Genomic DNA, 143,331 nt, shown 5'->3' on the forward strand with positions numbered 1-143,331 from the left:
GTCTAAAGCCGCCCCTGGGGAGAAGTAAGCAATGTCGTGTGCAGGAGGAAGGCCTGGGAGGGTGACAATGAGGAGGAGAAAGCAATAACTTGTGCAGGAGGAGGGTGAGGAAGGTGTTTTGCTGCTGCTTCCGTAAGGGTGGTTTCTGGTACTGGGCACACCAGGCTCGCCTCCTTTCGTTGAGTTAGGTAGGCCCCCCCCTTAGCTGAGTGAGCCCTTGTTTGCAAGGGAGGATGGATTTTACCACAGGGACTCATCATACTGCAGCGGAGGAGAGGCTGGTGCAGGGATGCTGAGCTTACCAGGCCCATGTTCTCTCTGGGGTGCCCCCCGAGTGAGCAGCCAGCCACCTAGGGGCAAGGGGACACAACGCAGAGTGGTTGGTCCCGGGAGTGAGTGGCTGGCCAGGAACAAAAGGACCGAGGCTGGCTAGGGTGCCGATACTTCCGATTTTGGCCAGGGCAGTCCCCTTTTTCAGTCCTGTCCTAGCTGTCCCTACTTCTTTACCAAAACTGGGCATTTGTCCTGGCTGCAAGGCAGAGCAGAGAGAGGCGGCTGCAGCCCGGGGGTGAGCTGAAAGCAGCACTGCCCGCCAGCAGGAAAGTGGAGAAAATTGCTGCTGGTGGGCAGTGCTGGCTTCACAGCTGACCCTGGGGCTGCACAGAGCTGGGGGGCAGGGATCAGCCGCAGCCAGGGGAGGCACAGAGGTCAGGGGGAGAGATCAACCTCAGCCAAGGGAGGCGCGGAGCTCGGGGAGGATCAGTCTCAGCCGGGGTAGCTTGGGGGTGGGGACAATCCCGGCCCTAGGCAGCATGGGGTCAGCCCCAGCCTCAGGTGGCACAGGGCTTGGAGGGGGAGATACCACGGTGGGCAGTGTGGAGCTGGGGGGGGGCAGCCCCAGCTGCGGGCACCACTTGGTGGGGGTCAGCCCTCGGAGCCATGGGGAGGGCAGCTTGGGGAGCCCTGCGGGGCGGGGGGAGCAGGGGCTAGTTCCAGCTACCCCCTGGCCTGGCCGTCCTGTTTTCACTATAAAAACGCCGGGATGAGAACCAGTTTATTTTCTCTATCCTCGTCTCTTCCCGCCCTCTGGTGGCGGCTTCCATTACTGCACCTCTCCAGAGCCGCTGTTGTGGGCTTCCTTGGAGCCCAGGCAGAGACTCACCCCGTCCCACTTTTCCATACTTGTTGTCTGGTCACCCTATTTGGGAAGGTGCTTCCAAGGGGAGGGGGACAGCAAAGAGTCTTCAAGGGCTTGTCCTGAGAAGAGGCGGAGTGGTGTTGTCATCTGACCAGAACCCAGAGTCGCTGACGTCTGGTTAAAACAACTCCGGTCTTCAGAGGGGTTGTGCAGCTTGCAATGATGTCAGATTAGAATTACTCTTGTTACCTTGGCTGGTCAGATTTAGTGGAGCAGCAGAGTGCTGTCCTCAGCATCATGATCTTCAAGTGCACCCACGCCAGCATTTACAACTCTGAAATCCAGACGTCCGGGGTGGGGTAAATGGTGGCAGCGTAAATACAAGTTAGATACGTTTCATTTACTGCTGTAAAGTATTTGTTAATTGATTTATCGAACTGTGTCTATTGGGTGTCTATTGTTTATAATTGGTGTTTTTGAGTTAGACCCAATGCACAGATTAGCTCAGGTTTATTCCTGGAGGCTCCCAAGACACGTCATTGTGTGTGCAGAGCCCAGCCAGCAGGAGGCACTGCCAGTTTTAGTTTCCTTCATAAGTAAAAAGACTGCAGTGAAGGGGTAGGTAGAGGATGCCCTCCTATCCAACATCACCATTGGGATACTTCTTTACTGTCAACAGCATCAGGTGCCCGGGCATACAGGCAAGTGTTGCCAGCTGCTGACTAACCCATGGAGGAAAGCGGGGGTGGAGGGGGGACGAGAGAAGGAGGTTTACGCAAGTAACGCAGTTTACATCTGCTCTAATTTTGCCTTTACTTCTGCCAATGGGAGTGCATTGGGGTGGAGTTGGTTGGGCCCGGTGGCCAATGGCAGGACAGGGAGTAGATCTGAAGTGCTGCAGGGTTGGGTGGAGGCACAGGCACAGAGCTTAGGCAGTGTTTGTGAAGGCAGGTATAGGGCAGGGGACGAATAGAGCTGGGGTAGGATGCTCTCTGAAATTAACGAACAATGTTGGTCAGCATGCTGGGTTCTCTAATCTAATGTTTCTGTTATCAGGAATAGAAACTGAAAGGGAGAAACGCACACCAGTAAAACAGGACACAGCTTGGGAGGCTGTAGTGAAAGCCATGGCCACTGGCTGGAACAGAGGTAAAGATGCAGAGTGTGTGTGTGTGTGTGTGTTTACATATATGCTTGTGTGTGTGTATATCCATACAGTATAAAAGTGTGCATTTATATGTGTTAAAGCCTATATGACTTTGTGGACATACAGATGTATGTGCATCTGTATGGCTATTGTGAATCTATGTCTTGTCTCTGTGAGTTTATTTATACTCAAACTGTATTTTTAGTTACTAATTTTTTAATAAAGATAAAGTAACTGATAATAAAATGATTTTCTTGCTTAAATCACAAAAGAGTGCTTCTTACAAAAACAAAAGGTGAGAGACTATAGCAGAGCTGAGGCAATCTAGGTTACAAATTACAAGAGGTACATGCACAAAGCTATAAAAAAGATTTTATATATATAATATATATATATATATAAAAATTAGTACATCCTGTTGGACCCATCTTCCCTCAAACTGCTCAGATTTTTATGTGTGTCTATATCTGTGTGTCTGTCTGGGCTTATCTATATTAGAAAATTTGCACCATTGTAACTAAATCATTACACTGGTGCAAGTTTCTTTATAGGTAAGAGCATATGTTCTCTCTGGGCCTGCTCCAAAGTCCATTGAAGTCAAGCGGACTCTTTTCACTGATTTCAATGGGCTTTGGATCAGTCCCTAGCTGAGTATGTGTCTGCATGTCTGGACATGTTTTGGCTATTCCTGCATGCCCCTGTGGGCTCTCAGATTAAGTTGAAAATGGCAGAGAAGAAAGTGCTGATGAAGGAATTTTAAAAATACAGATTCTTTGTTACCACTAACTCCTGGTGCTGAGGCGGAAATGAGAAGTGTCCCTTGCAGTTTGCTCTCAGTGTTCCCATGCCATGTCAATCCTGTTTTGTCTTCTGAGATTCTCAGTACAAATAACAAGGAATGGTTATTCTGTTCCAAAACGGAACCAACCTGAGCATGTCACCTGAGAAATCTCCATCTTTAAAACGCTATTGTTAATTTTATTTTCCAAACACGTTACTGGCAGTATCTACATTTTAAAATAAAATAAAAGTTTAAAAAAAGAAGAAAGGAAAGAACTGATATTTGGGCATCAGTGGGATCTTATAGTTATAAATGACAATTTGAGGGCCTGAGTCCTGTTGATTTCAATGAACTTTGGACCATGTCCTAGATATTATTATTAATGTTATTTTATTATTAATGATGATTTTTCACTGTTCCATAGTAAGTAATGGGCAATCTCCCTCCGTCACTCATGATTAAATTAGTGGTCATATTGGGGGCCAGGATGATCCCTTATCCATTAGCAGGGAGTTGCTTTCCTGATTAGAAACTGCCCATTGAGAACAAACAGTTGTAGGCCACATGGTCCCAGGGAGGATGCCTTGGAAGGCCTCCCTTTCTGTCTTCCCTTATGTTTCTATCTGTGCACCAGGTGACTCTGTTCTTTTTCCCACAGATCATGAATCCAGAGGCATCACACAGGGGTGAGAATGAAAGCTCCATACCCACATCCTCCAAAAGATTTACAGAGAACGTGGGAGCTAGGAAACGTTCAGATCTCACTCCCTTCTCATCAGTGTGATATTAGATTTAACCCTCCATCTTCCTCATTGTGATGAACTAGGAATGTTCTTAATGTTTTCTCTGAATACTGTGTTGGTGCCTCAGTGTCTCGTAGGCAGTTCTTAAGTATCTGGCAGAGCAAAGGGCCAGTGCACCTAAATGCCTGACCCTCTGTCTCCTAGCAACTGATGGCCTGGGCCCCCCCTCTGCAAAGGTGCCAACTGAAGGTGTTGGAGACAAAGAGATCAGGTGACCTCCTGGCCCGGGAAAGGAATGGAGCAGAGAGGAGGGGCTGGAGGGGGGTGGTTAGTTTGGAGCTGGCTAGGGACGAGGAGTGAAGTGCAGATGTGGGGGTCTGGCTCACTGCCCCCCAGAAAGGACCCGGCCGAGGGGTCTGGTTCGCTGTATCTACAAGCTCTGTTTTAGACCCTGTTCCTGTCATCGAGTAAACCTCTGTTTTACTGGCTGGCTGAGAGTCACGTCTGTCTGCAAAGTGGGGGTGCAGGACCCTGTGGCTTCTCCAGGACCCTGCTGGGGCGGGCTCGCTGTGGGAAGCGCATGGAGGGGCAGAGGATGCTGAATGCTCCAAGGAGAGACCCAGGAAGTGAAGACGTGTGAGCTTCTTGCCCTGAACAAGTCTGCTGCAAGGGAGAGGAGGCTCCCCAAAGTCCTGACTGGCTTGGTGGGGAGCAGTTCCAGAGCATCGCCTGGTGACTCCATGACACTCATCTCTTTCTTTTCTCCCATCACTATCTCTGAATCTCCATCTATTCTTCTGTGAGTTCCCTTTCCTTTTATCTGTGCCTCCTTCTCATCCCTCTCATTTTTAACTTTTTGTGACTGGCAAGCTCTTAGCAATAAAGCTGCAGTCAGTTACTCTTTAGAACAGAGGTCCCCAGCGTGGTGCCCATGGGTGCCGTGGTGCCCATGGGTGCCATGGCGCCTGCCAGGCCATCCTTATGCATCTGCCTTCTGGCTGCCGGACAAACAGCCGCCAAAATGCCGTTGAGAAGTGGCAACAACAAGAAGCGCTAGCCTCTTGATGACGCTGCTTCACAGTGGCAGTTCGGTGGTGATGCCTCTTGACGTTGCCGCTTCATGGCAGCATTTTGGCGGCTGCTTGTCCAGTGGCCACGGTCCTCAGCGGCTAGTCATCCAGCGCCTGCCCCATGGAAAAGGTTGGGGGCCACTACTACTTTAGAATCTCTCTCATGTTTCAGGGGGAAGATATCCCAGGAGACATTTATAGACACTTATGACCCAAGTGTCCTTCGAAGGGAGCAATACATGCTCTATGAAATCAAGTGGAGCAACAACAAAAGGCCCCGGCAGAGCTGTTGCCATAGCACTCAAACGAAGCATGCTGAAATCTACTTCCTGGAAGATGTCTTTCAGAAGCAAAGATCTGATCCTTCTGCCCACTGCTTCATCACCTGGTTCACGTCCTGGAGTCCCTGTGGGGACTGCTGCAAGCAAATCAGGGATTTCCTGAAGGAACAGCCTAATGTGAAACTATTTATTTATGTAGCACGGATCTACTGGCACAAAAGGGAAATCAATCGTCAGGGTCTACGGAACCTGATGAACATCGGAGTGTCCATCCGAGTCATGTACCTCCCAGGTAATGACTCATGAAGTTAGGAGGAATACATGGGATAGAAATGGGACATGGAGCATTTTTCTTCTAGGCTTCTGGTTCCAATTCAGCCCTGGTCAGTCGCCATGGATGGCTCCATGGAAGTTGTAGAATGGATTATGGAATCTTTTCACTTCTACATCAGTGGTTCCAGTCTGGCCCCAAGTCTTGGGGGATAGCGCAATGGGATTCAGAGCTTTTCGCCTTTAGGTCTCTGGTTTCAAACCTTCCCCTGAGTGCCAGTGACCAAAAGCCAATAGCTGACAGCCATTTTTTGACATATTTGAAATTTGCTGGGGTTTGCAGTCCAGCTCCTAGCAGTACAGATAAAAATCACTAAAATCCCGCTCCCAGTTGGCAGTTGCTGATCCCCTTGTCTCAGCAGAGAGGCTAAGGCATGAATGAGCCATTAAGAGTCAAGGCCCTTTTTACTGCTAGAGGCAGGAACTGAGAGCTGAGGCACAATGCTGAGGCATGTGCATGGGTGAAGCTGGTGTGGCACTGTTGCTGTCTCTAGTGGTTCGTTCAGGGAATACACTGAGAACAGCAGTCTCCTTCCCGGCACAGTCCATCTGCCATCTTTCAGTTTCATTTGAGAACATAGTATTGTATTGGGATGTGTAGCACGGCAACGACTTACTGGCACGGTGCCTCCTGCTGATCGTCCTGGGAATTAGCTCTCTAGCTCCAGAGCGCCTTCTGCTGACCGATGTTCCGCTTGCCTCAGGGCTGTTTTAATCCCTTTGGGGCTGGAACAGGGTAACTACCCTGCTACACACAGCCCCCCTCAAGATCCCCACTCCTCGGGGTGGGGATGGGGGTCTCCTGGCCTGGACCAGTCACCCATGCGCCTCCAGAGCCACTCATTTCCTTTCTGACTCCTCCAGATGCTTCCGCAGGTGGGTCTCCTCGTCTAGGATGGCTGCATACTCTTTAGTAAGGTCCGGGGCTCTTGCTTTGGCCTCACGGTGGGCCTGTTCTGCAGCCTCCAGCTGCACACGCAGGCCAGACTCCCCCAGGCCCTCTTCCTTCAGGGTCTGGGTGCCTACTGCGACCTGCTCCACAGCAGCCTCGGTCCCAGCCTCTTGCTAGGCCCACTCTGTCCCAGTCTCTTTGTCTGCCATCCCCCATGGGTGGCTCTCAGGCAGGTCTACTGCCATCTCTGCAGCCTCTACCCCACTGCTCCTTTACCCCTTTGGGTCCACAGGCCCATCCACCTGAGGCCGCCCTCCTCCGAGGGGGCAGTTCTTCTTTATGTGGCCCCATTCATGGCAGCCAAAGCAAGCTCGCCGCCCCTTTGCTGCCCTGGGCCCCGGTTTCCTCGGTCCTTTTCAGGGCCAGGCCTCCCTGGGCTGTGCCTAGACCTCTCAGTCCCTTTGTATCTGGGGTGGGCTGCACATGCCTGCATTCTCCACCACGTTGTAGTGGGGCGACGACTCACTGGCGCGGCGCCTCCGGCTGGTCTCCTGGGAATTAGATCTCCAGCTCCAGACCACCCTCTGCAGCCCGGTGTCTCGCCTGCCGCTGGCCCCCGTGTCCCTCCCAGACCCCCCTTACCTTGGGGTTCTGCTCTCTGCAGTACCCCCACAGTCTGAGTCTCTCCTCTCAGGGGACCCGCCTTCTATCCCCACCTTGTCTCAGTGGCTACTGCCAGTCACTATCTAGCCCCCACACATGGGTGGACTGCAGTCTGTGAACCACTCATCATCGGCAAGGGGGGTTGGACCTGCTACTTTTGCCTACCCCTGGGCTGCCCCTTTGCAACTCCAGTACCTGCTTTGGGCCTTCACCAAGGCCTGCAGCCTGGGGAATTGCCAGGCTGGAGCTCCCCTGCTCCTTTGCCTTTCCCCAGCCCTGCTCAGCCTCAGGTACCCTGCTCAGCTCCCAGGCAGCCAAGTCCTTCTGTCTCCACGCCTAGAGAGACTTTCTCAGCCTCTGGCTCACAGCCTTGTGTAGGCCAGCTGTGGTCTGATTGGGGCATAGCCCCAGCTGTGGCTGCTTCCTCAATTAACCTTATTGGCTCCCTGGAGCAGCTCTTTCCCAGAGCTGTTTTAATCTCTTCCGGGCCGGAACGGGGTAACCGCCCCGCTACAGGATGTCTTTGCAGCTTTTTTTAATCTACCCCCAGAGTAAAATCAGCTCTCCCAATGCTAGTGTGCTTCTGCTGCTAATCATGGACAAATAGTTGATATTTTACTCTTCTCTCAATACATAAATGACCTGTCCCAGGTGAATAAGAGTGAAATTTTGCAAGGCTGGTTTAATGAGACCTTCCCTGGACAGAAAGATGGAAAAGGCCAGCAGAGCATGAGGCCTAAGTGCTATAGTGTGCTCAAGTGGTCCTGCCTAGCAGAAGCATTCTGCATGGCTCCAATTAGTCTTGCTCCCTTGAGATTGACTGACCTTTGTGTATGCTGAGTACACTGATACCTCCTTCAGCACATGACTGATTTGCTCCATTTCCCCAGTTTATAGATACTGTTGGAGAACATTTGTCGACAAAGAGGACAAGTATGAAGATTATTGGCCCAGGCACTTTGCTCCATGGATAATGCTGTATTCTCTCGAACTTCAGTCCATCCTTCAGGTCAGTAGAACTTTAGGGAGGGGGAAATTGCATCCAGAAATGATCCACAGTCACATGCAGAACCCAGTGTCTGAACTGGACGTTTCCTTGATCTCCTTTGAAATCTCCCTGGTTCTGTGAGAGTTTTTCCTGCAGCTGAGCTATAACACATGGTGATTCCCAGATGAGCTCATGGGGATGCTAAAAGGACAGGAAAAGGTTCTTCACATCTTTTGTGGCATTTAAACACCTCTGGGGTTTGCTTTATTTCAAACCAGGATCAATGTAAAAAGTGTCCTGTCCTTTTAAGGGACAAACCCAACAGGGTTTTCCTCAGCCAAAGTATAAAGCAAAGGTCTAGAGCAGGGGTGGCCAACCTGAGCCACAGTAATATGTCAGCAGCCCCCCATCCACTCCCCTATGCTTCCCGCCTGCCCCCACCAATCAGCATCTACTCCCCCCCCCCACCGCAATCAGCTGTTTCACCTGTGCAGGAGGCTATGGTGGGAGGGGAGAGGAGTGAGGGCCTGGCAGGCTCAGGGAAAGGAGCTTTGGGGGAAGGGGTGCAGTGGGGGCAGGGCTTGGGGCAGAGCAGGGGGTTGAGCAGTGAGCATCCTCCAGCACACTGGAAAGTTGGCACCTGTAGCTCCAGCCCCAGAATGAGCACCCAGGTAAGGAGCTGCATATTAACCTCTGAAGAGCCGCATGCGGCTCAGAGCCACAGGTTGGCCACCCCTGGTCTAGAGCATGGGTAGGCAAGTTCCAGAGAGAGAAACCCCTACCAGGTTCTTCTCTAAGATCCCATCCTTGACCTAGAGACCTTTTTTCTGACCCTCCCTTGCAGACTCGACTTCCAACTCTTCCTTCTCTCAGGGCCCATCTACACTAGCAAAACTGTTGTCAGGCCTCCCATCCCTCAACCAGAGCTGGTTAACCCCTTTCCTTGCCAATGTCTGGATGGGATTTATATATTTCCTCCCAGGAACGGGACGATAGAATGTTTCATTGAACTCCTAAAATCTCCTTTATTTCCAAATCACAAGTGTCAGCATCTGATCTGTAATCCACAATCAGTGCATGATGAGTAGAGCTGGTCAAATAATGGAATTTCTGTTCTGTGGAAAATTCCAAGATTTCCTTTCATTCTGCATTGGAACAAACCCGAGATCTTTTGAATTTTTTTTATAACGATTCCCAGGAGGTGAAAGTAAACAAGTTCATCGATTGCAAAAAGATAACAGCCTGCTGACTAGAGCACACATGTGGAAGACCTAGGTTCAAGTCCCCACTCTGAATTAGACAGAGTAGGGACTTGGACCTCAGTCTGCTATATCCCAGGTGAATGCCCAAACCACCAAGCTATTGGCTATTCTTGGAAGATCATCCTCCCTCTGTCTTTCTCTCTTTAAATGCCATTCCGGCCTTGAGAAACCTTCCTGGCAAAAGCGTTATCATAATAGATATATTTCTACAAGACATTTTGGTTTTGATGAATCTGCATGTTCTAATGAAAAATTGTTTACTTGGAAAACTCCAAACCAGTACTCATGATGAGTCTCTGTGATCATTAAGCATGGCATAGAACTCCTGTGAGCCATGGAAGACCCTGGTTCTGAATGAGATTTGAAGCATGCTGATTGCATTTACGGTGAGTTCCTGCCATGCCCATTAATCCCAAAGTGAGTCTAAAGTGCAAATGTTAAGTTGTCAACCTCCCAAAAAGAAACTAACTTCAGCTCCAATTTTTCTCACCAGAACATTCCCTCTTGCTTAAAGATTTCATCATTTAAGAACCAGAGTCCAGTTTTCAGCCTATGTGTAGATGAGAAACAGAAAAGAGCACTCGCATTAGCCAATCCCTATTAGCTGCCAGTATCCTGGCCTGGGCAGCCAACCAGTCTCTGAAAGCCGTGAGTGTCTTGAACCAGGCCATCAACTGCTAAGCAACGGAAACCAAATGACAGGAAACATCACCCACATTAAAACTCCAGAACTGGGGGAGGGGAAGAGGATGCAGCCAGATGCCATTGTTTCAGCTTGTAGCTTTTTGAAAAGTGAATCGTGTTTAAATGTTTAATGCTTTACAGTGACTGGGTCATGTTAGCACCTTTCTATGGGTTTATTCCATCACAGTTAACACAAGAGTATCTTGCTTATTCCAGGGCCGCCCAGAGGATTCAGGGGGCCTGAGGCAAAGCAACTTTGGGGGGCCCCTTCCATTAAAAAAAAGTTGCAATATTATAGAATACTATATTCTCGTGGGGGGCCCTGTGGGGCCCGGGGCCTGGTGCAAATTGCCCCACTTGCCCCCTCCCCCCTGGGTGGCCTTGGCTTATTCTGCAGCCAGTGCTGTTTCACCAAATGAACATAAAACTATATGCTTTGCTTTGTGTAAGCAGTTTATAAAGGAACTAACTCATTATGTATTTACATATAGAGACCTTAGAGAGGATTTATTTTCTGAGGTTATTTCTTTGAATTATGTTTCTCTTATACATTTATGGATTTTACTTTTTGTCATTTGTCAACATAATATTTGAATAAAATATCTATAAGGAAGCACTGCCTTTGTTTGTTTTTACATTTTCAAAATGTAAGTCAAGTGGTACTTCTTAATAATCTCTGGTCAGTGCTAACATAAGAATGGTCCAATGTATGACATCACAGATTGTTCTAAGAAGCAACAGAGAGTCCCGTGGCACCTTTAAGACTAACTGATGTATTGGAGCATAAACTTTCGTGGGTGAATGCCCACTTCGTCAGATGCATGATGCATCAACTCTTGTTCTGAGAGTTGATTAAGTGATGAGGGCAATTCTTAAAATGAATTTACATTCCAGAAATTGGCTTTACCAGTGTTTAATTTTCCTCTAGGCTTTCCCATGGTCCTCAAACTCCATATATTGTGTTCCTTTGTGAGATCATAGAAGGCTGATGGCATTCTACGAATAAGAACTTCATATATATCCAGACATTAGCATGTATTTACATAAAGAAGATATGGCACTGTACAAGGACAGCAAATTGTTGCAGAGAATCTCCCCAGCTATTGTAACCCTAGCATCTCCCAGCAGACTGATGCTGGGGTTAGGGAGCTCCCAGTTATTCCATTCCTGGCCTCTCCTAGCAGAAGGTGATGTGGAGAAAAGAGCAGGAGACTAAGAGCAACTCTATTTCCTGCTCTTGCAGCTACTCGTGCTGTAGGGCCCAGTGTTTTAAAGTGGATTTGCCATGGAAGCTATGTCTGAAATAACAAACTACAAGTTTCAAGTGAAATTTCCCCCCACTATATATCTGTCGGTCTCTCTCTCCCCTCTCTATCTCCTTTATCCCTCCTCCCTCTCTTTTCAATCCCTACAATATCTCTGACTCAGTTACACACACTCATGAGAATTTTGGGAGATTCTCCCATCCCTAACTAGAGAACATCAAGGCTCCACAGTTTTTTTTAGTTCATAACCACTGTCCTCTTTGTGTCTTGTTTACCTCCTCAGGAATCCCTATATAGAACTGATATATTTCTTATTTCATCTCCCTTACATTCCTGATGACACACTGGGCAGAAATGAGGCAGTTCCCTTTGTTCCCTGAAGTTTCAGTGACTAGGAATAGAAACAGAATAACATTTAATAAAATCATCCCACAGTCCCAAAGTCTGGCAAGATAGTGAGAGGAATTCATGACTTCTAGGGCAAAGACACAACAATGGTGTTTCTGTGTGGGTATGTGTGTGTGAGAGAGAGAATCACTCCCTTGGGAGTCAACTAAATTGAAAAGCATTTGCAGTAGCTTTTACTAACCAAGTGATATTTAATTTTTAAGAGTTAATTTTCTAGTGCTAAATTGATCAGTGAACCATGAATTAATATTGTGTGCCCATAACTGAGAATTTCCATACTGTTTCACATTTAATTATAATGCTATTTTATAGCTGTTTCTGTAAGCGGGGAATAATATGTATTAAATAGCAATGATACCTGAACTTCTTTCTGGTCATAACTAAGGCTGTCGATTAATCGCAGTTAACTCACACAATTAACTCAAAAATTAATTGTGATTAATCACAGTTTTAATTACACTTTTAAACAATAGAATATCTATTGAAATTTATTAAATCTTTTGGATGTTTTTCTGCATTTTCATATACATTGTATTCTGTGTTGTAATTGAAATCAAAGTGTATATTATTTTTATTACAAATATTTGCACTGTAAAAATGATAAATAAGAGAAATAGTATTTTTCAGTTCACCTCATACAAATACTGTACTGCAATCTCTTTGGCGTTAGAGTGCAACTTACAAATGTAGATTTTTTTTTTTATGTTATATAACTGCTCTCAAAACCAAAACAATGTAAAACTTCACTCAGTCCTACTTCTTGTTCAGCCAATTGTTTACATTTACAGGAGATAATACTGCTCTCTTCTTATTTACAATGTTGCCAGAAAATGAGAACAAGCAGTTGCATGGCACTTTTATAGCTGGCATTTCAAGGTATTTACGTGCCAGATATGCTAAACAATTGTATGGCATTCATGCTTCGGCTCCCATTCCAGAGGACATGCTTCCATGCTGATGACACTCGTTAGAAAAAGAAATGCGTTAATTAAATTTGGGACTGAACTCCTTGGAGGAGAATTGTATGTCCCCTGCTCTGTTTTACCCACAGTTTGCCATATATTTCATATTATAGCAGTTTCGGATGATTATCCAGTACATGTTCATTTTAAGAACACTTTCACTGTACATTTCACAAAACGCAAAGGAGGTACCGATGTGAGATTTTTAACTGACCCAAGGTACCTTCCAAAATCTGAGAAGTCTTAAAAGAGCAACAACTCCAATGCGGAAACCAGAAAACCCGAACCACCAAAAAAGAAAATCAACCCTCTGCTGGTGGGATCTGACAGATGATGAAAATGAACATGCATTAGTCTGCATGGCTTTGGATTGTTATTGAGCAGAACCCGTCATCAGTATGGATGCATGTCCACTGGAATGGTGGTTGAAGCATGAAGGGACATATGGATCTTTAGTGCATCTAGCAGGTAAATATCTTGTGACACAGGCTACAACAGGGCCAGGCAAACACCTGTTCTCACTTTTAGGTGACATTGTAAACAAGAGGAGGGCAGCATTATCTTCTGCAAATGTAAAGAAACTTGTTTGCCTGAGTGATTGACTGAATAAGAATTAGGACTGAGTAGAGTAGCCGGCTCTAAAATTTTACATTGTTTTATTTTTGAAAGCAGATTTTTGGTTTTTTTTAAAACATAATTCTGCATTTCTAAGTTCAACTTTCAGGATAAAGAGATTGCACTACAGTACTTGTATTTGGTGAATTGAAAATTACTATTTTTTTATAGTGAAAATACTTGTAATAAAAAATAAATATCAAGTGAGAACTGTACACTTTGTATTCTGTGTTGTAATTGAAATCAATATATTTGAAAAAGTAGAAAACATCCGTAATGTTTTTAAAAATGGTATTCTATTATGGTTTAACTGTGCGATTAATCGCAAGTAATTTTATTAATCGCTTGACAGCCCTAATGTGGGACTTGCATGTGCTAGTGTGACCATTCTGGCTCTGGCAGAATTTTAGCAAGTGGGAATGTATTGCCCCTTAGTGAAAGTCAGTGTGGTGTTTTGATTGGCCTTCTCCCACTCCCAAAACAAAGGGGAAGGGCCAATGAGAAATCAAGTTCTGAGACTGACAGTCCCCAGGCCAATGGAGAGAGTCCAGTGCTCCAGAGCTGCCTGATTGACAGGGCAGGGAGACCAATGAAGGGCTCAGGAGCCCAGGGCTCTGTCCTCTGTGTGAGCTGGGAGCAGCAGCCAGCACTGGAGGGCGGGAGAGGCAGTGGCCCGAAGGGAGAGCGGGGCTGGAACCTGGCAGCAGCAGCAGCTGGGGAGCAGGCGCTGGAGCACCCAGCCCAGCAGAGCTGAGTGGGGACAGGGGGAGCTGCAGGCCCAGAGCTGGGGAGCCGCCGCCTGCTGTGCCCCACGTGACACCGGAGCCGGGTGCGGTGAGCTGCTGGGGAGAGCGAGGGGACCCCGGGCAGGGAGCCAGCCCAGACAGGTGGCCTTGCAGGCTGGACTTGGAGGGAGACTGTGACTCTGACCGGGGGGGCTGACCCTGAGGAGAAGGGTCCTGTTCCCTGCAGCTTGAGAGCGTGTGGCCACCACCAGAGCAGGTGTCTGACCCACGGTGTCACCGCAGGCAGCCAGGGCCTGGGAGGGAAGTCCGGGAGGTGTGAGGAACAGACTGAACTTTCCAGAGACGCTGGTTGTGGTGTCCCTGTGCCGCAGAGCGGGGTGACATGTTTTCCTTTAACCCTTCCCATTTTTTCCTCATTATTTGACAATTGCAGTTTAATAAATTGTATTTGCTTGAGCCGTGGGCGGCACCTTCCCTGGCGCTGCCGTTGACCCACTGCTGGACACCTGGGCTGCGGTGCCCCCGGCCCTTCCTCGAGATCCACACCACCTCCTCCACTCCACCCCCACCCCGAGATCCCTGCTGCTCGCCCTGTCCCTCCTCCTGGGGACGTGGAGAGCCAGTGGCCGGTGGACTGAGAAGGCTCAGCCAGGCACTGGGATTGGTGGCAGGGGATGCCTTCAGGGGCTGGAGGAGCTGGCACTGGGCCCGGCGCAACTCTGGCGGGAGGAACGGGAGGGGGTTGGCAGCTCGGCCCGGTGCTGGGGCTGGCCTGGCACTTGGGGAGGTTGGCGGCTTGGCCTGGTGCTCGGGGGGGTGGGGGTGGCGGTGGGTTGAGAAGAGCTGGTGGTAGTGGCTCGGCCCAATGTGGCTGGGGTGGGTGGGCTGGGGCTCCTCCGGACAGGGGGGCTCCTCAGGGCTTCTCCTTTTATGAGTGTATGTGTTTTTTCTGGGTTCTGGTAGGTGGGAGAGAGGGGCCTTGGGTGGACGGTGTGGGGCCGGTGGGCTAGCCTCCCCAAGGCGGGGTTCACTCGCTGCTCATGCTTTGAACTATATGTAATGATCGGTGGGTCAGGGAAGCATCTGGTGTGAAGAGATTACCTGGAGTGAGGACACCCTTGACCCTGTCCTAAGTGACCATGACAAGACAGGGGGTCAAGCCTCCCAGGAATACGGGGCACAGCCTCGTTGGGGTTATGAGGACTCAGCCACACAGGAGAGTGTAAGAGGAGTCCTTGAAGTCAGGCAGGCCTCTAGGTAAGGGCAGGTGGACCAAGGACTCAGATCCTTTTGCTAGTCCATTTTACCAGGGTAGTGTATAAGCTAGGAAAGTTTCTCACTGCGGGAGCATTCCCCCGCTTACACATGTATATCAGTGTCTCTCTCTCTCTCTCTCTCTCTCTGAGGCCTCTGAACTTAATTGGAAGTGTTCCATTTGGGAAGATCTTGAGCGCTGCAATCCAGCCTAGGAGACAACACCTGCCATGAAGCCTTAGGGAAGGGTGGGGGGAGAGAGCAAAAGCTTTCACTTTCAGGGAATGCAAAGAGAGTGTGTGATGGGCTCCATTTTGGAGAGGAGCTGAGATTGCTTGATGGAGCTCTGTCCAAGCCACAAACTGCCATTAGAAAGCCAGAAGCTGCTGCTGAGAGCCTGCTGGGGCTTCGATGAAGCAAGGAGCCTCAGAGGCTGTTCTGGGCTTCCTTGGAGCCCAGGTAGAGACTCGCTGTTGTTGTGCCCAGAGCTGGCTTCCATGGGGCCTGTAGTGAAGGTGTAACTATGCTGGTTCTGGCTGGACCCAACTGAGAGAGTCAATTCAAGACAAATGGCTTAAAGCAGGGCTGTTACAGCTCAAGGCTGGGGTTCCTATGCACACCAAAGCAAACGAAACCAGCCAAACAAAGACTTTGGTTTTACCCCACTGGCTAACCATAAGTCACAAGCAATTCCCATAGACACTCCAATTTCCCAGTATCACCATCAGTGCCACTCGTTATGGGGACAAATAGTTATGAAAACCAATACCCCAGTAAAAGAAAAAAGAGTTTTTCTCAATCCCAAAGGACCAAGCCCCAGACCCAGGTCAATGTACAAATCCAATCTTACCCACAAATCACGTTGTTGCCAGTCCTTTAGAATCTAAAGTCTAAAGGTTTATTCATAAAAGGAAAAAGATATATATGAGAGCTAGAATTGATTAAATGGAATCAATTATATACTGTGGCAAAGTACCTTCTTCTCCTCAGCAGGCTCAGTCCTTTTTAGCCTTGGAGACACAGGCTTGGGCAAAGCAAATCCTTCTAGGTAGCACAGGGTCTGGCTATTCCTTCCCTCAGTCAGTCGCTTGTGCTTGTTTTCCTTCCCTTCTGGGAACAGAGTGCAACCTTCCTTGCTGGAAGGGTTCAGAGCCTTGCTTGCTGCAACCAGCCTACTGGCAGCTTTCCTGCTCCTGCTCCCTTCCACGCCCAGGAAGGTTTAAAAAGGTCTCAAGCAGCTGGAACTAGCTGAACCTAATTAGTTCCCTGGTAAGCCCTTTTCCAGCCAGGGCGGGCTCCAGGGGTTTGGCCACCCCAAGCAGCCAAAAAAAAAAAGCCACGATCGTGATTGTAATCTGCGGCAATTCAGTGGGAGGTCCTTCGCTCTGAGCGGGAGTGAGGGACGCTCCGCCGGATTGCCATCAAATACGGGAAAGTGCCGCCCCTCTCTGGAGTTGCCGCCCCAAGCACCTGCTTGATAAGCTGGTGCCTGGAGCCGGCCCTGTTTCCAGCTGAACCTTATTTCTATTGGTTCAGGCTTGTAGCAGTGATGGAGTAAACTGCAGGTTCAGATCAAGTCTCTGGAGTACATCCCCAGCTGGGATGGGTCATCAGTCCTTTGTGTAGAGCTTCCGTTTATAGCAGAGTCCCTCCAGAGGTAAGAAGCAGGATTGAAGACAAGATGAAGGAGCTGCAGCAGCTTTTTATATAGTCTCTTGCCATATGGTTTCTGCTTTTTTTTCCCCAAAAACAAGCTGTCCATCACATGGCATGGAAAAACCTCAGAGTTCTGTCCATAGGCATGTCCCTGCATACCTTGTTGAGTCACAAGGTGTGTCTGCCTTCTCTCAATGGGTCAGTTGTATAGCTGATGGTCCTTAATGGGCCATCAAGCAGGCTAGGGAGAGCTGACACCAACTTGTCTGGGATGTCACCCAGAAGCATAGCATAAGTTTGAAATACAGACAGTACAGAGCCAATTCATAACTTCAGCAACAAAAATGATATACATATATAGACACCATAATCATAACCAGCAAACCATAACCTCTCCATAGACCCCTTACACGACAACCTTTATACAATATTTGCTGCAAATATATAACAGTGGTCGCAACAGTGATCTATAAAGTTACAGATTATATCAATAACATCACAGAAGGCCTTATGAATAACCACCACCCTCATTTGGGAAGGTGCTTCCAAGGGGAGGGGGACAGCAAAGAGTCTTCAAGGGCTTGTCCTGAGAAGAGGCGGAGTAGTGTTGTCATCCAACCAGAACTCAGAGTTGCTGATGTCTGGTTAAAACAACTCCAGTCTTCAGAGGAGTTGTGCAGCTTGGAATGATGTCAAGATTAGAATTACACTGCCTCTTGTTACCTTGGCTGGTCAGATTTAGTGGAGCAGCAGAGTACTGTCCTCAGCATCATGATCTTCAAGTGCACGCATGCCAGCATTTACAACTCTGAAATCCAGACGTCCGGGGTGGGGTAAATGGTGGCAGTGTAAATGCAAGTTAGATACGTTTCATTTACTGCCAATGGGAGTGCAGTTGGGGTGGGGTTGGCTGAGCCCGGTGGCCAATGGCAGGACAGGGAGTAGATCTGAAGTGCTGCAGATTTGAATGGAGGCACAGGCACAGAGCTCAGGCAGTGTTTGGTGAAGGCAGGTGTAGAGCAGGGGAGGAATAGAGCTGGGGCAGGATGCTCTCTGAAATTGACGAGAAAAAGTTGGTCAGCATGCTGGGTTCTCTAATCTAATGTTTCTGTTATCAGGAATAGAAACTGAAAGGGAGAAACACACACCAGTAAAACAGGACACAGCCTGGGAGGCTGTAGTGAAAGCCATGGCCACTGGCTGGAACAGAGGTAAAGATGCAGTGTGTGTGTGTGTGTGTGTGTGTGTGTGTATATATATATATATTTATATATATGCTTGTGTGTCTATATCCATACAGTATAAGTGTGCATTTATATATGTTAAAGCCTGTATGACTTTATGGGCATATAGATGTAAGTGCATCTGTATGGCTGTCGTGAATCTATGTATATAATATATAGTAGATATCTCCAGTCTGTTTGTCTCTGTGAGTTTACTTATACCCAAACTGTATTTTTAGGTACTCAGTTTTTAATAAAGATAAAGTAACTGACAATAAAAAGATTTTCTTGCTTAAATCCCAAAAGAGTGCTTCTTACAAAAACAAAAGGTGAGAGAATACAGCAGAGCTGAGGCAGTCTAGGTTACAAATTACAGGAGGTACATGTACAAAGCTATAGAAAAGATATATATATTTTTTTAAATTAGTACATCCCATTGGACACATCTTCCTTCTAACAGCTCAGATTTTTCTGTGTCTATATCTGTGTGTCTGTCCGTATGGGCTTATCTATATTAGAAAACTTGTGCCAGTGTAACTAAATTGATACACTGGGGTGCACGTTTCTTTATAGGTATGTGCATGTGTTCTTTCTGGGCCTGCTTCAAAGCCTATTGAAATCAAGGGGACTCTTTTCACTGATTTCAGTGGGCTTTGGATCAGGCCATAGCTGAGTATGTGTCTGTGCATGTCTGGACATGTTTTGACTATCCCTGCATGCCTGTGTGTGGGCTCCCAGATTGAGCTGAAAATGCTGAGGAGGAAATGTGAAGTGTCCCTTGCAGTTTTCTCTCAGTGTTTCCATGGCATGTCAATCCTGTTTTGTCTTCTGAGATTCTCAGTACAAATAACAAGGGATGGTTATTCTGTTCCAAAACAGAACCAACCTGAGCATGTCACCTGAGAAATCTCCATCTTTAAAACATAATTGTTAATTTTATTTTCAAACACATTACTGGCAGCATCCACATTTTAAAATAAAATAAAAGTTTAAAAAAAGAAGAAAGGAAAGAACTGATATTTTGGCATAAGTGGGATCTTACAGTTTTTTTGAGGGCCTGAGTCCCATTGATTTTAATGAACTTTGGACCATGTCCTAGATATTATTATTAATGTCGTTATTTTATTATTTATTAATAATGATGATTTTTCACTGTTCCATAGTAAGTAATGGTCATTCTCCCTTCCCTACTCATAATTAAATTAATGGCCATATTGGGGGCCAGAATAATCCCTTATCCGCCTCCACTATCGTCAGGATACTGCACATGAGCAGGGAGTTGCTTTCCACAGGAGGACTGATTAGAAACTGCCCATTGAGAGCGAACAGTTGTAGGCCACATGATCCCAGGGAGGATGCATTGGGAGGCCTCCTTTTTTCTGTCTTCCCTTATGTTTCTCTCTGTGCAGCAGGTGACTCTATTCTCTTTCCCACAGATCATGAATCCAGAGGCATCACACAGGGGTGAGAATGAAAGCTCCATACCCACATCCTCCACAAGAGTTAAAGAGAGAGTGGGAGCTGGGAAGATTCAGATCTGACTCCCCTCTCATCAGTGTGACACCTGATTTAACTCTCCTTCCCTGCCTCTCTCTCTTTTCTTCCATCACTGTCTCTGAGTCTCCCTCTATCCTTCTGTGAGTTCCCTTTCCATTTATCTGTGCCTCCTTCCCATCCCTCTCACTTTTAACTTGCTGTGCCTGGCAAGCTCTTAGCGATAAAGCTGCAGTCAGTGACTCCTTGGGATCTCTCTCATGTTTCAGGTGGAAGATAAGCCAGGAGGATTTTGTGGAGAATTATGACCCAAGTGTCCTTCCAAGTGTGACTTACCTTCTCTATGAAATCAAGTGGAACCATCGCAGAAGGCACTGGCAAAGATGGATCTGTAGTGCTGGTGGTGAGCATGCTGAAACATACTTCCTGGAAGATGTCTATAGAAAGCTAAGATCTAATCCTTTTGTCCACTGCTCCATCACCTGTTACATATCCTGGAGTCCCTGTGGGTACTGCTGCCAGGAGATCATGGATTTTCTGGAGAAAATGCCTAATGTGAATCTAGTCATTTATGTAGCACGGCTCTACTGGCACAAAGAGGAAACCAATCGTCAGGGTCTGTGGAACCTGGAGAATATTGGAGTGTCCATCCAAGTCATGGATCTCCCAGGTAATGACTCATAGGGTTACAGGGTCTGGATGGTTGAGAGGGGTTTAGAGATGGGAGTTGGGGGCATTTTGCCCCTAGGTCACTGGTTCCAATTCATCCCTGGTCAATGACCAGCTGAAGTTGTATATGAATTATGGAACCTCTCACTTCTGGGTCAACAAGTCTTGGGAGGACTGTACAATGGGATGCAGAGCTTTGCCTCTTTAGGTCTGTGACTGAAAGACACTATCCGACAGCCATTTTGTGGCTTCTGCGAAATGAGCTAGTAGTTGCAGGCAAATTCCTAGCAGAGCAGGTGACGATCACTAAAACCTCTATCCCTGCTGACACTTACTGATCTCCTTGTCTCAGCACAGAGGCTGAGGAGTGAATGAGCCGTGAAGAGTGAAAGCCCCATTTACTGCTAGAGGTGGGAACTCAGAACTCAGGCAGTGCACATGGGTGAGCCCATGTGCATGGGTGAAGCTGCTTTGGCTATCACTGTCTCTAATGTTCCATTCAGAGAATAAACAAAGAACACCAGCCTCCTTCAGGGTGCAGTCAGTCTGGTGCAGCTCCACATTGCCAATTTCACCTGAGAACATATCATTATATTTAAATGTAGAGGCATGTCTTTGAAGCTGTCTTTTAATCCAGCCCCAGTGTAAAATGGACTCGTGCACTGATGCTGTGCTGTTGCTGCTAATTATGAAGAAACAGATGATATTTTACTCTCCCGTCAGTACAAAAATGACCTGTCTAAGGTGAATAAGTGAGGGAAATATTGCAAGGCCAGTTTAATGAGGCCTCCCCTGGGCAGAAAGATGGAAAAAGCCAGGAGAGCATGAGTTCCAACGGCTTGGCTTCCGTCAGCTGGTTCTTCCTAAGGGTGATGTGTCTCCATGGCAGAAGCCCAATGCATGGCCTTGCTCCCTTGAGCCTGACTGATCTCTGAGTCCACTGATGTCTCCTTCAGCTCATAAGTGAATAGTTCCATTTCCCCAGATTATAACTACTGTTGGAGAACATTTGTTGATGAGGAGGACAAGTATGATGATGAAGATGATTATTGGCCCAGGCACTTTGCTCCATGGATAATGCTATATTCTCTCGAACTCCAGTCCATCCTTCAGGTCAGTGGAATTTTAGGGAGGGGTAAAGTGCATCCAGAAACAATCCACAATCGCATGCAGAATCCAGTGTCTGAACTGGACATTTCTTTGATCTCCTTTGAAATCTCCCTGGTTCTGTGAGAGTTTTTCCTGCAGCTGAGCTATAACACATGGTGATTCCCAGATGAGCTCATGGAGATGCTGAAAGGACAGGAAAAGGTTCTTCACATCTTTTGTGGCATTTAAACACCTCTGGGGTTTGCTTTATTTCAAACCAGGATCAATGTAAAAAGTGTCCTGTCCTTTTAAGGGACAAACCCAACAGGGTTTTCCTCAGCCAAAGTATAAAGCAAAGGTCTAGAGCAGGGGTGGCCAACCTGAGCCTAAGAAGGAGCCAGAATTTATGAATGTACATTGCCAAAGGTCACAGTAACACGTCATCAGCTCCTCAGCCCCCAGTGCCTCCCGCCTGCCCCCACCAATCAGCGCCTACTCCACCCTCCCACCGCAATCAGCTGTTTCATGTGCGCATGAAGCTATGGTGGGAGGGGAGAGGAGTGAGGGCATGGCAGACTTGGGGGAAGGGGTGGAGTAGGGGCAGGGCTTGGGGCAGAGCAGGGAGTTGAGCAGTGAGCATCCCCCAGCACATTGAAAAGTTAGCATCTATCGCTCCAGCCTCGGAATCAGTGCCTAGGTAAGGAGCCACATATTAACCTCTGAAGAGCCTCATGCGGCTTCAGAGCCACAGGTTGGCCATCCCTAGTCTAGAGCATGGGTAGGCAACTTCCAGAGAGGGACCCCCTGCCCAGTTCTTCTCTTAGATCCTGTCCTCAACCTGGAGACCTTTCTTCCTGACCCTCCCTTGCAGACTCGACTTTCAACTCTACACAGCACATCCTTCTCTCAGGGCCCATCTACACTAGTAAAACTGTTGTCAGGCCTCCCATCCCCCAGCCAGAGCTGGTTAACCCCTTTCCTTGCCAATGTCTGGATGGGGTTTATATATTCCCTTCCAGGAATGGGACCACAGAATGTTTCATTGAACTCCCCTAAAATCTCCTCTATTTCCAAATCACAAGTGTCAGTGGCAGATCTGTAATCCACAGTTAGTGCGTGATGAATAGAACTGGTCAAAGAATGGAATTTCTGTTCTGTGGAAAATTCCAAGATTTTCTTTCATTCTGCATTGGAACAAACCCGAGGTCTTTTGAATTTTTTTGTAACCACTATCAGGAGGTGAAAGTAAGCAAGCACACCCACGGCAAAAAGACAACAGCCTGGTGACTAGAGCAGTGCTTCTCAAAGTCGGGCCGCCGCTTGTTCAGAGAGAGCCCCTGGTAGTCTGGGCCGGTTTGTTTCCCAGCCACGTCTGCACGTTTGGACGATCACAGCTCCTACTGGTTGCGGTTTGCCGTTCCAAGCCAATGGGGGCTGCAGGAAGTGGCATGGGCCGAGGGATGTGCTGGCTGCCCTTCCTGCAGCCCCCATTGGCCTGAAGCAGCAAACCGCGGCCGGTGGGAGCCACGATCGGCCGAATCTGCAGATGCGGAAGGTAAACAAACTGGCCCAGACTGCCAGGGACTTTCCCTGAACAAGTGGAGGCCCGATTTTGAGAAGCACTGGACTAGAGCACACATGTGGAAGACCTAGGTTCAAGTCCCCACTCTGAATTAGACAGAGTAGGGACTTGGACCTCAGTCCACTATTTCCCAGGTGAATGTCCAAACCACCAGGCTATTGGCTATTCTGGGAAGGGCATCCTCCCTCTGTCTTTCTCTCTTTAAGTGCCATTCTGGCCTTGAGAAACCTTCCTGGCCAAAGCTTCATCATAATAGATATATTTCTGCAAGACATTTTGGTTTTGATGAACCTGCATGTTCTGATGAAAAATTGTTTAGTTGGAAAACTCCCAACCTGTTCTAATGATGAGTCCCTGTGACCATTAAGCATGGCATGGAACTCCTTTGAACTCACCTTGGTTCTGAATAAGATTTGAAGCATGGTGATTGCATTTACAGTGAGTTCCTGCCATGTTCATTAAATCCCAGAATGAGTCTAAAGTGCAAATGTTAAACTGCCAACCTCCTGAAAAGAAATTAACTTCAGCTCCCATTTTTCTCACCAGAACATTCCCTCTTGCTTAGAGATTTCATCAGATGAGAACTATACTCCAGTTTTCAGCCTATGTGTAGAAGATGAGGAACAGAAAAGAGCACTCACATCAGCCAATCCCTATTAGCCGCCAGTATCCTGGCCTGGGCAGCCAACCAGTCTCTGGAAGCCATGAGTGTCTTGAACCAGGCCATCAACTGCTAAGCAACAGAAACCACTTGACAGGAAACATCACCCACATTAAAACTCCACAATTTGGGGAGGGGAAGAGGATGCAGACAGAATGGGTGCCGCAGAGTGACTGCTTTGCTAACACAGCGTGTTTTCTCAGTTGGTGGGTTACTCTTGCATGCGCTGATAGAACAGTAGCTCTCAAACTTTTATACTGGTGACCCCTTTCACACAGCAAGCCTCTGAATGTGACTCCCACCATATAAATTAAAAACACCTGTTTATATATTTAATACCATTATAAATGCTGGAGGCAAGCCGAGGTTTGGGGTGGAGGCTGACAGTTCGCAACCCCCCCATGTAATAAACTCACGACACCCTGAGGGGTCCCGACCCCCAGTTTGAAAACCCCTGTGACAGAACATTAGAATGTTTAATCATTTCAGTTTTGATTTAGTTACTCTTAGCCATTCCCTTGCAATTGCTTTAGCTTGTAGCCTTTTGAAAAGTGAATCATGTTTAATGCTGTACTGTGACTGGGTCGTGTTAGCACCTGTGACTCAGTGTACAGGTTTATTCCATCACAGTTAACACAAGAGTATCTTGCTTATTCTGCAGCCAATGCTGTTTACCAAATGAACATAAAACTGTATGATTTGCTTTGTGTAAGCAGTTCATAAGGAACTAACTCATTATACATTTACATATAGAGACCTTAGAGAGGATTTATTTTCTGAGGTTATTTCTTTGAATTATGTTTCTCTTGTAGATTTCTAGATTTTATTTTGTCTCATTTGTCAACATAACATTTGAATAAAATATCTATAAGGAAGCACTGCTTTCGTTTGTTTTTACATTTTCAAAATGTAAATTATATGGTGGTACTTAATAATCTCTGGTCAGTACTAACGTAAGAATTGTCCAATGTATGACATTACAGCTTGTTTTAAGAGTTGACTAAGTGGTGGGGGCAGTTCTTAAAAAGAATTGACATTCCAGAAATTGACTTTACCAGTATTTAATTTTCCTCTAGGCTTTTCCATGGTGCTCAAACTCCATATATTGTGTTCCTTTGTGAGATCATAGAAGGCTGATCACATCCTACTAATAAGAACTTCATATATATACAGACATTAGCATGTATTTACATAAAGAAGATATGGTAGTGTACAAGGACAGCAAATTGTTGCAGAGAATCTCCCCAACTATTGTAACCCTAGCATCTCCCAGCAGACTGATGCTGGGGTTAGGGAGCTCTGAGTTATTCCATTCCTGGCTTCTCCCAGCTACTGGAAAAGTCTGTTAACGTGTGTGAGGATGGAGTAGAAATCCTCCAGGGACATCTCAGTGAAGCTCTCCTGGATGTACTCCCAGGGTCATCTGGTTGAAATAGGGGAATTTTATTAAGGGGACATTCAGAGGTGGCTGTTCCTGCTGGAATGTTTGTCTCACTTGGATCACAGCAGCCCCCACAATATATTTCCCCAATCCAAATTGATGCCCGACTAACCGGTAGCTGTCTGGCGTTGCAAGCTTCCAGAGGGCTATTGCTACTCACTTGTGAACTGTGAGAGCTGCTCTCATTTTGGTATTCTTGCCCTTCAGGGCAAGGGAAAGCAAGTCACAAAGTTCCATGAAAGTGCCCTTATGCATGCAAAAACTTCACAGCCACAGGGAATCATCCCAGATCGGCAACACTATGCGGTTCCATCAGTCTGTGCTTGTTTCCTGGGCCCAGAATCGGTGTTCCACAGCATGAACCTGCCCCATTAGCACCATGATGTCCAAATTGCCAGGGCCCATGCTTTGAGAGAAGTCTGTGTCCGTGTCCTCATCACTCTCGTCACCATGCTGCTGTCGCCTCCTCGCCTGCTTTTGAAGTTTCTGGTGCTGCATACACTGCAGGATAATATGCGTAGTGTTTACAGCGCTCATAACTGCCGCGGTGATCTGAGTGAGCTCCATGCTCGCTGTGGTATGTCTTCTGCAAAAAAAAGACGTGAAACCCCTTGTCTGCCGTTGCTCTCACAGAGGGAGGGGTGACTCATGACATGGCTTACAGGGTTGGCTTACAAGGAATTAAAATCAGCAAAGGGGGCAGGTTTGCATTAAGGAGAAACACACACAACTGTCACACCGAAGCCTGGCTAGTCATTACACTGGTTTTCAAAGCCTCTAGGATGTGCAGCGTGCCTTGCTGTGCTCTTCTAATCTAATTGCAAACAGCCTAGTCAGCAAACAGAGCCAGCGAGCTTTTAAATGTTCAACGGCACATTCTACCACCATTCTGCACTTGTTCAGCCTATAGTTGAACTGCTCCTTACTACTGTCCAGGCTTCATTAGCCATGGGAGCAAGGGGTAGGCTGGGGTAGGTGTGACTGCGCAGTGTTACTGGCTGGGAGAGCAACCTGAGGCAGAAGCCTCCAGCTGGCATGATATTCCAGGCAGGATTCAGTCTCCATTAGACGAAACTTAAAGAAAAGAATGACCTGGAGTCATTCCCGTTTTTGTCTAGGCCCCCCCGACCAACCTCACCGAGGGCAACCAGGAGATGGCGGCAGACGGTGCAGTACAACTGCTAACTGTCTTTGCTAGCTTGCAAAGGCAAGGAGCTGCTGTGTAGCAATGCAGTACTGCATCTGTCAGCAGCACCCAGGAGACATACGGTGATGGTGAGCTGAGCGGGCTCCATGCTTGCCGTGGTATGTCGTCTGCACGGGTAACCCAGGAAAAAAGGTGAGAAACGATATTTTGCTGTTGCTTTCACAGAGGGAGGGAAGGAGAGAGGGAGGGAGCAGGGCCTGACAACATGTACCCAGAACCACCTGCAATAATGTTTTTGCCGCATCAGGCATTGGGAGCTTAACCGAGAATTCCAGAGACTACGGGAACTGTGGGATAGCTACCCACAGTGCAATGCTCCAAAAGTCAACACTAGCCTCGGTACTGTAGACGCACTCCTCTGATTTAATGCACTTAGTGGGGACACACACAATCAACTGTATAAAATCGATTTCTAAAAAACTGACTTCTATAAAATCGATCTAATTTCATAGTGTAGACATACCCTTAGGGCAAAGTGTATTTCCAACATAGGGAAGCTTGAGCTCCTTAAACGAGGTGAGAGATTTGTAAATTTAAGGAAATAGGACTGAATGAAAAGCCCTCTGCAATGCTTTGCTCTCCATTCCTTGCAAGATGGGGTGACTTCATCCTTTTGTTTTTAAGCCAAGACAGGGTTGTGCTGGTTGCCTCTGGCCTGTGGAAGCTCTCTATGGGCAGCCACAAGGTTCTGTAATGTTGCTTCTGCAGTAGATGAAGTGGATGAGTTAATAGAACTTTCCCCTCTATCACTGCAGGGGAAAATATGACATATATTTTATTGTGATCATATTCAGAAGATGCTTTTATTCATGTTTCTATGCGAGGAGGTTAAAAAGTCAGCTGCACAAACCCTATGATCAACTTTGTTGACACATAAAGATAGGCCAAGAAAGATTTTAAGGCTTGCCGGGAAGCTGCCTATAAGGCTTCCTAGGTAAGCTCAAGCTGATTTTGAAGACTGGAATTTTACTGTACAGTAACCCGTAGCAGATTTGGAAAGCTGTTGTAAAAGATATTTTAGTAATGTATCAATGCAAAATGTGTGCAAGAAATATAATGAATGCAAATGATCAAAACAAGGGTGTAAATACCAAGTAACGCTCAGGTGGTGAGACATTTGGAAAATTACAAGGCACTTGGGAAATAACCTAAGATAATGGCTGGAATGATGAAGAAAGAAAGGTAACAAGAGTATAAGTATCCCCTGAAATTATGAGGAAAGGAGGCCATTAGCAGACTGGACACAGGTTGTCATGTTCTTATTAAACAAATTTTAATTCGCGGAAACTGAGTGTAGAATTGTAATTTAAAATGACTACCAATTATTTGCTATTGATTTGGTTATTGATTGACAAATCATTGATTATTGTCAACCACTGTGGCAAAATTTCTAAAGGAAAAAAATAAAATAAAAATCAAGCAATCAAAAAGAAGAACATGGTGCAGTAACTTTTAAAACAATTCAAGTCATGTCTAACAAACAGAGTTCCCGTTGTGGGAAGTCCTCACTTCCCTCCATCAGATCGAGGACACTAAACTGCTCCCTTTGTCAGTTGTGCTTCTTCAGGGTATGGCTACACTTGCAGCTGTACAGCGCTGGGAGTTAAACCTGTCTTTGTACAAATGAGTAGGGAAAGCGCTGCAGTCTGGCCACACTGACAGCTGCCAGCGCACTGTTGTGGCCACATTTGCAGCATTTGCAGCGGCATTGGGAGCGGTGCATTATGGGCAGCTATCCCAGCGTTCAAGTGGCTGCAACATGCTTTTCAAAAGGGAGGGTGGGGTGGAGTGTGACAGGGAGCGTGTGGGGGAGAGACAGTGGATTTTTGGAGATGACACCATGTCAGAACCCTGCCTTGCAAGTTCCGACACCCCTTTTTCCCCCACCCTCACTCACTGAAAGCAAACTGACCAGATAAGCAGCCACGCCGAAACAGACCCCCCCTCCCTCCCGGCCGCCCACCCGCTGCGCTGCTTCTTTCCTCAAGCCCCCTCCCTCCCCCTCTCTTCAAGCAAACACTAGCTGTGGACGTTCCAAAAGGAGCCCCCCTGCCTCTGCTCATTCACAGCAAACAGGAGGTGTGTTTGTTTTTTTGATAACCAGCTCCGGCCCGGAGTTCACAACAAAACAAAGAGGGGCATCACAACAAAACAAAGAGAGTAATCATCATTTAAAAGGATTATGGGAAACTTCCGGAGGTCAGTCATAGCGTACTAAGATTATTCCCTGTTTACACTGGTAGCCCAGTGCTGCAACAGCAGCGCTATACTCTTTATTCCTCTCGTGGAGGTGAAGTACAAGCAGCGCTGTAGCCAGGGAGATACAGCGCTGTATGTGCCTTGCCAGTGTGGACGGGGAGTGAGTTACAGTGCTATAAAGCCACCAACAGCACTGTAACTCTCAAGTGTAACCGAGGTCTCAGTGTTAGATGGATAGAGCTCTGGCAACCACCTGGATGTGGTTCACAGCTCATGGCTGTCAGAGCTAATAATTAATTATGTAATTAATTTTCAGGTGTATCTTTGACAGAAGCCACTCATCTGGGATTAAAGTAAAAATAACAACAGACAGTTTATTGGACACAAAGGGCCAAATTCTCAAAGGTATCTAGGTACCTCACTTCCACAGATCTTCATAGGAGTTAAGTGCCTGAATACCTTGAGGTTCTGGGCCTAACTATATCTTGAGTAATAAAGAGGATGTTGTGATGCTATACAGAATCTCAGGGACACTTCAGCATATTATGAATACCAATATTATAAAATTGCAATGAGTTGTGTCAGATATGCCATGTAAGATATCTGCAAAAATGTTATGATTTGACAAATATGGTGATCTTGTGTATATATTTATCACCTTTGTACTATGAGTTATAGATACATATGTATGTCTGTATTTCAAACTTGTGCTATGCTTCTGGGTGACACCCCGAGACAGTTTGGCATCAGCTCTGCCTAGCCTGCTTCATGGCCCATTAAGCACCATCAGCTATACAACTGACCCACTGAGAGAAGGCAGATACACCTTATGACTCAGCAATGCATGCAGGGGCACACCTATGGACAGAATCAAAGGAAGCACAAGCTGCATGGCATAAGACTATAAAAGGCAGCTGCATCATCTCCATTTGGTCTTCAATCCTGCTTCTTACCTCTGGAGGAACTTTGCTACAAAATGAACTCTGAAAAAAGACTGAATGGCCCATCCAAGCTGTGGATGTGTTGCAGGGGACTTTCAATCCAGCAAACTCATCAATACTGCTAGGAACCTGATCTATGGACTTTGAATTACTTGTATATATGTGACTGTTTTACCATTTAATATCTCACTTCTGTTCTTTCTTTTTTCCTTATAATAAACCTTTAGTTTTAGACACTAAAGGATTGGCTGGCAGCGTGGTATTTTGGGTAAGATCCAAACCTATACTGACCTGGTAATGTGGCTGGCCCTTTGGGGTCAGAAGAACATTTGGTATATGTGAGCAGAGTTTAAAATAACTTCCCTCTGTACTGGACCTAGGTGTTGATTGGGAGCCAGAGAACTGGAATGCAATAAGAGGCCGTGTGATTTCTTTCTTCTTGATAACCAGTGTGGGGGATTAGAAGCACAGTTTGTGACTGCCGGGGAGTTTATCTGCATGGTTACACACCAGTCTTGGGAGTATCTGCTCTCCCTTTTGCAGCGTGCCCTGACCTTGGTATTTCCAGTGGAGGGTACTGTGGGTCACAAATGTGATGCTTCTTTAGTGGTTTAATATCCAGGGTTAAACTGATCACCGGAATTGGGGTTAAGGAGCATTTCCCCTTACCCAAGGAGTATATCAAATGGAATGTCAGAGATGCAACCTATTTAGCAGCACTGAATGTGGGTCATCTGTTAGGACCAGGTGGTTATGAGACCCATGCAATTGATTTCTATGGTCACGAAAAGGCAAAGTTGCCAGACCTTGCTTCTTCCTCTCTTCTTCTGTGTTTCTGCCACGAGATTAAGGCTGACTTTCTAATTATCTTTTCTAATAGGTCACTTGGCAGAAAGCACCATCCAAAGGTGAAAATGACAATTCTATATCCCCAAACCTGACCAATCCCATCAATGGTACCAGAAGGGGTGGGGAATGAAAGACACCAGATAGTCTTCCTCATTCACTTTTATTCCAAATCTTTCTTTTCTCGGTCTCCCTCCATCTTGGCTCTGCATTTCTCTCTTTGGCCCCTAGATTTAGGTATGTGGGAACATTACTCACTGGACTGTTTCTCATATTTCAGGTGGAAGATACAACCAAAGGTGTATCAAGGAGGTTTATGACCCAAGGTGACATATCTGCTCCATGAAATCAGGTGTGGTAGCAGCACCGAAATATGGAGAAACTGTTGCTGAAACACCAGCACCCAGCATGCTGGAATCAACTTCCTGGAAAATACCTTCAAGGAAAAATCTCTCAATCTTTTGACCCACTGCTCCATCACTTGGTTCCTCTCCTGGAGTCCTTTCTGGGAATGCTCCCAGTCTGGGGTATTGTTCCTGAAGACATACCTGAAGGTGAACCTACAAATGTATGTAGCACAGTTCTTCCTTAGGCAAGAATTTGAATGCAGCCATTAAGTCTTCCATGACCTGGTGATGAAAGGAGTCATCATTAGAGTCATGGACCTCTTGGGTAACCATTTATTTTGTTTCAAAAGAAACTGGAAGAATCTCAGGGCTTGGGAGTCTGGGCTATGGAGCCTTTCACTTCTGAGACATTGTTTGTAACAAGGACACAGGTTTGTAGTGAACAAAAGTCATTTTCTTCACAGAAACAAGCACTGGACATAAATTGTCCATGGGATGAGACTAGCGCCTTAGTCTGTGATCCACAAAACCCAGCACGCCAAGCAGGGAAGCCCCCTAAACTAGCCAATCTGTGGTGCTGATGATATTAGCTGATGTGCTAAATCATGCCGTTCTTTCAGAGATAAGTGACTAAATCTAGCCTGCAGATAGGTGCCTATTTCTGCAGCTTTTAACCCTCTCTTGGTGTTATGCACCTAAGACATTTTTTGCAAGAAGCCAGAGGTGGAAATCAAGAAGGAAGAAGCTCCCTCATAACTTTTAGCCCAGTAGTAATGCATTACAAAATCTCCTCTATGGTGCCTAGATCATGTCACCTACAGATCTCATGGTGCTTTACAAAAGTAAGTGTCTTTACTCTCATTTTACAGATAGGGAAACTGAGTGACAGGTAAAGTGACCCACAGTCTCACTGAATGATAGTGGCAGAACCAGGATTTCTGATTGTCAGGATCATATTTTAACTACAGTGCATTCTTCTGTTATGGGATTCTCATCAGACTTCCAAGAGTAATGCTCAATACTTTCAGACTTAAGTGGTTGCTTATTTCCACTGGACACTATGGAGAGAAGTGCCCCTGCTGGTGAATAGTGCCAGCTGAGTGGTTCCTCTATGTGCATTACACATTAGGGCCATCCAGATCCCAGTCTCAGCCAGACACTGAGAGAATCAAGCTACCTCACTGGTCAGGTTAAAAAGAGATGTCATGTTGAGTGCTATCCACATATTGGTGTCATCACCATGCAAACTATTTCACTGTCTCTTCTCACGGCCTCATTGAACAAAAGGAGCAGCAGGACAGAACCTTGTGGCTGCCCACAGAGAGCTTCCACAGGCCAGACGCAACCAATACAACCCTGTCTCGGCTTAAAAACACCAGAGACACACACAGACTTTGTGGTCTGTGGGATAAAAGGTTTCTGAAAGAATAAAGAAAATCAACCTGGATGGAAACTTTGGGTCCCTTTGAGTTCAATGAGACCAGGATGTCACCCTTGATCTTTGTCCATTACCAGGAACAGGTCATCATCCAAGGAGACCAGAGCTGTCTCAGTGCCAAAAGCCAGCCTGAAAGTGGTTCAGAAAAACAGAGGATTCCAGAAAATCCTGCAGTTATTTTCCCACATATTAAAGTGCAGAACTGGGAGTCACTAGATACGAGTTGTATCCCTGGCTTTGCTACAGACTGACTGTGTGGCCTTGGGAAAGTCATTAAACCTCTTTATGCCTTATTTTCCGTATCTGTAAAACAGGGATAATACTTCCCTACATTCTATTTTATACAGGTTCTCCTCATCACTGCAATATCTTAGTGTCTCCCTGCATTAAGCAATTTAACTAACATCGGTCATGTGTTTGTTTTCTCATCCTCTCCCCAGCAGTGTCCAGAGGAGTGTTTTGTTTGGATTTTTTTTTTATCATATATGTATATGTGTGTGTGTGTGTGTGTGTGTGTGTGTGTGTGTGTTCAACCATATTATTATTTCTCTCTCTCTCTCTCGTACACACACACCTACCTCTATGTTTATGTTAAAGTCAAAGAATTGCACCTTGCACTTAAAGTGGAAGGTGATCAGATGTGAGACAGTCTTTAGTTCCTGGGAGCCTTCATTCCACAGTCACAGACCAGCCCCTGAGAAAGTTCTGTCTCCTGAAGTTCCTCCAGGGGTTTCTGAGGTTAGCTATATTCTTGTAAGTGAGGCACTCAGGTACTGTGGTGATGAGGGGCCATAGAAATGCCTATGAATACACCATACAGCACAGCCACGTCCATAACTGGAGCTCCTAGGCACTATGATAATATAAATAGAGAACAATATAAATTTATATGTAATATAAATACAAATAGAGAAAGAACGATCAAAATGAATTCTCACTAATCTCCCAAAAATAGGCTGTTAGAAAGAGGGTGATAACTGAGGTGTAGATCAAGTACACAGCCATAGACCAACAATTGGTCTTTTAAGAGAACCAGAAAACTATGGTGATAAGGGTCAGAAAGAAAAGCTAGTGGCATCCTGCCCTCCCCTATAGCTGCACTAACAGTTTCCACCAATAAACAAGCATCATCCTGTTAAACTTTCAGAACTATATGAAAACTGCAGGTAACAATTATGTAATCCAGTAAGAATTATTTACAAGTTTTTACCAGTTAACTCTTATATTCAAATACAACTCCAGTGGACACTGCCAGTTTGGTATAGCTCAGCTATGGAACAAACTCACTCAGAATGAGGAGAGAATTTAGGGGAGACCCATGAGGAGTTAAATGACATCATGAACCCCCCAGACCCAGAATGCATTATAGATCAGCTACGGAACCTCGGGGGTGGATGGGTGGCTGTTGGGAAATGTGTTTCTCTGCGGATGGCTGTGAAATATTGTCTTTGGCAGCCAAGGATGGAATCAGTGACCAGTGATTGTGCTGCTGTCAGGGACAAGGAACTGAGTTCTGCTCCTGGATACTGCTCCTATGCCCACTGCAGTCCTTCATGACCCACAGGGATGAGTGTCAAGGGAAGCAAGGCTGTGGCTGAAAAAACAAACCTCAAGTTTCGAGTGAAATTCTCTCTCTTCTCGCACCCATGACATGAATATCATAATAAGAAATCTCCCTAGAGGTTGTTGGAGGATCCCAGCCCCTGTTATAGATCGGGTGTCCAGACATCCTGTTTTTAAAGGGACAGTCCCGTATTTAAGCCCTCCTGCATGCGTCCGGACTTTTTCTTAAAAATGGGCACATTGTCCTGAATTTTCTGTTTCTTCTCCCCCCAGTACCAATGGATCCTGCAGCAGGGAAGGGTCGGGTTGGAGAGACAGAGGTGTACGGGAGTGTGTGTGTGTTGCCTCTGCCCATGTGAACCCTAAAACCATAAAGATAAGAATGCAAATAAAAATCATCCAGCTACTCAGTATTTCTTTTTAACAGGGGCTCAGTCAACTTGATGTTAATTTGAACATTAGTACTGCATAGTTCTGACTGATTGCCATTGAACTTGCTTGAATACACATAATTTTACCAGGTGTCCCATATTCAGCACAGGGAAATGTGGTCACCCTAGTTATAGATCATAGAGTCTCTACCCAGTTGCTTGCTGAGGCCAGCTGACAAGTGACCTATGCAGGTTACTCTCTACACAAGTGCCTTCTATGATGCCTCCTTGCTGTGTGTTCTGTCGGGTGGGGGAAATTTCAAGGGCAGTTCTGGGCCTAGGCTGCCTTACCACTCAGGGAGCAATGCCAGTGTTGTGACAAATGATGTATTTCTTCCCCTGCACTAAATATTACTAATCTCCCCTCCATTCCTGCCACACCTCTGGGTGCCTGTGATAAGTCCAATTTGTCACAGTAGGGTAAAAAGGCTGTTCCAAGTTGGTGAGCAACAAGTACATTTATTCCCAAAATGACTAAATTTCATAATCTAAAGAAACAAGCAATGGAGGGGCCACATCTTAATAACTGTCTCTCTTGATGTCTCTTAATAACTGTCTCTCCCCCATTCAGGGACTAACTCCCACTTTTTAAATCATGGGTTTCCCTTAAAATTACATGAAGACTTCAGAGAGTTTAACCACAGAATCAGTTTTTGATAAGGATACTGCTGGAATTCTTTGTGTGAGCTTAAAACTGATGTTTTGCTCCAGAAGGTGAGAAGGGTTAAAAGAAGAGGCTCCTGTTTCAGCTTTTGTGGTCAGATGCTTTGTACACCACTTCTCTTTGAGTCTAGAGAAAGATTATCTTCACATTCCTTAACAAGGGGGAGACGTCCCCTTCCAGCTTTTCATGCCTGGGTCTTACTGACAGAAAGCACAAATTTCCTAGGAGTTTCTTTAAGTAGCCGGAATACTTCATTTAATAAAACAAGCAACTAAAATATCAATATAGAAGCTATTATTCTCCAAGTCCCGTGTAAATCAATGTACTTACAAGTAGTTCTTTAATAAAGGTGCAGGCAAATCTGTAATGACCAAATATAAGAATACATTATAATTTATTTATAACTATTTTGCATCAGTATTGAGGTCTAGCCTCTACAATACTGTGAGCATAACCTCACTGACTGCGTACAACTGGCTTCCACACTAGCCATGTCTCCCAGCATGTCAGGGAGTCTCCCGTTTGCAAAATACTCTTGGGTTTCTGTTCAGAGGAATAGAAACTGAAAGAGAGAAAATGCACCAGTAAAACAAACAGCCTCGGAAGCTGTAGTGAGAGAAAGCCATGGCTGCTGGTTGGAACAGAGGTAAATCTGCAGCATTAGTGCATATGTGTGTGTATGTGTTTGCAAGTAAATGTGTGTGTTTGTGTATACAGTATTTTAGTGCATTTATGTGTGCAAATGTCTCTATCAATTTATGGGTGAATATATGTATATGTAGCTGTATGGGCATATATATGTATGTCTGTATGGCTATTGTGGCTCTATGTATATAAGACATACATACACAGTAAACAAGTTGGAGCTGTCTATCTCTGTGTGTTTTGCATCTAAAATGTGTTTTTAGTTTCTAACTTAGCAAAGATAAACAAAATCACTGACAGTAAAATGATTTTCCTACATAAGTACTAAAAGAATACTTCATTCAAAGACAAACAGTGAGCTGAAGCTGGGGTAGATTGTACTACATTGTAGTGGCTATATATACTGTTTTTTTCAAAGTTATAACAATGATTTGTTTTTTACTAGTACATCCCATTTGGCCCCCTCTTTCTATACACAGTTTAGATTTTTCTGTGTCTATGCATATATGTTTGTATGTGTCTGGATGGGCTTGTCTATATTTGAAAACTTGCCTCAGTGTAACTAAGTAGTATAATATATGTATATGTGTTCTTATGGGACTGAACCAGAGCCTAATCCGTACTGGGGCTTAGCCCTGGCACCTCTAGGAATGGCAGTTCATAGCCTTGGCACCTCTGGACTCCTGGCCAGCAACCGCTGCTTTCTGGCTGCCCAACCAGGGCTTAATTTGTGCCAGGGCTTGCGGGGCTAAGTCTCAGCACCTCATACATTACAAATTAAACCCTGGATTGAACCAAATTCCATGGAAGTCAAGGGGAGTCTTCTCACTGATTTCAATAGACTTTGGTCCAGGCTCTAGTTGAGTACATGTTTGTGCATGTCTCAGCATGTTTTGAACTTCCTTGCGTGCCACTGTCTTGGCTTTCAGGTTTGAGTTGAAAGTGATTGAGGCATGAAAATGGTGGCAGAAGAAAGTGCTGATGGAGGAATTTCAAAGACACAGGGATTTTGTTATTAAATCCTGGTGCTTAGGTTGTAATGAAAATTTTAAATGTGTCCTACATTTTAAAAAGTTTGTTCTCAATTTTCCTGAGCCATGTTTCCCTCGTTTTGTTTTATAAGGTTCTTAAAGAAAATAACAAGAAAATAAGAATATGTTATTTTCTTCCAAAACAGAAATAACATAGCTATATCTCCTGGGAAATATCAGCTTAAAAATTAAATTAATAATGATTATTAAGTTTATTTTAAAATATTAATGGGAAAATCCACATTTAAAGTAAAAAAAAATAAAATGAAAGAACAGTTCTTTGGATATTGGTAGTATAATACAGTTATACATAGAATTGAGAGCATGAGTCCGGTTGATTTTAATGAGCTTTGGATAATGTCCTAGATATTTAGTTAGTTAGTTAGTTAGTTGACTGTTACTTAACAAGTAGTGGACATTCTCCCGCATGTGTACATGGTAAAATTAATGGCCATATTTGAGACCAAGATGATCCCTTATCACCTTCACTATCCTCAGGACACTGCATATTAGCAAGGAACTTCTTCAATATTCAGCAGTACTGAATAGGAATTGTCCATTGAGAATGAACAATTATAGGTCAGATGGTCCCAGGGAGGATGCATTGGGAGGCCTTCCTTTTTCTGTCTTCCCCTGTGTTTCTCTCTGTGCACAAGGTGACTTTATTTTTTTTCCCATAGATCATGTATCCAGAGGCATCACACAGGGGTGAGAATGAAAGCACCATACCCATATCCTCCACAAGATTTACAGGCAAAGTGGGATCTGGGAAGATTCGGATCTCACTCCCCTCTCATCAGTGTGATATTAGATTTAACTCTCCTTCTTCCCCATCTCTCTTTTCTCCCATCGCTATCTCTGAATCTCCGTCTATCCTTCTGTGAGTTCCGTTTCCATTTATCTGTTCCTCCTTCCCACCCCGCTCATTTTTAACTTTCTATGACTGGCAAGCTCTTAGCGATAAAGCTGCAGTCAGTTACTCTTTGGAATCTCTCTCATGTTTCAGGGGGAAGATATCCCAGGAGACATTTATAGACACTTATGACCCAAGTGTCCTTCGAAGGGTGCAATACATGCTCTATGAAATCAAGTGGAGCAATAACAAAAAGCCCTGGCAGAGCTGTTGCCATAGCACTCGAACAGAGCATGCTGAAATTCACTTCATAGAAGATGTCTTTCAGGAGCAAAGATCTGATCCTTCTGCCCACTGCTCCATCACCTGGTACATGTCCTGGAGTCCCTGTGGGGACTGCTGCAAGGAAATCAGGGATTTCCTGAAGGATCAGCCTAATGTGAATCTAGTTATTTATGTAGCACGGATCTACTGGCACAAAGAGGAAACCAATCGTCAGGGTCTACGGAGCCTGGTGAACATTGGAGTGACCATCCGAGTCATGGACCTCCCAGGTAATGACTCACGGAGTTAAGAGGAATACATGGGATAGAGATGCGACATGAGGCACTTTGCCTCTAGATCACTAGTTCCAATTCAGCCCTGGTCACGGATGGCTCCACTGAGGTTATAGAAAGGACTCTGGAATCTCTTCACTTCTAGGTCAGTGGCTCCAGTCTGGCCCCAAGTCTTGGGGGATAGCACAATGGGATTCAGAGCTTTTCTCCTTTAGGTCTCTGGTTTCAAACCTTCCCCTGAGTGCCAGTGACCAAAAGCCAATAGCTGACAGCCATTTTTTGACCTATGTGAAATGTGCTGGGGTTTGCAGTCCAGCTCCTAGCAGTACAGATAAAAATCACTAAAATCTCGCTCCCTGCTGGCAGTTGCTGATCCCCTTGTCTCAGCAGAGAGGCTGAGGCATGAATGAGCCATTAAGAGTCAAGGCCCTTTTTACTGCTAGAGGCGAGAACTGAGAGCTGAGGCACAAAGCTGAGCCATGTGCATGGGTGAAGCTGGTGTGGCACTGCCACTATCTCTAGTGGTTCATTCAGGGAATAAACTGAGAACAGCAGCCTCCTTCCCGGCACAGTCCATCTGCCATCTTTCAGTTTCATTTGAGAACATAGTATTGTATTTCAATGTAAGGGTGTGGCTTTGCAGTTTTTTTCTAATCTAGACCCAGAGTAAAATCAGCTCACCCACTGATAGTGTGCTGCTGCTACTAATCATGAACAAATAGATGATATTTTACTATCTCCTCAATACATAAATGACTTGTCCCAGGTGACAAGTATCAGGGGGTAGCCATGTTAGTCTGTATCCACAAAAGCAACAAGGAGTCCAGTGGCACCTTAAAGACTATTAGATTTATTTGGGCATAAGCTTTCATAGGTAAAAAACCCACTTCTTCAGATGCAACTGAAGAAGTGGGTTTTTTACCCACAAAAGATTATGCCCAAATAAATCTGTTGGTCTTTAAGGTGCCACTGGACTCCTTGTTGTCCCAGGTGAATAAGTGAGGGAAATATTGCAAGGCTGGTTTAATGAGACCTTCCCTGGACAGAAAGATGGAAAAGGCCAGCAGAATATGAGGCCCAAGTGCTGTAGTGTCCTCAGGTGGTCCTGCCTAGCAGAAGCATTCTGCATGGCTCCGATTAGTCTTGCTCCCTTGAGATTGACTGACCTTTGTGTATGCTGAGTCCACTGATACCTCATTCAGCACATGACTGATTTGCTTCATTTCCCCAGTTTATAGATACTGTTGGAGAACATTTGTCGATGATGAGGACAAGTATGAAGATTATTGGCCCAGGCACTTTGCTCCATGGATAATGCTATATTCTCTCGAACTCCAGTCCATCCTTCAGGTCAGTAGAACTTTACAGAGGGAGAAATTGCATCCAGAAATGATCCAGAGTCACATGCAGAACCAGAGGAGGATTAAGATTTATTGGGGCCCTTCCCCTCATGTTGTACAGACAAAACTACACAGGATCTTTTCAGGGGGCAAGACAAAGATGCCACATTTTTTGTGTTAACAATTTGATTTATGACCAATAACTAATATCTTAATCCTTATACACACACATTATACCTAATACCTATACACACACACACACACACACACACACACCCATCAGATGTTCTGCAGCTGCTGCATAGTTACCAGTCCTGGACACAGTCTGAGATCATGGCTTGAGTTTGCAGCTTGGGTTCGTATCTTGTGGCGGCTAACTGGCCAGGAAAGCCGGGCACAAGGACGAGCTGGGTCTCTGTTCAGCCTGCACCAATGCCCTTCCATGTTGGCAGCAGAATGTTACCCTCCAAAGTCTTCCACCTCACCCATACTTTTTGTAGGCCTTAGTTTGAATCCAGAGTCTATAGGTCTTGCTGTGTCACGTTGCCTGTGGGTTTGGTGATTGATCACCACAATTGCAGGCGTGACTTTCAGCCTCTGACCTGGCTTTGATCTTCCTTCTATTGTACCTTTTCTTTTTAGGGTGGACTCTTCTTACTTTGTTAGGGCTCTTGTCTGCATCTTCAGCTGGTGGGGTTCGAACTTTATTTCATCAGGACAGGCTGGGGCTGGAGGTTGATTCCATCATTCATACGTGCCTCATTCACACATCTAAACTAAACTAACAAGATTACAGCAGGGTTTGCAAAAATGAAGGTTGGAGGAAGCTTTTACAAAATGGAGTGAGCATTTTAAAATGGGGTTTGAATTACAATATGGCAAACAGTGAACAGAAGTTACAATATAGATAAGTGTAGTGGACGGCAAACAGAAGTTACATTAATAATTAAAAACAATTTCATTTATCAGTTCTACACTCACCAGGGCCCTACCCTCTGCACCTCCTCTTCCCTCAAGGCCCTTTCCCTTGGCCTGGCTAGAAGCTGGGCCCTGGTAAAAGCTGCCATGGGAGCCTGGACTGCTGTTTGGAGCCCCAGACCCTCCACCTGCCTGGGTGGTGCACGTTGTGGGGGCAGGGACTCGGGATGGGAGCTGCTTACATGCACACCCCTGCCTGCCCAGGACAGGTGGAGGCCCCACGGCTACCCACAGCTGCCCAGGATCACTGGAAGGCTCTTGCCATAGCTTAGAGCAGTGGTTCCCTAAGGGGGACATGGAGGAATGCTAGGGGAGATGTGATGGGGCCTAGGTCAGCCCCCACAGGGGTTGGGCAGGGAGCGCCACCCAGCCCTGCTGTGCCCCCAGGTCCACTCTAGCCCCCCGCAGCCCTGCCCCTGGCCCCAGTTATTGCTGTGCTCCCAGTCATGGCTCTGCTCCTGGCTGCAGCCCCAGCTGTGCCTTTGGCCCCGCTCCCAGCTACAGCCCCGGTCCTACTGTGGTCCCCAGCTCCTGCTCCCTTCTCTGGCCCCACTCTTGGCCCCAGCTCCCAGGGGGGCACAGACTGGGTAAAGGGGAGGTGACTGAAAAATTTGGGGACCTCTGGCCTAGGGTGACTGTACGCCCTCTTTTGGCCCCAGACATCCCAACTTTTTTGGCAAAACTGGGCATTTGTCCCATTTGCTTTTGTTAATTGATCAACATGGCAAGAGCAAACAGGACAAATGTCCAGTTTTGCCAAAGCGGGGGGAGGGGCGTGAGTGGCAGGGCTCAGGCCAGCCCTGTACAGGGGAGGAGGGAGCTTAGGTGAGTGGCTTGGGCCAGCTCCATGCAGGGTGAGGGAGAGGTTCAAGCCAGCTCCATGAGGGCTGGAGGACAGGGCTTGGGCCAGCTCTGCGCAGAGAGGTGGCAGGAGGAAGGAAGAGGGGCTTGGGTGAACAGCTTGTCCACCTCCGCACGGAGGACCGTGCGGGCAATACACTCTCCTGACCTCAGTCTCCGTCTTCTGGCCTGGCCAAGGGCAGGGGCTCAGGGAGAAGAAGAGCTGGGAGGGAAGGAGCAGCACGAGGTGGAACCACTGCACTCCTGCAGGGCCCCCAAATTGGCCGGGGCTTCTGAGCACGGGCCCTGTTGGCTTGTGCGGTAATCTGCCACTGTGCAAAACCCAGTGTCCTGCAGCTGACCTGTAACACACGATGACTCCCAAATGAGCTCATGAGGACACTAAAACTGTATTGGAAAACTCTCAGTGCCTGAGGAGATCAAAGGGCTGGTTGGTTGGAGGAGAAAAAGGCTCTTCACACCTAGGTGGAGTTTAAACACCTCTGTGGTTTGCTTTATTGCAAAACAGTATAAATGCAAAAAGTTCTGTCCCTTTCAGGGACAAAAACAACAGAGTTTTTCCTCAGCCCAAGTACAAAGTAAGTTCTAGAGCATGGCTAGACAAATTCTAGAAAGGGAAACCCCACAGTTCTTCTCTTCCTTTACATCCCATTCTTAACCTAGAGACCCTTCTTCCTGATCCTCCCTTGCAGACACAGTTTCCAACGCTACACCGCATATCCTTCTCTCAGAGCCCATCTGCACTAGCAAAACTGTTGTCAGGCTTCCTATCCCCACAGCCAGAGCTGGTTATCCCCTTTCCTTGCCAACATCTGGATGGGGTTTATACTCCCTCCCAGTAACAGGGCCATTGAATGTTTCATTGAACTCCTCTGAAGTCTCTCCGCTTTCCAAATCACCCATGTCACAGGGTGATCTATAATGCACAGTCAGGGTGTGAAGGGAAAAGCTGGCCATTAAATGATATTTCCATCCCATGGGAAATTCCAAGATGTGTTTTCATTCTGCATTGGAACAAACCTGAGTCCTTTTCAGTTTTTGTGTGAAAACCACAAGGAGGTGGAAGAGAGTGAGCGAGAGCACCCTTCCAAAAGCAGCCACCAGCCCAGTGTGTAGGGCCCTCACACACTTCTGTGGGATACCCAGGCTATGTCTACACTACAAGCGATGCAGAAGCACAGAGGCAGCTCTTCAGATATGTCTCTGTAGCTCTGTAATGTAGACACTACAGTGACGGAAGGGCAGTTTCAGTTGCTGTGGTAAATCCACCCCCTCAAGAGGCAGTATCTATGTCAACGGGAGAATTGTTTAATCCACCGCACTGCATCTACAATGGGGGATAGGTTGACCTAAGTATGTCACGCATGTTATGAAATTTTTCACAGTTTTAGGTGTAGACTAGGTCCTAGATTCAAATCCCTGCTCCTGATTGAGACATAGCAGGGACTTGAACCTGAGTCTCTCATATCCTAGGGGAATGGCCAAAGCAACAGACTATTGGCTATTTTGGGGGGGGGGTCACTCTCCCTCTCCTTTTTCCACCGCCTCATGATGGACCTGAGAGATGTTCCCAGCAAAAGTTTCTTCACAACTGATTGTTTTCCACAAGACATTTTGGATTTGACGAATCAGCATTTTCTGATGAATAACCGTTTAGTTGGAATACTCCCAACCAGATCTCATGATGAGTCCCTGTGACCATTAAACATGCCTGGGAACCCTGTTGTAATTTGCCCTGGTTTTGAATGAGATTTGAAGCAATTAATATTTTAGGTGATTGCAGTTACAGTGAGTTCCTCCCATATCCATTAAATCCCAGAGTGAGTCTAGAGCGCAAATATTATGCTGCCAACCTCCTGAAAAGAAATTAACTTCAGCTGTTGCTTTTCTCACCAGAACATTCCGTCTTGCTTAGAGATTTCATCAGGTGAGAACCAGACTCCAGTTTTCAGCCTATGTGTAGAAAATGATCAACAGAAAAGAGCACTCGCATCAGCCAGTCCCTGATAGCCGCCAGTATTCTGGCCTGGGCAGCCAGCAAATCTCTGGATGTCACGAGTGTATTGAACCAGGCCATCATGGGGAAGAGATGTTGATAGGACTCTAGAATGTTTAATCATTCCAATTTGATTTAGTTACTCATAGCCATTTCCTTCCCATTGGTTCAGCTTGTAGCCTTTTGAAAAGTGAATCATGTTTAAATATATGAAGTTGTACAGTGACTGGGTCATGTTAACACCTGTGACTCAGTGTACGGGTTTATTCCATCATAGTTAACACGAGTATCTTGTTTATTCTGCATCCAATGCTGTTTCACAAATGAACATAACACTATATGGTTTGCTTTGTGTAAGCAGTTTATAAGGAACTAATTCATTATTCAATAACATATGTAAAGACCTTGGAGAGAATTTATTCTCCAGGATTATTTTTCTGAATTCTTCTCTTGATAGATTTCTACGTTTTCCTTTCTCTGTCTTTTGTCAACGTAACATTTGAATAAAATATCTATAATCTAAGGAAGCACTGCCTTTGTTTGTTTGTCTGTTCATTTTCAAAATGCAATTCATGTGTGTGGTGGAAATGAGCACCACCGTGTTGAGTTGATCAGACAGCCTGAGGCTCTTCTTTATTGATTAATCAGAGATACATGTGTACACACGGAGAGACTACAAATCCCCTAGCAAGGGGTAAGTCGCTCTCCCTTACAGCAGTGATACTTGTGCTTATAAAGCTTAAAACCGCAAATTAGCATATGAGCTTATACATCCGTTATTACCTTATTTGGCTAATACATGACATCTTCTGAAAACAATTGCTATTAATATTTCTATTTATTACAAGAGAGCTAAAAATTGCAAGCCTGTTCTTTTCTACTTCCTCATGGAAAGTTTTGTAATTGTCAGGACACTGACACCTGGTGTTTTCTCCTACTTGCAGTTAAGTGGTTACGCATTGCATAAGCTTTTTGAGGAACTAGTGTTGCGTTGCTTAAGCTTTTTTGAGGAACTTGTGTCCAAAAGTACAGTTTGTTTGTACCTTTGGTCAAATTATTATGAGTTTACCCAAGCAACTTAATGAACTATAATAAACTAGAAGCTGTTAATATATTTCGGCAGCGATGGACTGGTTAATTAAGGGACTTTAAGTCAGTTCTAACCCCTTTTAGCAGCATTTTATGGTTTAGCAGCATTATTCATAGTTTATGTATAATAAAATCAGAGAGTTAGCCTCAGGTGGGTTCATAATATGATTATTTTCTTACTTTCTATATGTTAGTATGATTAAGGCCTATGGCCTTGATTTAATTATTAGCTTGATCAAGACCTGGCTCCGGGGCCTGGGGTTTATTTTCTTTATCATGTGGTACTGCTTAATAAACCCTACTTTGTACTAACATAAGAATGGTCCAATGTATGACATCACAAACTGTTCTAAGAGTTCATTAAGTGGGAGGAGGAAAAGTCTGGTGATCACTCTTAATATGAACTGACCTTCCAAACTTTAGCTTTTCAAGCCCATAATTTTCCTCTAGGCCCTCACCTGGGCCTCATACTTCCTATATTGCCTTTCTTTGTGAAACCATAAAAGGCTGGTCTCATCCCACACACATCACATATATACAGACTTTAACATGCCTTTATACAGAGAAGACACAGCACTGGGCAAGGGCTGCAAATCCTTGCAGAGAATCTTCCCTGCTATTGTAATCCTAGACTCTCTGAGCAGACAGATGCTGGGGTTAGGGAGCACCCAGTTATTCCATTCCTTCCCCCGCTCAGCAGAAGATCATATGGAGAAAAGAGCAGGAGGCACAGAGCAACTTCATTTCCAGCTCTTGCAGCTACCAACACTATAGGGCAGGGGTGGCTCCCCACACCTTCTGATCAGCTGGTTCCTGGCGTGCAGGAGACTCGGGGTGGGGGGAGGAACGAGGGCACTACAGGCTATAGGGAGGGGGCGGGAAGGCTTGGAGTAGGGGCAGAGCCTGTGGCAGAGCAGGGGGTTCATCAGTGCGCACTCCTTGGCTCATTGGAAAGTTGGCACCTATAGCTCCAGCCCCAGAGTTGGTGCCTATACAAGGAGCCGCATATTAACTTCTGAAGAGCTGCATGTTATAGGGCCCAGTGTTTTGAAGTGGATTTGCCAAGGAAGCTATGGCTGAAAAACAAACTACAAGATCCAAGTGAAACTTCCTTTCTCTATATGCCTGTGTGTTCCTCTCCCTCTGTCCCCTGTCTCCCTTACCACCACACACACACACACACTTCTCTCTTCAGCTATCCCTCAATATGAGGATGATGTCTGCCAAGGGGGTTCATTGGTGGGATTTTAAGTAGCTGAGAAGCGCAATTCATGCCTTGGAGATTTCCCCACAGAAGTGACAGGTGTAATCTTGAAGAAGACATAGTTAGTTGTTCGGCTGGAGTGTTGTGCCCTTTCTCTTCTCCTTTGTCGCTTCTCTGTCGCATGAGCACATCTGTTCTCAAAGTGAGCTGTGGCTTGGCGTATGGTGCGGCGCCACTGTGTTCTGATCCATGTCCAGTCCTCTCAGTTTGTTGGGTTGATGGCTCCCTTCTTAAGATGTACTTTCAGTATGTCTTTGAAACTCTTCCACTGCCCTCCGTGAGCCCTTCTTCCCTGATGTCACAGAGTGTTGAGGAGTCAGGGTCCTGCACCCCCCACTTCCTGTGATTCACTGTGACTCTCAGCCAGCCAGTAAAACAGAAGGTTTATTTAGACGACTGGAACACAGTCCAAAACAGGTCTTGCCGATACAGACAACAGGACCCCCCTTTAGTTAGGTCCATCTGGGGGTCCCGGGGAGACCACAGCCCTGTTGGTAGGGATGGCCCCCTCCATTTCCCAGTCAACTCCAAACTGAAACTCCCTCCAGCCTCTCACTCAGCCTCCCCCCGGGCTCCTCCCCCAGCCTTTGTATCCTTTGTCCAGTTTCCCTGGTAGAGGGTAGAGGGTTCTGTTACATGCTCAGGTGTCCTCCCTTCCCCAATGCAGGCACTCCCAGCAAAACTCCCCTGCAACCTTCCCAGGTCAATGCTCCCCACTCAGTATTCAAATAACACATCAAGAACATTCCCACTTCGTCACACCTGACTTAACTGAGAGAAGAGTACTTGCTTGGGGAGGCAAGTGTAAGAATATGTACATAACGGCTAGTCTAGCGGAGCTGGTGTTTCATGAAGGGAGAAGGCAGTTTAGTAGTATCCGGGCAAGGATCTTCCCTGCGATGGAGAGGAGAGAAATACCTCTGTAGTTCCCACACAAAGATTTGACTCCTTTCTTGAATATTGTAACAATGTTGGTGGTGTTAAAGTCAGGTGGAATTTCTTTGCAGGTCCAGATTTTGTTGACGAGTTGTTCCACCAGCTTTAAAAAGCTTAGCTGGGATGCCATCTGGGCCTGGTGCCTTGTGATTTTTTTGTCTGGGTGATGGCATGAGGACTTCCTCAGAAGATAGGGGATCAGCAAGGTGTTCCGTTGCTGAATGTTGTGGAATAGATTCAATTGTGTCTTCAGAGACCGTGGATTTACAATTTAGTACGGTCTCAAAGTACTCCTTCCAGCATTGTTTAATGACCCCATTGCCTTTGAGGAGGACAGACCCATCCTGGGAATGTAAGGGGGTTGGGCCTTTTGAGCTTAGCCCATATATAGCTTTCATTGCTTGAAAGAAGCTTCTCATGTCATCCTGGTCTATGAAACCCTGGATCTCAGATGCCTTCTCTTGCCACCACTTATTTCTGATGTCACATAGCCTCCTCTGGACTTCAGCTTTGAGCAGGTGATAATCCGCATGTTTTCATTGGTTAGAGGAATCATTTTGCCAGTTACAGAATGCAGTTCTTTTCTGTTGAAGATTTCCTTGTTGTTTTTGTCAAACTAATCTTGATGCCCATGAGTGGACTATCCTATAGTTTTAGCACATACACTGTGATGGGTATTTTCTTTCTCTCTCTCTCTCTCTCACACACACACATACACACACACACAAAACCTGCCTAGAGATTTCTGGCAGAGTCCCTCATCCCTAACTACAGATCATTAAAGCTCCATGCAGTTTGTAGAGCAGTTGACCGGTGCCCTTTGTGCATCCAAGGTGCCTCCTAAGGCTTCCTTGTATCGAAGTCTGATGTATTTCTCATTTCTCCTCCCTTACATCCCAGATAACAAGCAGGGCAGAAAGGAGGCAGTGCCCTTTGAGCCCTGACATTTCAATGACCAGGAATAGGAACTAAAAAACCAGCATTTAATAAACAGTCTGTCAGGGAAAATCTACCCCCCTCTTCCAACAGATCTAATTCGCTAATATAAATCATATAAATCAAACTTAGGCCTGCAGTACTAACACAAAAGAAATAAGTTGCCAACATAATCATTGCGGAACTGCCCTCCCAGAAGGCAGTTTTGCAATACACAAACCATGATCATGCTGCTAGCATAAGGGAAAAATTTCCCTAAGAACCAGCTTACCCCTGCCCTATAGTACACATTAAAAAGCCTGCTTTAGCATAATTCAAGGTAACAGCATAGCAACAGCTGGCCAGAAATGGGAACTAAACACCGGACACTGAGTCCCAAGGGGCCTTACAAGGCAGGTCAGTTTAACCACAAGTAGAGTAACTGTTAGACCACAAGTAGGGTAACTGATGTCAGGATCTCCTGACAATCACGAAAACATCCTTAAGGAAGTAAAAATTAAGAGCTTGCAATTTTATATTTGTTATACCTACCATATAAGGGTAATGTCAGTTGCTTCTCGGAAATGTTTGTCATATAATTGCCAAATAAGGTTATAATGTATGTATAAGCACATATGCTAATTTGTGGTTTTAGGCTTTATAAGCTGTGGCAAAAATCAGTTCGGGAGAGCGGCTTAACCCTTGCTAGGGGACATGCTGTCTCTCCGTGTGTGCACGCATGTATTGATGATTTCTCAAAAAAAGGAGCCTCAGGCTGTCTGATCAATCAACAGGGTGGTGGTCTTTTCCCCGACAAGTCCAAGATAACCAAAGGAATTCATGGCTTCTGACACAAGGACAGATAACAATGCACTCGTGCACCTGCATGTGTGTGTGAGAGACACACAGAGAGAGAGGGAGGGAGGGAGGGAGAGATGTGTGTTACTGTATTGGTGTGTATCTGTGTGTGTCACGGTCCTTGATGTGGTCTTTCAAAGGTTCCCTACTGCCCCCAACTGGCTGTTTTTGTTTGGCCCCTGGCTTTTCTTTAGGCCAGTTGGTCTGCTTCAGCCTCTTTGAGTTGTGTGTCTAGAGACACTGATAATCACTAGCAGAGAAAGGCACTTCCCTGTAGCCAGACTTAGGCACCTATCTCCAAGAGAGGGGCAGGGCATAGCACCATGACCCTCCTCTTTGGCATCCCCCATTGGCTAGCTTACACATCTCTCCCCATAACATGCTGGTTTTGGGAATCACAGACTAAGGTGCCTGTCTCTCCTCTTCATTGTGTGGGGAACCTAGGTGCCTAACTCAGGCTTGGTGAATCACACTGTGTTCCTGTGATTTTCTAGGAACCTAAAAGTTAGGTGTTGTGACGCTCAGAGTATCTTTGTGAATCTAGGCTGACACAGGGGACCATAAATGCCAGTGCAGTGCTGGTTTCTGTGAGGAAAATTACATTTGCTCATTACAAAGACCTGTCCTTGTTATAACCAATGACAGAGAAGTGAAAGGCTCCATAGTGGAGTCCCCCAAACCACTTCATTCTTCCAGACTCCTTGGAAACTAAATGAGCAGTTACCTGTCTGTGAGAGCTGGGGGAAGGACGTGAGGAGGCAGAAGCCCATTCAGATCTTTGAGACCAATGGTGATACATTATACAATACAGTAACTTTCTCCAGAGGGCCTAGCCCTCACCCAGGTATCTAGTGGTGCCAACTGGCAGAGGGTACAGGGGGGCATAAGGGTGCAAGAGATCCCCTGGGTCTGGTATTTACATATTTACATGAATGTCACGTAAGGGTCTCTACTGAGTCACGCTGCTCATTAGAATACTTGTGAAATGTATGTGCGAATAGTATGGAAGAAGCTATGTACAAATATAGGAAGTTATGCTCTTAAAGCCTTGAAGTTAACAGCAGATCACCCAGGAGAAGGGAAGGCCTTTGGCTTGGCTGTACTTTACTAGACAAAAGGGCATCTTGTTAGATAAGTTTAGACTCTTGAATGTGTGTTATGATTTTATTTTATCTGTAACCCTTTGGTTCCAATATTTCTGCTTCCTCTCACTGCAATCTCTGTGCTTTGTTATATACACATATACTTGCTTTCTTGGTAACCAAAGTGAAGTGCTGTGTCTAAGTGGAGCTGTAGTGACCTATGGGGTAGCTGGTAAGCAGTGCAGCACTGATCCTTTGGGAATGGCAGATCTGGGAATTCTGTGAGTGTCCAGTGGATATGGGGCGGGGCACTGCAGGGAGATGCTCGGAGGACTCAGTGATTCATAGATTCATAGATTCTAGGGTCAGAAGGGACCAACGTGATCATCTAGTCCGACCCCCTGCACAAAGCAGGCCACAGAACCCTACCCATCCACTTCTATAACAAACCCCTAACCTATGCCTGAGTTACTGAAGTCTTCAAATTGTGGTCTGAAGACCTCAAGCTGCAGAGAATCCACCAGCAAGTGACCCATGCCCCACGCTGCAGGGGAAGGCGAAAAACCTCCAGGGCCTCTGCCAATCTGCCCTGGAGGAAAATTCCTTCCCAACCCCAAATATGGCGATCAGCTAAACCCTGAGCATGTGGGCAAGACTCACCAGCCAGCACTCAGGAAAGAATTCTCTGCAGTAACTCAGATCCCTTCCCATCCAACATCCCATCACAGACCACTGGGCATACTTATCTGGCGATAATCAAAGATCAATTGCCAAAATTAGGCTCTCCCATCATACCATCCCTTCCATAAACTTATCAAGCTTAATCTTAAAGCCAGATATGTCTTTTGCCTCCACTACTCCCCTTGGAAGGCTGTTCCAGAACTTCACTCCTCTAATGGTTAGAAACCTTCGTCTAATTTCAAGTCTAAACTTCCTAGTGTCCAGTTTATACCCATTCGTTCTTGTGTCTACATTGGTACTAAGCTTAAATAATTCCTCTCCCTCCCTAATATTAATCCCTCTGATATATTTATAAAGAGCAAGCATATCCTCCCTCAGCCTTCTTTTGGCTAGACTAAACAAGCCAAGCTCTTTGAGTCTCCTTTCATATGACAGGTTTTCCATTCCTTGGATCATCCTAGTAGCCCGTCTCTGAACCTGTTCCAGTTTGAATTCATCCTTCTTAAACATGGGAGACCAGAACTGCACACAGTATTCCAGGTGGGGTCTCACCAGCGCCTTATATAACTGTACTAACACCTCCTTATCTTTGCTGGAAATACCTCGCCTAATGCATCCTAAAACCGCATTAGCTTTTTTAACGCCATATCACATTGGCGGCTCATAGTCATCCTGTGATCTACCAGTACCTCAAGGTCCTTCTCCTCCTCTGTTGCTTCCAACTGATGCGTCCCCAATCTGTATCTAAAGTTATTATTAATCCCTAAGTGCATGACCTTGCACTTTTCACTATTAAATTTCATCCTATTACTATTACTCCAGTTTACAAGGTCATCCAGATCTTCCTGTATGATATCCCGGTCCTTCTCCGTGTTAGCAATACCCCCCAGCTTCGTGTCATCCGCAAACTTTATTAGCACATTCCCGCTTTTTGGGCCAAGGTCGGTAATAAAAAGGTTAAATAAGATTGGTCCCAGAACCAATCCTTGAGGAACTCCACTAGTAACCTCCTTCCAGCCTGACAGTTCACCCTTCAGTATGACCCATTATAGTCTCCCCTTTAACCAGTTCCTTATCCACCTTTCAATTCTCATATTGATCCCCATCTTTTCCAATTTGACTAATAATTCCGCATGTGGAACAGTGTCAAATGCCTTACTGAAATCGAGGTAAATTAGGTCTACCGCATTTCCTTTGTCTAAATAGTCTGTCACCTTCTCAAAGAAGGAGATCAGGTTGGTTTGGCATGATCTACCTTTAGTAAAACCATGTTGTACTTTGTCCTAATTACCATTGACCTCAATGTTCTTAACTACTTTCTCCTTCAAAATTTTTTCCAAGACCTTACATACTACAGATGTCAAACTAACAGGCCTATAGTTACTCGGATCACTCTTTCTCCCTTTCTTAAAGATAGGAACTACGTTAGCAATTCTCCAGTCGTATGGTACAACCCCTGAGTTTACTGATTCATTAAAAATTCTCGCTAACGGGCTTGCAATTTCATGTGCCAGTTCCTTTAATATTCTCAGATGAAGATTGTCCGGGCCCTCCAATTTTGTCCCATTAAGCTGTTAAAGTATGGCTTCTACCTCAGAGGTGGTAATATCCACCTCTATATCCTCATTCCCGTTTGTCATCCTTCCATTACCCCTAAGCTCCCCATTAGCCTTATTAAAGACTGAGGCAAAGTACTTATTTAGATATTTGGCCATGCCTAGGTTATCCTTAACCTCCTTTCCATCCTCAGTGTGTAGCAGTCTCACTTCTTCTTTCTTTGTTTTCTTCTTATTTATATGGCTATAGAACCTTTTACTATTGGTTTTAATTCTCTTTGCAAGGTTCAACTCTACTTGGCTTTTAGCCTTTCTCACTTTATCCCTACATGTTCTGACCTCACTAAGATAGCTTTCCTTGCTAATCCCACCCTTCTTCCGCTCCTTGTAGGCTTTCTGCTTTTTCTTAATCACTTCTCTGAGATGCTTGCTCATCCAGCTTGGTTTACAACTCCTGCCTATGGTTTTTTTCCCCTTTCTTGGGATGCAGGCTTCCGATAGTTTCTGCAGCTGCGACTTAAAGTAATTCCAGGCCTCTTCCACATTTAGATCCACAAGTTCTTCAGTCCAATCCACTTCCCTAACTAATTTCCTTAATTATTTAAAGTTAGCCCTTTTGAAATCAAAAACCCTAGTCCCAGATCTATTTTGTTTATCCTTCCATCTAGTTTGAACTGAATTAACTCATGATCACTCGAACCAAGGTTGTCCCCTACAACCATTTCTTCTATGAGGTCCTCACTGCTCACCAAAACCAAATCTAAAATGGCATCGCCTCTTGTTGGTTCTTCAACTACTTGGTGAAGGAATCCATCAGCTATCACATCCAGAAAAATCTGATCCCTACTATTCTTGCTAGCACTTGTACTCCAGTCTATATCTAGGAAGTTAAAGTCTCCCATGATCACACATTTCCCATTAGTGTTTACTTCCTTAAAAACATTAAAGAGGTCTTTATCCATATCCAAATCAGATCCTGGCGGTCTGTAGCACACCCCAAGCACTATCTCAGGGGAGGCTCTAGTAGTTGTCTTTCCCAGTGTGATTTTTGCCCAGACAGACTCTGTCTTGTCCATTCCATCACTTCTTATTTCTTTACAGTTAACCTCCTCATTGATGTACAATGCTACTCCACCACCTTTGCCTTTATTTCTATCTTTCCTAAACAGCACATAGCCTTCAATACCTGTACTCCAGTCATGACTACTATTCCACCATGTTTCTGTTATCCCTATAATATCTGGTTTCACTTCCTGCACCAGTAGCTCTAGTTCCTCCATTTTGTTCCCTAGGCTCCTCGCATTAGTGTACAGACATCTTAATTTTTGCCGTTTGGCTTCACTCACATTCTGTACCCTGTTAGGCCCAGACATTCTACCACCAACATCACCTGTTAGTCTGTTATCTACACTACCCTTCCTCCTTATGCCAATTCTTCTGTCCATGGCTGTATCCCCTCTTACTTTGTTTACTTCCCTCTCAAGGTTAAATTCCAGCGTGGAGATCTCCCGAACATCTCCCAACCATCTCCCCCAAATTTCTAGTTTAAAGCTCTCTTAATCAGGTCGGCGAGCCTCCATCCTAGAAGTCTATTTCCCTCCTTGCTCAGGTGAAGTCCATGCCGAGAGAACAGTCTTCTGTCTGTAAATGCTTCCCAATGGTCGTACATCCCAAAGCCCTCCTTATAGCACCACTGCCTGAGCCATCTGTTGATCACCATAATCTTGTCACATCTTTGTCGCCCTTCTCTAAGAACCAGCAGAATCCCACTGAAGATCACCTGAGCCTCGATTTCCTTAAGCGTCTTCCCCAGTCTGGCATAGTCTCCCTTGATACATTCCAGAGAGTATCTAGCCGTATCATTCGTTCCCACATGAAGGACAATCAACGGATTCTTCCCCGCTCCTGCTACTATCCTTTTCAGCCTCAGGTCCACATCCTGTATCTTAGCACCTGGCATACAGCACACCCTTCTGTTCTCCCGATCAGCTGTAGTCACAGGCCTGTCTATTCTTCTCAGTAAGGAGTCTCCAATCACGTAGACCTGCCTTTTCCTGGTGACAGTGCTCTTCTCCGGTCTATTTCCTGCACCCACCGGCTGCAAGTCCTCTTGATTCCTATTCCCCCTTGCAATCCTCCTGGGGCTCATATTTGGTGTTGCCTCCATTGACTCCTCCCCTCCTCTTGCAGAACTATCAGCTCTTCTCTTTTTCCTTGCCCTCTCTCCTTTAGCGACTACCTGCTGTGCCCCTTCTTCATTTTCCAACTCTGCAAACCTGTTCCTGAGTTCTATTTCTCCTTCACTGGCCCGTCTTTTCCTCTGTCTGGTTCTCTTAGTCACATGCTTCCACCGTCCACTTTCCTCCCCCAGCAGTCTCTCCTCTGAATTCTTTGGTCCTGCTTTCATCTGCACATCTGAGCTTATCCCTTCAGCCCTCTCGTGTCTGTTCTCCATCGTCTGCTCAAACCCCCTTCTGAACTCAACCAGAGTTTGCACCTGCATCTCCAGTCCTCGGATCTTCTCTTCCATCAGCTCTATCAGGCGGCACTTCATGCAGACAAAGCTCTTTACAGGCGCCCCCTCCAGGATCATGTACATGCCGCAGCTTCCACATCCAGTCATCCTCATTGTGTCTTTCACTGCTGCCTCTGTATCAGTCATGGCCTTCCCACCTGCTGCCTGGTAGTCAACACAACACAAGCCCCCAGCAGGCACCAGACCACCACCCTATCCCTTGACTTGCTTGTCGGTTCCTCTGTCTTAGTCTCCCCTGCAACCTCCCCCTGGAAACTCCCACTGAAACTCCCCTGTTTACAGTGATAGGGAAAAACAAACCCCAGGTATAAATCAAAAGTATTTTGCCTATCAGTGCTCCATAAGTATAGGCCTTAGGTTTATTAACTTTAGGGGCTCTAGGATTACTAACTTTGTAGGAAGTAAGTTGCTATATTAACAACTGCGGAACTGAACTCCCAGAAGACAGTTTCGTTATACACAAACCATGATCGTGCTGCTTGCAAAGGGTAAAACTCAAAGAAAATCCCCTAATAACCAGCCCATCACTGCCCTAGTATTTAACACCGACAATGGCTTCTATGGAAATCCCCGCACTAATATGCTTGCGTTAGCATAAAAGTATAACTCAGTATCAGCATATAAAAAACATCTGGCTGGAATTGGGAACTGAACACCAGAGGGCCATGCGAAGCTTGTCAGCCTGACCGCAAGTAGGGGTAACTGAACTGTCAGGGTCTCCTGACAATCAAGTAAACATCTACAAGGAAGTGAAAAGATAAGGCTTGCAATTTTAAATATGTTATGCCATATAAGGACAATATTAATTGTATTTTTGCAGTATATGCCATGTGATAGCCAAATAAGGTTGTGATTTATGTGTAAGCAAGATATGATAATTTGCGGTTTTAAGCTTTATAAGCGCTGGCGAAAATCAGTACGGGAGGGCAGCTTAACCCTTGCTAAGGGATACGCTGACTCTCAGTGTGTGTACACATGTATTAATGATATATCAATAAAGGAGCCTCCGGCTGTCTGATCATATTGACAAGGTGGTGGTCTTTTCCCCGACAACAGCTCTGTTTGCTGGCTCCTGTGCTGCTGCAGCTGTCTGGTGTGTACCAATTACTGACCTGCACAGGGGACAGTGGAGCCTAGTGAGCTGAGCTGGTAGCTGACCCCTGGCAGCCACAGACTGGGCTTCCTTATGCTAAGGGATGGTGATGATGAGGTGCCTCACAAACCTATGTACCTCCAGGCAGCATCACGGTAGCTCATGTCACCTGCAGATCTTGTGGGGCTTTACAAAGGTAAGTGTCATTAGTCTTATTTTACAAATGGGTAAACTGAGTCACAGAGTCATGCGTGACCCACAGTCTCACTCAGTTATAGTGGCACAACAGGGATTTCTGATTCCCAGACTCATATCTTAATCACAACACTGACTGCACTTATAGGCTTCCCATCAGCCTTGAAAAAGTTATGCTCAAATGGTTGCTTAAATCCACTGTATACTGTGGAGACAAGTGATCTCTGCTGGTGTATAGCGCCTTTGAAGGGTTCCTAAATATACATTACACAGGTTAGCATCCTTTTGGGTGAAAAAGTCAAGAGGAATGTATAGTAGTTGTCTCACTGTAGTACAGCAGCTCAGTTTTGCAGCCCATTTATGAGTGCGCTGCCCAGCATTGGAGCTCCCTGAAAGAAAACTGTGTTTTACAGCACCTGTTCTTCAGCACTTAGATCAGGTGTATTCCTTATTAAATGTCCCTATAAATGTCCCTAACTAGCCAGATGTGAATGAAAAAGATATTTAGGGCACAACTGTTACTTGATTTTCCAAAATTAGCTGAGTATCCAGTGGAACCCACAAATGCACACTTTACAGAGGAGGGATAGCTTGGTAGTTTGATTATTAGCCTACTAGCCCCAGGGTTATGAGTTCAATCCTTGAAGGGGCTATTTAGGGATCAGGGCAATAAATCTGTCTGGGTATTAGTCCTGCTTTGAGCAGCGGGTTAGATTAGATTAGATGACCTCTTAAGGTCCCTTCCAACCCCGATATTCCATGCTTACAGAAAATGCAAGCAAGTCTGCTCCTCCAGAGAGGCAGGTTCAGACATACTGTTTTCTCTGAATGCTTTCCCCAGCATCACTTCTGTCTTCTCAGGGCTGAGCCTTAGCGAGCTGGGCCTATCTAGACCCCAATCTCAGCTAGGCACTGAGAGAAACAAGAGACCTATTGGTCTGATTAAAAAGAAATGTCATGATGAGTTCCAGACACATACTGACGGTGTCATCATCCAAACTATTTCACATCTCTTTTCACAGCTTCACGCTGGACAGAAGGAATGACAGGATGGAGCCTGGTGGTGGCCCACAGAGAGCTTCTAGAGAGCAGAGGCAACCAACACAAACCTGTTTGAGATGGTTGCCTCTGCGCTGTCTTAGGCTATGTCTACACGGGCACTTTTGTTGTTAAACCTAGGGACGACTAAAGTGCTATGATGATGACATTAGCAATAATTAATAATATAATAACAATTAATAATTAATGAATTATTATAATAATTTCTCATTAATCTTCCCCCAAAATAGGATGGTGAGAGAGATTGTGATAACCAATGCAATGATCAGCGTAAAAAGCAAGGGCCTAAATATTGCTTTTAAAGAGACCTACAAATACAATGGTGATGATAGATAGATACTGTCATCTTGCCCTCCGCCAGAGAGGCATTGACAGTTTCTATCATTAAAGTACACAGCATCTCCCTGTTTCATTTTCAGAAACTGCACATGAAAATTATGGTACAGTACCATCAGAGCCGGCTTTAAGCCAGTGCGGGGCCCGATTCATGGAGAATGTACTCTCCGGGCGGCACTTCGGATTTCTGCACCCCGGCGGTGGTAGTGGGGCCGCGGGGTAGCGGGGTTGTGGGGTTCCGGCCGAAGGAGTGGGGATGCGGGGTTGCGGGGCTCCCACCAGGTTAGCAGGACCGCGGGACTTGTCGGGCTCCGGGGGGAGCGTGACCGCGGGGTTGAGGGGCTCCGGCTGGGAGAGTGGGCCTACGGGGTTGCGGGGCTTCAGTGAGGGGAGCATGACCACGGGGTTGCGGGGCTCTGGCCGGGAAAGCAGAGCTATGGGATTGCAGGGCTCCGGCCGGGAGACCAGGTCCGCGGGGTTGCGGGGCTCTGGCCAGGAGATCGGGGCTACGGGGTTGCGGGGTTTTGGCTGGGGGAGCGGGACCGCGGGGGTTGCGGAGCTCTGGCTGGGACAGCAGGGTTGCGGGGCTCCGGCTGGAAGACTGGGGCTGCTGGGTTGCGGGGCTCCATCCTGGAGAGCAGGACCAGGGTTGCGGGGCTCTTGCCGGGGTAGCGGGGCTACGGGGTTGTGAGGCTCTGGCTGGGAGATCTGGGCCAAAAGGCAAAAGCTAACATTAACATTGTTTCAGTCTGTGTGTTACCTGACATCCTGTAATCATTGTCACCATAGAAGGGACGGGCTTTGCATACACCGAAATTTGCCTGGGCATTAGTAGAAAATGTTAAGTAAAATTTGCTTTAAAAATTAAACCTGGCACTTTGTCATCTTGTGTCATCATTTTTATTTCTTAGCTTTCAGCTATTTAAGTGAACTTTAAAACTTTCATACTGACTGTTCACTATCTGCCATTGTATCTCTCTAATCTCCTTCATAATCATCATTGAGTTTTTTCCATTTTAATACTATCCCATCGTATCAGAGACAGTGAGAAAAATAGCAAATAAAGGTATGTGATTATCTTTCTATCTCTATAGAGAATGATAGATATACATGCATCTGTCTCACCTAGAGAGATGTGATGTATTCCCTGCCATAGGTATTGGTTACATATTTTCAGCAGTTAACCGCACTATTCAAATATACCTCCAATGGACACTGCCTGTTTCTTGCAGTTCAGCCACGGGCCTGAGTCACTCAGAACACGGGGACAATTTAGAGGAGAGACTCCATGAAATGTTCAACAGTGTCATGAACTGATCAGGCACAGACTGTATTGTAGATCAGCCATGGAAACAGATCACTCAGACCCAGGGGGTGCTGTTGGGAAAGGTGTTTCTAATATTTCCCTCTGGAAGCCCTGAGACCAGGAATCAGTGACCAGTGACTGTGCTGTCATCAGGGACAAGGAACTGGGTTTTCTCCTGGATATTGCTCCCATACTCATTGTCATCCTCCACAGAGAAGAGTGTCAAAGGAAACAAACCACAGTTTCAAGTAAATTCTTTCTCTTCTCCCACCCATGAGTATCCTTCTGTCACACAAAGAAACCTCCCTAGAGGCTGCTGGAGGATCCCTGTCCCATAATAGATGGCAGAGTCTCTGCCCAGTTGTCTGAGCCAACTGACACGTGCCCTCTGCAGGGTGCTTTCTACACAAGTGCCCTCCATGGTGCCTCCTCTCTGTGTGTTCTAGGGGGTGGGGGAGAATTTCAAGGGCAGTTCTGGTCCTACACTGCCTTACCATGCAGGGAGCAATGCCAGTGTTGTGGCAAAGGATGTATTTCTTCCCCTGCACTTAATATTGCCCATCTCCCTTTCATTTCTGCCATACCTCTGGGTACCTGTGGTAACTCCAATTTCTCACTGAGAGCTGAAAGGGCTGTTTCAAGTTCGTGAGCAACAAGTACATGTATTTCCAAAATTACTACATTTTATAGTCTAGAGAAATGAGAAATGGAGGGTCCATAACTTAATAAATGTCTCTCTTGATGCCCATTCAGGGACGTGACTTCCACTGTTTTAGTCACATCAATTCTTAATGAAACGAAGACTTCAGAGTGTTTAACCATTAGGGTGACCAGATGTCTCGATTTTATAGGAACAGTCCTGATTTTTGGGTCTTTTTCTTATATAGGCTCCTATTACCCCCCACCCCCTGTCCTGATTGCTCACATTTGCTGTCCGGTCACCTTATTAACCATGGGATCAGTTTTTGATAGGAATACTGCTGGAATTCCTTGTGTGAGATCAAAACTGACATTTTGCTCAAGAAAGGGAGAAGGGTTAAAAGAAGATGCTTCTGGCTCAGCCCAGAAAAAGAATTTCTGCACATTCCTTTACGAGGGGAGACAACCCCTTCCAGTTTTTTGTGCCTGTGTCTTACTGGGAGAAAGCAAGAATTTCCTATGAGTTTCTTGATTATCCTGAACACTTCTTTTAATAAAACAACACAGAAGCTACTATTCTACAAGTCCCATGTACCATCCAAGTTTGTAACAACCTAACATAACAAGAATACACTGAAATATTTTCACTGAGCACAATTTTGCATCAGTGCTGAGGTCCATCCCCCATATCACTCAGAGCCGAACCTCCCAGAGCTGAATTACCAATCACTGGCTGAGTACAGCTGGTTTCTCTAAGCTCTTAGGTTTCTGTTCTCAAGAATAGAAACTCGAAAGTGCACCAGTAACACAAGATAGTCTTGGAGACTATAGTGAGAGAAAGCCATGGCTGCTGGCTGGAAAGGAGGTAAAGATAGAAAAGTAGTACATATGTCTGTGTACATGTTTGCAAGTATATACATATATCTGGGCATTTGTGTTTCTATGTCTATACAGTAAATGTGTACATTTGTGTGTGTTCATGCCTATATGAAATTAGGGCATATATATATATATATATATATGTATGTGCATCTGTATGGCTGCTGTTGATCTGTATATATAAGATATGTATATTTAATAGATACTTCTGGTTTGTTTAGCTCTCTGAGTGTATTTATAAACATATATTGTTTTTAGTTACTAACCTGTCAGTAAAGACAGACAAAATCACTGACAGGAAAATGGTTTTCTTGCAGCAGTACTAAATAGGTATTTCTTACAAGGACAAAAGGTGAGAGAATACAGCAGAGCGGAGACAGTCTAGGTTCCAAGTTATAGTAGAAATACATATTGGTTTTATCAGAGTTAAAGCAATGGTTTTTCTTTGTAATTAGTACATCCCGTTGGGTCCATCTTTCCTCAAACCGGTCTGATTTTTGTGTGTGTCTACCCATATGTGTTTGTGTCTGTCTGTACAGGCTTACCTGTATTAAAAAAACTTGCACCAGTGTCACTAAATAATGATATTGGTGTAACCCCCCCCACTCCTGTCTCTTCATATGTGTACCTTATGGGCCTGATCCAAACCCATTGATGTCAAGGGGAGTCTTTTCACAGTTTCAGTGGGCTTTGGATCAGGCCCTAACTGACTATGTGTTTGTGTGTGGCTGAGCATGTTTTGAAATTCTCTGCTGGCCCCTGTATGAGCTCTCAGATTGGAGTTGAAAATGTAAAGTGTCATGAAACCAGTGCACAAAGAAACTGCTGATCAAGGAATTTTAATGACATGAGGGTTTTTTAATTAAATGTTAGCTCCCGATGGTTAGGAGGAAATGAACATTTTCAATGTCTCCTACATTTTTAAATGTTTGTTCTCAATGTTCTTGAGCCAAGTTTATCTAGTTTTGCTTCCCAGGTTCTCAGTGCAAGTAACAAGGGACTCTTATTTTGTTCCAGAGTAGAAATAATCTAAATACATATGCTGAAAAATCTCAATTTTAAAAATTAAATTAATAATGATTAGTGATTTTATATTCCAATACATATATGGGACAATCCACATTTAAATTAAAAAGGAAATAGCAGTTCATTAAATATTGGTAGGCTCTTACACTTATAAATGGAAACAGACAGCCTGATTCTGCTTGATTTTAATGATCTATGCACATGTAGTAGATATAATCATAATAATCATTATTATTATTATTAGTATTATTATTTCACTGTTCCATAGCAAGTAATGGGCATTCTCACTCATGCACACATGGTTAAATTAATGGCCATATTTGGGGCCAGGATGAACCTTTCTCATCCCCATTCTCCTCAGATCATTGCACCTTACCAGGGAGTTTCTTTCCTAAGCAGTATTGAATAGGAATTGTCCATTGAGAACAAACAATTGTAGGCCATGCGGTCTTGGGGAGGAGGCAATGGGGGGACCTCAGTTTGTCTGCCTTCCCTGTGTCTCTCTCTGTGCACCAGGTGACTCTAGTCTCTTTCCCACAGATCATGTATCCAGAGGCATCAGGCAGGGGTGAGAATGAAAGCTCCATACCCACATTCTCCCAAGATTACAGGCAAAGAGGGAGCTGGAAAGAGTTAAATCTCTGTACTCTCATCAGTGTGATACCAGATTTAACTCTCCTTCTTCCCTGCCTGTCTCTCTTTTCCCCCATTGCTCTCTCTGTGTTTCCCTCTATCCTTCTGGGAGTTCCCCTTTCCATCTATCTGTCCCTCTGTCTACTCCATCGCTCTCACTTTTAACTTGCTGTGCCTGGCAAGCTCTTAGTGATTAAGCTGCAGTCAGTGACTCCTTGGGATCTCTCTCATGTTTCAGGGGGAAGATATCCCAGGAGGCATTTATGGAGAATTATGACCCAAGTGTCCTTCCCAAGGAGACTTACTTGCTCTATGAAATAAAATGGAGCAGTAGCAAAAAACCGTGGCAGAACTGTTGCCATAACTCCCTCACAGAGCATGCTGAAATCTACTTCCTGGAAGATATCTTTAAAAAGGAAAGATCTGATCCTTCTGACCACTGCTCCATCACCTGGTACATGTCCTGGAGTCCCTGTGGGGACTGCTGCAAGGCAATCAGGGGTTTCCTGAAGGACCAGCCTAATGTGAATCTAGTTATTTATGTAGCACGGATCTACTGCCACAAAGAGGAAAACAATCGTCAGGGTCTAAGGAGTCTGGTGAACATCGGAGTGTCCATCCGAGTCATGGACCTCCCAGGTAATGACTCATGGAGTTAGGAGGAATACATGGGATAGAGATGGGACAGGGACACTTTGCCTCTAGATCACTAGTTCCAATTCAGCCCTGGTCACGGATGGCTCCACTAAGGTTGTGGAATCTTTTCACTTCCAGGTCAGTGGCTCTAGTCTAGCTCCAAGTCTTCGGGGATAGCGCAATGGGATTCAGAGGTTTTCTCCTTTAGGTCTCTGGTTTCAAACTCTCCCCAGAGTGCCAGTGACTGGAAGCCAGTAGCTACCAGCCATTTTTTGACCTATGTGAAATGTGCTGGTGTTTGCAGTCCAGTTCCTGGCAGTACAGACCAAAAACACTAAAATCTCGCTCCCTGCTGGCAGTTGCTGATCCCCTTGTCTCAGCGGAGAGGCTGGGCCATAAATGAGCCATGAAGAGTCAAGGCCCCTTTTACTGCATGGCTCAGATTAGTTTTGCTCCCTTGAGATTGACTGACCTTTGTGTATACTGAGTCCACTGATACCTCCTTCTGCATATGACTGATTTGATCCATTTCCTCAGCATATAGCTACTGTTGGAGAACATTTGTTGATGATGAGGACAAGGATGAAGATGATTATCGGCCCAGGCACTATTCTCCATGGATAATGCTATATTCTCTTGAACTCCAGTCCATCCTTCAGGTCAGTAGAACTTTAGGAAGGGGAAACGTGCATCCAGAAACGATCCAGAGTCACATGCTGAATCAAGTGTCTGAACAGGACAGTTCCTTGACCTCCTTGGAAAGCTCAGTGATTCTGACAGCCTCTCTCCTGCAGCTGAGTTGTAACACACTGTGACTTCCAAGAGAGCTCAGGGGAACGCTAAACATTTATTGGAAAACTCTCAGCACCTGAGGAGATCAAAGGGCTGGTTGGTTGGAGGAGAAATTTTTTTTCACATCATTAAACACTTCTGTAGTTTGCTTTATTGCAAAACAGCATAAACGTAAAAAGTGTCCTGTGCCTTTAAGGGACAAAAACAACAGGGTTTTCCTCAGCCCAAGTACAAAGCAAGTTCTAGAGCATGGCTAGACAAATTCCAGACAGAGAAACCCCACAGTTCTTCTCCTTCCTTACATCCCATCCTCAATCTAGAGACCCTTCTTCCTGACCCTCCTTTGCAGACACAGCTTCCAACTCTACACAGCACATCCTTCTCTCTGAGCCCATCTACACTTGGAAAAGAGTTGTCAGCAACAGCTCTCCATCCCCCAACCAGAGCTGGTTAACTCCTTTCCTTGCCAATGTCTGAATGTGGTTTATATATTCCTTCCCAGTAATGGGGCCATTGAATGTTTCATTTAACTCCCCTGAAACCTCTCTCCTTTCCAAATCACCCATATCACAGGATGATCTGTAATGCATATTCAGGGCATGAAGGGAAAAACTGCCAATAAATGATATCTCCATCCCATGGGAAATTCCAAGATGTGTTTTCATTCTGCATTGGAACAAACCCGAGACCTTTTCAGTTTTTGTGTGAAAATCACAAGGAGGTAGAAGTATCAGAGGGGTAGCTGTGCTAGTCTGGATCTGTAAAAAGAGACAAAGAGTCCTGTGGCACCTTATAGACTAACAGATGTATTGGAGCATGAGCTTTTATGGGTGCATACCCACTTCGTCGGATGCATGCATAAGGTGCCAAAGGACTCTTTGCTGCTTTTTAAGAAAGTGAGCGAGAGCACCCTCCCAAAAGTAGCCACCAGCCCAGTGTGTAGGACCCTCACACACTCCTTTGGGATACTCAGGCTATGTCTACATTACAAGCAATGCGGAGGCACAGAGGCAGCTCTGCAGATATGTAACTGGTGACGGGAAGGAGGTTTCTGTTGCCATGGTAAATTTATCCCCTCAAGAGGCAGTAGTTTTATCAACAGCAGAATTGTTTCATCAACCTTGCTGCATCTATAGTGGGGGATAGTTTCACCTGAGTACGTCACGCACGGTATGAAATTTTCCACAGTTCTAGGTGTAATCTAGGCCCTAGGCTCAAATCCCCATCCTGACTGAAACATAGCAGGGACTTGAATCTGAGTATATTATATCCCAGGGGAATGTTCAAACCACCAGGCCATTGGCTATTCTGGGGTGAGGTCTCAGTCTCCCCCTCTCCCCCCATCACTTTTGTTGTTTTTTTTCTCATGGTGGACCTGACAGACATTTCCAACAAAATTTCTTCACAACCGATATGTTTCCACAAAATGTTTTGTATTTGACAAATCAGCACTTTCTGATGAAAAAACATTTAGTTGGAATACTCTCAACCAGATCTAATGATGAATCCCTGTGACCATTAAACATGCCTGGGAACCCCATTGTAATTTGCCCTGGTTTTGAATGAGATTTGAAGCAATTAATATTTTAGGTGATTGCAGTTACAGTGAATTCCTCCCATATCCATTAAATCCTAGAGTACAAATGTTAAGCTGCCACCTCCAGAGAAGAAATTAACTTCAGCTGTTGCTTTTCTCACCAGAACATTCCATCTTGCTTAGAGATTTCATCGGATGAGAACCAGACTCCAGTTTTCAGCCTATGTGTAGAAGATGATCAACAGAAAAGAGCACTCACATCAGCCAATCCCTGATAGCTGCTAGTATCCTGGCCTGGGCAGCCAACCAGTCTCTAGAAGCCATGAGTGTCTTGAACCAGGCCATCATGGGGGCGGGATGTTAACATTAGAATGTTTAATCATTTCAATTTTAGTTACTCATAGCCATTTCCTTCCCATTGGTTCAGCTTGTAGCCTTTTGAAAAGTGAATCATGTTTAAATGTTTAATGCTGTACAGTTGAGTTAGGACCTGTGACTCAGTGTACGGGTTTATTCCATCACAGTTAACACAAGCGTATCTTGCTTATTCTGCAGCCAATGCTGTTTCACCAAATGAAACATAAATCATTTTTTCATTTACATATATTGCGACCTTAGGGAGGATTTATTCTCTGGGGTTATTTGTTTCAATTATTTTCCTCTTGATAGATTTCCAGGTTTTTTCCTTTCTGTGTCATTTGTGAGCATAACATTTGAATAAAATATCTATAATCCAAGGAAGCATTGCCTTTGTTTGTCTGTTCATTTTCAAAATGCAATTCAACCGCTTAATATACTGTTCTAGGAGTTCATTAAGTGGGAGGAGGCACTTAATGGGAGGCTGATGGGGCCTGTTGTCTGGTGGGTGTCTCCCAAATACACACACAGTTGTAATTGTTACATAGTCACTGGCTGTTAGCTATGGCTGTGAAGCAGATTCATTTAACTCTCACTCTAAGTCAGGGGTCTCAAACTCAAATGACCACAAGGGCCACATGAGGACTAGTGCATTGAACTGAGGGCCGCATCACTGACCCCCCCTTTCACTGCCTCTGGCTCTGCCCCCCCTCCATCCCTTCCATTAGGTCCCGCCCCTGCCCCACCTCTTCCCTGCCCCAATCCAACCCCTTTCCCAAGTCCCCACCCCAATGCTGCCCCCAGGGAGTGCAGAAAGTGTGAAGGGTGCAGTGGGGGCTCAGAGCAGGGAGTTGAGGTTCAGGTGGTGTGCAGGGTGTAGCAGGGGATTCAGGACAGGGCATTGGTGAGTGGGATGCAAGAGGGTGAGGGGTGCGGCAGGTGGCTCAGGGCAGGGAGTGCAGGAGGGGTGCAGGATGCGGCAGGGGGCTCAGGGCAGGGGGTTGGAGTGTGGGATGTGGCAGGGGGATCAGAGTAGGGAGTTGGGGTGTGGGATGTGGCAGGGGGCTCAGGGCAGTCTCCCTGCCTGCCCTGGCCCCTGGCCCCCAGCTCCGTGCCGCTCCATTCCAGAAAACAGCTGGAACCATGTCCCTGCAACCCCTGGGGGAGAGAGGAGGGGCTCAGGGTTCCCTGCCTCTGCTGCTCTTGCCGCTTTTCTAGGTACCTCCCGCGAAGCTCCCATTGGCCGCGGTTCCCTGTTCCAGCCAATGGGAGCTGCGGGGGGTGGTGCCTGGAAGGAGGCAATGCAGGAGCCCTCTGCCTCCTTCCCCCTCCCCCCCCTTGACCGAAGGGGAATGTTGCCAGCTGCTTCAGAGAGCGGCGTGGGGCTCGCAGCGCCACAGAGAGTAATCCCGCAGGCAGAGGGGTAGGGGGGGCACGGGGAGCTTGGCAGATCACAGGCAAGAGCCCCGCAGGCTGTGTGTTTGAGACCCCTGCTCTAAGTGGTCTCGGTGCTGCTAGATGGGACAGAACACCACATCCAGGATCTGTGTGGGTTACACATGCATACAATTGGATAATCACATTCAGTAAATTATAAACTTTCCAATGATACCTTATAAGACTCAACTTGCATAAAATATATCGCAGTTATGCCATATCCATATCATAAGCATATTTCCATAAAGAATATGGGATATGAGGTGTAACACCACACACAGTATGTACACATATGGTTGGGTGGGTCTGTAGGCGTATGTCTGTATGTCTGCAAATGCACTGGACATCATTGCTCTCATGCTTCTCTCACTTCCACCAATGTAAATCAGGAATAACTCCATTGCAGTCCATAGATATACAGTGGTGTAAAACAGGGATAAGTAAAAAGAAAATGTGTGAGGAATGGAGGTGTGAAACACTCCCTGAGGAGCCAACTAAGCCTTTTTTTGTGAATACATGGAAAAGTATTTGCAGTGGCTTTTACTGATGAATTTTCTAGTGTGAAATTTATCAGTGAATATGAATTAATATTCAGAGGGCACTGTGAACAGGTCTGGGATGTACCACCTAGTGGTGGTGGTCTCTGGTGGTCACTCCGCATAGTGGTCATAATGGGAGAGGTAGGGGATCCCAAGCCCTCTCATGCTACCAGGTTCTGACCCAGGGCCCTGTGACATCTGTCCGATGTCTTTCATTCTGGAGTGCCCTCCCTGGGTCACTTCCTGCCTCCCTCTTTCCTATAGTAGGCTTCAGTTTATCTTAGTAAGCACTACCCAATAGGTTGTCTACCCATCTCCAGTTCAGTCTGGATCTGATTGCATCCTGCTCCAGAGCTCCCAGAGTGGGTCCTTCTCCCTGCCCTGTCCTCCCCCAGCTGAACCGGCTGACTCCCGGCCTCCAAACAAAGCATGCTTGGCACAGGCATGGGTGTGGGGCCTCCTCAGCCCAGAGCTGCTCTTTGACATTTTGCTGTCCAGTGCCTAAAGTGGAGAATTTCCATACTGTTTCATAATTAATTATAATATCATTTTATAGCTATTTCTGTAAGAGGGGAATAACTTGTTATTTATTAAAAAGTAATAAAATCGTAATTTCTTTCCAGTCATAACCAGTGGAGCAAAGATAAGTGAAATGTAAATGTCAAATGTGTTGGTGTCACTAAGCATAACCCTACGTAACTCGGGAGGGTGGAAGGCCACAAGAGTATGGAGCCTTCCTGGTTTTAGGCCTCAGCAGACAAGTGTCCCTCCATGTTTGAACTTTAATCGACCTAAAAGGCCAGGTGTAACAGCCGTTATCAGTTGCAACAGTTCTAACTGGTCTAAAGCAGAAATAATGAGGCCTGTGCACCTTTAGCAGAAGGACAAGATAACTTGCAGAAGGAAAACTTACTAACGAGCTGCCACGGCCAAGATTACTTAATGCACCTGCGCTTACGTAATTGCTACAGGGGGAGGAAGGAGGAGGAGGGAGGGGAAACGGGCGATTGCTAGTCAGTGAGAAAGGTTCTCATGGATATAAAGGAACAGACTGCTTGTTTTAGGTGTGCTTGATCTGAGTCAATCTCCCTGCACCGCTTTGAGATCTCAAATAAACTTGGTTTGCTTCTCCACCCTGGTGTGTTTATTGGCGCGGCACACCAGGCGACGGACCCCCTCCGCTGTTGCTTGGCCTCAGGCAGTTATCTGCCGGCAACAGTTCTTGGCGCCCAACGTGGGGCATTGAGGCTAAAATTAGCCTTGCCTGGATCCCTTCTGGTGGTCGACGGATCGCGGCGATGACCGACGCCCAGCGCGCACCGGTGACTTCACTGGGGGCCTCGGCGGAGACGCGGTATGAGCGACCCCAGAGGGCACTACGGTGCAACGTGCTCGAGTAGTGGAGAAGCAGTTGAGGGCGACGGTGAGGAACCGGTCCCTTGGATGAGGTAGGAACAGTCCAGTGGTCTGGATTTTTGCCTGTTATGACCTGGGGACGCCCAGTGTCACCCTAGGATATGGGGCAGGGACAGAGTACAGGCAGGGCACGGTGTACACCCTTAGAATGCATTCTAGCGAATTGGGAAGTGCTTGGATCAGATCCACTAACTAAAAGCAAACTAAAACGTTCTGTATAGTAGACTGGCCTCAATATCAACTAGAGGACCAGAAAGGTGGCCACCGGAAGGATCACTTAATTATAACACGATCCTCCAATTACTCCTGTTTTGTCAGTAAATGGGTAGCTTCTGAAGCTGTTTGTATGGAGAGCTCTTGTAAAAATACCCCACTGTAGCTCCAGTTCTTCCCTCTGTCTGGCAGCGTGCAAGGATCCAAAAGCAGGTTAGGGATAGTGCAGGGACAAAGGAGGGACCTGTTTAGAAAGGGGAGACCCTATGTCCTAGTGCACTCTCTCCCTGTTGCAGCTAAAAAGCAGGATCAGATGCAGAATGGTACTGGGGGCCAGTGTGAGAGACTGTTACCGGAAGACGCCCAGAGTACCCTGTGAAGCAAAAGCTTGTGACCAGGACTACTCTAACGCAAGCCCGGCAACTAGTGGATCTTTAGGAGGTCCGACCCATGGTGGGCTGACTTGGCCTGGCATCGTCCGGTGAGGAAGCTGCCTGGGTCTAGGAGTGTGTGTACCCATCTTCCCTCCCCCTTTCCTTTCCGTGTGGGCTACTGACAGTCTGATCATCTCACTGGATGCAATCAGAGTAAGCGGCGCCATCTCCCAGAGACTAACCGACGCTCTTTGCTGAAGGGAGGTGTAGGAGGGTCGTGGCCATCCTCATTAGCCTCTCCTGTGTGAGTACCCTGTAGGGAAAAATCCTTAGTTTATGAGCCGCTAGTGTGGACAGGGCACCCTCCCTGTGTGTGTAAGTGGAAAATGGGTGGGGGGGGGCAGTCTAAACATTCCACCTCACCCCCTAAGAGTACCCCAGCATATTACATGTACGTACATTATAGTTCAACAACCTGCAGGTATTTAGAGAAATGGAATATTTACACGCGTGAAAATCCATCTAAACAATGCCCACTAGAAGGTACTTCAATCTAGATAAGATCATATATCGAAGAGGAGCGTTTAATCATCAAAAAGCCCTGACACAGCGTGAGCAAATTTTTCTATTGAGGAAAGGAATGGGTTAATTTAAAAATCATCTTGGCCTAGGGATGGAAGGGGGGGGTTGCTCTGCGTTCAGGGTCAGGAATCGGCGCAGACTGTGCTTGGTGCAGGGAGGGGCTGCTTTCGGCCCCAGCTGGCTGTGAAGGAAAAAATATAGACAGAGGCGAAGCAAAGGAAATACAAGTTACAGAATTGAGATTACATTTGCAAAGCTTAACTGTCCAGTAAGATCCAACAGTGTGCCTTTGTGACCCTGGAGTCGGTGTGGCTTGGTGACACCAAAGAAGCCACAGGCAGCCGACCTGGACTGGAATCTCTGAAAAAGACACCGCAGGAGATTCCAGGGTGTAAGAGAACAGCCCTCCCAAGAGCAGAAGCATGTTGGAAATTCTGGACAAGCTGTATACAGGATAATCTCCTGTCCACCTCTCCCCCTTCTCTGAACATTATACACAGAAGTGGCCAGTCTGGACGTAAGTGTGTGGGTATGAAAGGGGCTTGGGGCATTAATATTTTCCTGAGTGATGTGGGAGAGTTCAACACTCTCTGTTGTTGTTTTATTAATGAAGCTTTAAAATTCAGTTATATGGTGTGTTTTCTTTATCTTCCCCCAACGATCCTGTAGTGTCAGCCTGATCACCTGACACGAGGGATAGATTGGTAACAGAAATTTGTCACAGTTTGGTGAGCAATTAAGAAGGTGGGAGCCCTGCAGAATTTACACCATCTATTTGTTTTACCCTTGTTATTTTGTGTTTGCTTTGCTTGGTACTGTTGGTGTTATATGTTGAGAACTGCATGAGTAAAAGTGAGTCCTAATAGGATAAGAAAACACTACCTGGTTCTGGTTCTGTTCTGTTTAACCAGTTGCTGTTGTTTTTTTTGCTCTGTTCATTTGGGCGTTAGGAGTATGGGCAGAACTGAACCTCTTGTTCGTAATTCCTCGGAGTGGAAGCCATGTGTGCGAGAAAGTTCAGAGGTTGAATCGAGATCCTTCTGTCCCGTCCCCTGTAGCGGTCAGTGTATAGAAGTGGGAAAGTCTAGCTTAGACTGTAATTCCCTCTGCTCTCTGTGTAATTCTCTTTTCTGTTTAAGTTTCAAACAGATGAATGAGTCTCTGGGTAAACCCTCTAAGAATAGTCCTTTAAATTATATGTTAAGTAAATGGCCTTTGCCCAATGGGCCATGTGTTTTTGTCCAGGTGGCAAGCCTCATAAAGGAGGACTTGGGTAGTCTTGTGAGTAAGAATGTTTAAGGGAAGAGACCAGGAGGGGTGGGGGCTAGTTGAGAAGCCCACCCTCCTAGCTAAACTGGTAGTGGAACAAGTTGGTGCCCATGGAAGGGACGGTTCAGCAAGAAAAGCAGGATTGGGCCCAGGCGGGCAGGCAACAGACAGAGAGATTGGAAAACAGGTTGGAAAACTTTAAGGGTGTAGTGGAAGGAAGGAGTCAGTAAGTGTAAGCATGGAGATTTCAAATACCTAGGACTTACTTGGAATGGTGATTTAAGTTGATAAAAGTGGCTGTTGGGAGACAAGCAAGTGATTTAAGGGAGAGTGAGAAGTTAACTCTGTAGTTGCTGAACGAAACAGCAGTTGAACTTTGTAAAAAATGCTAAAGAAGAAAGTTCTTGGTGTCTGTGAAATGTTTGTAAATAAATTCAGGCAAAGAAATTATTGGATTGCAATCATTTGATTTGGCTATGAACAATTTAGTTGAATTAGCTGAAGAATGTATACAGTGTCATGTAATTGAAAACCTGGGCTGCCTATGAAACAAATTCAAGAAACTATGGGGTAATTCCTCTGTTTTGCCTGAAGCCAACAAGAGTATTTGTATATTTCAAGCGATGATTGTCTGCCCAGAAGGGGTGAGTAGACCTCTCTTTTTTTGTCTTTCAGATAATCAGAGAAAACTGATGCCAGCTGAACAGCATTCAACGTACCATGCATTTACTGGCACAATAGGAATCATGTTTTGTGTTCTATGTTCTGTCCTGTGGTGTTTGTCTTGTGGCCGGAATTTTTGTGTTTAATATTTTTATAAAATAGTCTAGTTTAAAATCAAACAAAAAGGTTAAATTAAAATGCAGATATTTGTTTTGTTCAACTTGGAATACAAAGTGTTTGGATAAATCAGGAGAATGTAATATACTAAAGTCTAATGCATTTCCTTAAGTAAGGAAAAGAAATTTTATTGGCCAAACTGTTAATTGCAAAAATTGTTGTTAAAATTTGCATACCAACAGTCTTTGAAAGCAAAGACATGAAAAGTTAACCCACTCCCCATATTCTACATGGGATCTTTCTGGCTACCTCAGATTTCTAGCCAGAGGGCTGGGGATGGTGAAAGGCTATTGGACTAGAGGTTGTACTGAGTGAACTCCTCAAAGTGGATGTGCTTGTCCTGGCTTGTTGCTCCAAAGCTCTGTAATAAGGTTATTTTAGTAAAAGGGTGTGTGTGGCATATATTAAATAATAAGACTAATGTACTGTATAATGACAATGTTTATGTCTTCATTGTTGGGAAGAAGGTGTATAAGTAAAAAGTGGAAGTTTCCTTTGCAGGTTAAAAGAAGCCAAGAAGGGAAGAAGGACAAAGAACAGAATGAATTAACTGAAAAAAAAAATAAAATAGCAAGCTCAGGCTATAGATAAGACACTGACTCCATTCAAGAACACTGCTCACAGTTAAGACTTGGCTAACAACCAGGAAAAGGAGGGCTTGAATTTGCCCACGCAGCTATGAGATTTGCAAAACATTGCCAGGCACTAATAAAATGGGTTAAGTTTCTTTTCTCACAGGTAAAGAAAGGCTACCCAAAGACCCTAGCAGCCCTGCCACTCTTTGGAACCAGGAGACGGGATTGATGTAAAGGTCCACTGATGAAAGTCTGCTCTGGCTCCACCCTGGAAAGGCCCTTAAGTCCCGGTGACTACCAACATCGCTGTAAAATGTCAAAGACTGACTGCATGGACCCAAGATTCTCACTGCAAAAAAAACCCCTCCACATCGGGAGAATTCTCCTATTGATGATTAGCCTATTTCGCCTTCTAGCTCCACTGTGCCTTTTGGACAGCAGGGAAAAAGTACAAGGTAACGTGCTAGTAACCTCTCCCTTATCCACTGACAGATCTACTGTGCCTTTGAATTTTTCTAGAAGAATCAAAACCATTACAGGGTTATGTGCTAGTAACCTCTGCCCTGTAGGATGCTGCACTATGACTGTTTTGGGAAAGAAGGAACACTCACTCCACTGAAATTGCCAAAGTCCAGGAATTCCTGACTAGAAAGGACATTAAGAACTGACCCTGGTGAAGAAACAAAGAATTATACACTGGCGGGAGGACATTTGTGGGACCCATGCTTGAAAATGTGGTATTGATTGGAGCTTGGGGTTTATTCTACAGGCTGCGCCCTGTGTCCTGGAGAGTGACTAATAATGTAACCCCCCTCCTATGCTATTAATGTCGATGCCTTTTGAAAGTACCTGAAAATAGTTAAATAACAGGTGTATTATAGTACTACACCAAGGAAAGATGGTATTAAATATCACTGAGGCTGGGAAGGCATTGCAGTGGGATCTAGTATGTTTAGGAATTCAGGGTTTCCTGAATTACCAGCTGATGGCCATTTGGAGTGATCTTGAGTACCAGACTTGGCCCACTGCCCTTACAGACGCATCAGAAATACCATCTGATCTGTGATCATCGAGACATACGTGGACACTTCCTGGGTGGAAGTGTGGCTTCACATGGCGGGGTGTGCGCCCTTACAGGGCATGAATGCTGTACTTATGTCCCAGAAGACGCACAGGATATTAACAAGTACATCCTGTCAGCCAAACAGGCTTTTGAACAGTGGAAGGCCCAGGAAAGGAAACCCACTATTTCTGATTCCCTCTGGGGCTGATTACTCAACCTGGGAGAAATAGGGGAAGGCATTGTTCACCTCCTGCTCACTGGTGTGGTGTTGTGTATTGTTACTCTTCTCTTGCTTGCTTGCTGTAAAGCACTTCAGCTCCCTAGAGCTAAATCACATGTTATCCTTTAAATGTGAGAACACTCAGCCAAAAGTTTGTTGAGTATTCTCAAAGGAGGGAGTTGTTGGTGTCACTAAGCATAACCCTACGTAACTCGGGAGGGTGGAAGGCCACAAGAGTATGGAGCCTTCCTGGTTTTAGGCCTCAGCAGACAAGAGTCCCTCCATGTTTGAACTTTAATCGACCTAAAAGGCCAGGTGTAACAGCCGTTATCAGTTGCAACAGTTCTAACTGGTCTAAAGCAGAAATAATGAGGCCTGTGCACCTTTAGCAGAAGGACAAGATAACTTGCAGAAGGAAAACTTACTAACGAGCTGCCGCGGCCAAGATTACTTAATGCACCTGCGCTTACGTAATTGCTACAGGGGGAGGAAGGAGGAGGAGGGAGGGGAAATGGGGGATTGCTAGTCAGTGAGAAAAGTTCTCATGGATATAAAGGAACAGACTGCTTGTTTTAGGTGTGCTTGATCTGAGTCAATCTCCCTGCACCGCTTTGAGATCTCAAATAAACTTGGTTTGCTTCTCCACCCTGGTGTGTTTATTGGCGCGGCACACCAGGCGACGGACCCCCCCGCTGTTGCTTGGCCTCAGGCAGTTATCTGCCGGCAACAAATGTAATGATAATGATAATGTCAGACGTAAAAATAACATACATAGATTCATTGCCAACTCATTGTAGCTACGCTAAAACACACACTATTGACATAAATGGGCCTTAAATTGGGTATTCTTCCAGTAATAGACATATGACAAGTGCATGTATTGTTCACTGTAACAAATATTACTATAGCAAAGTTATGTTTCATGGATATTGTAGCTACAGTGTAATTAGTGCAGTGGATTTGAGGGCAGATGTATCTATACAGAAACATAGCTTTGTTGTAACTTTCACGATCCTAGGAAGATCAATTTAATAAAGCTCCATCAAGGGAGGAGCAGAGAAGTTGGTCCTTACTTGGACAGTGTTGTACTGAGCTATCCAATGCATGTATTTGATATCTAGCTGCCGTGGAGGGGGGCTCACTAGAAATACTGACATAGCTAAACAGGCCAACTTTTCCAAAATTGAGTAACACTGACTTCGGGGGGAGCTACAGTAGCTCAGCAGCTCTGAAAATCAGGCCATCTAGTGAAGTGCATGCACTTATGAGTCTACTTTTAGGCACCTATGTCTAAAAATGTTAGACAGAGAAGGAAGAATGGATAGATGGATAGATAGATAGATAGTAATTATATTGTAACTGCAGCGCATATAATGTATCCATGGTAGCTTTGTGAGTGCAACCCCAGTAGCCAAATACCTTTACTTCATGAACATTGTGAACATTAAAAGCAGCAAAGAATCCTGTGGCACCTTATAGACTAACAGACGTTTTGGAGCATGAGCTTTCGTGTGTGAATACCCACTTCCTCAGATGCAACAAAGTGGGTATTCACCCACGAAAGCTCATGCTCCAAAATGTCTGTTAGTCTATAAGGTGCCACAGGATACTTTGCTGCTTTTACAGATCCAGACTAACACGGCTACCCCTCTGATTGTGAACATTGGAGTCTATGCTGAGTGTGTAAACTGAGATGAGGGGTTTGCACATTTAAGGAAATAAGATTGAGTGACAAGCTCTTGGCAATGCTTTGCTCTCTATTCCCTGCAAATCAAGTTACCAAGAAATTTATGAGTAGTGGGGAACAATTCTGCACTGCCCCAAGGACATGAAGTGGATGATCTATCAAATGTGATTCTATAACACAGTTGAGGAGATGCTTTCACTGGCATTTCTGTGTGATGAAGTTAAATCGTCAACTGCAAACATCCTATCAACTGTGATATAATTTCTAAAGCAGAAAAAGAAAAATCATAAGCAATCAAAAAGGAGAATGCAGTAACATCAAACAATGCCGGTCATGTCTGACAAAGTGCCCAGCCATGGGAGGTCCTCACTTTCCTCCATCAGATCGAGGGTACCAGAATTGCTCCCTCTTTCAATTGTGTTTCCTCAGCGTTAAGGTGGCTAGAGCTCTGGCAATCACCTGCATGCAATCAAAGCCCATGGCAGTCAGACCTAATCATTAATTACATGATGAGTAATCAGGTGTATCTTTGACAGAATCCACTCTCTGGGGATTAAAGTAAAAATAACAACAGACAGTTCCCTGGACACCAGAGTGACTTATCTGCTCTATGAAATCAGCTCCGGCAGGTTGGCAGCAACACTGAGACATGGAAAAACTGGTGTCCAAACACCTGCACCTGGCATGCTGAAATCAAAGAAGACTGGAAAAATGAAGATGTTTGGGGGACTGCACTAAGGAGCCTTTCACTCCTATGTCACGGCTATAACAAGGACATTGGGTTGTAGTGAATAAAAGTCATTTTTCTCACAGAAACCAGCACTGCACTGGGCATTAATGGTCCCCTTTGTCAGCTTCTTTGTCAAGATAGCTAAAGACAGAGGGTGTGCTAAATCCTGCTCCTCTCTTGGAGATAGGTGCCTAAGTCTGGGCTGCAGGAAGGTGCCTATCTCTGGCAGTGATTCTCAGCCGTGAACCTTCTTTTGGTGTGAGGCACCTGTGACACAACAAGGTACAATTCAGACCAATGGCGGGACAGCCTTGGTTACACTGCAGGGTGACCCCAACACGCTCCCCAGTCTTAGATTCCCCCCCAGTAATGTCCTCTACTGCCCAGTCCTCTCCCGTATGATTCAAATATTTTTAGTCCATTATTCCTTTAAGAGAATAATATCTCATCTTATTATCTTAAATAGAGCTATCCACACACTTCAATTTAAACACACTGGATTAGATTAAACAATAAAACAAGTTTATTAACTACAAAAATGGATTTTAAGTGAGTACAAGTATTGAGGCATAAAGGTCAGAAATGATTACAAGATAAATAAGGATAAAAAGCTTGCGAGTGCTTCGTTAACAAACTATATTAGATTTAAGCAAAATTTCTCACCACATGCTTCCAGCAAGGTTATTCACCAAAGTCTTCAGGCCAGGATGTTCTTCCCCCAAAGTCCAATAACTATTGTCCTTTGTCTTCTTAGGTGTGATGCCAGGAACAGACAGGAAGAGATAGAGAGGTTGTTTTGGAATGTTTCCCCTTGCATTTCAGACTTTCAGTCCCCCTATTGAAAAACATTTCCAGTCCAAGTTGAAGGATGTTCCTTGCTGTCTGTTTTCATTTATTTGAGCTTCCTTTGTTTTCCCTTCCTGCTTAATGACTCTGTTTACTGTTCAATTGAAAATTAAAGCAAAGGTACACGCCTTTGTTCAAAACAGGGTGGCTTGATGCTACCTGAGTTTTTAACATGCACTCTTAACATCAATCAGGGGAATCATATAACCTCACGTAAAGGTTGCCACACACGTTTTATCAGGACAATTCTGACCAGCAAGTTATGAGTTTTCAGATGATACCTCACAAGGCATACCTGGTATGTAGATCATTACGCTTGTGTGTGGGATGTGAATACTGGGGTATATTCCATCACAGCCCCCAAGGAGCTATTTATGAGAAGCTGGTGGAAGAAAGTGGGGAGACAGAAGCCCATTCAGAACTTTGAGCCCAGTGGTAATACATTATACCAGGGATGGGAAAACTACAGCCTGTGGGCCAGATCCGGCTTCTCAGGGCTTTGGATCTGGCCCGCGGGATTGGCACCCCCATGGTGCTGCAGGCCCTACAACTCTCCAAGAAGCAGCCAGCACCACATATCTGCGGCCCCTGGGGGAGGGGAGGCAGAGGGCTCTGCAGGCTGCCCTTGCCTGTGGGTACCTCCCCTGAAGCTCCCATTGTCCGGAAACAGGGAACTGCGGCCAATGGGAGCTTCAGGGAAGGTACCCACAGGCAAGGGCAGTGCACGGAGCCCTCTGCTTTCCCATCCCCAGGGGCAGCAGGGACATGGTGCCAGCCGCTTCCCAGAGTGGGGCGGCACTGGGGCCAGGGCAGGCTGGCAAGGAGCCTGCCCTGGCTCCAGTGTGTGCCACTTGCACCCTGGAGCCACTCCAGGTAAGTTGTGTCGGGCTGGAGCCCACAGCTCGAGCTCCTCCTGCACCCTGCACCCTGACTCCCTGCCATGAGCACCCTGACGCACCCTTCCTGCACCCCAATCCCCTGCCACACTCTGCACTGCTCCAGCATCCCAACCCCCTGTCCTGGGCCCTCTCCCACACTACTCCCTGCACCCCTGGCATGAGCCCCCTGCTGCACCTCACACCCCTCCTGCACCCCAACCCCCTGGCCTGATCCCCCTGCTGCACCTCACACCCTTCCTGCACCCTAACCACCTGCCCTGAGCCCCTTCCTGCACCCCACACCCCTCCCTGCACCACTGCCGTGAGCCCCCTCCCACACTGTGCATCCCCTCCTGCATCCCATCCTCCTTCCCTGAGCCCCCTCATACACCCTGCACGCCTTCTCTACCCCAACCCCTTGCCTTGAGCCCCTTCCTGCACCCCACACCCCCTCCCACACCCCGCACTTCCTCCTGCACCCCAACCCCCTAACCAGCCTGGTACATTCATGGCCCGGCATGCAATGTCCCCACCCAGATGTGGCCCTCAGGCCAAAAAGTTTGCCCGCCCCTGAATTATACAATACAGTAACCTCCTCCAGAGGGCCTGGCATTGATCCAGGTACCTCGTGGTGCCAACTGGCAGAGGGCACAAGGGGGCATAAGGCTGCAGGAGATCCCCTGGATCTGGTATTTACATATCAGTTCACCAAAGAATGTCACGTAAGAGTCTCTACTGAGTCACGCTGCTCATCATAATCCTTGTGAAATGTATGTGCGAATAGTATGGAAGGAGCTATGTACAGATATAGGAAGTTACATTCTTAAAGCCTTGAAGTTAACAGCAGATCATCCAGGAGGAAGGAAGGCCTTTGGCTTGGCTGTACCTTACTAGACAAGAGGGCACCTTGTTAGATAAGTTTAGACTCTTGAATGTGTGTTATGATTTTATTTTATCTGTAATCCTTTGGTTCCAATATTTCTGCTTCCTCTCACTGCAATCTCTGTGCTTTGTTAAATACACGTACACTTGCTTTCTCTATAACCAAAGTGAAGTGCTGTGTCTAAGTGGAGCTGTAGTGGCTTATGGGGTAGCTGGTAAGCTGTGCAGCACTGATCCTTTGGGAATGGCAGATCTGGGAATTCTGTGAGCGTCCAGTGGATATGAGGGGGAGCACTACAGGGGGATACTCGGAGGACTCAGTGATTGGTGTGTACCAATTGCTGACCTGCACAGGGACAGTGGAGTCCACATGAGCAGAGAATGGAGGGCTTGTTTTTCTTACAAAATGGTGGAGCTGGGAGCTGACCCCCGGCAGCAGTGCTTAATATTTAATGAAAAAGGTGCTGGGGCTCAAGCAATTTTTTAAAATTCATAACTGATGCAGCAAGTCCAGAGGTGCCAGACTATGAACCACCAAGCCCAGAGATGCCGGGGCTCAGCCCTGGCAAACACTGCTGGTGCAAATGAATCATTACCTTGCAGGTACAGACCAGGCTTCCTCATGCTAAGGGCCAGTGGTGGTGAGGTGACTCACAAACCTGGGTACCTCCAGGAAACATCACACTAGCTTCTAGAATCATAGAGTCATAGGACTGGAAGGGACCTCAATGTGTCATCTAGTCCAGTCCCCTGCCCTCATTGCAGGAACAAGTATTATCTAGACCATCCCTGACAGGTATTTGTCTAAACTGCTGTGAGCAATGGACAATAATGGAGATCTCACAACCTCCCTAGGCAATTTATTCCAGTGCTTAACCACCCTGATAGTTTGGCAGTTTTTTCTAATGTCCAACCTAACTCTCCCTTGCTGCAATTTAAGCCCATTGCTTCTTGGCCTACCCTCAGAGGTTAACAAGGACAATTTTTCTCCCTCCTCCTTGTAACAACCTTTTATGTACTTGAAAACTGTTATCATGTCCCCTCTCAGTCTTCTTTTCTCCACACTGAACAAACCCATTTTTTTCAGTCTTCCCTCATAGGTCGTGTTTTCTAGACCTTTAATCATGATTGTTGCTCTCTTTTGGATGTTCTCCAGTTTGTCCACATCTTTCCTGAAATGTGGTGCCCAGAACTGGACACAATACTCCAGTTGAGGCCTAATCACAGCGGAGTAGAGTGGATGAATGATTTCTTGTGTCTTGCTTACAACACTCCTGCTAATACATCTCAGAATGATATTTGCTTCTTTTTGCAACAATGTTACACTGTTGTCTCATATTTAGCTTGCAATCCACTACGACTCTCAGATCCCTTTCCATAGTACTCCTTCCTAGGAAGTCATTTCCCATTTTGTATGTGTGTCACTGATTGTTCCTTCCTAAGTGCAGTACTTTGCATTTGTCCTTATTGAATTTCATCCTGTTTACTCCAGACCATTTCTCCAGTTTGTCCAGATCATTTTGAATTTTAATCCTATCCTCCAAAGCGTTTGCAACCCCTCCCAGCTTGGTGTCATCCACAAACTTTATAAGTGCACTCTCTATGCCATTTTCTAAACCATTAATGAAGATATTGAACAGAACCGGACCCAGGAATGATCCCTGCAGGACCCCACTTGTTATTCCCTTCCAGCTTGACTCTGCACTACTGATAACTACTCTGTGGGAATGGTTTTCCAACTAGTTCTGCACCCACCTTATAGCAGGTCCATCTAGGTTGCATTTCCCTAGTTTGTTTATGAGAGAGTCATGTAAGACAGTATCAAAAGCCTTACCAAAGTCAAGATACAGCATATCTACTGCCTTCCTCCTATGAGCGGTGAGTGACTCCGCCATTTGGGGAGGCTGGGCGTGGCTGGACCATGGCCCCACCCTGCAGCCAACCCCCTCTCGGTATCCTCCACCCCAAAGCCCCACCCATGCTCCACCTCCAGCCCCACTTGGCTCCCTCCCCTGAGGCATCTCTGCCCACCATTTGCACCTCTTCGCCTGCTCCCTTGAGGCCCCGTCCATCCACCTGCCAGCCAGGTAGCTGGCCGTTCACCACTCATGCGCACCTCTTCACTCTCTTCCCTGAGGCCCTCATGCAGATGAAGTGGAGATGGGAAGAGGCGGAGCAAGGGCAGGGCCCAAGGGAGGAAGAGGACGAACGGGAGTGGGGGCTCTCAAGGTGGAGAGTGGGTGAGCCATGGCCTGGGTGCCCTTCCTGTGGCAGCATGCTCCAAAGGCAGTGGGCCGGCTGTTTGGGGAGGCTTAGCCTCCCCTGGCCTCTAATACCCGCCGTCAATGTTCCCCGCTATCCACAAGGCTTGTTACTCAGTCAAAGAAAGTTATTATGGCAGTGAGGAAGGAGGTTCAGGGCAAAGCTGGGAGGCAAGATCAAACCAGTATCTTAGATGCCTATATACAAATGCAAGAAGTATGGGTAATAAGCAGGAAGAACTGGAAGTGCTAATAAATAAATACAACTATGACATTGTTGGCATTACTGAAACTTGGTGGGATAATACACACGACTGGAATGTTGGTGTGGATGGGTATAGTTTGCTCAGGAAGGATAGACAGGGGAAAAAGGGAGGAGGTGTTGCCTTATATATTAAAAATGTACACACTTGGACTGAGGTGGAAATGGACATAGGAGATGGAAGTGTTGAGAGTCTCTGGGTTAGGCTAAAGGGGGTAAAAAACACGGGTGATGTCGTGCTGGGAGTCTACTACAGGCCACCTAATCAGGTGGAAGAGGTGGATGAGGCTTTTTTCAAACAACTAACAAAATCGTCCAAAGCCCAAGCTTTGGTGGTGATGGGGGACTTCAACTATCCAGATATATGTTGGGAAAATAACACCGCGAGGCACAGACTATCCAATAAGTTCCTGGACTGCATTGCAGACAACTTTTTATTTCAGAAAGTTGAAAAAGCTACTAGGGGGAAAGCTGTTCTAGACTTGATTTTAACAAATAGGGAGGAACTTGTTGAGAATTTGAAAGTAGAAGGAAGCTTGGGTGAAAGTGATCATGAAATCATAGTTTGCAATTCTAAGGAAGGGTAGAAGAGAGTACAGCAGAATAGAGACAATGGATTTCAGGAAGGTGGATTTTGGTAAGCTCAGAGAGCTGATAGGTAAGGTCCCATGGGAATCAAGACTGAGGGGAAAAACAACTGAGGAGAGTTGGCAGTTTTTCAAAGGGACGCTATTAAGGGCCCAAAAGCAAGCTATTCCGATGGTTAGGAAAGATAGAAAATGTGGCAAAAGACCACCTTGGCTTAACCATGAGATCTTGCGTGACCTACAAAATAAAAAGGCATCATATAAAAAATGGAAACTAGGTCAGATTACAAAGGATGAATATAGGCAAATAACACAGGAGTGCAGAGGCAAGATTAGAAAGGCAAAGGCACAAAATGAACTCAAACTAGCTATGGGAATAAAGGGAAACAAGAAGACTTTTTATCAATACATTAGAAGCAAGAGGAAGACCAAGGACAGGGTAGGCCCACTGCTCAGTGAGGAGGGGGAAACAGTAATGGGAGACTTGGAAATGGCAGAGATGCTTAATGACTTCTTTGTTTCGGTCTTCACTGAGAAGTCTGAAGGAATGTCTAATATAGTGAATGCTTACGGGAAGAAGGTAGGTTTAGAAGATAAAATAAAAAAAGAGCAAGTAAAAAATCACTTAGAAAAGTTAGATGCCTGCAAGTCACCAGGGCCTGATGAAATGCATCCTAGAATACTCAAGGAGTTAATAGAAGAGGTATCTGAGCCTCTAGCTATTATCTTTGGGAAATCATGGGAGATGGAGGAGATTCCAGAAGACTGGAAGGGGGCAAATATAGTGCCCATCTATAAAAAGGGAAATAAAAACAACCCAGGAAACTACAGACCAGTTAGTTTAACTTCTGTGCCAGGGAAGATAATGGAGCAGGTAATTAAAGAAATCATCTGCAAACACTTGGAAGGTGGTAAGGTGATAGGGAATAGCCAGCATGGATTTGTAAAGAACAAATCATGTCAAACCAATCTGATAGCGTTCTTTGATAGGATAACGAGCCTTGTGGATAAGAGAGAAGCGGTGGATGTGATATACCTAGACTTTAGTAAGGCACTTGATACGGTCTCGCATGATATTCTTATAGATAAACTAGGAAAGTACAATTTAGATGGGGCTACTATAAGGTGGGTGCATAACTGGCTGGATAACCGTACTCAGAGAGTAGTTGTTAATGGCTCCCAATCCTGCTGGAAAGGTATAACAAGTGGGGTTCCGCAGGGGTCTGTTTTGGGACTGGTTCTGTTCAATATCTTCATCAACGATTTAGATGTTGGCATAGAAAGTACGCTTATTAAGTTTGCGGACGATACCAAACTGGGAGGGATTGCAACTGCTTTGGAGGACAGGGTCAAAATTCAAAATGATCTGGACAAATTGGAGAAATGGTCTGAGGTAAACAGGATGAAGTTCAATAAAGATAAATGCAAAGTGCTCCACTTAGGAAGGAACGATCAGTTTCACCCATACAAAATGGGAAGATACTGTCTAGGAAGGACTATGGCAGAAAGAGATCTAGGGGTTATAGTAGACCACAAGCTTAATATGAGTCAACAGTGTGATACTGTTGCAAAAAAAGCAAACATGATTCTGGGATGCATTAACAGGTGTGTTGTAAACAAGACACGAGAAGTCATTCTTCCGCTTTACTCTGCACTGGTCAGGCTTCAGCTGGAGTATTGTGTCCAGTTCTGGGCACCGCATTTCAAGAAAGATGTGGAGTAATTGGAGAGGGTCCAGAGAAGAGCAACAAGAATGATTAAAGGTCTTGAGAACATGACCTATGAAGGAAGGCTGAAGGAATTGGGTTTGTTTAGTTTGGAAAAGAGAAGACTGAGAGGGGACATGATAGCAGTTTTCAGGTATCTAAAAGGGTGTCATCAGGAGGAGGGAGAAAACTTGTTCACCTTAGCCTCCAATGATAGAACAAGAAGCAATGGGCTTAAACTGCAGCAAGGGAGATTTAGGTTGGATATTAGGAAAAAGTACCTAACTGTCAGGGTAATTAAACACTGGAATAGATTGCCTAGGGAAGTTGTGGAATTTCCATCTCTGGAGATATTTAAGAGTAGGTTAGATAAATGTCTATTAGGGATGGTCTAGACAATATTTGGTCCTGCCATGAGGGCAGGGGACTGGACTCGATGACCTCTCGAGGTCCCTTCCAGTCCTGGAGTCTATGAGTCTATGAGTCTATTAGGTTGGTTTGACATGATTTGTTCTTGAGAAATCCATGCTGACTGTTACTTATCATCTTATTATCTTATAGGTGATTGCAAATTGACTGCTTAATTATTTGCTCCATTATCTTTCAGGGTACTGAAGTTAAACTGACTGGTCTGTAATTCCCCAGGTTGTCCTTATTTCCCTTTTTATAGATTGGCATTATATTTGCCCTTTTCCAGTCCTCTAGAATCTCTCCCGTCTTTCATGACTTTTCAAGGATAATTGCTAATGGCTCAGATATCTCCTCAGTCAGCTCCATAAAGACATCTAACTTGTCTAAGTAGTTTTAACTTGTTCTTTTCCTATTTTAGCCTCCGATTCTACCTCATTGTCATTGTAATTCATTAATTTAGATGTCCAATTGCTACTAAACTTTCCGGTGAAAATTGAAACAAAAAATTCATTTAGCATTTCTGTCATTTCCACATTTTTTGTTATTGTTCCCCCCACACACACACACTGAGTAATGGTCCTACCTTGTCCTTGGTCTTCCTCTTGCTTCTGATGTGTTTGTAGACTGTTGTCTTGTTACCCTTTATGTCTCTAGGTAGTTTAATCTCTTTTTGTGCCGTGGTTTTTCTAATTTTATCCCTACATGCTTGTGCATACATGTCATCTGCATATGACATGGTGATTTACAAAGGCAAGTGTCATTACTCTCACTATACAGATAGGGAAACTGAGTTACAGAGTGGTGAGTTACCCACACTCTCAGTGAGTGACAGTGGCACAACAGGGATTTCTGATTCCCAGGCTTACAGAGTGCAGACTTATCTTGTGGGATTCCCATCAGCCTTCCAAGAGTGATACTTACGTCCACTGTAAACTGTCCAGACAAGCACCATCTGCTAGGGCCCTACAAAATTCATGGCTCATTTTGGTCAATTTTGCAGTCATAGGATTTTAAAAATCATAACTTTCATGATTTTAGCAATTTAAATCTAAAAATTCATAGTGCTGTAATTATAGGGGTCCCTCCTGTCCCAAAAAAGGAGGTGTGTGTGTGTGTGTGTGTGTGTGTGTGTGTGTGTGTGTGTGTGTGTGTGTGTGTGTGTGTGTGTGTGTGGAGTCACAAAGGTTATTGTAGTGGGGGTTGCAGTACTGCTGCCATTACTTCTGCATTGCTGCTGACGTTGGTGCTGTCTTCAGAGCTGGGCAACTGGAGAGCAGCGGCTGCTGTCCAGAATCCCAGCTCTGAGGGCAGAGCCACCACCAGGAGCAGTGCAGAAGTAAGGATAGCATAATGTGATATTGCCACCCTTACTTCTGCACTGCTACCTGCAAAGCTGGGCCATAACTCAGCAGCTGCCATTCTCCAGCCACCCAGCTCTGAAGGTAGCAGCGCAGAAGTAAGGATGGCATGATATGGTATTGCCACCCTTACTTCTGTGCTGCTGCTGGTGGGGCGCTGCCTTCAGAGCTGGGTGCCTGGCCAAGAACAGCTGCTCTCTGGCCACCCAGCTCTGAAGGCAGCTCAGAAGCTAGAGTGGCAATCCCGCTATCCCCCTGCCCTAAAATAACCTTGTGACCCCCCTGCATCTCCCTTTTGGGTTAGGACCCCCAATTTGAGAAACGCTGGTCTCCCCTGTGAAATCTGTATAGTATATGGTAAAAACACACAAAAGACCAGATTTTACAGGGGGATGCCAGATTTCACGGTCCGTGATGTGTTTTTAATGGCTGTGAATTTGATACGGCCCTATTTATAGCTCTATCTCAGGGTTCCTATACGTGCATTACACAAGTTAGGATCTTTTGGGATGAAAGAGTCAAGAGAAATGTACAGTACTTGTCTCATTTTACTACAGCAAGCAGCTCAATTTCACAGGCCATTTATGGATGTGCTGCCCAGTATTGGAGCACCCAGAAAGGGACCCTCTGAGAAATGTGATAGGTTGAATTCCTGGGGATGAAATGTGCTCTTGATGACCAAAACCAAGTGTCATAGAGAGCTTTTTCCTCAGGGTTGAGATCAGGTGTATTCTTATTAAATGTCCCTAACTGATGAACAAATTCCAGAAATGTTATGGTGCCACAAGCACAACTTTTCTCATTTACCTATTTCAATTAATAAAAAGTGCTAACAAAATCCATCTCTAAACTAACTAAACCACATCTTGCAAATTGCTCCAGCACATGAGGGAGGGAAGAAGGACATAGAAATTAGCTAGAAATTAGATAAAAGCAAGAGGAACTATGGGATTAGAGGTGAAGAGGCCTTTTAGACATGGGGGACTGGTGCAGGGAAAGAGACAACTGGGCTGGGAGGTGTCAGCATGTCATACATTATTTACCGGTGCAACCTATGAACTGGCCACTCTCCCATTCATGATCAGAGAGACAGTGGTGCTGGAACAATTTTTATAGTGGGGGTGCTGAAGGAGAAAACCATGTATTTGGGTTGTTATTAGTATTTCAAGACAGGGGGGTGTAGCAGCCCCCCAGCAACTTAGTTCCAGCACCTATGCAGAAAGATAGTCTTTGAGGCAGCCAGGACCCAAATCATGTAGAGTGCTATAGGTCAAAGTAGCCATTTTCAGTGAATCAGAAGCAGGGGCGGCTTCAGCGCAGCAAGCGTGTGTCTGGGATGGCAAGTCGCGGGGGGCGGCCTGCCGGCGGCTGTGAGGGCGGCAGTCTGGCTGCCTTCTGCGGCATTTCAGCGGGAGCCCTGCCGGTCCCACAGTTTTGACAAAAAACATAGAGTCACCCCGATCAGAAGCCAGTGCGGATCACAGAGCTTGGGAGTCATGTGTCCCCTGCAGGACACCACATGAAGCCAGCTGCACTCTGCACACAGGTGCCAGCTGAGGTTTCCATGTGGTCTTCAAACAGAGCTAATTGCAGTATTCCAGCTGGGAGGTGACAAAGCCCTGAATCTCTCTGGGGAAGACAACATATGAGAGAAAAGGTCACAGCCTTCTAACCAGATGTGAATGAAAAAAAGATTTTAGGTTATAACTGCTACTTGATTTTCCAAAATAAGGTGAGTATTCAACAGAACCCCCAAATAAACACCTTACTTACAGAAAACACAAGCAATTCTTCTCCACCAACGGGACAGATTCAACTGTTTTCTCTTAATATTTACCCCAGTTCCCAGCATCACTTCTGTCTTCTCAGGGCTGAGCCTTAGCCAGCTGGGCCTATCCAGACCCCAGTCTCACCTAAGCACTGAGAGAAACAAGAGACCTACTGGTCTGATTAAAAAGAAATGTCATGTTGAGTTCCAGACACATACGAATGGTGTCATCATCCAAACTATTTCACGTCTCTTTTCACAGCCTCATGCTGGACAGAAGGAATGACAAGATGGAGCCTGGTGGTGGCCCACAGAGAGCTTCTAGAGAGCAGAGGCAACCAACACAAACCTGTGCTGTCTTAGAGACAAAAGATTGGAGTCACTCCACTTGGGACTCACAGACCTTGTGATCCATGGTATCAAAGGCAGCTGAGAGAATGAAGAAAATCAGCCTGGATCGACACTTGCACTCCAGTTGAGTTCAGTGGGGCCTGAATGTCACCGTTGATCTTTGTTCATTACCAAGAACAAGTCATCAGCCAAGGAGACCAGAGTTGTCTGTACCAAGAGCCAGCCACTTGTTCAGAAAAACTGAGAATTCCAGATAATGCCACACTTATTTCCCCACATATTGAAGTGTAGAACTGGGAGTCAGTAGATATGAGTTGTATCCCTGGCTTTGCCACTGATTCACTGAGTGGCCTTGGGCAAGTACTTAAAACTCCGTATATCTTATTTTCCACATCTGTAAAACAGGAATAATACTCCCCTACATTCTATTTTATATAGGTTCTGCTCCCACATTCATCACTGCAGACTGAGCGTCTTCCAGTAGTGTATGAAGTAACATGATAAACATCTGTCATATATATGTTGTTCTCTCATATATATGTTGCTATGTGTTTATGTTAGAGGAGGTAAGGTCAAACGCACCTTACAACGTGAAGCAGAAGTTGGCGAGATTTGCTGTGATATATCCTAGGGCAGTTAAATCTGCAGTGTTGGGAAATCCCCCCAAAATCTCTGCCTCTTGCATCACAGCAGGCTGTGGGAATAAACGCATTAACGCATGAGAGGTGCTCAGGTCCTGTGTTGATGGGGGCCCATGAATTCAATACCTAGCACAATGGGGTCCGATAGCATATCTGAGACAACTAGGTGCTATGGTCACCAGCATAATAATAATGAATCCTCATTATGATTTCCCATTAATTTTCCCCAAAAATAGGATGGTGAGAGAGATGGTGATAACTGATGCAATGGTCAGCTTCAAGAGCAGGGGCCTAAGTATCGCTTCTTAAGAAATCTACAAATACTAGAGATGGAGAAAGAGAGAGAGAGAGAGTTACTGTCATCCTGCCCTCCCTTCCACAGTGGGGCATTGACAGTTTCTATCAATAATGTACATAGCATCTCCCTGTTACATTTTCCTAACTACACAGAAACTGCACACGAAAACTATGTTGGTACTGTAGGTGTTGCTTATATATTTTCAGCAGTTAACCACACTATTCATATGTACCTCCAACGGACAGTGTCTGTTTGTTCTAGCTCTGCCGCTGAACTGAGTCACTCAGAACACGGGGACAATTTAGAGGAGAGACTCCATGAAATGTTCAACAATGTCATGAACTTATCAGGCACAGACTGTATTGTAGATCAGCCATGGAAACAGATCACTCAGACCCAGGTGGGGCTGTTGGGAAAGGTGTTTCTCTAAGCATGGTTCTGAAATATTTCCCTCTGGTAGCCCAGTGACCAGGAATCAGCGACCAGTGACTGTGCTAACGTCAGGGACAAGGAACTGGGTTTTCTCTTATATATTGCTCCCATACTCATTGTCATCCTACATTATCCGCAAAGAAGAGTGTCAAAGGAAACAAGGCTGTGCCTGAAAAAACAAACCCCAGTTTCAAGTAAAGTCTTTCTCTTCTCCTTCCCACGAATATCCTTCTGTCACACAAAGAAACCTTCCTAGAGGCTGCTGGAGGATCCCTGTCCCAATTATAGATGACAAAGTCTCTGCCCAGTTGTCTGGGCCAACTGACATGTGCCCTCTGCAGGGTGCTCTCTACACAAGTGCCCTCCATGGTGCCTCCTCTCTGTGTGTTCTAGGGGGTGAGGGAGAATTTCAAGGGCAGTTCTGGTCCTACACTGCCTTACCACGCAGGGAGCAATGCGAGTGTTGCGGCAAAGGATGTATTTCTTCCCCTGCTCTAAATATTGCCCATCTCCCTTTCATTTCTGCCATATCTCTGGGTGCCTGTGGTAACTCCAATTTGTCACTGAGAGCTGAAAGGGCTGTTTCAAGTTGATGAACAACAAGTACATGTATTTCCAAAATTACTACATTTTATAGTCTAGAGAAATGAGAAAGGGAGGGGCCACAACTTAATAACTGTCTCTCTTGATGCCCATTCAGGGACGTGACTTCTACTGTGTTAGTCACACAGATTCTTAATGACATGAAGACTTCAGAGTGTTTAACCATGGAATCAGTTTTTGATAGGAATACTGCTGAAATTCCTTGTGTGAACTTAAAACCGATGTTTTGTTCAAGAAAGGGAGAAGGGTTAAAAGAAGATGCTCCTGGCTCAGCCCAGAAAAATAATTTCTTCACATTCCTTAAGAGGGGGGAGGGGGAAGATGTCCCCTTTCCACTGTTTGTGTCTGTGTCTTACTGAGACAAAGCAGAAATAGCCTAGGAGTTTTTTTAATTAGCCTAAACACTTCATTTAATAAAACAAACAACTGAAATAGCAACAGAGAAGCTATTATTCTCCAAGCCCTGTGTGTATCAAAGTACTTACAGTAAAGGTGCAGCTAAGTTTGTAACAACCTAATGTTATAAAAATACATTAAAATAGTTTTATTAAGAACAATTTTGCATCAGTGTTGAGGTTTATGCCCCACATCACTCAGAGCCTAACGTCGAGCTGAATAATCAGTTGTTGGTGGCTGCATGCTACTGGTTTCTGTAATCTCCCAAGTTTCTGTCATCACGAATACAAACTGAAAGGGAGAACAGTACACTACTAAACCTCGACAGCACTGGATGCTGTAGTTAGGGAAAACCATGGCTTCTGGCTGGAGCAGAGGTAAAGATTCAGCATTAGTGCGTATGTGTGTGTACACATTTGAAATATATACATATAAAAGTGTGCATTTGTGGGACTATATCCATACAGTATAAATGTGCATTTGTGTGTCTTCATGGCTATATGAATGTATGAGTGTACACATGTATGTGCCTCTGTATGGCTGTTGTGGATTTATGTATATAAGATATGTATATTTGGTAGATAAATCCAGTCTGTTTATCGCACTGTGTGTGTTTATACATCTATAGTGTTTTTAGTTACTATCTTTTCAGTAAAGACCAACAAAATCACTGACAGTAAATGATTTTCTTACATAGATACTAAACAGGTATATCTTACAAAGAAAAAGGTGAGAGAATACAGCAGAGCTGAGGCAGTCTAGATTACAAGTTATAGTAGATACACATACTTGTTTTATGAAAGTTAAAGCAACAGTTTTTGTAATTAGTACATCCCATTGGGCCCATCTTTCCTCAGACAGTTTCGATTTTTGTATGTGTCTATGCATATGTGTTTGTGTCTGTCTGTATGGGCTCAAAAAAACTTGCCCCAGTGTAACTAAATATCTATATTGCTGCAAAATCCCCAGTCCTGTGTCTGTTCATGGGGCCTGATCCGAAGTCCTTTGAAGTCAAGTGAAGTATTTTCACTGATTTCAATTGTAGCCCATAGGTCGAGACTGCTGACTTGCTTTATTATTATTCTGCCTTTATTTGCTGGTATGCTTGTCTGAGTTATTGTATTTTGTAATAGATTACTTTATTATATTTGACTGTAATGCAAGGAACCTACAGACCTGTACCCTGTATGATTAGCTTAAGCAAGTTAGCATAAGTATTGTGAAGCAGGCTATCTTTGGCATAGGTAAATGGCCTAACGGTCACCCTTTTAGATTTTCAGGGAACTAGACATGTTTACCGAGGAAAGTTGGACCTTGACAGTGACCGTCTCACTTCCACTGATTTTCATTGGAATGAGATGCCTGAATACCTTTAAGTATCTGGGCCTAACGGTATCTTGGGTAATAAAGAGGATTTGATGCTTCACTAGAGGCTTAACATGCAGGATTAAACAGATCACTGGAAATGGGGTTCAGAAAGATTTTCCCATCCCTAAGGAGTATAACAGGTGGCGTGTCAGAATTACATCCCATTCAGCAGCATTGAATGTGGGTCATCTGTTAGGACCAGGTGGTTATGAGATTTATGCAATTGATTTATGTGATCACAAAAAGGCAGAGTTGCGGTATTTTGGTTCTTCCTGTCTTCCTCTGTATTTCTGCTGCCAGAAGATAGATGATTTTCTAATTATCTTTTCTAATAGGTCACTTGACTGACTGCACTATCCAGAGGTGAGAATGACCATTCTATATCCCGAAACCTGACCAGTTCCATCAAGGGTTCTGGAGGGGGATGGAGGACTCCTTATTCACATTTATTTCAAATCTCCCTCCCCCACTCCCATTGTCCCTCCGGCTATGTCTCCATGGGTCTGCGTCTCTCTCTCTTTGGCCCCAGGATTTAGCTATGTGGAACAAGGCTAGTGAAAGTGCCATTGGTGGACATTACATTGTCACAGTGACTTGCTCATGTTTCAGGTGGAAGATACAACCAAAGGAGTTCAAGGACGTTTATGACCCGAGTGCGCTTCCCAGGGTGACTTATCTGCTCTATGAAATTAAATGGGGCAACAGCTCCAAGATATGGAGAAATTGGTGCCGAAATACCAGCACCCAGCATGCTGAAATCAACTTCCTGGAAAATGCCTTCAAGGAAAGATCTTTCAATCCTTTCACCCACTGTTCTATCACCTGGTTCCTCTCCTGGAGTCCTTGCTGGAAATGCTCCCGATCTGTGGTAGAGTTCCTGAAGACACACCCCAAAGTGAACCTAGAAATGTATGTATCATAGAATCATAGACTATTAGGGTTGGAAGGGACCTCAGGAGGTCATCTAGTCCAACCCCCTGCTCCAAGCAGGACCAATCCCCAGATTTTTACCCCCGTTCCCTTAATGGCCCCCTCAGGGATTGAACTCACAACCCTGGGTTTAGTAGGCCAATGCTCAAACCCCTGAGCTATCCCTCCCCCCCATGGCTCTTTAGGCATGAAAACAGAAGCAACCATCTAGGCCTGCGTGACCTGGTGATGAATGGAGTCACCATTAAAGTCATGGACCTCTCAGGTAACCATTCATTTGGTTTCAAAGAAGGTGGAAGAATCAATAGATTTGGAGGACTGGGCTATGGAGCTTTTCATTTCTATGTCATTGATTTAAATAGGGACACTGGTGTGTAGTGACCAAAAGTCATTTTTAACACAGAGACCAGCCCTGCATTGAACATTAATTGTCCCCTTTGTTAGGCTCAGCTGAGAGGGCACAGGCTAACTGCAACATGGAGACTGAACTTCTTTCACTATTATTCGTGGTCTCCTGGTAAATCACACTGGTGGGGAGGGTGTGAGAGGCACACCTTCACACTCACTGTGGCCCGTTCTGTTCCTGTTCTGAGGATAAATTGCAAATTTCATTCTCAAGTGCCATCAGTTCAGCATCTTTTATCAATATCAACATTTATCTCAGCTCTAAACTGTAGCTTTCCAATAGTCTGGCAAAGTACATTCACCTGCATAACCCCCCAGTGCACTTGTCCAATTTTTTAGAATATGAACATTGAACAGATGTGCCCAGTTTGTTAGCCACATGGTCAGGGCCGGTGCAAGGAAGTTTCGCGCCCTAGGTGAAACTTCCACCTTGCGCCCCCCCAGCCCTGCAGCAGCTCCCCATCCCCCCTCGCCCTGAGGCACCCCCCCCGTGGCAGCTCCCCTGCCCCGGGGAGCCATGTGGTACCTCCCCACCCCAGCTCACCTCTGCTCCGCATCCTCCCTGAGCTCCCCACCCCCGCTCTAATTCTCCTCCCAAGCTTGCAGTGCCAAACAGCTGATTGGCGCCACAAGCCTGGGAGGCAGGAGAAGCGAAGTAGCGACTGCGCGGTGGAACCCCTGGGCTGCCGGCGGCGTACTGACCCAGGGGAACATCTGGGCTGCTAGTGGTGGCTCAGATTCCCTCTCCCTCCCAGCGCAGCAGCTGCTGAAATGGCTTTAAAATTTTTTTTAGAGGCACCGCTTTTTGACGCCCCCAAATCTTGGCGCCCTAGGCAACCACCTAGTTCGCCTAAATGATAGCACCGGCGCTGCACATAGTTTATGTGCTGTAAAGTTGCTCACTCTCTAATATAGTAGCATTCTGTTCAATAAAGAAATCTGGCTATTCGAGTACTGTATAATGTTTCTCTAAACAAAAGCTCACTGTTACAATGCCTATTATTTTGTCTCTGATATTTACATGGCAAGGATGTGTAAAACTGTTAAAACTTCCTCAATAAATAAAAAGGAAAAAAATGCTCTGTCTTAATAGCAGTTACATAACAACTTAATCTTTCTTGAACCATTTTGACCTCTCATAGAGCAGGGAGTTGCACACAGCCTCTTGATGTATCTTTTAATTTATGTGCCAGGATATTTCTATTTTCTCAGCTTACAACTATTGTTGGAGAACATTTGTCAACCTTCAAAATGTAGAAGACTACTGGCCTTGGCACCTCACCCCATGGATAATGTTCTTTTCTTTTGAACTCCAGCTTATCCTTCAGGTTAGTAGATCTTTGGGAGGAAAAGATTTGATCCAGAAGTTATCCAGAGTCATGTACAGATGAGGTGTGCAGAGTGCACCACTGTGATATTTCATGGATCTCCTCTGAAGCCCTTGAAATCTTTCCTGGTTCGGAAAGGCCAATTTCAGTGGCTGAGCTACAGCAATCAGTGACTGATGAGTTCATAAGGCCATTAACATTCCATGGGTCTCCCCTGAATTCTCCTTGGTTCTGAGTGACATGGTTCCATGGCTGGGCTATAACTTGTGGGCAGTGCCCAATGTGTTTATGGTTCCTTTGGACATGCTGGGTCTGTGTTACATGTGAAATGCTCATGAGCCTGACATACATTTGTTAAAATTTTGCAGTTGCTTGTAGGTCAGGAATCGGCAACCTTTGGCATGCAGCCCGCCAGGGTAAGCCCCTGGTGGGCCAGGCCAGTTTGTTTACCTGCCACATCCACAGGTTCCGCCAACCACGGCTCCCACTGGTCAGCACATCTCTTGGCCCACACCACTTCCTGCAGCCCCCACTGGCCTGGAGCATCAAACCGCAGCCAATGGGAGCCACAATCAACCAAACCTGTGGATGCAGCAGGTAAACAAACTGGCCCGGCCTGCCAGGGTGCTTACCTGGTGGGCTGTGTGCCAAAGGTCACTGATCCATGTTGTAGGTTTATAAAGAAATTTCCTATTGTGAACCCTACCCATTAAATACTTGAGTGATTCTAAAGTCATTAGGTTTAGTTGTTAACCTCCAAATATTTTTTTAATTCATATTTCACCTCTCCCACCAGGGATCCACAGCCAGTTTACAGATCTGGCCGGCAAGTAGCAATCAGATTCCGAGTTTCAGTCTTATTCCACCAGAATATTGTCACCTAATGCCTCTGCAAAGGGTTGCCACAGAAGCCAGTCATGTGAAGTCATCACATGATTGGCCTGAATCAATGGCCAGTCACCAGCAACTGCTAGTGTTTGGGCCTGAACCAATAGCCAATCACCTGCAACAGCCAATGTTTAGGCCTGGACCAGCAGTCAGTCATCATCAACTACTAGCGTTTGGACCTGGACCAATAACCAATCACCTGCAACAGCCAATGTTTAGGCCTGGACCAGCAGTCTGTCATCATCAGCCACTAGTGTTTGGACTTGGACCAATCACCAATCACCTGCAACAGCCAATGTTTAGGCCTGGACCAGCAATCAGTCATCATCAGCCACTAGTGTCTGGGCCAGGACTATCGACCAGTCACAATCTGCAACCTGTGTTTAGGCCAGCACTACCAGCCAATCAGTGACAGCAACAGGATTGAGGCCTAGACCATTAGCCAATCAGCCACAACAACAAAGTAATAGGCTCTGGAATAGATCCCCTTGGATCTCCATAGGAAATAAACCCCTGTGAGTCCCCTCATAGTTTGCACTTAACGTAAACTAGGGGAAACACATTTTAACATACTTCAGCCAATACCCTTATTATGAATAACCCTAAACATGTATTGCTCCTATGAATAGTTTTGTGAGGAAATAATTTGTGATGCTGTGACACTCTGTACCTTGGGGGAACACCCTCACTCTCCCCATGTTCTTCTTTATAAAATAATTTTGTGGCACCAAATGCAAAGCTTGTCATGTTGGGTGTCTTCGGAAGGCTCATGATGCACCCAGTATGGTTGTTATAGTGATGTTATAGTAATTGTTACAGTGATGGTATAGTAAGATTATAGGTTATAATTTCATGTATATAGTTTTGAGGCTGAAAATGTATCCTCATGGCTTAAAACAAGCCCATGCAAAAACTCTCCAAGAACAGAGAGACAGTTCACACCTCGTCAGGGCAAGGATGGGACAAACCCAGCCCAGCCTCACGGAAACAATGGACACTGACTTAGACAGCAACAAAAGAATCTATTAGACCCTCCAGGGAGTCATCCCCTTCCTTTGGTCAGTTTGGGACTGCGATGAGGTAATGCTCACCTGACTCTGGGGGCGGGGGGCAAAGCCAAGAGGAAAGAAAGGACATGATAACCGGGTGAGACTTTTTGCCAAGCTCTCTCTTCCACCTACATCTACAGACACCACCACCACCAAGCGAATGAAACGCTGATCAAAGGGGAGAGCCTGACTGAAAAGTAACCAGCCAGCCTGTGGTGAGAAGCATCTAAGTTTGTAAGGACATCGAATGTGTTAAGATCAGCTTAGAATGGGTTTTGCTTTTATTTCATTTGACCAAATCTGAGTTCTTGTGCTTTGATTTATAATCCCTTAAAATCTATCTTTATAGCTAATAAATCTGTTTGTTTATTCTACCTGAAGCAGTGTGTTTTGTTTGAAGTGTGTCAGAGGCTGCCCTTGGGAGAACAAGACTAGTACAGATCAATTTCTTTGTTAAATTGATGAACTCATATAAGCTTGCAGCGTCCAGAGGGCATAACTGGACACTGCAAGAAAGAGGTTCCCAGGGTTGCATCTGGGACTGGAGATACTGGCTAGTGTCATTCGATTGCAAGTAGCTGGGAGCAGCTTACATGCCAGAGGCTGTGTGTGAACAGCCCAGGAGTGAGGGTTCTCATAGCAGAGCAGGGTAAGGCTGGTTCCCAGAGTCAAGGATTGGAGTGGCCTAGCAGATCACCGGTCCAGATAACACCAGAGGGGAATATCACAGATGCATATTGATATTCCAAGGCCTGGAAGATTCTTCACTCTTCCAGGCTTATTCCTTAGTGTTATTTTTCCATTGCGGGGTCCTAGATTTTATTGTCCATCTTATTTGTGAAGTTACCTTTTGAATAAAATAAATCAAACATTTATTTTAATGACCTGCTGCTCTCATTGTCTAATTTTGCTGTCATTTTTAAGAATGTACATTTTTCTGAGCTCTTATAATGACCCTGGCAGTGATAACCTGCTGTTGACCTAATGATAACAAAAGTGTCATCTGAGTGGAATTGAAACTACAAGATAGAGACCCAGTACTTGGATTTTTTAAAAACATATTGATTAATTATTATTACATTTTGTAATTTTTATTTATACAGCACTAACATTGTGCAAAGTGTGTGCAAGTGTGAAGGCACTGGGCCAAATTCTTCTCTCTGAGCATGACCCAAAGCCCATTGAACTCAGTGTAAGCCCTTCCATTGATTTTCAGTGGGCTTTGGATCAGGCTTTCTGCTACACCAGTGTCAAACAGTTGAAATCAGTGGATTTAAACCAGTGCAATCAAGAGCAGTATTTGGCTCAAAGTCCCTACTCTGAAGAGCTTACAGCCTAAATACAATCTATGGGCCAGGCCCCAAGACATGCTGAGCACCTCTAGTGCTCATTGACTCCAGCACAGGTGCTCAGTATCACCTAGAACTGCCAGCCCAGCAGATGGAATTCCACTGACTGAATTTGGTCCAACACGCCAATTGTCACAGGGGGAAATTCATCCTGGTCAAGAGGGCTGTCGTGAGATTTATGCACCACTGCAATCCCACTTAAGCACTCAAAATAGATCTTAAGGGAGACTTACATGGTGTCTAGGCTTCTGCTCAGGGATGAATTTCATTCACGCTGAGTTAAGGTTGGAGTAGAAAATCCAAGAGAAAAGTAATGGGTCAGATCTGATCTCAGTTATAGCAGTTATAAGCAATAGTAACTCCTATGAAGTCAAGGGAGTTACTCCAGAGCCTCCCAGGTGTTACTGAGAACATAATGTCTCCTTGGACCCAGTCTTTCCATACACTGACACCCAGTGGGCTTCACAGGGAGAGTTTAATTCATTTCTAGAGGACAGATTAAATATTGGCACTGTGCTACCTAGGGACCCGTAGCCCCATGGAACAACCTTCAGAGACTACAAATCTTGATCAAGTATGAATTAACGCTTGTATATTGTAGGGGACCTCGAAAGACATTGTTACGGTCTAGATAGGGCCTGCGCTTTCTCAAGGAGAGGTTATTAGCGGACACCATATGCTAGCAGCTGCTGCTTATAACCGGTTAGAACTGCCCTGTGTGGGAAGCCCCGGTGTTTTGGGGAACTGAAAGAAGCCCCTGGCCAGAGGCCAGGGGAGGCGGCCATTGCTGTTGGAAAGTCCGCCATTGCATATGTATGTGCTGCTTTGCACGATATTAGCATGATGCTATAATTGCTGTGGGCCATGGGTTGCGCAGTGGACTTCGCACCTGGCCGAGCTTCTCGGGCGTTGGACTCCCCAAGCCAGTGGCAGCAACGCGTAGAATCCCCGTTGCGGGTGTGTCACTTAACCTTCATTAAAGCCAATTAACTCACCTGTGTGTGGGCCTCGTCCTTGCAGAGCATCCAGGCACGTAACATATATCATGCCCAGATTTACTTTCCCTCAACCTGGGGCCCTTATAGTCTCTCTTGGACCAGGCTCTCCCACCAGGGGTGGCAAGTTTGTAGAAATGTTGGTGATGCCCAGAACCTGCCCCTACCCAAATTCCTCCCACTCTAGGCTGGGGCAGGGGATTGGGGTGCAGGCTCTGGGAGGGAGTTTGGGGATTGGAGAGGTGCAGGAGTGAGGGCCGTGGGGTGTGGCGTGAGGGCTGTGGCTGCAGATGAGGGGTTTGGAGTGTGGGAGGGGCTCAGGGTGAGAGTAGGAGTGTACTGGGTGAGGGCTCTGTCTGGGGCTGGCAATGGGGGTTTGGGGTGTGGGAAGGGCTCAGGGCAAGAATAAGAGTGTGGGGGGTGAGGGGTCTGACTGGGACTGGAGATAAGGTGTTTGGGGTGCTGGAGGGCTCAGGGCTAGGGTAAAGAGTTGAGGGTGCGGTGGAGTGGTGAAAGCTCTGACTGGGGGTGTGGGCTCTGGGGTGGGGTAAGGCTGAGGCACGCTGCTCTGGGACAGAGGCCAGAGAGGAGGACTCCCCCCAGCCCTTTCCCTGCCGGCAGCAGCAAGCTCTGTGGGAGGAGCCCCCCTTTCCTGCCCTCCCAGCAGCACATTCACCCCCTCCACTGTCACTGCATGTGCTTCTAGGGCCCCTCTCAGGTCCAGGAATCTCCCTCACCTCCCCCGTGGTGGGTGCCGGGGGGTGCTGCGTGCGCCTCCTCCCCTGCTGTTGCCCCTGACTGTAGCCTCACTGGTGGTGAGGGATGGGGCTGCCTCCTTGCCCAGCATGGGGCAGGAGCAGTGACTGTGGGCAGGGGAGTGGGGAGCCTGTGCTGCTGGAGGGTCCCATTGGAAAATGAAAGGACAGGCTCAGAGTCAGTCTGCCCTGGCAGTTGACATGTGGGGCACTAGGACCCTGCGGCAGCAGCTGCTGCAGGGAAGCAGCATGCAGGAGACAAAGACAGAGGTGCTCTGCTAGGGGGCCTGGGAAAGGCAAGCGGGGGGCGGGGATAGCAAGTCGGGGCCACAGGACACTTGGGGGTGGGGGGTGCAGGTAGGGCACCCTGGCCCCAAATTTTGGTGAAGCTGGGCCCCTGGCTTAGAATATTGCTGGTGCCGGAGCACCACGTGGGTATGGAACTCGCTGCCTATGTCTCCCACCCTCTGAAGGTATCTTCTCCTCCTCCCACTCCTAGTTTCTCTCCGCTGTTGTAACTGCAAAGTTAGGTAGGCTGCTAAGGGCTCTGTCTTCTACCTCCAACAAAAACCCTTCCTAAGGGCTTTTACACCCCATGGCTCGTGAATCACCTGCATGTGCTTTGCCCTTGCTGGTAATCTATTGTCTCAGGAAGAATAAATCACTGAGGGTACATTTACATTGTAAAGAAAAACCTGCCACCGTCCCATTGTAAAGAAAAACCTGCCACCGTCCCATTGCATTTAGGCGGCCTAGGCAATCGCCTAAGGCGCCAGAATTATTGGTGGGCGGCATTTTGCCGGAGCGGGTGGCAGGCGGCTCCAGTGGACCTGCCACAGTGGTGCCTGCGGACGGTCGGCTGCTCGCGCGGCTCTGGTGGACTTCCCGCAGGCACGACTGCGGCAGCTCCACCGGAGCTGCGGGAGCAGCCGACAGTCCACAGGCAGGACAGTGGCAGCTCCACCGGAGCCACGGGACCAGTGCGTGGGGCGGCGAAATTGCCGTCCGCCTAGGGCGCTCAAACCCCTAGCGCCGGTCCTGCATGCCAGCTGACTTGGGCTGCAGGACTGTTTCATTGTAGTATAGACATCTGGGCTTGGGCTACAGCCTAAGCTCTGGGACCCTCCCGCCTTGCAGGGTCCTAGAGACCAGGCTCCAACTTGAGCCTGAAAGTCGACGCTGCAATTAAACATCCCCTTAACCCGAGACCCACAAGCCCAAGTCAGCTGGCATGGGCCAGTCATGGGTGTCGAATTGCAGAATAGACATACCCTGAGAAACAGTCTAAAAAAACTTGCTATAATATATAAGGATGGAGTGAATTCCCCTGTTATTTTTCAATACCGTGAGCCAAACTTGGCCCTGATGTGAGTGCATGGTACTCCCATTGACCTCAGAAGGAGTGTATGTATTTATGCCAGGGCTGAACAGGGTCCAGTTTTTTCATTCATTCACAATGGTTTAGTGAAAGTGGAGATCGCCTATAACTCCCACTTGGTGAACCATAGAAATGAGATCAGCAAATCTAACTCTCTGTTAAACCGCCCCACAAATCGTTTCATAATCCTCTTGTCTTCTGTGCTGCTAAGTGGTGTTTTGATCTGGGAAGAAGCTTCTGGCTAATATGTTAATTACCAGTAATCCTGTGTCTTTGTCATAAAATGCTGAATGCTACAGGCTATGTCATCCCTTCTAACTTTAGCCATGGAGATGATAAAGAAAAATAACCCCAGGCCCTGGAGCCAGGCCTTGATTAAGCTAATAATTACATCAAGGCCATAGGCCTCAATCATACTAACATATAGTATACTAACATATAGAAAATAAGAAAATAATCATTACTAACATGCCTGAGGCTAACTCTCTGATTTTATTATACACAAACTATGAATAATGCTGCTAAAAAGAGGAAGTAACCAGCCCACCACTGCCGGAATGTACTAACAGCTTCTGGTTCATTATAGTTCATTAAGTTGCTTGTGCAAACATAAAATATAACTCATAATCATTTGACTAAAGGTACACAAATATGTATTTTTGGGTACAAGTTCCTCAAAAAGCTCAAGCAATGTGTAATAGCTTAACCGCAAGTAGGGGAAAACCAGGTGTCAAGGTCCTGACAATTACTAAACCTCTGTATGGGAAAGTAGGAAAGAACAGGCTTACAATTTTAGCTCATTAGCTCACAATTGATATATTAATAGCAATTGTTTTTAGCAGATGTTTAGAAGATGTCATGTATTAGCCAAATAAGGTAATATTGGACGTATAAGCTCATATGATAATTTGTGGTTTTAAGCTTTATAAGCACAGGTATCACTGCTGTAAGGCAGAGCGACTTACCCCTTGCTAGGGGACTTGTCGTCTCTCCGTGCGTACGCATGTATTCTCTGATTAATCAATAAAGGAGCCTCAGGCTGTCTGATCAACTCAATACGGTGGTGGTCATTTTCCACGACAGAGAGGACGTAGCGAGGAGAAAAGCCAGATCAGAAGGCCCGATAGACCTCAATGGGAGCAGGAGCAGACCCTCTTACCACTTTCTTCCCACCTCTCAGGGTCCTTCCTGCATAAATTAGGGACTGATCCCAATGGAGCGCTGAGTTCCCTCCACTGCACTGACTGCGGTAGAGCTGAGGTTGCTAACACTGCAGGAGACACTCAGTACATCTCAGGAGCAGACTCTGACTGCCAATGTAAATCATAGGAATTTCTGCGCCATTCCTTCTCCCACAATCCTCCCCCCCCCAAGAGGCTTGAACCTAAGAATGGAAGGGAAGCCAGTGAAGTACTGCAGAGAGGTTATCCCTCTTCACAGATGTGGCATATCTCCACTGGTGTCCTGAATGGCCCACTAATTCCACAGAATTTCCCCAGGGGCTTTAAGACTTCATTGGGATTAGTGGGCCATGGTCTCTCCACAGCCGAAAAACAGTGGACAATGCCATCCTCAAATAACACACATGCTCATCACAGCAGTGTCTCCAGAAAGTGAGAAGAGGCCTAATGGCCGGACTGTGCTCTTGTTGACAGACTGGTTGTGCATCACTGTAGCATGCACATTGAAGTGTTCCTATCTTTACATCACAACAGCACACAGATTGAAAGGCATGCTTTTAGGAGCACAGTTAGTGGCCAAAATAATATTAACGGAGCTCCTGCTGTTTTCCATGCTGGTTCCCAAGAGTCTTATGCCTATATATATATGAGTGGCTACTGCATTTGTATTATTATTTATTCTTTGTATTACCATACTGCAGAGGTCTCCAAACTGTGGGGCATGCCCCCCTGGGGGGGGGTGCGGAAGAACATTGGGGCGGGGCGCGGCGGACTGGGCCAGCCCTCACAGGAGGTAGGGAGGGAGCTCCAGCCCTGCCCCACCCCGCCCTCGGTTCTGCTCTGGCCCCACCCCCAGCTGCAGCAGCCCCCAGCCTCAGCGTGGCTCTGCACATGTCCAGGGCACCAGCTGCCGGCCCCGCCTCCACTCCCGGCTTTGCCCTGACCCCAGCTGCTGGCCCCCCTTACTTCTGTCCAGCTCAATCCTGGCTCTGGCTTTGGGGAGGGGGGGAAGGGCAGGGCACAGAGTGGGGGAAAGGGGGGGTTGATCCTCTAAAGTTTGGGGACCACTGCCTTACATGCTTCTGCAATAATAGGTGTACATAATATGCCTTGTGAGGTATCATATGAAAGTTAATAACATGCTGGTTATTAATGTAATTGTAAAATGCATGTGTTGATGTTATATGTGACATTGTGAATTTCCTCTGTATGATGTTACTAAAACATGCGTAAGACCAGACAGAGTAGTCTAGGTAAAGGTGGTAAACAAGTCTGTCCTAAACAAAGGAATGTGGGTTTACCTCAATTTACATATTAGCAATAAATAAAGCCATTGAGCTAAACCATCTAGTTTATCCTGATCCTGAACTGGAAAGACACGGAATTAACATGGCTCCAATACCTCAGAGAGACACAGGAGTCTGAATCCACAGGAGATCTTCCTGACTTGTAAGACAAAGACATCCCTTTGGGAATATAAGGACCAGCGAGAGACTTGGTCTTTTTCCTTCACATTCTGTAGACAAAGAAACCACGGTCTTTGATGTCTGTGATGGGTCCTGGCCAGGCTATGAGGTAAATAGCTGAAAAGAAAACTGTGGGTAAAATAAACCATTTGAACAAGAACTGTATCTGATTAGATTGTTTTAGACTTTTAGATGCACGTTTTCACTTTTAGTTCCTTGCAACCACCTCTGCCTTTCTCTCTTTTACTGGGTATCCCTCAGTCGCTGCTCATTTGTTAATAAACTTGTTTTACTTTTTTTAAATATAAATTAACTAACTCAGTGCAGCGTTTCAAGGAATGTACATAATAACATAACAATGAACATAGTGGCTCAGACCAAGGGTCCATCTTGCCCAGTATCCTGTCTTCCAACAGTGGCCAATGTCAGGTGCTCCAGAGAGAATGAACAGAACAGGTAATTGTCAAATGATCCATTCCCTGTCGCTCATTCCCAGCTTCTGGCAAACAGTGGCTAGAGACTCCATCTCTGCCCATCCTGGCTAATAGCCATTGATGGACCTATCCTCCATGAACTTATCTAGTTCTTTTTTGAACCCTGTTATAGTCTTGGACTTCACAACATCCTCTAGCAAAGAGTTCCACAAGGTGACTGTGCATTGTGTGAAGAAATACTTCCTTTTGTTTGTTTTAAACCTGCTGCCGATTAATTTCATTGGGTGACCCCTAGTTGTGCTATGAGAAGGAGTAAATAATACTTCTTCATTTACTTTCTCCACACCGGTCATGACTTTATAGACCTCTATCATATCTCCCCTTAGTTGTCTCTTTTCAAAGCTAAAAAGTCCCAATCTTATTAATCTCTCCTCATATGGAAGCCATTCCATATCCCTAATCATTTTTGTTGCCCTTTTCTGAACCTTTTCCAACTCCAATACATCTTTTTTCATATGAGGCGTCCACATCTGCACACAATATTCAAGATGTGGGCATACCATGAATTTATATAGAGGCAATATGATATTTTCTGTCTTATTATCTATCCCTTTCTTAATGATTCCCAACATTCAGTTTGCTTTTTTGACTGCTGCTGCACACTGAGTGGATGTTTTCAGAGAACTATCTACAATGACTCCAAGATCTCCCTCTTGAGTGGCAACAGCTAATTTAGACCCCATTGTTTTATATGTATAGGGTGGGATTATGTTTTCCAATGTGCATTATTTTGCATATATCAACACTGAATTTCATCTGCCATTTTTTTGTCCAGTCACCCAGTTTTGTGAAATCCCTTTGTAGCTCTTTGCAGTCTGCTTTGGACTTAACTATCTTGAGTAGTTTTGTATCATCTGCACATTTTGCTGCTTCACTGTTTATCCTTTTTCCAGTTCTTTTATGAATATGTTGAATAGGACTGGTCCCAGAACAGACCCCTGGGGGAAACAACTATTTACCTCTCTCCGTTCTGAAAACTGACCATTTATTCCTTCCCTTTGTTTCTTATCAGTTACCAATCCATGAGAGGACCTTCCCTCTTATACCATGACAGCTTACATTGCTTAAGAGCCTTTGGTGAGGGACCTTTGTCAAAGGTCTTCTGAAAATCTAAGTACACTATATCCACTGGATCCCCCTTGTCCACATGCTTGTTGACCCCATCAAAGAATTTTAGTAGATTGGCGAGGCATGACTTCCCTTTACAAAAAAACATCTTGACTCTTTCCCAACAAATTATGTTCATCTACATGTCTGATAATTCTGTTCTTTGCTATAGTTTCAATCAGTTTGCCCCGTACTGAAGTCAGGCTTACCAGCCTGAAATTACCAGGACCACCACTGGAGCCCCTTCGAAAAATTGGCTTCACATTAGCTATCCTCCAGTCATTTAGTTCAGAAGCTGATTTAAATGATAGGTTACACCACAGTTGGTAGCTGTGCAATTTCATATATGAGTTCCTTCAGAACTCTTGGGTGAATACCATCTGGTCCTGGTGACTTATTGCTGTTTAATTTATCAATTTGTTCCAAAACCTCCTCTAATCACTCCTCATTGTGGAACAGTTTCTCAGATTTGTCACCTAAAAAGAATGGCTCAGGTTTGGGAATCTCCCTCACATCTTCAGCCATGAAGACCAAAGCAAAGAATTCATTTAGTTTCTCTGCGATGGCCTTATCATCCTTGAGTGCTCCTTTAGCATCTCAATCGTCCAGTGGCCCCACTGGTTGTTTTGCAGTCTTCCTGCTTATGATGTAAACAATTTTTTGCTATTACTTTTTGAGTTTTTGGCTAGCCATTCTTCAACTTCTTTTTTGGCTTTCCTAATTTAATTTTTACTCTTCATTTGCCAGAGTTTATGCTCCTTTCTATTTTCCTCACTAGGATTTATCGTCCACATTTTAAGGATGCCTTTTTGCCTCTGAGCTTTTTACTTTGTTGTTTAACCACGGTGGCACTTTTTTGGTTCTCTCATTATGTTTTTTAATTTTTTACACCTCTATTATAGTGTCATTAAAAAGTTTCCACGCAGCTTGCAAGGTTTTCACTTTTGGCACTGTGCCTTTCAATTTCTGTTTAATTAATTTCTTCATTTTTTGTAGTCCCCCTTTCTGTAATTAAATGCTACAGTGTTGGGCTGCTGTGGTGTTTTCCCTGCCACAGGGATGTTAAAATTAGTTATATTATGGTCACTATTACCAAACTGTCCAGCTATATTCACTTCTTGGACCAGATCCTGTGCTCCACTTAGGACTAAATCAAGAATTGCCTCTCCTCTGGCAGGTTCCAGGATTAGCTGCTCCAAGAAGCAGTCATTTAAAGTGTCAAGAAACTTTATCTCTGCATCCCGTCCTGAGGTGAGATGTACCCAGTCAATATGGAGATAGTTGAAATCCCCCATTATTACTGACTTTTTTTTTATTTTTATAGCCTCTCTAATCCCATTGAGCATTTCATAGTCACTATCACCATGTTGTTCAAGCAGTCGGTAATATATCCCTACTGCTATATTCTTATCATTCAAGCATGGAATTACTATCCATAGAAATTCTGTGGTACAGTTTTGTTAATTTAAGATTTTTACTTCGTTTGATTATATGCCTTCTTTCACATACAATGCCATTCCCACACCAGCACAACCTGTTCTGTCCTTCCAATATATTTTGTATCCTGGTATTACTGTGTCCCATTAATTATCCTCATTCCACCAAGTTTCTGATACCTGTTATATCAATATCCTCATTTTATATGAGGCACTCTAGTTCCCCCATCTTATTATTTAGACTTCTAGCATTTGTATATAAGCACTTTAAAAAATTGTCACTTTTTAGCTGTCTGCCATTACATTATGTTATTTGACGGTTTCTCATCAGATCCTACCTCTATTTTATCATCTTCCATCCTCTCCTCCTTACTAGGACATAGAGAAGCTCCATTAATAGATCCTCCCCTAAGGGATGTCTCTGTCTGAACCATGTGCTCCTACACACCTGTCAGCTTTCCCCCAGCCCTTAGTTTAAAACTGCTCTACAACCTTTTTAACGTTAAGTGCCAGCAATCTGGTTCCATTTTGGTTTAGGTGGAGACCATCCTTCCTCTATAAGCTCCCCCTTTCCCAAAAGTTTCCCCAGTTCTTAATAAATCTAAACCTCTCCTCCCTACAGCATTGTCTCATCCACGCGTTGAGATCCTGCAGTTCCGCTTGTCTACCTGGCCCTGCGTGTGGAACTGGAAGCATTTCAAAGAATGCTCCCATGGAGGTCCTGGACTTCAATTTCTTACCTAGCAGCCTAAATTTGGCCTTCAGGACCTTTCTCTTATCCTTCCCTATGTCACTGGTACCTACATGTACCATGACTACCAGCTCTTCCCCAGCACTACACATAAGTCTTATCTAGATGTCTCAAGAGTTCTGCAACCTTCACACCAGGCAGGCATGTCACCATGTGGTTCTCCTGGTCATTGCAAACTCAGCTGTCTATGTTTCTAATAATGTAATTGCCTATTACTAATACCTGTCTCTTCCTAATAACTGGAGTTCCCTCCCCCAGAGAGGTATCCTCAGTGCAAGAGGATACCACATCATCTGGAAGTAGGGTCCCAACTATGGGATTGTTTTCCTCTGCTCCGGCTGGATGTTCTCCTTTTCTGAGACTTTCATCCTCCTCAACAGCACAGAAGCTGTCAGACCAGGGGTAGAACCACTCTACGGTGTTCTGGAACGTCTCATCTGTGTACCTGTCTGTCTCCCCTAGCTCCTACAGTTCAGCCACTCTGGTCTCCAAAGCCTCTACACAGTCTCTGAGGGCCAGGAGCTACTTGCTCTGAATGCACACATATGTCACCCTCCCATAGGGCAGTTAATCATACATGCTGCACTGAGTGCAATAAACTGGATAGCTCCCACCCACTCTGTTGCTGGACTTTGGCAGGCATTCTCTTTTTACTCCTGCAGCTCATTCCTTTGTTGATGTTTTATTTTTATCAGGGGGTTGTTTTGGCCTGAAGTTTAAAGAATGTTAAGAGTATCTAGTCCCTCTTGCACTCCCCCTCCAAATTCCCTCGCAAAACTCCAGTTAGCTGCTCCTGCTCGCTAGCTCCAGTAATCCCAGTTAAATTATTCCACTTAAATTAATAAACTGTGATGTACTGACTCTTTAACAGAGCCATGAACTTAATATCTTTTGTGAATGTACAGGGGTAGAGGCTGTGAATTGCAGAGAAACATCTCCAAGTAGCTCAGGCCTGGAGCTCACTGATTGTTACCTGCTTGGCAAGGCTTGGTAAAATAGATTTAAATGATTCTCAAGTGCTAAGGCTGGGAACAGTCAAAGAAAGGTTACAGTTTTATTATTTTGGGCAAGGGAAATAGAACAAAAGACATTTAAAATGAATGACAATCGCTAAATTAGAACTGGCTAAACTGGATAAGGAGTGAAAAGCCCTAAAAAGAGGCTGAGAAAGCAGCACAAATGGGAAGCAGAACGAGAGAGAGATTGTGAATATCAAAAAGAGGGAATGCACAGAGCAAGAGCAAGAAGAAGCTCAAAAGTGGGCCCAAGAAGCAGAAGCAACTGCCCACCAACGAGCCATGGAGCTGAAAGACAAAGAAGCTCTTGAAAAAGAGAAGAGGCTATATAACCTGGACGTGATGCAAAGGTGTGGATAGACCCCACTGGTACTCTCTTTCCCCAAGGGATTCCCTTTGTGTGCCCTGCATACAAAGAAGCAGACTGTACTGAAGAATACACACTCCTTTTGAAAGGTTGTGTGAGGTGCATAAAGATCCAGAGGACAAGAAATTCTCAACTTTGGTGACAACGCTCTCAGGGAAAACTTCACATTTATTTAATGAAATGGAAATTGAACAAGCGTAGACATATGGTGAATTTACAAAGGCTGTATTGTCAAGGTTCCAGATTGCCCTAGAGGTCCATAGAACAAAATTTAGAACCGTCAAACTGAATGACAATATGAGTCATGGAGAATATGTGTATACGTTGTGTGATTTGATGAAAAAATGGGTCCAGGGTAGGGGACAGAGAGTAATAAACAATTGTTTGATCTTTTTGCACTGGAGCAGTTCCTAAGCATATCTTCTGAAGAAATTGAACAAGCTATTTGGGATGAATGAATCCCTAGGCCCTCTCCAAAAAGCAGCAGATGTGACTGATTCCAGTGCATATAGTGGGCGCAAGCCACAGAGGGGAGGGACGAAGCCCAGTGTTAAGGAGGCAGAGGAGTTCTGTTTTGTCCCTGGGAAGACAAAGGGTAGTTGGGAGCCCAGGCACTTACTTCCCCAGAATGGATCCCCTCCTAGAAATTATGCTCACAGACCCCCCTGTACGGGAGAATGGTCCAAGAAGGTGTTTCATGCGTGAGTCCACTGAACACCTGAGGAATAATTGCCCTACAATAAAGGAAGTTAAGCTCACCTACCACTGTACAATACACCTGCCATTATAACAAAGTACCTCTGGGACCCTGATTAATTCTGTGAGGTCTGACCCATTGGAGAAAGACACCAAATTTATTAAAGTTGCCAAACTGAATGGCAAAGAATGTCTAAGGTGCAGAGATACTGGTTCTTAGATTTCTCTGGTCTGGGAAAGCATGGTCAAAGATGGTTCCTGGCTAGGAGATAAAATTCCTGACTTTGGAAAGATTTTAAAACTCCTATCCCTTTGGTTAAGGTACATTTGGAATGGGAAGTTTTAGTGGGTACCTTAAAAGTTGGGGTGCTGCACTGTATTCCAGCAGTAATGCTTGTGGGAAATGATATTTTGTCTTTTTTAAAGCGGTGAGTGGAGTAACTCACACCAAAAAAGAATACTGTTCTGTGATCTCAGGAGAGAACGGTGCAGACAAAAAGGGTTTTGTGGGGGGAAAGGAGAGCCCCAGCTCAGCAGGAAAAAGCAATGTGCTTTCAGGTGTGGGAGGGGCCTGTAGCCTATAGGTATTTGTTAGGTATGGCATGGGTATAAGACAAGTTAAGACAAGTAATGTAATGAGCCTACACGGCTTGTAAGACAATAGCTTAACTAAACAAGGCATAAGGTCCCAAAAGCCTTGGCATAAGCAGCTAACCAGCAGTAACCCTAGATCATAACATATCACAAGAAATGACAACACCCCTCATCACTCTCTGAGATCCACAAAGGAAAAGGTTTTCTCCAGATGATACATTTGTGGCTGAGAAATAAACCACAGGTTTCAATTCTCTGTCTCTCCTCCTCACTCTTTCCTGCGAGATGAAACCTCTCTGGAAGCCATTGGAGGATTAACCTCCAGATTATAGGTTGATTAATCTCTGCTCATTTGCCAAGACTGTCAATGCAGGGCCCTGTGCGTGGCGCTGTCTGAATGAGTGCTCTGTATGGTTCCCCTGGAGAGGTCCCTCTCTGTGGCTGGGTGTGTGTCCGTACCTGGGTTAGCTGACATAGGTTAAAATAGCCAGTGAAGACACAACATCTTGGATTTTAGCTCAGTTTAGCAGCTCACGTTAAAGCCTACAGGGGAGCTTGGGGTTAAACTAAAGCTGCTAACGCAAGTTAAAGCCAGAGTTGTCCGGTCTTGAATGCTATTTTGACCTAAGTTAGCTAACCTGAGTTCGCCCCAATTTCTGGGGTCGTGTCTTCAGTAACTAGGATGCTTTCCTTCTTTAGCTTGCTCGAGGGCTTGTCTATGCATAAACTGCCACACTAGCACCGCTGCAGCTATAGCGCTTCAGTGAAGATGCTACCAACAGGAAGAGTTTTCCTGTCGGCATAAATAATCCACCTCCTAGAGAGGTGATAGCTAGGTCGAGTGGAGAAGTCTTCTGTCAACGTAGTGTTGTCTTCAGCAGGGGTTAGGTCAGTTTACCAGCGTTGCTCAGTGGGTGTGGATTTTTCATACCCCTCAGCGACATAGTTATACTGACCTAATTTCATAGTGTAGGCCAGGCCTGAGTTAAGAACATGCTTTCCCCCCTCCCTCCAATGAAGACATACGCTGTTTGTTCTGGTGGGTGGAGAAGGATTCCGTGAGCATTCCTGGTGCTGGGCGGCCCTCTGCAAGCAGGGAACAATTTTAAGAAGGTACCAAGAGTTGTATTCCTAACCCTGCCAGAGCCTAGACTCAAGGGTTTAGTCACTCCAGAGTAGTGACTATAATCTCTGAGGGTCAGAAACAGATTACTCTACTTTGAGGGCCTAATTTTGCCACCTTCTTTACAATAAATAGTGCTGTACTCTGTGAGTAGTCCCACCTAAGGGTATATCTACACTTAAACCACTATAGCAACACAGCTGCACCGCTGTAGCATGTCAGTGTAGGCACTTCCTACACTGACAGGAGGGGTTCTCCCATCAGCATAGTTAATCCAGCTCCCTGATAGGTGGTAGCTAGGTCGATGAAAGAATTCAGGGAATTTCACCCCCTGAGACACGTAGCTTTGCTGATGATGTAAGTTCCCAGTGTAGATCAGCCCTTGGTAAATGGGACTACAGTAACTCCTCACTTAACGTTGTAGTTATGGTCCTGAAAAATGTGACTTTAAGTGAAACAATGTTAAGCGAATCCAATTTCCCCATAAGAATTAATGTAAATGGGGGGGTTAGGTTCCAGGGCAGCTTCCCCTACTCCGCAAGCACCAAGGGTGAGGTGCTTAACCCTCAGCCAACCCACTGCCCCCCTTCCCCCAAGCCCCCACCCTTGACCCGCCTCTTCTCCCCCGCCACCTCCTCCCCCTTTACTTCACACACTGCATCCTGGCTCCTCACCTCTCCCTTTCCTCCCTTCTAAACTCCGCAAGCCAGCTGATTGTGAGTTCAGGAGGCAGGGGAGGGAGGAGGAGCCGGCGCATTGAGTCCTTGCTCCTCCCACCTCTGCCTCCCTCCAAAACCCCGCAAGCCAGCTGATTGCCACGGGCAGGAGGCGGGGATAGAAGAAGGAAGGTGCTGATCCACGAGGTTTGCTTGCGGGCGGGAGGCACTGGGGTGGGGGTATAGGGAGGCTGCCAGCTGTGGAGAAAGCAGGTGGCCAAACAACGTAATAGTGGAGCATTGCATGACTTTAAATGAGTATGTTCCCTAATTCATTTGCAATGTAACAACAAAACAACGTTAAGCGGGACGACTTTAAGTGAGGAGTTACTGTAATTGCTCAAAGTAAAGTCTACACTACAGGCCTATATGGGTATAAACACAGAGGTGTGAAAAATCTATACCCCTGAGTTAACATTGTTATACCATACTGACCTAATCCCTGCTGAAGACAACACTACGTTGACAGGAGAGTTCTCCAGTCGACTTAGTTATCACCTCTCTGGGAGGCGGATTATTTATGCCGACAGGAAAACTCCTCCTGCTGGCGCAGGTAGCATCTTCACTGAAGTGCTATACTGGAGTACTTCTCCCGTCGTCATAGCTACTGCCTCTTGGGGAGGCGGATTAACTACACTGATGGGAGAGCTCTCTCTTGTTTGCTTAAGCCACGTCTACACTACCACTTATGTCGGCAAAACCTATGTCACTCAGGGGTGTGAAAAAACCACCCCTGTTAGCAACATAAGTTTCACCGACAGAAGCACCGGTGTGGACAGCACTACGTGGGAGAGCTCCCGCCGATGTAGCTACCACCGCTCCTGGAGTTGGTTTTATGATGTCAACAGGAGAGCTCTCTCCTGCCCGCATAGAGCGGCTCCACAACAGAACTTACAGCAGCGCAGTTGAAATGGTACAGCTGTGCTGCTGTAACTTCTCTAGTGTAGACATAGTCTTGGAGCATCTTCCTTAAAGCACGATAGCGGCGCTTTATGTGTAGACTTGCCCCAAGATACTGTAGGCCCACCTAAGTCAATGGGACTAATTCAGTGGTGCACAAACCTTTCCAGTCATGCCCCTGTTTACCGTTTATGGAATTTGTCCCGCTCACCCGCCCACACAGCGCTGTCTGGTGTCACTTATGTCTGTCAGAGGGATGGCTTTTTAGCTGTAGTACAGAGGTTCCCAAACTTTTTTTTGCTGACCCCACTTTAGAGCTTCATGTCCATGCACACACCCCTCTTTTTGACAGGGTTATGTACTCACAGGGACTGTGGGTGGGGTGCCCAGTACCCCAGGGGGTGGAGGGTACTAACCATGGGGCAGTTGAGGAAACCTTCCACTCCTTGCAGTAGTCAGGCAGTCTTGGCTGCTTGGACCCAGCTCCCTACCCGTCTCACTCCCCATCTGAACAGGACATCACTGAAGGGCCAGGGTCTGCAGGAGATGAAAAGATGCACTCTTGAGCACTGGCCTCCTGCTGAACAGGGTCCCCTGCTGACTCCAGCCTTTTAGAATGGTCCCATCAGGGCTTTGTGCCCCCAATAACCTTATCGCGCCCTCCCAGGTGCCTCTGCCCCAAAGGTTGAGAACCTCTGGATTAATTGCTCAGAGTAAAGTGCTACTGAGCATGTGTAAGCATGGTCTAAAAGTTTCAATGCTCAGGAATAGAAACTGAAAGAGAGAAAGCATCTCTATAAAAGAAGACAGCCTCAGATGCTGGAAGTATAACAAAAAGAAGCCATGGCTGCTGGCAGATGGAAAGGTAAACAGACAATAATAGTGTGTGTATATTTCTACGCACACATTATTATATGTGTATTATTATGTGTGTGTGTGTGTAGCAAGTATCTTTGTGTGGGTGTAGGTGTGTCTGTGGGTTTTTTTGTTATATATCAGTTAATATATTTTGAGATTTCCCATATGGTTTTTAACTTATGATATTAAATTTAAAAATGGTAGATAATGGCTTTCGAGGTGGGGAGGAAGTTTCATTTTGTTAAACATTATTTAGAAATATTCAGGACACATTCAGGTTCCCAAGATCTTCTCAGAGATTTGTATAAAAACAGAACAATGATTTGATTTATTTTTGATCTATCAAGAAATCTAAATGTGTTTTACTTAAGTTGTTAATTTGAGAGGATGAAGGGGTAGGTGGCTGTCTGGCTGACTTCTGGTGGAACAGATGATTTCACTACTGCTGAAATGTATTTTAATTGTATGTATGGCATAATTCATTGTGTTAGGATGCCTAGGACCTTGGACAGGCAGTTTTCTAATTTTACTTCTAAATAAATAAATAGAATTTTCCTCTGTGAAGTGAACTGAGGAATGTGAGACAACTCCTGTCTCAACCATAGAGGTTGGCCCCCCAGGTCAGCGTTAAGGCCTATTGGGGGAGTAATTTGGGGGGTCTGCCCAATGTGAACCTGTCAATCATTAATGAGCCATGAGTCCAGAGCTTTTCGTCAGCACTAAATTGATACCAACAATTTTTAAAAAGTTGTGAATGGCCAAACTCAGGTGAAAAAAAAACAAACAAAAAATCAATGGAGAAAACAAAAGGTTTGATTCTCAAATCTACTCCTGTCCGTCTCCTTATTACTGTGGCCAAGAGACAGACCAATCCCTGGCTGCCTTTTGTGTCTTGGACTATAAACAGGGGTTGAAGACCAGATTCTGCTCTCCAATATGCTGGTGTAAATTAGAAGTAACACCACTGAAGTCAATGAAGTTCCATAGATACAAAACTGGTCTGAGATCACAATCATGTCAATGTGTATAAATAGCTGATTAAACTCACACACAGTTAAACTGATCATCAAATTTAAGCTCAGTGAGGCACTTCTCCCCAGGAATTCTGGGTATTAACAGGGGCCTGGAAGCTCCATTCTTTCCAAGCCTGAGCTTGAGGATGATAGATAAATAGATTTGGTGTGATGCGTTCTTGTGATCAAAAGGGTTAAAGATGAGAAGTAGGTAGGTTCCTGGCTTGTTCTGAGTTTCTGTCTCCACCAGATGACAGGTGACTCTCTCATCTTTTTCCAACAGGTGACTCAGCCGGAGGCACCAACCCAGGGTGAGAATGACAATTCCAAAACCCCGTACTGGCTGACCTCCCAATGATTTCCAGAGACAGTCGGAGCTGGGAAGTTGTGAAGCTCCTTTCCCTTTCAGCATTTCTACCCTAGATCTGTCTCTCTCCCTTTCTATGTTGCCCAGTTTCACTGCTTTAATCAGTACTGACCTCAGGGCTCCAGCGTGGTGCCAAGGGATGCTGTGCTGTAGAGAGTGGGGTGGGTGAATCAGCAGGAGGGGCTTTCTCCTCTCAGGCAGTGCTGACCCCTACTGCCGCAGTGTGGTGCTAGGGAATGCTATGCTGGAGGGATGGGTGACTCAGCAAGGAGTGTGGTGTTCAGCAATCACTCTGGTCCCAACATGCTTGAGGGAGATCCACTGTATTCAGTGACCAGGTCCAGGCTCCTCTGCATGACAGGTCATGAGCTTCTGCAGCACCCCTCTTCCAGACTGCCTGTCTGGGAAGCGATCATTCTTCTAGGTACAATTCCCAATAACACGTCTTCTTTTCCCAGACTAATTTAATAAATAAATAAATAAATAAATAATAACAACACTTAACAAACCACATTGAAATAACACCCAATTCCAAACACTTTTAATCAACCTACTAACTGAACTTAAAAAGTGTTCAATTAACCTCTGAGGTGCCCTACACCATTGCTTGGGTCTCCTGTGAAATACCAGTGCTGCTGCTGTCAGGAGGCAATGAGTCCATCTCTTTTGGTGGTGTTATGTCTGGGGCTCAGTTGTCTTAACCTCTTCTGATTGTTGCCTTACTTAGGCCTTCACCAGCAAAATAGCAAACTCAGGGCCCCATATCTCCCTTCCTTCAAGTTCCTTTCTCCAAGTTGGAGAAAGTGTCGCCTATTCCTCCTCCATATGTGTCGGTCTAGGGTGACCACCTCATACAACTGCATGGCAATCTTTTGTGACATCATTGCTGTTTGTGACCACTGATTCCCATCAGAGATGCATCATGTTCATGAAGTGGTGGCAGTTCCTGGGACCCCAAATCATACTGATTTTTGTTTAGCCTTATCTGTCTCTTTATATATTTTTTGCAAATCTCCAGTTCTTCTGACATCAGCTTCTCTCATTCCAGGCATTTTAGTTCTCAGCTTTCTGTTAAACAAAATTTCTGCAGGTGGCCACACATGATTCATTGGTGGAGTTCTGTAATTTAACAGTGCTAAGTATGGATCAAAGTCTGACTCTGCAGCTTCTTCCAATAGCCACTCCATTATTTTAATGCTGTTTTCCACCAACCCATTGGATAAGGCCCAGCTTGACAAAGCCCTGGTTGGGATTGTGCCAGCTTTGAGCAGGGGGTTGGACTCGATCCGAGATCTCAAACTCAGATCACCACGAGGGCCACATGAGGATAATAAGTACATTGGCCTGAGGGCCGCATCATTGACACCTTTTTATATTAAGGTACAAAAGCCCCCCCACATTTCCCCCGGCCCCGCCCCCACTCCACCCTTTCCATGAGGGCCCGTCCCTGCCCTGTCTCTTCCCATCCCTTCCCCGCCCTCATTCCAACCCCTTCCCCAAATCCCCGCCCCTGTCCTGCCTCTTCTCTGCCTCCTCCCCTAAGCGCATGGCTCCTCACTTCTCCCTCCTCCCTCCTGGAAAATGCTAAGCGCCGCCAAACAGCTGTTTGGCAGCAGGAAGTGCCTGGAGGTAGGAAGAGGAACGAGGATGCTGCGCGCTGGGGGGGAAGGGGTAGCGGGGGAGGGAAGCTTGACGGCCACAGGAAATAACTCGGGGGGCAGGAGGAGAGTGCGGGGAGCTTGGCAGACTGCAGCAAATAATTCCGTGGGTTGCGTGTTTGAGACCCCTGGACTAGATGACCTCCTGAGGTCTCTTCCAAAACTAATTGTCTATGATTCTATGATTTGGGATAATTGGAGCTGATGGTTACATGTCTCAACCCAAATCCCACTGCAACCTGCTTAAACTGATGCTTAATAAACTATGGCCCATTGTCAGACATTACTATGGCCTAGCAAAAAAAGATTTGATATGCACCATCAGCTGTTTAGTGGTACTATCTTCTAGTAAGGCTCTCTCAGGGAAGTGAGAGTACACAGTTTTTTCCAAACAATGTAAACATTGCTCAGGGGTGAGGAGGGAGGCAATTTTTCCTGTGTCACCAACACGGGCTCTTTTGTTTGACTTGGTCTGTATTCTTAGATATGCATCAAGTCTTGACAGCTTCCTCAATATCGTTGTTCATTTGAGGTCAGTATGAAACATAGTAGGAGCAAGTATCAGAGGGGTAGCTGTGTTAGTTTGGATCTGTAAAAAGCAACAAAGTGTCCTGTGGCACCTTATAGACTAACAGAAGTATTGGAGCATGAGCTTTCATGGGTGAATGAATACCCACTTCATCAGACACTGCCATGAGTCTGACGAAATGGGTATTCACCCACGAAAACGTATGCTCCAATATTTGTTAGTCTATAAGGTGCCACAGGACTCTTTGTCGCAGAATTTTATAATTGTACTATAAGAATTAATGTATGATTTGATTTCATCCTGCCAGCCACCCTTTTTAAATAGCAAAAAGGGATGACCTTCTGGGACTACGGAATTCTGTTTCCCATATGCATTACAAATTGGACCCTTTTAGTTCTTTGTTTTAAGGTTTAGTTAGTAAGAGACAGAATCCTGTATTGTGTCTGTGGCCTGGTCTACACTACACGTTTAAACCGATTTTAGCAGCATTAAACCGATTTAATGCTGTACCCGTCCACACTACGAGGCCCTTTATATCGATATAAAGGGCTCTTTACATCAGTTTCTGTACTCCTCCCCGACGAGAGGAGTAGCGCTAAAATCGGTATTACCATATCGGATTAGGGTTAGTGTGGCCGCAAATCGACGGTATTGGCCTCCAGGTGGTATCCCACAGTGCACCACTGTGACCACTCTGGACAGCAATCTCAACTCGGATGCAAAGGAAAAAGGACTGTCTAAACTCCTACCTGCCTCATGGGGCCACAACCGTGATACCCCCAACCCACCCAGCAATATCGTCAATCTATCCAACTACACACTCAGCCCAGAAGAAAAGTCTGTCCTATCTCGGGGACTCTCTTTCTGCCCTGCCACTCCCACCAACATGATACAGTTCTGCAGCGATCTGGAAGCCTACTTTTGCCGTCTCCGACTCAAAGAATACTTTCAGGACAACACTGAACAGCGCACTGATACACAGGTACCCTCCCACCAACAGCACAAGAAGAAGAACTCCACATGGACTCCTCCTGAGGGTCGAAATGACAGTCTGGACCTCTACATTGAATGCTTCCGCCGACGTGCACAAGCAGAAATTGTGAAAAAACAACATCGCTTGCCTCATAACCTAAGTCGTGCAGAACGCAATGCCATCCACAGCCTCAGAAACCACCCAGACATTATCATCAAAGAGGCTGATAAAGGAGGTGCTGTTGTCATCATGAACAGGTCTGACTACCAAAAGGAGGCTGCCAGACAACTCTCCAACACCAAATTCTACAGGTCACTTCCCTCAGATCCCACTGAGGAATACACTAAGAAACTGCAACATCTACTCAGGACACTCCCTACACTCATACCGGAACAAATCAACATACCCTTAGAGCCCCGACCAGGGTTATTCTATCTACTACCCAAGATCCACAAACCCGGAAATCCTGGATGCCCCATCATCTAAGGCATTGGCACTCTCACTGAAAGACTGTCTGGATATGTGGACTCTCTACTCAGACCCTATGCCACCAGCACTCCCAGTTATCTCCGTGACACCACTGATTTCCTGAGGAAACTACAATGCATTGGTGACCTTCCAGAAAACACCATCCTAGCCACCATGGATGTAGAGGCTCTCTACATGAACATCTCACACACAGATGGAATACAAGCTGTCAGGAACAGTATCCCTGATGATGCCACAGCATAACTGGCTGCTGAGCTCTGTGCCTTTATCCTCACACACAGCTATTTCAAATTTGATGACAATATATATCTCCAGATCAGTGGCACCGCTATGGGCACCTGCATGTCCCCACAATATGCCAATATTTGTATGGCCGACCTGGAACAATGCTTCCTCAGCTCTCGTCCACTCACGCCCCTTCTCTACCTATGCTACATTGATGACATCTTCATCATCTGGACCCATGGGAAGGAGACTCTGGAAAAATTCCACCACAATTTCAACAGCTTCCACTCCACCATCAACCTCAGCCTGGACCAATCTACATGGGAGGTCCACTTCCTAGACACCACGGTGCAAATAAGTGAGGGTCACATTACCACCACCCTATACCGAAAACCTACCGACTGCTAAGCCTACCTTCATGCCTTCAGCTTCCATCCTGGGCACATCACACGATCCATTGTCTACAGCCAAGCACTGAGGTACAACCGCATCTGCTCTAACCCTTCAGACAGAGACCAACACCTACAAAATCTCCACCAAGCATTCTCAAAACTACAATATCTGCACGAGGAAATAAGGAAACAGATCAACAGAGCCAGACTTGTACCCAGAAGCCTCCTACTGCAAGACAAACCCAAGAAAGAAACCAACAGGACTCCACTGGCCATCACATACAGTCCCCAGCTAAAACCTCTCCAACGCATCATCAGGGATCTTCAACCCATCCTGGACAATGATCCCACACTTTCACAGGCCTTGGGTGGCAGGCCAGTCCTTGCCCACAGGCAACCTGCCAACCTGAAACATATTCTCACCAGTAACTGCACACCGCACCATAGTAACTCTAGCTCAGGAACCAATCCATGCAACAAACCTCGATGCCAACTCTGCCCACATATCTACACCAGTGACACCATCACAGGACCTAACCAGATCAGCTACACCATCACCGGTTCATTCATCTGCACGTCCACCAATGTAATATACGCCATCATATGCCAGCAATGCCCCTCTGCTATGTACATCGGCCAAACTGGACAGTCGCTACAGAAAAGGATAAACGGACACAAATCAGATATTAGGAATGGCAATATACAGAAACCTGTAGGAGAACACTTCAACCTCCCTGGCCACACTATAGCAGACCTTAAGGTGGCCATCCTGCAGCAAAAAAACTTCAGGACCAGACTTCAAAGAGAAACTGCTGAGCTTCAGTTCATCTGCAAATTTGACACCATCAGCTCAGGATTAAACAAAGACTGTGAATGGCTTGCCAATTACAAAACCAGTTTCTCCTCCCTTGGTTTTCACACCTCAACTGCTAGAACAGGGCCTTATCCTCCCTAATTGAACTACCTCATTATCTCTAGCTTGCCTGCATATATATACCTGCCCCTGGAAATTTCCACTACACGCATCTGACGAAATGGGTATTCACCCACGAAAGCTCATGCTCCAAAACGTCTGTTAGTCTATAAGGTGCCACAGGATTCTTTGCTGCTTTTACAGATCCAGACTAACACGGCTACCCCTCTGATACTTGTAACTCAGATGCAGTGGCCAGGTAAACAGGAAAAGCCCACCGAAATTTTGATTTTCATTTCCTGTTTGCCCAGCATGGAGCTCTGATCAGCACAGGTGGCAATGCAGTCCCAAATCCAAAAAGAGCTCCAGCATGGACCGTATGGGAGATACTGGATCTGATCGCTGTATGAGGAAACAAATCTGTTCTATCAGAGCTCCGTTACAGAAGACGAAATGCCAAAATGTTTGAAAAAAAAATCTACAGGCTACACAGTGCTGCGTGACAAGCGTAATGGGAAGCCAGAGACTCAAATGGATGCTCATGGAGGGAGGGAGGGGGTACTGAGCTATCCCACAGTTCCCAGCAGTCTCCATAAATTATTTGCATTCTTGGCTGAGCTCCCAATGCCTGTAGGTTCAAACACATTGTCCGGCATGGTTCAGGGAATAGCTCATTAATGTACCCCCTCCTCCTCATGTGAAAGAAAAGGGAAAGAAATCGTTTCTTGACTTTTTTCAATGTCACCCTATGTCTACTGAAAGCTGCTGGTAGACGCAATACTGCAGCAGATGGTACATGCTTGATAACTGCTGAATACCCCTGGCTGGCCTCAGGGGTGCCTGGATAAAAATAGGAATGATTCCTGGTCATTCCCAGTAGATGGGACAGAACGGCTGGTAACCATCTTCATCATAGCCACTGGGGGCTGAGCTCCATCAGCCCCCTCCCTTTCTGGTGTAAAGAAAAGATTCTGTACTGCCTGGACTATCACAGCAGTGGGATGCTGGGCTCCTCTCCCTGCCACCGCTTAATGTCCTGCCTGGACTGTCATAGCACGGGGAGGCTGCCTCCCCCTTATTTTATCTCACTAACAAGTCACTGTTTCTTATTCCTGCATTCTTTATAACGTTATGACACAAATGGGGGGGGACACTGCCACAGTAGCCCAGGAAGGTTGGGGGAAGAGGGAAGCAACAGGTGGAGTTGTTGCAGGGGCACCCCCTGTGAATGGCATGTAGCTCATCATTTCTACGGGATCTGACACAGAGCAGCTGTGCTCTCTGATACACTGATTCTCTAGTACACTTGCCCCAAATTCTAGGCAGGACTGACTCTATTTTTAGAAACCATAAAGGAGGGATTGACTCAGGGAGTCATTCCCAGGTTTGCTTTTGCGCCCCCGGCCGACCTCAGCCAGGGGCACCCATGATAGCAGCAGACAGCACAGAAGGACAGATAACCATCATCTTATTGCCAAATTACACTGACAGCAGACAGCACAAAACAACTAGGAACCATCTCTGCTATCATGCAAAAGCAAATGAATTCTGCTGTGTAGCGCTGGAGTATCGCCTCTGTCCGCGGTATCCAGTACACATACTGTGACTGTTAAAAAAAAAAAAAGCTGAACGGGCTCCATGGTTGCCATGCTATGGCATCTGCCAGGACAATTCAGGGAAAAAGGGCATGAAATGATTGTCTGCCGTTGCTTTCCCGGAGGAAGGAATGACTGACGACATTTACCCAGAACAACCCGCGACAATGATTTTTGCCCCATCAGCCACTGGGCTCTCAACCCAGAATTCCAAGGGGCGGGGGAGACTGCGGGAACTATGGGATAGCTACGGAATAGCTACCCACAGTGCAACGCTCCGGAAATCGATGCTAGCCTCGGACCATGGATGCACACTGCCGAATTAATGGGCTTAGTGTGGCCGCGTGCACTCGACTTTATACAATCTGTTTTATAAAACCAGATTATGTAAAATTGGAATTATCCCGTAGTGTAGACGTACCCTATGTTAAGTAGATTAGGGGAACGTTGAAGGCCTGGGCCTCAATGTAAATTGTTTTGGTTATAAAACTTAGCAAGGTTTAATTTACAGTCTTTTTGCTCAATATAAAATACTGCTGTTTGTATTCTCAAAGGTCTTTGTAAAAAAATGTATAAATAAAAACTGCATGCATCAGGGAAAAATAACGTGTAAAAGCCATTATTAACCAAAAAATAATAAAAAAAAAAAAAGCAAAAACACTTTTCAAAACTTAACGCCAAAAAACCATTAACGCGCATCCAGAATGAAAAAGGGCAAATTAATAACCCTAAGATAAAAGCTAGCACCCCTAACAACAATTAATTGAATCAAATCCAAAATAAAATAACCCTCTCAGAAATGTTTTAAAATATTTACATCAAAAATTACCCCAATTAAAAAGCAATTGGTCATAAACTAACACAGCAAAATCTATCAACTTCAACAACAAGAACAACCTATAAAAACAAAATGCTTTACCATAAAACTTTGGGTTTGTCTTGCCACTACTCAAGGAGCATCAAATCGCAACCAACAGAGCCCGGCTCCACTCTGTGACCAATCTGGCCTAGCCACTAAATTAATCCAGGTTCTGGACTGGTAACTATAAACATCGACTGGTGGAACTGTGTGCATAGTGTGTGTAACTAAAAAACATATGCTGACTGCTGTGTTCTCAGTAATGCAATGTGTTGCCTTCTCCCTATAAAAAACTCTTGTGTGCTTTGTTTAAGCATAACAACGTGTCTAGGCCTTCTCTTAGATTTTTCAATCGCTAAATGACCATCATGTATTCTTTTTAACATATTTTTCTGTAACAGCTTAGGGTTCCCCATTCTGGTGCCTTTAAACTAAATCCCATCTAGGATTCAGATGTTCCCACTGAATTGGTACTAGGGAGTGTGAACATGCTGTCCCAGCCACCCTGTGCTAAGAGCCTTCATCGCTTTCTACAGAGTTTCATTCTGAGCAGCAACTCTGGCGATCACAGCCCCATTTTGACTGAGATTGGACAAGGTTTTTTTAATCAGGTTGACATGTACAATGCCTAGCTCTGGACTTTGCACTACTGCACAATTGTCAAATGCTCTAGAGGGTAAGTCTGCAACTACCATTTTTCTCCCAGGTTTGGATTTGATTTGCATATCTTACATTTGTACCAGGGCAGTTAATTAATTGCAGTTAACTCATGCGATTAACTCAAAAAATTAATTGTGATTATAAAAATTAATCACAGTTAATCATAGTTTTAATTCCACTGTTAAGCAATAGAATACCAATCGAAATTTATTAAATCTTTTGGATGTTTTTCTATATTTTCATATACATTGTATTCTGTGTTGTAACTGAAATCAAAGTGTATATTATTTTTTATTACAAATATTTGCACTGTAACAATGATAAACCAAAGAAATAGTGGGTTTCAGAATAGCAGCCGTGTTAGTCTGTATCCACAAAAAGAACAAGAGTACTTGTGGCACCTTAGAGACTAACACATTTATTTCAGCATAAGCTTTCGTGGGCTACAGCTCCCTTCATCAGATGCATAGAATGTCTATGTGTTCCATTCTATGCATCTGAAGAAGTGAGCTGTAGCCCACGAAAGCTTATGCTGAAATAAATGTGTTAGTCTCTAAGGTGCCACAAGCACTCCTGTTCTTTTTTCAAAGAAATAGTACTTTTCAATTCACTCCATACAAGTACTGTAGTGCAATTTCTTTGTTGTGAAAGTGCAACTTACAAATGTAGGTCTTTTTATGACATAACTTCACTCAAAAACAAAATAATGCGTTGGACTAGATGACCTCCTGAGGTCCCTTTCAACCCTGATCATAGGCATGCTGTAATAACCTAGTCCCAGATTTAGACCTTAGCGTCCAAAATATGGGGGTTAGCATGAAAACCTCCAAGCTTAGTTACCTGCTTGGACCTGGTACCTGCTGCCACCACCCAAAAAATTAGAGTGTTTTGGGGCACTCTGGTCCCCCTGAAAAACCTTCCCTGGGGACCCCAAGACCCAAATCCCTTGAGTCTCACAACAAAGGGAAATACTCCTTTTTCCCTTCCCCCCTCCAGGTGCTCCTGGAGAGATACACAGACACAAGCTCTGTGAATCCAAACAGAGTGAATCTCCCTCTCTGTTCCCAATCCTGGAAACAAAAAGTACTTTCCTATTCCCCCAGAGGGAATGCAAAATCAGGCTAGCAATCCAACACACAGATCTCCCCGATTCCTTCCTCCCACCAATTCCCTGGTGAGTACAGACTCAATTTCCCTGAAGTAAAGAAAAACTCCAACAGGTCTTAAAAGAAAGCTTTATATAAAAAGAAAGAAAAATACATCCAAATGTCTCTCTGTATTAAGATGATACAATACAGGGTCAATTGCTTAAAAGAATATTGAATAAACAGCCTTATTCAAAAAGAATACAAATCAAAGCACTCCAGCACTTATATTCATGCAAATACCAAAGAAAAGAAACCATATAACTTACTATCTGATCTCTTTGTCCTTACACTTAGAAACAGAAGATTAGAAAGTAGAACTACTTCTCCAAAGCTCAGAGAAAGCAGGCAGGCGACAAAAGACTCAGACACTCAATTCCCTCCACCCAAAGTTGAAAAAATCCGGTTTCCTGATTGGTCCTCTGGTCAGGTGCTTCAGGTGAAAGAGACATTAACCCTTAGCTATCTGTTTGTGACACGCCCCCCAAATTGCAGACAGTGGGGAAGCTCACTGGCGGCGATTTCCTTCTAGAACTTTAAAATAAACAGATTACTACAACACATGCACCTTTACATATACTACTAAGTATATAACTAACAGACTTCTACATTTTAAGAACACTTTTTAACTACTGAATTCTGGGAAACTCTCACGGGAGAGTGCATCAGCAACTTTATTAGAAGCTCCTGTGATGTGTTGAATTTCAAAATCAAAATCTTGGAGAGCTAAACTCCAACGAAGAAGTTTCTTGTTGTTCCCCTTGGCAGTATGAAGCCACTTTAGTGCAGCATGGTCAGTTTGTAGTTGGAACCGCCGTCCCCAAACATATGGGCGTAGCTTTTCCAGGGCGTACACAATGGCATAGCATTCCTTTTCACTGACTGACCAGTGACTTTCCCTCTCAGACAGTTTCTTGCTGAGAAACACGACAGGATGGAAGTTGTGATCTGTTGCTTCCTGCATGAGCACTGCTCCTATACCACGCTCAGATGCATCGGTGGTTACTAGGAATGGCTTGTCAAAATCCGGGGCCCTGAGCACAGGGTCAGACATGAGCATCGCCTTAAGCTGGGTAAAGGCCTTTTGACACTCATCAGTCCACTTAACTGCATTTGGCTGGGTCTTTTTGGTCAGGTCGGTCAGTGGGGCAGCGATTTGGCTGTAGTGTGGTACAAATCGCCTGTAGTATCCGGCCAAGCCTAAGAAGGATTGGACCTGCTTCTTGGACCGTGGGACAGGCCACTTTTGGATAGCATCCACCTTGGCCTGTAGGGGGTTTATGGTTCCTCGACCCACCTGGTGCCCCAGGTAAGTCACTCTGTTTTGGCCTATTTGACACTTTTTGGCCTTAACAGTTAGTCCTGCCTGCCTGATGCGCTCAAAGACCTTTTCCAGGTGTAGTAGGTGTTCGGGCCAGGAGTCTGAAAAAATGGCCACATCATCGAGGTAGGCAACTGCAAATTCTCCCAGTCCAGCTAGTAGACCATCTACCAGCCTCTGGAAGGTGGCGGGTGCATTTCGAAGGCCGAAAGGAAGGACATTGAATTCATACACCCCCGCGTGGGTGACGAATGCTGACCTCTCCTTGGCAGGTTCATCTAGCGGTACTTGCCAGTACCCCTTGGTTAAGTCTATTGTAGAGATGAACTGGGCACGTCCCAACTTCTCCAATAGCTCATCGGTACGTGGCATTGGATAGTTGTCCGGACGAGTTACAGCATTTAGCTTACGGTAGTCCACGCAAAAGCGTATTTCCCATCTGGTTTGGGTACCAGAACCACTGGAGATGCCCATGCACTGGTAGATGAGCGGATTATACCCATCTGTAGCATGTTTTGGATCTCCCGTTCTATAGCAGCTTGGGCATGAGGAGACACTCGGTAGGGTGGGGTTCTGATTGGGTGAGCATTACCTGTATCAATGGAGTGGTATGCCCGTTCAGTCCGTCCTGGGGTGGCTGAGAACAATGGGGCGAAGCTAGTGCACAGCTCATTGATTTGTTGCCGCTGCAGACGTTCCAGGGTGGTTGAGAGGTTCACCTCTTCCACGCCACCGTCTTTTTTCCTGTCGTAGTAGACACCGTCAGGCCACTCAGCATCATCTCCCTGGACTGTAAACTGACAAACCTGTAAGTCTCTGGAATAGAAAGGCTTGAGAGAATTAACATGGTACACTTTAGGCTTTAGTGAGGAATTGGGAAATGCTATGAGGTAGTTTACAGCTCCCAGGCGCTCTTGGACCGTGAATGGCCCTTCCCATGATGCTTCCATCTTATGGGCCTGTTGCGCCTTCAAGACCATAACCTGGTCTCCTACCTTGAAGGACCGATCTCTGGCATGTCTGTCATACCAGGCCTTTTGCTCTTCTTGAGCATCCTTTAGGTTCTCTTTAGCAAGGGCTAAAGAGTGTCGGAGGGTGCTTTGTAGGTTGCTTACAAAGTCCAGAATGTTAGTTCCTGGAGAAGGCGTAAACCCCTCCCATTGCTGCTTCACCAACTGTAATGGCCCCTTAACCTCGTGACCATACACAAGTTCAAATGGTGAAAACCCTAAACTGGGATGTGGTACAGCCCTGTAGGCAAACAGCAACTGCTGCAACACTAGGTCCCAATTATTGGAGAATTCGTTGATGAATTTTTGTATCATGGCCCCCAAAGTTCCATTGAACCTTTCCACCAGGCCATTGGTTTGATGGTGGTATGGGGTGGCAACCAAGTGATTCACCCCATGAGTTTCCCACAGTTTTTCCATGGTCCCTGCCAGGAAATTAGACCCTGAATCTGTAAGGATGTCAGAGGGCCAACCTACCCTGGCAAAGATGTCTGTTAGGGCCAGGCACACAGTGTTAGCCCTGGTGTTGCCTAGAGCGACTGCTTCTGGCCATCGGGTAGCAAAGTCCACTAAAGTCAGTACGTACTGCTTTCCTCTGGGCGTCTTTTTTGGGAAAGGGCCCAGAATATCCACAGCTACTCGCTGAAATGGGACCTCAATTATGGGGAGTGGCTGGAGAGGGGCCTTGACCTGGTCTTGAGGCTTTCCCACTCTTTGGCATACCTCACAAGACCGGACATACTTGGCAACGTCCTTGCCCATCCCCTCCCAGTGGAAGGACTTCCCCAACCGGTCCTTGGTTCTGTTCACCCCAGCATGGCCACTGGGATGATCATGGCTAAGCTTAAGAGCTTCCCCCGGTACTTAGTTGGAACCACCAACTGTTTTTGCGGCTGCCATTCTTCCCGGTGTCCACCAGAAAGAATCTCCTTGTATAAAAGTCCTTGGTCTATAACAAACCGGGATCGATTAGAAGAGCTGAGAGGCGGTGGGGTGCTCCGTGCCGCCGCCCAAGCTTTCTGAAGGCTGTCATCCGCTTCCTGCTCAGCCTGGAACTGTTCCCTTGAGGCTGGGGTCACCAGTTCTTCCTCAGACTGTGGACTTGGGCTTGGTCCCTCTGGAAGCGATATAGGTGATGGGGTTGTTTCCGTTGCTGGTGAACCGCTCTCCGCTGGTGCACCTGAGGGTATTTTAGGCTCTGGCTGAGCCTTTTGGGTATGGCTGTCTGTTGCTTCTGCCAGTTCTGGCTCGCTGGCGCCCTCTGGCTTTGAGTTTGAAGATGTGGTTGCACTTGCTGGTGCTGGTTGCTGTTCCAGTTCCGGGCCTGGGACTGGAGATGCTGTGGCTGTTTCAGTGGTAGGCATGGAATCCGGGTCCACTACCTCTGTCTGGGTCTCTGGTAACACAGACGGGGCCTCTGTGGACGGCTCAGGATCAGGAATGGGTCTGGAAGCTTGCCTGGTTTGGCTACGTGTAACCATTCCCACTCTCTTGGCTTGCCTCACCTGGTTGGCCAAGTCTTCCCCCAGTAGCATGGGGATAGGATAATTGTCATAGACTGCAAAAGTCCACATTCCTGACCAGCCTTTGTACTGGACAGGCAGTTGAGCTGTAGGCAAGTCTACAGCTTGTGACATGAAGGGGTAAATTGTAACTTTGGCCTTTGGGTTGATGAATTTGGGGTCAACGAAGGATTGGTGGATAGCTGACACTTGTGCCCCCGTGTCTCTCCACGCAGTAACCTTCTTTCCGCCCACTCTCAAATTTTCCCTTCGCTCCAAAGGTATTTGAGAGGCATCCGGGCCTGGGGATCTTTGGTGTGATGGTGGTGTAATGAATTGCACTTGCATGGTGTTCTTGGGACAGTTGGCCTTGATATGTCCCAGTTCATTACACTTAAAGCATCTTCCATCTGATGGGTCACTGGGCCGAAGTGAGTTACTGGAGACTGGTGAGGTGGAAGGGTAGGGTGTCTGTGGCTTTACTTGGGTGGTATGTGGGGTCTTTGGCTGTCCTCGGTTGTAGGGTTTATGGTCTGTGTGCCCCCTGGGGTAATCGTTCCCCTTGACAGTAGCTTTCTTGCTTTCTGCCAGTTCCATCCATTTGGCTCCAATCTCCCCCGCCTCAGCGATATCTTTGGGATTTCCATCTTGTATGTACCGTGTGATGTCTTCAGGAACACCATCCAAGAACTGCTCCATTTGTATGAGGAGGTTCAGTTCTTCCAAGGTTTGAATGTTGTTTCCTGTTATCCAGGCCTCATAGTTTTTTGCAATGTAGTAGGCGTGTTTGGGAAATGACACCTCTGGTTTCCACTTTTGGGTTCTGAAGCGCCGACGGGCATGATCTGGGGTTATCCCCATTCGGTATCTGGCCTTGGTTTGAAAAAGTTTATAGTCATTCATTTGCAGCTTAGGCATTTCAGCTGCCACCTCTGCTAAAGGTCCACTGAGCTGTGACCTTAATTCTACCATGTACTGGTCTTCGGGAATGCTGTACCCAAGACAGGCTCTTTCAAAATTTTCCAAGAAGGCCTCGGTGTCATCACCTGCCTTGTAGGTGGGAAATTTCCTGTGCTGTGGAGCAATAATGGGCGCCGGGTTGTTAGGGTTGGCTGGCACAGGCAGCCCAGCTTTTGCCAACTCCAGTTCATGTTTTCTCTGTTTTTCCTTCTCTTCATTCTCTTTTTGTTGTTTTTCCATTTCTTTTTGGTGCTTTTCCATTTCTCGGCGGTGGGCCAACTCTTCTTCTGCTAGTTTTCTTTTGTGTGCTGCCTCCTTGGCTGCCTCTTTGGCTGCCTGTTCTCTTTGGTAGGCTGCCTGTTCTCTTTGGTAGGCTGCCTCTTTGATCTGTTCTTCTCTTTCTTTCATCTCCATCTCTTTTTGTTTTATTTCCAGTTGTCGCCTGTGTTCAGCTTCTTTGATTTGTTCTTCGGCGTCAATTTTTGCCTTAGAAGTCATGGTTCCTGTTTTCTTGTGTTGGGGTGCCCTCCAGTGTTTATCTTCTGAACTGCAGGTTCTGTTGCCTCCTGGAGTCTGCCTAGCAACAGTGCTTTTTTCCTTTTCTCTCTCTAGCTAATGTTCAATGAAGGGAAACCAGAAAAACCACTTTATTTGCATGCATATAAGTGCTGGTACTTGCCTCCTAATGGGAGGGCTATTGCATGACAAAAGACCCTCAACAGTCTCTTAATGGCTTCTCGCTTAACATGCAAGCCACAAACTGCCAGAGAGAGCAGAAAAAAAAATTCTCTCTGGTTCCCTTTTAAAACCAACTGTTTCTCTCTGCTAAAAGCCCTTAGCAGAGAAAAGAAAAATATAATATTCCTACTGGCTTCTGGATTCTGTCTATCTCCCACCCGCTGCCACTCATGTAATAACCTAGTCCCAGATTTGGACCTTAGCGTCCAAAATATGGGGGTTAGCATGAAAACCTCCAAGCTTAGTTACCTGCTTGGACCTGGTACCTGCTGCCACCACCCAAAAAATTAAAGTGTTTTGGGGCACTCTGGTCCCCCTGAAAAACCTTCCCTGGGGACCCCAAGACCCAAATCCCTTGAGTCTCACAACAAAGGGAAATACTCCTTTTTCCCTTCCCCCCTCCAGGTGCTCCTGGAGAGATACACAGACACAAGCTCTGTGAATCCAAACAGAGTGAATCTCCCTCTCTGTTCCCAATCCTGGAAACAAAAAGTACTTTCCTATTCCCCCAGAGGGAATGCAAAATCAGGCTAGCAATCCAACACACAGATCTCCCCGATTCCTTCCTCCCACCAATTCCCTGGTGAGTACAGACTCAATTTCCCTGAAGTAAAGAAAAACTCCAACAGGTCTTAAAAGAAAGCTTTATATAAAAAGAAAGAAAAATACATCCAAATGTCTCTCTGTATTAAGATGATACAATACAGGGTCAATTGCTTAAAAGAATATTGAATAAACAGCCTTATTCAAAAAGAATACAAATCAAAGCACTCCAGCACTTATATTCATGCAAATACCAAAGAAAAGAAACCATATAACTTACTATCTGATCTCTTTGTCCTTACACTTAGAAACAGAAGATTAGAAAGTAGAACTACTTCTCCAAAGCTCAGAGAAAGCAGGCAGGCGACAAAAGACTCAGACACTCAATTCCCTCCACCCAAAGTTGAAAAAATCCGGTTTCCTGATTGGTCCTCTGGTCAGGTGCTTCAGGTGAAAGAGACATTAACCCTTAGCTATCTGTTTATGACACATGCGCAGCACATTTCATTAGGGTATGCACCCAGGGAGACCCACCCTAGCCAGGCCCCTGCCCTGCCCCATCCACTCCCTTCTACTTCCCACCCCCTGACTGCCCCCCTCAGAACTCCCAACACCCCCACTCCTTGTCCCCTGACTACCCCCTCCTGGGACCCCTGCCCCAACTGCCCCCCAGGACCCTAAGCCTCTCTGCTCCTTGTCACCTGACTGCCCACCTAGGACCTTACCCCCTATCTATCCCCTGACTGTCCGGACCCTTATCCACATTCCCGCCCCCAGACTCCTGGGACTTCCACGCCCCAGCCAATCACTCCCTGACCCAGAACTCCTGACCCATACAACCCCCCCTGCTCCTTGCCTGCCCCAACCCCTCTGCACACTCCTGCCTCCTGACAGCCCCCCCATAACTCCTGACTCATCCAACCCCCTGAGCTCCTTGTTCCCTGACCATCCCCTCCAGAGACCCCTTCGACCCTATCTGCCCCCCCGGACCCTCCTTGCTCCGTCCCCTGACTGCCCTGACCCCTATCCACCCCCACCCCCAGACAGACCCCGGGACTCCCATGCCCCATCCAATCTCCCCTGCTCCCTGACTGCCCCCTCCAGAGACCCCCCCGCCCAGGGGTGGCAGGTTTGTAGAAACTTTGGTGGTGCCCAGAACCTGCCCCCACTCAAACTCCACCCCCCACCTGCCCAAGGCTCTGGGAGGGAGTTTGGGTGAGGGAGGAGGTCTGGGGTGCAGGCCCTAGGCTGGGGCAGAGGATTGGAGTGCAGGGTCTGGGAGGAAGTTTGGGGATGGGAGGGGCTGGGGAGGGAGGAGGTGCAAGTTCTGGGAGGGAGTTTGGGGATGGGAGGGGTGTAGAGCGATGGGGTGCAGGGGTGAGGGCTGTGGCTGCAGATGAGGGGTTTGGAGTGTTGGGGGGTTCAGGGTGAGAGTAGGGGTGTAGGGGGTTAGGGCTCTGTCTGGGGCTGAGAATGGGAGGTTTGGGTCGTGGGAGGGGCTCAAGGCAAGAGTAGGAGTGTGGGGGGTGAGTGCTCTGGCTGGGGCTGGGAATGGGAGGTTTGGGGTGCGGGAGGGTCTCAGGGCTGGGGCAGAGGATTATGGTGCGGGGGGCTGAGGGCTCTTGCTGGGACTGAGGATAAGATCTTTGGGGTGCTGGAGGGGTTCAGGTAGAGGGTTGAGGTTGAGGTAGGGGGTGAAAACAGACTGGGGGTGTGAATCTGGGGTGCAGCAGATCTAGGGATGAATTTGGGGTGCAGGCAGGCTGCCCTAGGGATGAGGCCAGAGTGGAGGACTCCCCCCAGCCCTTTCCCTGCCGGCAGCAGCAAGCTCTGGGGGAGGAGCCCGCCTTTCCCACCCCCCTGACAGCACACTCACCCCCACCACTGTCACTGCATGTGCTCCTAGGGCCCCTCTCAGGTCCAGGAATCTCCCTCACCTCCCCCATGGTGGGTGCCGGGGGGTGCTGCGTGTGCCTCCTCCCCTGCTGTTGCCCCTGACTGTAGCCTCACTGGTGGTGAGGGATGGGACAGCCTCCTTGCCCAGCATGGGGCAGAAGTGGTGACTGTGTGCGGGGGGGCTGTGCTGCTGGAGGGTCCTGCCAGAAAAAGGAAGGGCTTGAGGGGGAAGGGCACGCTCAGAGTCAGTCTGCCCTGGCAGTTGACAGGTGGGGCAGTAGGACTCTGCAGCAGCAGTTGCTGCAGGAAGGCAGCTCTGCTCCGAGGCCCTGGAAAGGTGAGCGGGGGCAGCAAGGTCAGGTCAGGGAGGGTGCAGGGGGGCCACAGGTGGGGCTGGGGGGACACCCAGCCCCAAATATCCTGCCCTCTTTCCCTTGACTGCCCCCATCCCTTATCCAATGCCCCCAGCCCCTGATCCCTTACCATGAAGCTCCTAGCAGCATGTCCTGCTCCATGCAGAGCCAGACACACTGCCCCGTGGGAGTGGACAGCCCCGCCCCTCAGAATGCTGTGAGTGCGGCGGCATGGCTCCAGGGGAGGGGCCGCAGCTTACTGCGTTCGGCCAGGTGCTCCAGCCCGGGAGCGCAGACCCTGCGGCTTGCTGCACTGGAAGAGTGGAGCCATTTGCCCAACTCTGCATTAGGGTGTGTTCTATGATTCTAAAACTTCAGAGCCTACAAGTTCACTCAGTCCTACTTCTTGTTCAGCCAATTGGTAAGAGAAATGAGTTTGTCTATATTTACAGGAGATAATGCTGCCCTCTTCTTATTTACAATGTCATCAGAAAATGAGAACAGGCATTTGCATGGCACTTTTGTAGCTGGCATTGCAAGGTATTTACATGCCAGGTATGCTAATATGGACGTAGAGACAGAACTGACAGGAATTTGTAGGGAATCTTAATGCAAGACAGTCTCTGTTAGCAAGAGTTAGGCCAGCTGTAACCCTACTAACACGAGATTTGTAGAAGCAAGGATTGTGTGAAGCGAGTGGGAAAGAACTATGGGAGAAGTCATTGCGATCTTGTGTCGGTAATGAGGAATGTAACTTGGCGTCTAAATAGAAGTGAGAAAAATAAGATATCAGGATGACCTATGTATAAACAAAATGCAGCTGTTGCTTATTATTGTATGTAACAAAAGGTATAAATGCTTGCTGTAATTGTTTATCTTTTGAGAGACCTGCCTAGGAGGGAGAAACCCTATGTCCTAGGGCACTCCCTCCCTCTTTGTAATTGCTTGAGAATAAACAAAGTATCTAACTCTGCTGCACCCAACCAAAAAGTGAGAACTGAGGTTTTCTCCCACACTAAACATACTTTGGCCACCATTTCAGAGGACATACTTCTATGCTGATGGTGCTCGTTAAAAAATAATATGTTAATTAAATTTGTGACTGAACTCCTTGGGAGAGAGTTGTATGTCTCCAGCCATGTTTAATCCACATTCTGCCATATATTTCATGTTATAGCAGTCTCAGATGATGATCCAACACATGTTCATTTTATGAACACTTTCACTGCAGATTTGACAAAACGCAAAGAAGGAACCAATGTGAAATTTCTAAAGATAGCTATAGCACTCAACTCAAGGTTTAAGAATCTGAAGTGCTTTCCAAAATCTGAGAGGAACGAGCTGTGGAGCATGCTTTCAGAAGTCTTAAAAGAGCAACAACTCCAATGCAGAAACTACAGAACCCAGACTACCAAAAAAGAAAATCAACCTTCTGCTGGTGGCGTCTGTCTCAGATAATGAAAATGAATGTGTCATTCTGCACTCTTTGAATTGATATTAAGCAGAACCCATCATCAGCATGGATACATGTCCCCTGGAATGGTGGTTGAAGCATGAAGGGACATATGAATCTTTAGAGCATCTGGCACGTAATATCTTGCAACGCCAGCTACAACAGTGTCATGTGAACACCTGTTCTCACTTTCAGGTGACATTGTAAACAAGAAGCAGGCAGCATTATCTCCTGCAAATGTAAACAAACTTGTTTGTCTGAGTATCAGAGGGGTAGCTGTGTTAGTCTGGATCTGTAAGAGCAGCAAAGAGTCCTGTGGCATCTTATAGACTAACAGACATATTGGAGCATGAGCTTTCGTGGGTGAATGCCCACTTTGTCGAACGCATGTCATGCATCCAATGAAGTGAATATTCACCCACGAAAGCTCATGCTCCAATACGTCTGTTAGTCTATAAGGTGCCACAGGTCTCTTTGCTGCTCTTGTTTGTCTGAGCGATTGGCTGAACAAGAAATAGGACTGAATAGACTTGTAGACTCTAAAGTTTTACATTGTTTTTTTTTTAATGCAGGTTTGGGGTTTTTTTACATAATTCTACATTTGTAAGTTCAACTTTCCTGATAAAGAGATTGCACTACAGTACTGGTGAATTGAAAAGTACTATTTCTTTTGTTTTTTTACAGTTCAAATACTTGTAATCAAAAATAAATATAAAGTGAGCACTGTACACTTTGTATTCTGTGTTGTAATTGAAATCAGTATAATTGAAAATGTAGAAAACATCCACAAATATTTAAATAAATAGTATTCTATTATTAACAGTGCGATTGATCGTGCAATTAATTGCAATTAATAATTTTAATAGCATGACTAATCACAATTAATTTTTTAAATCTCTTGACAGCCCTAATTTGGAGCTAAAAAAATAATCTCTGTATTCTAAGATGTGTGGAGTGTGAGGAAAGGTGTTTCCCAGGCCAAGCTGGCAGTGGCAATGGCTGGTTTATGGTCACTTTCAGTTAACACAGGCCTCCTATAAATAAAGGCATGATACTTTTTGCACCCCTGTGCTAAGGCCAAAGCCACTTCCTTTGTTTGGGCCTCTTGAAACTCAGATTTTGCAAGTGCCTATGATGCGTAAGCCACTGGTCTCCAGTTTTGGCCTTGCTGCTGTAAAATGTCTGTCCCAATACCCTCCTTGGAGGTGTCTCAGGCATAACTTTGTTTTGCGCTTACTGTCTAGTACCTCAGGACTCGGGCCTCTTTATTAACTCCTCCAGTTTCTCAAACTCTTTATTAAGTGTGGCATCCCATGTCCGTTGGACATCATTGCACAGTAGCACGCTCAGGTTGCTGGTTTGGGAAGCTGGATTAGGCACATGTGCTCTGCTTTTCTAAGGGCACCTGCCAGAACCCTGCTGACACATTCCATGTAGAAAAAGAGTTCGCATCCCTATCAGCCACGTCCCCTCAAATGTTTCCTCTTTTGAGGTTGGGGGAAATGTTCCCTTTTTACATATTGATTTAACTCTTTTGGGTCCATACAGAAGTGAAGGGTTTCCTTCTTTTTTTCCCCAAAATGACCAGTGAGTGTACCCCTCTGTTGGTTCCTCTACTTGCTCTATGATTCCCAGAGCAAAATGCCTATCTAGCTCCTCTTTTAGTTTCTTCCTTAAGGCCAGGGTAACTTTCCTAGGGGCATGAATTGTGGGGGGGTTGGGCTCTTCAGCTCTACTCTGTATTCTGTTGACAATTTCCCTGTCCCCTGAAAAGCATCCTCAAACTCTTTCTCAATTATTTTGATCCCCTGCCCTCCAATGAGTGCACCACTTGATGAAACCCAGGACTAGACATGCTTTTAACCCAATAACAGGGGCTCTTTATTACAAAATGTACCTTTTCCTTTGATTATTTACCCGTACATCCAGTTCACATATGCCTTTAGTGGGGATAAGCTCACCATTGTAAGCCATGAATTGTACCTGTTTATTTTTCAGTACTTGTGCCATTTCTTATAGTGTTAATATCACTGGCAGCGGGGGGTGGGTGGGTTTGGCACCACATTGGCTTGTGCAGCCATGTCCATCTTATTAACCTATGTCCCATCTGCTTGCAGGCTGGCAGGCCAATCATCTTCTGCTGCAATGTTGCCCATTGCTCCTATGACAAATTCAGCTGAGCTAGTGGGTCTGTAATCGTTTTCTTTGTCTATGCCTGTGGTTCTCAACCCATTTATCATTGTGTTATCTGGGAGCAGGTTGAGAAACACAGCAGACCCCTCACCCCCAAACCACCCTCACAGACCCCTCTGCCCAGCACCTCCCATCCGGAGAGCTCTCCACGAAGTGGGGCCAAGAGTGGAGCCCTGGGTGGGGAGGTAGGTGGCAGGGACCCGGGACCCTGCTGTGCAGGGCCGTGTGGCAGCCCCGACCCTGGACCTGGCGGCTTGGGGCTGGGTGGCAGGGCAGCTGGGCGGCAGGCCGGATCCCAACCTCACGGGGCCGGCCTGCAGCCGCAATGCCAATCCCAGATTCTGATGCCATGAGGCAGCCCCCAGACCCCACAGGGCCAGCCGGCAGCCCTGGGCCCCCACCATGCGGGGCTGGCCGGTGACCCTGAACCCACACCAGGCTGGGCAGCCTGGACCCCACTGCACTGGGCATCCAGGCAGCCAGGAACCCAGACCCCACACAGCCCAGTGGCCTTTAGCACACAACTGGCCCACAGCTGTGTGATAATTGGGCCACATGCAGCCCATGGGCTGCAGGTTGAGAACTACTGTGCACATTCTGCTACTGCTTGTGTAACCCTTCTGCCCCTCTGAGTTGGCAGCAACAAGGGCCGGGTTCAGTATCCAGGGGTTCCGTTTCAATAACAATGCAAAACTGGCTCGAGCCCCCACCCAGTGACCTGGGACAATTACATACCACCCCCCCGGGCGCCTCTAGAAGGCAATACTTCCCCTCTTGCAAGCACAGAGTCTGAGTGTAGCAAAATCCTTTTAATAAAGGAAGGAAACAATGCGGCATCATGTTGGAGAAACACCACAAACAGGATTATAACACAAACCATAAGCAAAAACCCACCTCCAAGTACATTTGGCAATGTCCTTTCCCCATTAGGGTCTTAAATCCAATCACTCCCTAGTCCAACAACCCGAAAGTCTCTGGTCAGTGCCACTCCAGAGTTCAAAAGTTTATCTGCAGAGTTTTACCCACCCAGCCTGGGTGGAAATGGGGCGGGGGCACACACAGAGTGTTAAGGGGCACCTTATGTGGGCCAGGGCCAACTGCTCTGCCTCTCCGTGGAGTTCTGCTGCAGCCTTCACCACGACCAGCTCCACTACACCAGCTGTGCCGCTCCTCCAACCGACTTGTGAGCCACTCCAGCCATCCCCGCAAACCGCTCTACTCCGCTCCACTCACTGTTCTATGGGCTGCTCCAACATGCTGAAAACTGCTCCGCTCTGCCAGCCGCTTATCAATAGATCTTCAGGCTCCCCCATTAGCTAACACAGCACTCAGTGACCTCAGCTCAGTAAGCTCAGCTCTTTTAGTGATTTCAGCTTGTAGTAGGGGAGCCCTAGTGCTGGTGCACCATTGGCCCAATGTGAATTCAGCTCAGCAGCCTCTAGATGGACTCCTAATGGAATCAAAATTAGCTCTACTCTTCAACAGTGGAGAGAGGAGGATGTGCAATTGGTGTTTCAGGCCCTCAAAGGGAGCCCATACCATCAAGTACATACACCAGTCCCCAACCTCTCTCATTTCAATGGGTTTTGGCACCCATGTCCCTTGTCTAGCAAGTGCTACTTAATTGATATTGAGACATCTCTGGCATAAAGCAGTCTCATCGTTCCTCATTCACATAATCAGGGTGACAACACTTTATTCCTCCTGCCCCAATAACAAAGAAATTGGGGATCCCAGAGCTGTCAAAATAACCATCCCAGGCTGCCGTGGGCTATGCTAGGTGGGGTGGATGTGCCAATGCAAATATCTGAAATTCCTTTCCACACTCCCCATAATTCACCACCAGATGTCAGGGTACAGCTCATCCTGACTCTACTTACACTTGCAAATGCCTGCAGAGTGATGTAATTCACTGCATTTCCTGCACCTTTTCCCATAAGCCGGGCATTGTCATGGTTTGTGCTGGCTGTCACAGCATGTGCAGCTCCATGACTCTGACTTGAGCTCCCTGTGTCTTTCTGCCTCAGGTATATATTTTTGCATTATTTTGGATTCTCTATCATGTCTACTGTAGTAAGATGGGACCCCGAAACAAACAGTTGTGTCAGAGGCCCAGTCTGAGGCCTGAAGCCTGAACCAAAGTACCTCCAGGCACTGCTAAGCAAAAGCTGGGCTGTGAGCCTGAGGCAGGCCCCACTCACAGAAGTTAGTGAGAAGAGGGTTGTTAGAAGCAGGTGCATTCACATAAATGCTAATAAGAGGAACTTGTGCCAATATGGCACCTGGACAGCCCGATACAAGGACACTCCACAGACATAACAAGGAACAGGCAGGTGCATCTTAAAGACAGGATCAAAAGGACAGCATGATGGATAGATCTGTTTGTCTGAAACAACATGATCAAAGGGGGAGACAGCACCCTAATGAGCCAAGGAGCTGTACTTCAGTACGTCAGGAGGGATGAGTAATCTGTCCTGTAAGTGTATAAAAGAAGGTCCCGGAGTGCGCATCTTTGTCCAGCCTAGGGGGCAGTGGAGTGTCCCACCACTGAGCCGCGTCTATTGCCTGGGGCCACGTATTTGTAGTATGTCTTGTAGAGTCTATAGGAAACTATTACTGGGCTTCGTTTGACTATAAACCTGGCTCGGGTTCCTTCATACCTTACTAGCGTCTGTGGTCTTTGGGGTTCTTTCAGGGTTTGCTGTGTCAGCTATCTGTGCAGAGCCGGGGCAGGACACAGAGGGAACACGTACGTAGCCGACTGTTATCATCGAACAAGAGCAGAGCACCACAACGGTAGCTACTGACAACATCTACAGTGTCAGAGCACTGTCCAGCCTTCATAAGCTTCATTCTACACTGGGTGTCTTCCATTCCTTGGCAAATTCTAATTGCCTTGACAAGGGTTAATTCTGGGTTTCTCAGTAACTTTTTCTGTTTTTTTGGTTCATATTCCAATCACAATCTTGCCTTTTATCAGGGGCTCAGTTAGCCCCCCAAAACTGCCAGGCTGGTTCTTCAGTCTTAGATCAGTCACAATCTCTTCTATAAATTTACTTTCTCTTTGTACCCTTTGTACACCTCACCCTTATGTCTCATTTTTACATAGGGTGTATTGCACCTTCAAAGCTGGCCCTCTCTGCCTGTGATAACTGAACACGGTTGAACACATCAAGTGCTTCAGAACTTGCTATCATCAGAAATAAGGCTGCCTTTTGAGTGGCTTCCTTTTCAGTGGCTCTCATTGCTTGCATATACAGAATGAGACACTGTTCAAATCTCTTAGACTCATAGAATCATAGAGTATCAAGGTTGGAAGGGACCTCAGGAGGTCATCTAGTCCAACCCCCTGCTCATAGCAGGACCAATCCCCACTAAATCATCCCAGCCAGGGCTTTGTCAAGCCTGACCTTAAAAACCTCTTAGATAGGAGATTCCACCACCTCCCTAGTTAACCCATCCCAGCGCTTCACCACCCTCCTAGTGAAATAGTGTTTGCTAATATCCAACCTAAACCTCCCCCACTGCAACTTGAGACCATTACTCCTTCTTCTGTCATCAGATACCACTGAGAACAGCCTAGATCCATCCTCTTTGGAAACCCCCTTTCAGATAGTTGAAAGCAGCTATCAAATCCCCCCTCATTCTTCTCTTCTGCGGACTAAATCAGCCCAGTTCTCTCAGCCTCTCCTAATAAGTCATGTGCTCCAGCCCCCTAATCATTTTTGTTGCCCTCCGCTGGAGACTCTTTCCAATTTTTCCACATCCTTCTTGTAGTGTGGGGCCCAAAACTGGACACTGTACTCCAGATGAGGCCTCACCAATGCCAAATAGAGGGGAATGATCATGTCCCTCAATCTGCTGGCAATGCTCTTACTTACACAGCCCAAAATGCCATTAGTCTTCCTGGCAACAGGGGCACACTGTTGACTCATATCCAGCTTCTCGTACACTGTAACACCTTTTCTGCAGAACTGATGCCTAGCCACTTGGTCCCTAGTCAGTAGCAGTGCATGGGATTCTTCTGTCCTACGTGCACTTGTCCTTGTTAAACCTCATCAGGTTTCTTTTGGCCCAATCCTCTAATTTGTCTAGGTGCCTCTGTATCCTATCCCTACCCTCCAGCATATCTACCACTCCTCCCAGTTTAGTGTCATCTGAAAACTTGCAGAGAGTGCAATCCACGCCATCCTCCAGATCATTAATGAAGATATTGAACAAAAACAGCCCCAAGACCGACCATTAGGGCATTCCGCTTCATACCGGCTGCCAGCTAGACATGGAACCATTGATCACTACCTGTTGAGCCCGATGATCTAGCCAGCTTTCTATCCATCTTATAGTCCATTCATCCAGCCCATACTTCTTTAACTTGCCAGCAAGAATACTGTGGGAGACCATATCAAATGCTTTGCTAAAGTCAAGGAATAAACACATCCACTGCTTTCCCCTCATCCACAGACCCAGTTATCTCATTATAGAAGGCAATTAGGTTAGTCAGGCATGACTTGCCTTTGGTGAATCCACGCTGACTGTTCCTGATCACTTTCCTGTCCTCTAAGTGCTTCAAAATTGATTCCTTGAGGATCTGCTCCATGATTTTTCCAGGGACTGAGGTGAGTCTGACTGGCCTGTAGTTCCCTGGATCCTCCTTATTCCCCTTTTTAAAGATGGGCACTACATTAGCCTTTTTCGGGTCATCCGGGACCTCCCCTGATCGCCATGAGTTTTCAAAGATAACGGCCAATGGCTCTGCAATCACATCCACCAACTCCTTTAGCACCCTCGGATGCAGCACATCCGGTCCATGGACTAGTGCTCGTCCAGCTTTTCTAAATAGCCCTGAACCACTTCTTTCTCCACAAAGAGCTGGTCACCTCCTCCCCATGCTGTGCTGCCCAGTGCAGCAGTCTGGGAGCTGACCTTGTTCGTGAAGACAGAGGTGAAAAAAGCATTGAGTACATTAGCTTTTTCCACATCCTCTGTCACTAGCTTTCCTCCCTCATTCAGTAAGAGGCTCACACTTCCCCTGACCACCTTCTTGTTGCTGACATACCTGAAGAAACCCTTCTTGTTACTCTTAAGATCCCTTGCTAGTTGCAACTCCAGTTGGGATTTGGCCTTCCTGATTTCACTCCTGTATGCCGGAGCAATATTTGTATACTCCTCCTTGGTCATTTGTCCAAGCTTCCACTTCTTGTAAGCTTCTTTTTTGTGTTTAAGATCAGCAAGGATTTCATTGTTAAGCCATGTTGGTTGCGTGCCGTATTTACTATTCTTTCTACACATCGGGATGGTTTGTTCCTGCAATCTCAATAAGGCTTCTTTAAAATACAACCAGCTCTCCTGGACTCCTTTCCCCCTCATGTTATTCTCCCAGAGGATCCTGCCCATCAGTTCCCTGAAGGAGTCAAAGTCTAATTTTCTGAAGTCCAGGGTCCATATTCTGCTGCTCTCCTTTCTTCCTTGTGTCAGGATCCTGAACTCGACCATCCCATGGTCACTGCCTCCCAGGTTCCCATCCACTTTTGCTTCCCCTACTAATTTTTCCCTGTTTGTGAGCAGCAAGTCAAGAAGAGCTCTTCCAGTTGTCTTCCTCCTTTCCAGAGACTTTCAGCTCTGGTGGAACTTTCAGCTGTTCCATTCTTCCACCAGGTTCTTTCTGTAATTTCTATTTACTCCTGATACCATGTGGTGTTCACTAATCCCTTGAGACCTAATGTGCATGAAAGAGATCCTCTTTATTCAGTGACATAGCTCCTCAGCTGCAGCTATGTAACAGAGCATTCGCTATTGCCGCTCCGACGTCACCCCCTGAATTCCTGTCTGGAAAGTTAAACACAATTAAAGGTACAGTTCCCAGTACCACAGTGAGTGCTCTCCCTTCTGAACCAGCACTGACCCCAATGCCCCAGGTTGATCCTAGGGTGCTATGCTACAGGAGAGGTGTGGGTGACTCAGTAGGGGGCACTACAGAAAAATCGTAATGGAAAGCTAAACCGTATTATACTGTTCAGCCGCTAGGTGGCACTGTGAGTGAAAATATCTTATTTAAAATGAACTTCAGCCATCCCTAGCAGAGTGTTAAAGGATTCTATGATGATCACACCTGATGTGTATAAGCCAGCTTTGCAGCCAGTCCATAGCTGGTACAGAAGTACATGACAAGGATCCCTCAGGTGTCTTTGTCTAATTCCAGATTGAGCTCATTAGATTCCAACTCTGCTAAAATTCTTTCCAGTTTCAATTGGATTTTGTATCTATTATTTCCTTCCAGAGAGTGATACCTGTGTATGCAGCCTGGAGAGTGTTTTGGGTTTTTCTGGGATGTAGAGCACTTTTGAATTGTGAGGGTTTTGCATATAATACACAGGATGAAAAGGGGGCAGTGAAAGACATCTGTGCCCATCATAACATTTGTGTTTCAGGTGGAAGATACAACCAAATGATTTTAAGGTGAATTACATCCCAGGTATATGTCCAAGAGTGACGTACCTGCTCTACGAAATCAGGTGGGGCAGAAGTACCAAGTTCTGGAGGCACTGGTGTCGAAACACCCCAACTCAGCACGCCGAAATCACCTGTCTGGAACATGACTTCAAGAAGTTAAAGTTCAGGCCATCAGTGCACTGCTCTATCACCTGGTTCCTGTCCTGGAGCCCCTGTGGGAAATGCTGCCAGAGTATAGTGGAGTTCCTGAGGGCACACCCCAGTGTGACTCTGAAGATAAAAGCAGCGTGGCTTTTTAGGCATATGGATGAACGCAACCGACAAGGCCTCAGGAATCTGATGGAGAGTGGAGTAGCCCTATACATCATGAACCTGCCAGGTATCCTAACCATGCTTTGGCCCTGTCTAGGCTAGGATCAAAGGCGTGATGATAGAATAAGTTAGCTGACAGGTGCTAACACATTTGAAAAGCCTAGTGCAGAAAAGACAAGCCTTTAACCTGTGCTAATCTGGTCCAGATGAGGTCTAGGAGGGAGCCAAGGTGTTAACATGACCAGTTTTCCACGTGTTAAAGTGTACATTGCTGTGGCTACACTAGTCTTTTAGAACATGTTACTGAGCACATATTAGCAGACACATTCCATTGTCACAACTTTTATCCCAGTCTAGACAAGTAGGCTTGCCAGGTGTCCCGTTTTTAACCAGAACGACCAGTCAAAAAAGGACTCTGGCGGCAGTGCCGACTGGGTCATTAAAAGTCTGGCTGGCAGCACAGCAGAGTCCCAGGGCTAAGGCAGGCTCCCCACCTGACCTGATTCTGCATGGTTCCCAGAAACAAATGCCGGGTCTCTGTAGCTCCTAGGTGCATGGGTGGCTGGGGAGGTTTCCCGTGGTGCCCTCGCCCAAGTGCCGGCTCCACAGTTTCTATTGGCCGGGAACTGTGACCCTTTGGGAGCTGCGGGGGTGGTGCCTGCGGGCACAAGGGCAGCACGCGGAGCCTCCCTGGCTGCCCATGCGTATAGCGGCTGCAGGGACCTGGCAGCAGTTTCCTGGGAGCTGCAGTAAATGTCACTGGGACCCCACACCCTGAACCCTCTCTCCCATACCCCAACCTCCTGCCCCAGCCCAGTGAAAGTGAGTGAGGGTGGGGGAGAGCGAGCAACAGAGGGAGTGGGGATAGAGCGAGTGGGGTTGGGGCCTTGGAGAAGGGGAGGAGTGGGGCAGGGATGTTTGGTTTTGTGCGATTAGAAAGTTAGCATCCCTACAGACAAGGCCTTTGCTATAGCTGGGGACTGGATGGCTCAGGGGTGTCAGAGAATGGCATATGCAGCCTTTAACTTATAGGGCACCATTTCCAATCCAATTCCAGGCCAGGGAGGCTGGCTGGGTGGAGGGAGTCGGGGAATGGAACATGGAACCTTTAATCTATAGGGCAGCAGTTCCAGTTCAGTTCCTGGGCTGTAGTGACCAAAAGTTCAGGTCAGCAAGGAGCCAATCAGAACAGTTCTATGAACAGAGTTGAAAAACCAGAAAGTCAGCAGCAGCCACTTGTTAACAGGACTGAAAACTAAACAGTCACAGACACCGCTGAGTTCCTAGTGTTGCCAGCAATAGCTACTCTCTGTGGGTGGGTTGTGTGACATGAGTTGTTGGTGGTGGGTGGACAGGACAAGCACCCAGTGTCATGCCCTTGTTGGCAATCTGAGTGAAGAGGCCTAAGTGTGGCAGGAGTGCAGAGGGTCTCTCCGCCCTTGCCCAGGATGCCAGATGCAGCAGCACAGCACACTGCCAGGCTGACAGCATGCCCACACCTCTGCACCTCTCTGCTGTCTCCCCTGCTGCCTCAAGCTGCATCACAGCAGGGGGCAAACAAGTCAAACTGACCAAGACCAGTGCAGTGGATATCTGGCCTGCCGCATTCCTGTGGGAGAGTGAGGTGTGCAGAGCAGGCCTGGGGAGTGATAACGTAAGCC

The 143,331-nt window shown here is 46.1% G+C and overlaps 4 protein-coding genes and 1 long non-coding RNA gene across 6 annotated transcripts; all 5 read left to right on the forward strand.

The window, feature by feature from the left end:
* The first annotated feature begins 4,357 nt into the window (after positions 1 to 4,357).
* LOC127042957 (uncharacterized) lies at positions 4,358 to 24,478 on the forward strand. The gene is made up of 11 exons (XM_050936534.1): positions 4,358 to 4,608; positions 5,052 to 5,452; positions 7,936 to 8,054; positions 9,789 to 9,898; positions 13,582 to 13,588; positions 13,806 to 14,058; positions 18,004 to 18,096; positions 19,545 to 19,572; positions 19,872 to 20,272; positions 21,257 to 21,384; positions 23,489 to 24,478. The coding sequence occupies exons 1-11, from the start codon at positions 4,412 to 4,414 to the stop codon at positions 23,600 to 23,602; spliced, it is 1,851 nt and encodes a 616-aa protein (XP_050792491.1). The 5' UTR covers positions 4,358 to 4,411; the 3' UTR covers positions 23,603 to 24,478.
* A 10,758-nt stretch (positions 24,479 to 35,236) lies between these two features.
* LOC127046962 (C->U-editing enzyme APOBEC-1-like) lies at positions 35,237 to 43,468 on the forward strand. The gene is made up of 5 exons (XM_050944720.1): positions 35,237 to 35,326; positions 37,037 to 37,064; positions 37,363 to 37,763; positions 38,998 to 39,116; positions 42,842 to 43,468. Exons 1-5 carry the CDS (start codon positions 35,305 to 35,307, stop codon positions 42,950 to 42,952), a joined length of 681 nt encoding a protein of 226 aa, XP_050800677.1. The 5' UTR covers positions 35,237 to 35,304; the 3' UTR covers positions 42,953 to 43,468.
* Positions 43,469 to 59,253: 15,785 nt separating this feature from the next.
* Positions 59,254 to 64,462, forward strand: LOC127046958 (C->U-editing enzyme APOBEC-1-like). Of its 2 annotated transcripts, XM_050944697.1 has the most exons (5): positions 59,275 to 59,351; positions 60,932 to 60,959; positions 61,263 to 61,663; positions 62,198 to 62,319; positions 64,154 to 64,462. In XM_050944697.1, the coding sequence occupies exons 1-5, from the start codon at positions 59,330 to 59,332 to the stop codon at positions 64,262 to 64,264; spliced, it is 684 nt and encodes a 227-aa protein (XP_050800654.1). In that variant the 5' UTR covers positions 59,275 to 59,329; the 3' UTR covers positions 64,265 to 64,462. The 2 variants fall into 2 exon arrangements, with proteins under 2 accessions (XP_050800663.1, XP_050800654.1); XM_050944706.1 differs by lacking the exon at positions 60,932 to 60,959 and having other exon boundaries at positions 59,254 to 59,351.
* Positions 64,463 to 89,275: 24,813 nt separating this feature from the next.
* On the forward strand, positions 89,276 to 91,261 carry LOC127042962 (C->U-editing enzyme APOBEC-1-like). The gene is made up of 3 exons (XM_050936549.1): positions 89,276 to 89,348; positions 90,675 to 90,702; positions 90,949 to 91,261. Exons 1-3 carry the CDS (start codon positions 89,327 to 89,329, stop codon positions 91,259 to 91,261), a joined length of 363 nt encoding a protein of 120 aa, XP_050792506.1. The 5' UTR covers positions 89,276 to 89,326.
* A 180-nt stretch (positions 91,262 to 91,441) lies between these two features.
* Positions 91,442 to 94,046, forward strand: LOC127047292 (uncharacterized). The gene is made up of 3 exons (XR_007773380.1): positions 91,442 to 91,534; positions 92,887 to 93,002; positions 93,799 to 94,046. It is a non-coding gene; the product is annotated as an uncharacterized LOC127047292 (long non-coding RNA).
* The last annotated feature ends 49,285 nt before the right edge of the window (positions 94,047 to 143,331 follow it).

The sequence above is a fragment of the Gopherus flavomarginatus genome, chromosome 1, assembly GCF_025201925.1.
Source record: "Gopherus flavomarginatus isolate rGopFla2 chromosome 1, rGopFla2.mat.asm, whole genome shotgun sequence".
In the NCBI taxonomy this organism is placed as follows: Eukaryota; Metazoa; Chordata; order Testudines; family Testudinidae; genus Gopherus; species Gopherus flavomarginatus.

Excerpts from the sequence above, each read along its gene's own strand:
- LOC127042957 (XM_050936534.1), top strand. The coding sequence starts at position 4,412 with ATGCTCCAAGGAGAGACCCAGGAAGTGAAGACGTGTGAGCTTCTTGCC. Across the intron at positions 14,059-18,003 it reads CCACGTGACACCGGAGCCGG|GAATAGAAACTGAAAGGGAG; the intron begins GTGCGGTGAGCT and ends TTCTGTTATCAG. Across the intron at positions 19,573-19,871 it reads TCCAGAGGCATCACACAGGG|GTGGAAGATAAGCCAGGAGG; the intron begins GTGAGAATGAAA and ends CTCATGTTTCAG.
- LOC127046958 (XM_050944697.1), top strand. The coding sequence starts at position 59,330 with ATGGCTGCTGGCTGGAAAGGAG. Across the intron at positions 59,352-60,931 it reads GGCTGCTGGCTGGAAAGGAG|ATCATGTATCCAGAGGCATC; the intron begins GTAAAGATAGAA and ends TCTTTCCCACAG. Across the intron at positions 62,320-64,153 it reads AACTCCAGTCCATCCTTCAG|AACATTCCATCTTGCTTAGA; the intron begins GTCAGTAGAACT and ends TTTTCTCACCAG.
- LOC127042962 (XM_050936549.1), top strand. The coding sequence starts at position 89,327 with ATGGCTTCTGGCTGGAGCAGAG. Across the intron at positions 89,349-90,674 it reads GGCTTCTGGCTGGAGCAGAG|GTCACTTGACTGACTGCACT; the intron begins GTAAAGATTCAG and ends CTTTTCTAATAG. Across the intron at positions 90,703-90,948 it reads ACTGACTGCACTATCCAGAG|GTGGAAGATACAACCAAAGG; the intron begins GTGAGAATGACC and ends CTCATGTTTCAG.
- LOC127046962 (XM_050944720.1), top strand. The coding sequence starts at position 35,305 with ATGGCTGCTGGTTGGAACAGAG. Across the intron at positions 35,327-37,036 it reads GGCTGCTGGTTGGAACAGAG|ATCATGTATCCAGAGGCATC; the intron begins GTAAATCTGCAG and ends TTTTTCCCATAG. Across the intron at positions 37,764-38,997 it reads CCGAGTCATGGACCTCCCAG|TTTATAGATACTGTTGGAGA; the intron begins GTAATGACTCAC and ends TCATTTCCCCAG.